At 36.5% G+C, this 104,216-nt stretch overlaps 13 protein-coding genes across 14 annotated transcripts; 8 read left to right on the top strand and 5 right to left on the bottom strand.

The window, feature by feature from the left end:
• Nucleotides 1-2,498: 2,498 nt before the first annotated feature.
• Nucleotides 2,499-18,068, top strand: LOC146164869 (ubiquitin carboxyl-terminal hydrolase 44-like). The gene is made up of 15 exons (XM_083380420.1): nucleotides 2,499-2,630; nucleotides 2,908-2,985; nucleotides 3,503-3,651; nucleotides 4,122-4,278; nucleotides 4,531-4,688; nucleotides 5,609-6,490; nucleotides 7,526-7,748; nucleotides 8,924-9,125; nucleotides 11,531-11,775; nucleotides 12,855-12,980; nucleotides 13,468-13,607; nucleotides 15,452-15,692; nucleotides 16,279-16,395; nucleotides 16,806-16,941; nucleotides 17,309-18,068. The coding sequence occupies exons 1-15, from the start codon at nucleotides 2,577-2,579 to the stop codon at nucleotides 17,509-17,511; spliced, it is 3,111 nt and encodes a 1,036-aa protein (XP_083236546.1). The 5' UTR covers nucleotides 2,499-2,576; the 3' UTR covers nucleotides 17,512-18,068.
• A 1,118-nt stretch (nucleotides 18,069-19,186) lies between these two features.
• Nucleotides 19,187-21,967, top strand: LOC146164868 (tRNA N(3)-cytidine methyltransferase METTL6-like). Of its 2 annotated transcripts, XM_083380430.1 has the most exons (7): nucleotides 19,187-19,319; nucleotides 19,814-19,969; nucleotides 20,107-20,235; nucleotides 20,393-20,563; nucleotides 20,714-20,855; nucleotides 20,929-20,969; nucleotides 21,032-21,967. In XM_083380430.1, the coding sequence occupies exons 1-7, from the start codon at nucleotides 19,224-19,226 to the stop codon at nucleotides 21,065-21,067; spliced, it is 771 nt and encodes a 256-aa protein (XP_083236556.1). In that variant the 5' UTR covers nucleotides 19,187-19,223; the 3' UTR covers nucleotides 21,068-21,967. The 2 variants fall into 2 exon arrangements, with proteins under 2 accessions (XP_083236556.1, XP_083236555.1); XM_083380429.1 differs by having other exon boundaries at nucleotides 20,929-21,967.
• LOC146164867 (GATOR1 complex protein NPRL2-like) lies at nucleotides 20,899-23,536 on the bottom strand. The gene is made up of 8 exons (XM_083380428.1): nucleotides 23,166-23,536; nucleotides 22,997-23,094; nucleotides 22,695-22,912; nucleotides 22,370-22,566; nucleotides 21,967-22,139; nucleotides 21,719-21,892; nucleotides 21,565-21,652; nucleotides 20,899-21,402 (listed from the first exon to the last, which is right to left on the bottom strand). Exons 1-8 carry the CDS (start codon nucleotides 23,262-23,264, stop codon nucleotides 21,274-21,276), a joined length of 1,176 nt encoding a protein of 391 aa, XP_083236554.1. The 5' UTR covers nucleotides 23,265-23,536; the 3' UTR covers nucleotides 20,899-21,273.
• Nucleotides 23,537-23,835: 299 nt separating this feature from the next.
• LOC146164866 (kelch domain-containing protein 10-like) lies at nucleotides 23,836-27,540 on the top strand. The gene is made up of 8 exons (XM_083381223.1): nucleotides 23,836-24,164; nucleotides 24,284-24,419; nucleotides 24,752-24,840; nucleotides 25,063-25,217; nucleotides 25,735-25,883; nucleotides 26,191-26,345; nucleotides 26,644-26,828; nucleotides 27,132-27,540. Exons 1-8 carry the CDS (start codon nucleotides 24,089-24,091, stop codon nucleotides 27,354-27,356), a joined length of 1,170 nt encoding a protein of 389 aa, XP_083237349.1. The 5' UTR covers nucleotides 23,836-24,088; the 3' UTR covers nucleotides 27,357-27,540.
• LOC146164865 (mitochondrial intermembrane space import and assembly protein 40-like) lies at nucleotides 27,486-28,825 on the bottom strand. Its single transcript, XM_083381224.1, has 3 exons — nucleotides 28,685-28,825; nucleotides 28,526-28,627; nucleotides 27,486-28,160 (listed from the first exon to the last, which is right to left on the bottom strand). Exons 1-3 carry the CDS (start codon nucleotides 28,704-28,706, stop codon nucleotides 27,790-27,792), a joined length of 495 nt encoding a protein of 164 aa, XP_083237350.1. The 5' UTR covers nucleotides 28,707-28,825; the 3' UTR covers nucleotides 27,486-27,789.
• A 515-nt stretch (nucleotides 28,826-29,340) lies between these two features.
• On the top strand, nucleotides 29,341-33,510 carry LOC146164864 (small ribosomal subunit protein uS5). The gene is made up of 5 exons (XM_083380412.1): nucleotides 29,341-29,478; nucleotides 30,944-31,141; nucleotides 31,487-31,660; nucleotides 32,378-32,537; nucleotides 32,982-33,510. Exons 1-5 carry the CDS (start codon nucleotides 29,341-29,343, stop codon nucleotides 33,143-33,145), a joined length of 834 nt encoding a protein of 277 aa, XP_083236538.1. The 3' UTR covers nucleotides 33,146-33,510.
• Nucleotides 33,511-37,065: 3,555 nt separating this feature from the next.
• LOC146164863 (uncharacterized) lies at nucleotides 37,066-60,612 on the top strand. Its single transcript, XM_083380864.1, has 19 exons — nucleotides 37,066-37,188; nucleotides 41,196-41,252; nucleotides 42,059-42,296; nucleotides 44,740-45,419; nucleotides 46,219-46,477; nucleotides 47,053-47,121; nucleotides 48,143-48,241; nucleotides 48,857-48,949; nucleotides 49,584-49,760; nucleotides 50,691-50,762; nucleotides 51,624-51,747; nucleotides 52,375-52,439; nucleotides 53,336-53,364; nucleotides 53,474-53,535; nucleotides 53,744-53,819; nucleotides 54,260-54,425; nucleotides 55,476-55,557; nucleotides 57,011-57,108; nucleotides 59,253-60,612. Exons 1-19 carry the CDS (start codon nucleotides 37,162-37,164, stop codon nucleotides 59,282-59,284), a joined length of 2,505 nt encoding a protein of 834 aa, XP_083236990.1. The 5' UTR covers nucleotides 37,066-37,161; the 3' UTR covers nucleotides 59,285-60,612.
• On the bottom strand, nucleotides 60,446-64,100 carry LOC146164862 (RRP15-like protein). Its single transcript, XM_083381863.1, has 4 exons — nucleotides 63,711-64,100; nucleotides 62,619-62,713; nucleotides 62,216-62,387; nucleotides 60,446-61,303 (listed from the first exon to the last, which is right to left on the bottom strand). The coding sequence occupies exons 1-4, from the start codon at nucleotides 63,885-63,887 to the stop codon at nucleotides 61,181-61,183; spliced, it is 567 nt and encodes a 188-aa protein (XP_083237989.1). The 5' UTR covers nucleotides 63,888-64,100; the 3' UTR covers nucleotides 60,446-61,180.
• Nucleotides 64,101-66,481: 2,381 nt separating this feature from the next.
• On the top strand, nucleotides 66,482-67,796 carry LOC146164861 (uncharacterized). The gene has a single exon (XM_083382437.1). It carries the CDS (start codon nucleotides 66,519-66,521, stop codon nucleotides 67,695-67,697), a length of 1,179 nt encoding a protein of 392 aa, XP_083238563.1. The 5' UTR covers nucleotides 66,482-66,518; the 3' UTR covers nucleotides 67,698-67,796.
• A 208-nt stretch (nucleotides 67,797-68,004) lies between these two features.
• On the top strand, nucleotides 68,005-73,629 carry LOC146164860 (large ribosomal subunit protein mL37-like). The gene is made up of 10 exons (XM_083381102.1): nucleotides 68,005-68,248; nucleotides 68,681-68,790; nucleotides 69,345-69,552; nucleotides 69,636-69,745; nucleotides 69,894-70,018; nucleotides 70,204-70,298; nucleotides 70,520-70,652; nucleotides 70,953-71,098; nucleotides 72,225-72,353; nucleotides 73,333-73,629. The coding sequence occupies exons 1-10, from the start codon at nucleotides 68,063-68,065 to the stop codon at nucleotides 73,498-73,500; spliced, it is 1,410 nt and encodes a 469-aa protein (XP_083237228.1). The 5' UTR covers nucleotides 68,005-68,062; the 3' UTR covers nucleotides 73,501-73,629.
• A 2,171-nt stretch (nucleotides 73,630-75,800) lies between these two features.
• LOC146164859 (T-complex protein 1 subunit alpha-like) lies at nucleotides 75,801-77,661 on the top strand. Its single transcript, XM_083381101.1, has one exon. It carries the CDS (start codon nucleotides 75,853-75,855, stop codon nucleotides 77,524-77,526), a length of 1,674 nt encoding a protein of 557 aa, XP_083237227.1. The 5' UTR covers nucleotides 75,801-75,852; the 3' UTR covers nucleotides 77,527-77,661.
• An 8,586-nt stretch (nucleotides 77,662-86,247) lies between these two features.
• Nucleotides 86,248-90,534, bottom strand: LOC146164858 (amine sulfotransferase-like). The gene is made up of 6 exons (XM_083380863.1): nucleotides 90,422-90,534; nucleotides 90,217-90,326; nucleotides 89,749-89,890; nucleotides 89,154-89,269; nucleotides 86,656-86,806; nucleotides 86,248-86,357 (listed from the first exon to the last, which is right to left on the bottom strand). The coding sequence occupies exons 1-6, from the start codon at nucleotides 90,477-90,479 to the stop codon at nucleotides 86,248-86,250; spliced, it is 687 nt and encodes a 228-aa protein (XP_083236989.1). The 5' UTR covers nucleotides 90,480-90,534.
• A 2,659-nt stretch (nucleotides 90,535-93,193) lies between these two features.
• On the bottom strand, nucleotides 93,194-97,307 carry LOC146164857 (amine sulfotransferase-like). The gene is made up of 7 exons (XM_083380862.1): nucleotides 97,046-97,307; nucleotides 95,159-95,272; nucleotides 94,315-94,424; nucleotides 94,035-94,182; nucleotides 93,832-93,932; nucleotides 93,379-93,529; nucleotides 93,194-93,303 (listed from the first exon to the last, which is right to left on the bottom strand). The coding sequence occupies exons 1-7, from the start codon at nucleotides 97,305-97,307 to the stop codon at nucleotides 93,194-93,196; spliced, it is 996 nt and encodes a 331-aa protein (XP_083236988.1).
• Between the last annotated feature and the right edge of the window lie 6,909 nt (nucleotides 97,308-104,216).

The raw sequence follows: 104,216 nt of genomic DNA, 5'->3' as shown, positions 1-104,216 counted from the left end.
GCAAATCGCACACGCCTACGTCAAAACGTAAACAAATGCCGATTTCCAAGTCCGTGATTCAGAACTTCGATCCTGTGACGTAGATATCACGTGCCGCCTCGCTTGGTCATGCGTAAAAGGTCGAATATAGAACGAGTTTCGTTTTGCGAATAACTTGGTGTGGTCTATTTTTAGTGTCAAGCTTTACGTTGCTTCAAGGCTTAATATGTAATAGCGTTCGCTAAATTAACCCGTTACACCCCGCAAGTAAAGGACGTTCAAATTACACGAATTACGTCAGTCCTAGCTTTGTAGTGACAACACATGTACATTTATTTTTGACCAGTATGAGTTCCTTTATAAATTGGTTATGTTAGCGTATCATGCTGCTGATTAGGAAACCTCGTGCAGAATTCCTGACGTAAAAAATAATTCTTTGTTTGATTTTCCATTTTAAACATTTATGCTTTACGTAAAAACGAACTTTATTTTAGCGCTTTTAACGAAAATAATAAAACACTTGGTGTCGCTAAAATATTTGATAGCCGACACAAACAACTTTGCTATCCCTTCAATTTGTATCGAATGTTGAAATCAAAAACAGTTTGTGTACTCGGCATGTAATCGATAGAAAGGGATTTTAAGGTGAATTTTCAAAATATGATAGCTTAGGTGCTGGTGAACTTGCTTCGAATTTTAGAATGTTTCCCTAATTTAGACGCATTTAGAACATCCCAAAAGCTCACATATGTAGTTATGGTATGGTTAGATACTCTAGATGAGTCTATTTCTTAAAACCATGAAAAATATTGCACTTAATAAACGAGATTTATTTCTGATTTCGAAGCACTCCCCGATAAAAACTAAACATTTCAAGGAAATCTGGCAAGGTCATACACATGTTGATTAACTTGGTAGAAAGCTGTATTGAATTGGACTCGTGTGCTGATAAACTTGAAACACTCCAAATCTTTATCGTCTAAATATTAGCAAATAACATAATGTCAAAAATCACCCTCAAATAATATTTAAACGTCCTTGGCAGTCGGGATAATTTTGACGTTGGGCTTTGTGACGTTACGCCTTTTTCTCTTTCCTCAAGTGGCTCTCTCGTTTGTGAAACAGTTGAAAGAGGGCGGCGTTTAGCAATCATCTCGTGATGATTATTGCATAAGTCCTAGTTGGAGATAGCAGTCAACGTAAACAAGCAAACATTTCAGGTTTGCATGCTTTAATTAGGCTTGCGCTACAGGCCTTTATTTGGAACTTGACAGTTTTTGTTTTACTACAGTACTTCTGGAAAGACAGGACATGATTTTTAATTTTTTAGCAATTGGCTAATAATTTCGTAACGTGGGAACGGACCTGTTCTAATAAAAAATGCTGATCCTTTTTTTGGCGCTCTTTCACTATTGTACGTGAAAAGTTATGCAAAAGAAAAAATAATAATACCGCATACCACAACGCATATTATTTGGGTTAGGGTGCGGGTGGGCCAAGTAATATTATGTTTATTATTAATAATAACTTGACCCACCCTCAACCAAACGCTAACCCGCACCCTAACCCAAACAATATGTGTTGTGGTATGCGGCATTTGAAGAAAAATTTTTTTTTATTAATTTTTACGTACAATAGTGAAAGAGCGCCCTTTTTTTAACAGGGGAATGGTTGGAATGAATATTGAACAGAAATTTAAAGTTAATTAGCTACATATTTTGCAATACTTTAATTATACGTTGTTAAAGACAGCAAATTACCAGATGCCTTTGGATTTAGCCCAAGGCTTTTGGTACACTGTAATTTAATAAAATGTTTCAAGACTTAATTAAATTCATATAATTCTAGTTTTTTTCTGTTATGTGCTTATTTTAAGAATGTTATAGTTTATGGAAGAGACTATTTACCCGAACAACCAAGTTGTTTAAATTGATCAATATATAATAATCACTAATGGATGTATGCATACCTGAGTGAGCCAGATTGGAAACTTTTGATTTTGCTTAAAATTGCGCGACTGTAGTAACATTTTCGTCCAAATTTGCGCGGCTGTGATAACGTTATTTGTACAATTTGCACGGCTGAAAATGGAGTACTATACTGAAAATCATTAGCGCGGCAGAAGTTTTGCGCGTTTGAGCGATTTTTCGCGGCTGATCCCATTTAATGTTAATTTTTACATGAAATGAGCGGCTACGACCGCGGCTAAGCGTTAAAATGCATTACTTTCCAACCTGGTGAGCGAGCCTGGCAAATAGCTTATAGGCACTTCCTGGGGTTATTTACCCTGTTAACATTGAAGCAATTTAAATGGATTAGAAAATAATTCAAGAAAATATTTCCAAACTCTGGAAATTAAATTTCATATTAATTACCATCACCTAACCCAAACAGTAACCTAAACCGGAATGTAGCCTATAATTGTTATATGCACATCCAAGCAATTATTCTTAATAATAAAACTTTTAAAAAATGTAGAAAATTTGAAAAACTGTAAAAACAATTTCCTTCAGATTAACACTACATTAAGTTTTGCGAAATGTTGCTCATTTAAAATTTCGCCAAAAATAAAATTGTCCCAATTCTACAGTCCGAAAATGGAAAAGAGAAGCCCAGATTCTGGAAAAAAGGCTGAAAAATCAAAGCGTCAGGTAAGTGTATCTGTTATTTCGTCTACTTTATGAAACACTTTTGCTTTCGATATAAAATGAACTAATTTAAGCGTAATGTTGTCAGAAACAATTACTCTTGAGTTAAATTTCCTGCTTTATATATATTATTTATCAATAATATGAACATTCCCAGTTTACCTATGTTTGATATGACAGGAAGTACTTGTTTGTTATGTTTAAGCAAAGATTTGTTGAAAACTGCTTTTTTATACAAAAACATTTAAAGGTATATTCATTAAATAAACCTCATTTCAAGGAGGAAGTACCTGTTTCCCAACAGGAGAGCCAGTATCTCACAAGATGCACCAGATTCAGACTGTCAACAGAATATGAGGTAAAGCATGTTTTCAAATGGAGCTTAGACATTTTCATATAGAGCTTAGCACGTTAGCATACCAACAACTTTTTTTCCCAAAAAGTATGAATGAGTGTTTGACAATTATAGGTACATTCTTTTGGCTGGTAGGTGCTGTTATTTACATTTCACTGCCTACACCCTGTCAATTTACTGATTTAACTATTGGCTAAATGGTTTTTGGTGAAATTGTATATTTATGTAAATACATTAAAGGTGCTTGTAATTATTTCTTGCCCATAGGTTGAAATGAATCCATGTTATCTCGTTGTTTTTACATGTTTTATTTGAGAAGTGTATTTATTGGTTTATAGATTAAACTTATAAGCTTCATAAATAAATAAACAAACAATGAGTACTGCCATGAGTTAAAACAAATACATAACTTCAAGGTATAATGATCCATGTCTATTCCTATTGGTTTAACCTATATTGTTTTACTTTTTTTGTTTTAATGTGCATTCTTTCCAATTCAACAGCATTTTTCTGTTTTTAGTTGAGCATCTGCAATTGCAAGCATATCATGCGCATGACAATTGGAGAACGCCATTCAGTGGTAAATCCCCAGCGTTGGCTGTGCAACTTATGCTACACCACCGAGTCTGTCTGGGCCTGTCTCAGCTGTCCTAATGTCGCTTGTGGAAGGTAACATAAGAAAACCTAGAACCAAAAGTTAGATGTCCACTTTTAACTTTTTTTATCCATATTTTTCGGTATTGCAGTCTTAGATCCTTTAACACTAGGTTTATTTCAGTATTATTTCTGTCAACAAAGCACCACCAAATTGCAAAACATTTTTTGTAGTTTTTTTCTTCAAAAAGTACAATTGGTCAAGGCACATTTTAATCACTGGACATGTTTTGTTTTTAAAATTTGCATATTGTTTTTATCAGTGGATTTTAGTTCATAATAATAGTTTAAACATTGGTGTCAAAATTGAAGTACAGGTTGCCTTATTAATCAAAAGGTATCTTTGTCGTCTATAACTCCTTTGTTAATTTTTTTTCAATTTTTTACGTTGCACAAAGTGGAATGGCTATCTATAATGAACTTGACAGTCAAACACTTATTTAACTAATTAAAAGTATGCTGTAATCCATTAGTTTTGCTTCCAGATACATCCACGAGCATGCTTTGAACCACTATCTTGAGTCACACCACCCACTTGTGATTGATGTGAACGAACTCTATGTCTACTGTTATGAGTGTGAAGAGTACGTTTTAAATGACAACAAGTCCGGTGACATCAAGGTGTTGCGTGAAACTTTACAGGTAATATATAAATAAATTAATTTAGGCAGTAAATTCTTCTTTTACCTGCAGTTAATGCTCAACTACACAGATTTTAAATATTATGTCCAATTGGGGTTTATGGGAGTATGATATTGCTTGCCCTGTTGACTGTGCTGAAAAAGAAAGTGTTAATGCATTTTAGATTTTGAAAAGCTATAAACTGTCTTTGAAAAGTCTTTAAATGCCCTAGCTTTTGCATACTAATATATGGATCAAAATTGTTGCTTACAGGCCATTCGCTATCAGAACTTCACTGGTACAACACGCAGTGGGCACACCCTGCGTACAGCAACGATCAGCGCTGATGAGGATGTTCAGATGAGACTTAGAATGCAGCAGCAACAGTTGGACAGAGATGATCGACTCTTTACGGCCATTTGGCATTCAAGGTTGTATGGTGTATAAAATGCATGAAATTTTCTTTTTTAAGATATAATGTAAGGTATGTCAAGACCCTCTGCCATTATGGATTAAATTGTGCTTTAATTTTTAATGCATTTCTAAATAAATGGCGTTTAAGTTTCATATTGTCGTTACATGGGCAAATCAGAATATTAAAACTTTTTGTGTGTACTGCAAGGAATAGTTCTTGGACACTGTTATAAACAACTACTTACAAAAAAATAGGTAAAATTGAATAAATTGTTGGCATTGTTCGAGATTCTTTTTTTGTTAAATAAAGTTCTAGTGAACTGTGTAACATATTTAACTATTTATTTTTAATACAACATGAAGTATTTAATTTTATGTTACAAATATAAAAAAAAAACTGCATTCATATAGCATCAATACAAACTCAATTAAGCATTTATAAATATTGATGCAAATGAAAATATTTTATGTTATTATGTTTTATTTACAGAAACATGATATGATGTGAATGTGATAGTATATAATTAAGTCCTAGCTAAAACTGTAGAAGAGCCATTCATTTTTCTCACACACTTCTTTCTTTTGCAATAAGTTTAATTTTGCAACTTGAATAAAAAACTAGTAAGTAGTAACGTAATTCTTTTTATACTAAAAAAAACTCTTTAACTGGTGGCCTGAAGGCTAATGGATGAGGTGATTACCCTATTGATTTTTCTATTGCGTGATAAATTACCCCCTTTTTTAGTTAAAAGGATATAATTGAACTTACAGCAAGGGTAAGGATTTACTGTATTCAGATTGAAGGGCTTAATCACTGGAAAGTCTAAATTTCCTGTCACAGATAGTGGTGTCAATGATTGTATAAAATGCTGTGTTTGTGTGTGCCATTACTAGTTTAGAAAATTCCACTTGTGTAATGCTGTTTTTTTGTGTTTAGATTTGTCAGACAGAGAAAAACCTTTCGGGCATGGGTAAACTACATGAAGAATAGGAACAAAGACAATTTGTCGGATAACAGTGATAATGAACTGTCGAAATTGGATATTACCGCTCAACCAAACACTGTACTTTCTATTACTGAACCTGTAGTGGACAAAGAATCTGCAGCGACGGCTGACTCAAACTGTGAAATCCATACTGCCACATCAATCAATGAACCTATAAAAACTGAAATATCTGACATGGTGCTTTTTTCAAAGTCAGAATCCGCAAGCACTGATTCGGCCACTGTTATTTCGCCTACAGAGGTTGAAGAAATGGGGAATGTTGATATTAAAGACTCACCACCAATTTGCGACCAAGCACCAGCAGAAAGCCAACTTTGTATTGAACCGGAACATCCCAACATTGTAATAGTTTTGTCCGATAAAATTCCCGACGATTCTCCGGAAAGTTTAGACATTGAAGACAAGTTGTTAAAAGCAAAAGAGGAACAAGAAACCAAAGTGGAGTTAGAGTCGCCGCCTTTAAAAGAGGAACCTATTGGGAATAGTAAAGAAGAGAAAATGGTTGACCATAAACTTGAGTCTGCGACGACACCAGTTACGGCTGGACCCCAACCTGTTTCTCCTATGTCTCCGCCTCCCTCTATTTCTCCCTGCAGGCCCAAGCGTGCAAACGCAGCGAGCCGTTACAAGGAGATAATGACCCGTCTGTCGCAGTCCGGTGAGCCACCAAGGAAACGGCAATGCACCAGCGAGCACAAAAGTCCCCAAAGGGTCAAGCCGCCGCCAACGGATCAGGTTTCGATTCGACGAAGCCTAAGGTTACAACACAAGGAGGAAAAAGCCAATCCCAAGCAGAAGAGAAAAAGACAGAGGTGTTGTAAAACAATGGGCTGTGAAATATTTATATATATACCTGCCTTAGGTTTGTGGTCTGAATGTTAAAGATTAAGTCTTTGAACCAGAATTCAACATTAAACAGCTAAAGTTTGCAATTTTATTTTTAGTACAACTTTATTTTAAGTTTCCTAAAATATTATTGTAATTTTTATTGGGCAAATATGTGATATATATAACCAATCTACTGTATATACAAAAGACTAAAATATTCCAAATGTAATTCCCTTAATATTAGGCAAAAAAGTGAATCCGCTTTTATTAAAAGTAGTATAGTCTGTTTGGAAGATTTTTAAATTAGATTTATGTAAAAGTTATTATGTGATTTGAAAATAACTGTCATATCCAAGTAGATTAACTGAATCAGCATCATCTTAATAAAGACATCCGCAGTTTATCATAAGTCTTTATTCTAGAGATAGACCGATAATATCGGCCGATATTTGGCTTCTACCGATATATCGGTATCGGTAAATGTAGGCCGATACTTTGACCGATATTTTAGTACGAAAATATGACGTAATTTTTCCTGTACAACAAACAATTTACCCATTTTTCAATGAAAAAAATTGGGTTTTAGCATTATGTCAAGTTAATATGCAAAATAATAGTTTAATAATTAATAAAGGTATATATAAAAACTAAAACGTTATTAGGATTTTATTTTCATATAATTTTGGAACACTTCCTAGGTATATAAAAAAAAAAGTATCCATATCGGGTATCGGTTGACAAAATTTAAAAATAAAAAATAAAAATAAAAAATAAAGTGCTTTTGGTCGATCTCTGCTTTATTCAGATGATGTCAACTTGCTTAACCTACTTGACTATGACATCCATTTTGTTACAGATCGTATATAGCATAGCTTATGATGTGATGATAAAAGAATATGCTGCCATGTTAACTCCCTGAGTATACCAAACAAGATTTGCTCTAATAATTTACTTTATTTAATAACTTGATCAGTGTCAATATTTTTGCCATGATAATCTCAACCAAAATTTTTCTTTAGGAAACCTTCTGTGAAGTTGACTTCGAAGCGCAATAGCTTGCCACGGACTCAAAGCAAAAAATATCTTCCGCCACGAGCACGTGTTTGTCGGCGTGTCACTTCGGAAAGTGGCACAAAGTCTTTATACGATTGTGTTCCAAACCGGGCGGTAGCTTCCCTTATACCTGGAGTCACTGGTCTTCGGAACCTGGGCAACACTTGCTATCTAAATTCAATAATACAGGTAAGTTGTAATGCAGATAAATCCTGTTTGTGTATTCCTAGCTTTATACTGATATATTGGTATTGTTACATTGGGGCCAACATTTTTTTCAAAGTTTACTATGAAACTATTATATATATTGCGCTTTCTTTGATGTGAAAAAAATCCAAAATACTTTGAACTTTTATTTTAATTTTAATGGCTGCCAGATAGTGTTTGATTTACTGTGTTCAGCATCATGCAAAGTTGTTATGCAAAATAACATGTGTAATATTCATATTATTCAATGGGTAGATCAACTGAAATTAGTATCATTATCTGTTCAATTAAATAATGGTTTCAACTGTTCTTATTTATATATTTAAAAAATATTAAATTATCGTTATCATCGGGTATCGGTTGTGAAATGCATAAAATATTGGTTATTGGTACCTGTCCAAATAAGTGATATCAGCCGACCCCTAGTCTTTATAGAGAAATTATTTGTAGAGTCACTCTTGTATCTGCTTTATATAAAGGCCATTGTTCAATTTAACTGTCTATACTGGAATACTTGTTGCACACTTTTAATTATATGTGTGATAATAATATGACATTTACTTCACTTATCCTGATAGTAAAGGTGTTTGTTAAGTGTTATAACCTATTTGGATTATTAGAAGATAATGAAAGTGTGTCGTGTCGTTGATTGTTTAAAATTTCTGTACTGCGATCCAAGCTTAAAATGTTGAAAAACACAGTGTGTAATAATAAATGGAATTTGTTTGACATAAAGATAGTTTAATTTGTTTATTGACTTTACCCAGCATGTTTACTGCTTCTGAGTATAACCTTTATACAATATGAAACTATTCAAAACCAGTGCAATTTATTTTCTTTGGTTCCATTAATAACTTAGGATATATATATGTATTTAAAAGATTTAATTAGCAAATAAATAAATAATATGCTATTCATTTTACGATCTCGCAACTCAGATTTCCAAGCCATTTTTGTGAACAAGCTCCATTTTCTTAAAAGCATAATTAATAATTATGCTGTTAACATTCTTTCTTTGCTTTGGTTTATAACTTAGGAAATGTATATAAAAAATTTGATGAAAATGAACATAATGTCAATGTCTATAACTTTAACATCTCGCTGTTTGTGTACAAGGTCTATTTTCTCTGATACATAATTGCGCTGTGTTTTTTCAGGTGCTTGGTCATCTGCAAAAGTTCCGCCTGTGCCTGTTTGCGGTGCGTGACATCGAAATGGACGACTTCCCTCGGTTGCAGGACGGCCCCCACCCCGTTTCACCCTCGAGCAAGTTCAGGGTGGCTGGCAGAAGGTCGACCATCGAAATGTACGAAAACCAGATGACCGTCGAGTCCAAGAAACTGCTCAAGCTTCAAGCTGGTAAGTTGTCAAATTATATACAGGTTTTGTTAGAAATTTAACTAGTTTTGTGTGGGTAAAGTTGTGTAGAATAATTTTTAGGAAAGTAAACTGTTTTACGTATGGTAAGGTTACTTCATTTGTTGTCAACATGAAACTCTTTTGTTTTTTGAAAAAAAATCATGCTTTACAAATCATGTTTTAAAATCAGTACAAATGAAGGTTGCAACATTGGTAGACATGTTTTGGCTCCGAAATTAAAAGCTGTGTTGATTTAAGTTAAGTATACAACTTAAAAAAAGTTTTATTTTCTCTTTAAGTTTTAACTTGGTTTTGTTTAGGTTAGTTACCTTACTAAAAACAAAAATTACCTTACTAAAATGGAGCTCTTCCAATTCTTATTTATTTTATCTGACCATTGGGCTACCTATACAGGATGCCTTCATTAGGGAATGCAACAACACCACCACGCAAAGTAAAACAACACACTAAAAAATGGGGTAAAAACGCGATAACCAACGAACAGTATAAAAATCGATTTTGTGTGCCGTTTTACTTTGCTTGGTGTTAGTACATTCCCCGATGAAGGCATCCTGCATAGGTAGGCCAAACGTTGGGTGAAAAAATAAGTGCCGGAAGAGCTTTTTTGGTATACTGAACCTGGTAAGACCATCATATTTCTTGAAAATTACCTTGATTAACCAACTGTTATTTCCTTAAAAAAAAGAATTTAAAAGCATAGTTCAAAAAACGATGGTAAGAACTTCCATCGTCGGTCAAATCAGTGCAATTTATATATTCGCTATTTACGTTCGAACGGGATTAGCTTTAAATAATCCCCGTCGGTCCGGCGAACTTAAAAACCGCACAATGGAAGTTTGTTGATCGTCAAGCGAACCCGCGACTTTGCTTCGCCGCGGGCTCGAACAAAAATACCCTCGCTCCTATAAAATACGCTTGTTTGCCGTCCTACCTTTTCTATTGTTGCCCGCGCCGAAGCGGCCGACCAATTCGACGTAGGGGGCACAACACGAAGGGTCGTTACTGTCACAGGCAAAATTGCGCACTTTTTTTACAGCCAGTATTTTGTCAGACTGAATTGGCCCACACTGAATGTTGCAATCCTGCAATGAGCCGAAAGAGAAACTTTTTAGGCCCGGATCAGATATCCAGCTATTGTATAAATTTAGTTTTTGCGTAGAAGGCAAGACCCAATAAAATTAGGTAACTTTATGCGATGTCTTTCGAAGTCAATCAGTTGTTACATGATCAGCATAGGGCTTAAATATTTTGTAACTAGGCAATACACTAGCCTACAATCATTATGGTTTTAAATTTTTTCTTCGAAATTCACAAACCAACTTATTGCGGTTGACAAGTGTTTATTTCAATCTCGGTGGCTTACAAAGACCACGTTAACACCGGCAATGTCAAAAAAAGGGAAAAATCCACAACCTACTGTACTTTCCCTGTCTTGCTTCTCTTAAGTATCCGCCTTTTCCAATTAAAAATCAACAGCCTTCTTTTCACTTCTATACTTAAAAATTTCACCAGTAAACGCTTTTTCAAACTAATTTCGCTTAACGATTTGTTTCCTCCATAACCCCCCTTTTGTGCTTTTCTTTCTTTGTTTTTGATCTTTTTTTTTACTGCAATAGTACTGATCTCACGACAGCACACGAAAGTGTAAAGCAGCATCAGAAAACGCACTTTCAAATCAAATCCGCTTAACGTTTTGTTTCCTTTATTATCCCTACTTAGTACTTTGTTTTCTTTGATTTTTATATGTTTTTTTTATTAATACAGTTTAACTGTTCTCACGACAGTACACAGTATATCCAAGTATAGAGCAACTGGCTATCGTCAAAAAATCCCATCTATAACCGCTTGCCTGACTGTGATAATCACGCGACGCAATCACAAAAACACAATCCGACACAAAACACAGAAAAAATATTTGATCCAATTCATCGAATTAGATAACTAGATTTATCTATTTGTCCAAGTCTAGCTACAACCGCTTGCCTGACCGTTATAATCGCGACACGCATTCACAAAAATACAACCCGGCACAAAATCCAGTCTTTTTTTTCAAGTATTTTGCTCTAATTCATTGAATGAAAAAATAAGATTATCTAGTTGTCCAAGTCTGGCTCCAGTCGCTTGCCTGACCGCTATAATCGTGACACGCAATCACAAAAACGCAAACTCCAGTCTTTACTTCCAACAGTAAACTATCAAACTCTAATTTCCTCGCACCTCGCAGGGCTCAACGGCGGCCACGAGAGCACGGGAGATCTGCTAAAATCCTACCTACAACTGCCTGCCTGACCATTATAACCGCGCGACCCAATCAAAAAAAATAAAAATCCAGTCTTCACCTCAAACTGTAAACTATCAAACTCTAACCTCCGCGCATCTCACAGGACTGAACGGCGGCCACGAGAGCACAGAGCTTTGCGAGAACGAAGGCCAGGATCGTCTTGAAGCCGGAGAGCCTTCGTACAGCCATCGTCATAAGCTGCGAAGCAACGGCGCCGCGTCGCAGAACCCGCTCTCGCTTTGCCACGAGCTGCACGACCTCTACCACATCATGTGGTCGGGCAAGTGGAAACTGGTCTCGCCCTACCACTTCCTCAGCTCGGTCTGGCAACTCATACCTTCCTTCAGGGTAGGTGGATGTTTTAGTCGAATCGCAATGTTTTTTTAACCTGTCCCTCTTTTTTTGTAATTTTGGTTTTATTCTGTAGCTTGGCCAAAAAATGCTGTTATAGAATAAAAAGCGGCCAAACTCTTGTTGTAGCACAAAACAGTTATTTTTTTGACCTGAAGGGATTGTTATATTATTGTTTACATTTACAAATATTAAGAAAAACTTTAAAATAAAAAACTCTATTGTAATGTTAGACGTTGAATAAATATCAAAGGCAATACAGAAGTAGGTTGCATATTTGAAGGTGAGATGTTGAAAATGAATAAATAGATATGCAAAACGTTCAATATATGTTACCTCTACTTATGTGTAGGCTTTATTATTCAATTTACGTCTAGCTGCAAACGACCAGCATTGTTCTATAAAAGTTGATATATTGAAATTAAACTTGGACGTTTTTGATGCGCTCTTTGCCAGTTTTCTTTTCCTGTATGGCAATACTTGAAATGTAGCAACTGAAAATGACTGCTTTAAGAAACGAAAGAAAAGCAAAAGGCTGGTGTCTAAGTATGTCAATAATGTGTTTAATATGGTTTTCGTGTTATGTAAATTCTGTAAACGCGGGCTTTTTACACTGACCATTGTTATATGCTTAAAAGACCAACACTATCTCAAGACTATAATTTGCAAAGTGAAATCGGCGCTGTTGTATTTACGTCGTTTGACATTTCTTATATTTATTTTTTTGGCTTTAAGTTGTTCATCATTTTATAATACTTCAACTCATTTAAAATTAATGATACAAAGTATGCATTCGTTTTATGCATGAAAGCAACCATAGGCCTCTGTTGTACGCCTAATGAAGCACACGAAACATGAATATATAAGTTTGAAATAGTATGAGCGACACTTTATTTAAGTCATTGTCTAAAGAAAGGATTTTTATACAAATTATAACCAAGAATTAACCGAAAGGCGTGTTCTTATAAGTGCTATAAAACTTCCAGCCTCTGTATTGAAACTCGTGTCTCTAAAATGACTTTTAACAAACTTAATGAACACAAGACCTTACTTCACTGTTGCTGTTCACTTTTCAGGGCTACTCGCAACAGGATGCGCAGGAGTTCTTGTGCGAGTTACTCGACAAGATCGTTTCCGAGTTGGAACGACGCCACATCGCGCCCAGAAACCCGTCGAGTCGCCTTTCGGCCAAAATTTCTCGGGTAAGGCAAAATTCCGCGAGAAAATTTAACTTTTAGCATGAAATTTGCCTACTTGAATTGAATGCGAGAAATGTCACGCATTGAATAAAATGTCTAAAGAAAGTTTTAATACAGTTTTTGCTAAATAACAAAAAAGTTGCGGAATTCCCGACAAAAACTGTGCTTTATGAAATTTAGCGAATGGATACATTGTGCAATACATGGGAAATTTATTGGCGCTTAATTTTACCAAGTATATTGGACTACTACGATTTTCTCCATTTGTTCAGCTGAATTGTAGATGTTTTTTCGATCCATTTTTTATGGATAAGCAGTTTGAATCGGGTAGTGTGATATTTTTACATTTGCGTATATTTGTTCTGCAAAATACAAAAAAATGTCCAGGGCCTCCCATGAAAATTGCTTCAAACAGTTAAAAAACACAGTTTCAGTCAAAAATCGCCTTTATGTGTCCGTAATTTTATTTCGAAACTTTTCTTCGGCCCAGGTCGTTCACAAGGTGTTCGAGGGTCGACTGCACAGCAAGGTTCGCTGCCTCGACTGCCGACACGTTTCAAGCACGATTGAGGCCTTCTGGGACCTGTCGCTCGAATTTCCCCAACGCTACCACACCTCCAACACCAACTGGTACGCTTCCTCCTACTTGCTGTTGCTGTTGTTGTTGTTAATATTGGTGCGCCAGACTTGGACAACTAGATTTATTTTAGCTTTCAAAAATTAAGTTAGAATTAAAATGAGATCATTTGAGTTTTTCTAAATTTGGTTAGAATTAAAGTTATATCATTTTAGTCATGTCAATTTGATTATATTACAATTACCGAGTTTTTGAAACGAGTAAGGTTTCAGTCGATTTATTTGCTATTTGGCCAATGAAATTCCTTAAGGCCAGGGTTTTACTTTTTGCGGCAAAACGTGAGGTTTTTCTCATTGAACTTTGCAAAACTGCGCGTCGTTGGCATCTAGCGGTCCGGTAATGCGTTTTAATTTATAAAAATTGTGCGTCGTTTCAATGTTCCGAGGGCTTCGCACCATAATATCTGTTTCGTATCTATACTCATTTGCGGTAAGAACAATGCTTACAGACTAGGAATGTCCGATACTTGACATTTTTATCGGATACCGATACCCGATATTTTGGACAAAAATTATCGCGATCCGATCCAATACTAAATGACGTCAATAATGTGATAAAAAAGAAAAATAGACGAATGTAAATCGTTCAAAGATTAGGTTTTCCAGGTTAGTATGTCATCATTTTCTTCATTGCTATTATGTTTGCAGTAACAACAATGCTAACAGATATTATGATTTCCTGACATGTGCATTCAAACTTACTGATAAAAAAAATATATACTGTGCAGCAATTAAATATGTTTTTTAGAAACAGATAAATAAATTGGCCTGGTGCAAAATTTCAGTAAAATTCCCACAACTTTTCAAAAGCAAGCCCAACAGCCTTTCAAAAGGCGTCGCTAGAAAAAATATTGAGAAGCATTATATTAGTAGTACGGTATTCCCTTGAAAGGGTACGCCCTGGCGATGAAAAGATATATTCGAGTCTTCGCGCAATATCTCGTATGGTTTGTGGCCGTCAAAAACTAAAGTCGATGAATCGATGATACGGCTTTGTGATTTGTAGTGATCATAGTTTTAAAATTGTTGTCACTTATTCAAAGAAAGTTTTAGACAGTAGTAAAACAGTCTGTATCGTTATCGGGCGGCTTTACTTGTTACCAAATTGTGGAAAAATTGCGTATATAAAATATGGTTTACTTGCACGTTAAAAATGGAATGCGATAAAATGACGACAAAATGACGACAAAAGAGACAAAATAATACCATGAAGGGTGACGGAAGGCCTTTTGGTCAGTATGTCAGCCACCCTTTGAACAAAGTTAAAGCCTCTGCCAAACTCTCAAATTCAGTACAAGAAACTTATTTTAATTACTTTCGTGTTTAACCCCAGAGCAAGTTATTATGACTTATACTTAGTAACGTAGGTAAAGACATAATAATTTTCAAGTCCAAAACTTATGTGAATTCATTATATGTTTTCAACCTTTTTTTACCGCGATCCTAACACTGAGCGGAAGCATTACAGCGACGAACCAATTTTCTTCCAGGACTTCTTGTAAATTGCAAAACATAAGGCATTAGCATGAATAAATTCGAATTTATTTATTATGAAGCATATTGCCTTATTGCTTCGGCAATTTTCTTTTCTTTGGAGAAAATTTTGCTCGAATTATTCGCAATAAACCTAACTATGTGAATTATACTGCAGTCGGCGACCCAACCAAATTGAACGGCGACCAAATTTTGGATCGCGAACCATGAGTTGAGAAACACTGATTTACAAAAACAAGCTACCGACAGTTAAAAATCAGGCTAGATATCAATAAACTAAAATAAATTCGGAAGCTTAAAACTTCTAAACCGATAGTCAAACTTCTCCTACATTAACCACTCAGGAAAAACCAGGCCAAGAGCTGTTCGCTACTCGAAATGCTGGACAAGTTTACTGAGGCTGAGCGACTGGACGGCGGCAAGGTGTACAACTGCAGCCGCTGCAACAACAACAACATTAACACCAATGGAGGAGGTGTGGCGGGCTCGCGCAGCAGAAAGAAGCCAGCCCGTCTCTCACAGCGCAAGGTCGCACAGAAACTGAGCGACGCTGAGAAGCAGATCAAGGTCACCGAGCTGCCACAGGTGGGCGCTCGGGCGCGCGTTTTTTTTCGTTTTTTAAGGTTTTACTGTCCTGGTTGAAAAGCAGCTTCAGAAGTGCTAGATTACAATGCAGTTGGTGGGTTAAGGCAGGGTTCTTTATGTAGTTTAGTCCCTTCAGGCGACGAGAGTAGGCTCTTTACGCTGGATTACATCTAGATCAATTGTGTTTTCTGGCTTTCTTTAGTCAGGTTTTACAACTTCTGCAGAGCGCAACTTCCCTGAGTTTCACTTTCTTAGAAATGCAGAGAAACAACGTTTTCATCAATACCCAGTTTAAGGTTTCGTGCAAAAAGTCATGTACCGTTCACCCGATCCGTGCGTAATAGAAAAATAGTCTAAAAATAGCATTTTTTATTTTACCTTACAAGAAAAATATACGGAAATGTCTGAAAAAATTAGGCCGTTTAATTTTCAGTCTCAGTGCATCAACTGACCACAATTATCCGGCCCCGCATAACTTTATTTTAAATGGTCAATTTTTTTAGGTTTTGAACACTCGTAGCATTAGTAGTTTGAACCTTTTTCACTCAAATCAATATTCACGTTTGCTATTTTGTTACCGATATAGATCCTTCGATTTCACCTGAAGAGATTTAGATGGAGCGGACGCAACCATCGCGAGAAAATCACGGTTCCCGTCAATTTCCCGGCGGAGCTCGACATGAAAAGCCACTGTTGGTTAAACGTAAGTTACAAAATCGAATTTTCACATAATACGTTGTGACCTAATCGGGGCTGGGGAGCCACAGTAAAACAGCATCCAGCTCCGGAGCCATCAAACATATATCCAATGGCCCCTTTTTCAGCTCCGGCTCTGTAGCAGTAATTTTTCTGAGTTGCTTGAGCACAGGCTAAGTTAGGTTACATTTGTCACACTGAACTGTTTAGGTATTTTTCATTTAAGCCATTTAATATTCTTTCGAGCTAGAGCAGATAAAAACTTGATAGCTTCAGCTCCGGCTCCCCAACCCTGGACCAACTTTGTGATGTTTCGTAGTATATACGCAAATTGGCTTAAAGGTCGAATCCGTTACGGGCGTATTTACATGTAAAGTAAAATCCAACCGATTGGATTCTTGATTTGTCCTTTGTTAGGACTTAAAGCAAGGAAGTAGTTCTGGGGCTTTATCTAGCGACTCTTTCATGTACGACCTGAGTGCTGTTGTCATCCACCACGGCCGAGGCTTCGGCTCCGGCCACTACACTGCCTACTGCTGGAACGACGTCGGAAGTAAGTGACTGATAAGACAACGAACAAAAAGGAAATTTAGTTTGTTGTATTTAGGCAAAACGGCCCAGGCAAAGATATTGCTGCCACTACGCAACAATAGTTAATCAACTGTAAAGCCGTTCTTCCGTCAGTTATTGTTTTTAAATGTACCCACGTTTCAGAAACCTATATTAACGGAATTTTTATCACGGCAATGATAAAGATTCTCTGCATAGGATATCGAAACATCGGTATGAAAAAAACACAATTGCCGGTAGAACAGTTTTACAAAATGATACAATGCCTGGCTGCACCATTATATCAATTCAGTAGTATTAATTAAAGTGACAGTGAAAAGTCACCTGTTAAAACACTGTTTGTTGTGCAGAGTTCTGGGTCCATTGCAACGATTCAAATCTCGAACTCTGCTCAATCGACGACGTAATGGAGTCACAGGCCTACATCCTCTTCTACACGCAGCGCGGTCTCGACCCTCAGCCCCACATATTTAGCCCCCCGCCCACCCCCGATCTCAGCCCCCCACCCTCACCCCTCGGCGCCCCCGGTCAGGGGGTTTCCCCGGAGACCTGAGAGAAAAAGGGGCAAAGAAACTTGAGAGAAAGTGGCTTTTTTCAGTGGATGCTTTTCACCGCGGTATTTTTGCGAAAAGGATGAAGGTGGTCTTTGCTGCAACGAGACGAGGGAAATGTGGATTTTTACGGCGAAGTTTGCGTTTGACGTTGTACGGCTGCCTACGTGCTTGCGCCATTCGTGGACAAAAAAAACGACCCAATCTCTGTATTTTTTGTGTTTCACCCAACTTTCAGTTCGTCATCAACGCGTTACAGCCTACACACTCGTACACCCTAAAAACCCGTAAAACGTCTCCCGCTGAAATCCAAACTTTTACACGACGCGGCAGCATTTTATACTTAAGCTTATTTCGCTTGTCAGACATTCATTCAAATGGTCGCTTGAAATCACGCGCTCGTTTCCGTGTACAAAACGCGATGTTTTGATTTGTTTTTCGCCACGGTGTGTGTTTGCGCGCGTGCGTTTTTGTCTTGCCAAACTGCGTAGTGCTTTTTCGTTGTTTTTCTGTTTTTTCGCCAATAGCACCGGGACCATCTCACCCGACACACTGCTTGGGCCGCATTCATATTCGTTTTTATATGAATAATAAGTGCATTTCGCTTCGAACGAGGTTTGTTTTTGTTGCTAAAAGTTTTACCATGGACCATTTAGTTAGAGAAAGGAATTTGTGTGTTGAAATAGCTTAAAGTTGAGTAACTTTTCTGGTTGTATCGGTATTACTTCAAAATGCTTGCAAGTTCGTATTTTATAGGCCTCATAGTTGCCCTTTTTTAAATATTTTACCGCGGCCCATTTGGTACCCTTTCCTGACTGCCAGTTTAAGAAGCGTGATAGGGAGATTTTCATACTTCAGTTTTGAAGCCGCATTAAGTACAGAATCTGCTCGCTAACTAAGAGGTGATATTTTTGCATCGTAGGGGGCTTTACAATTAATAATAGCATTGCGAGTTTATGTGGCACAATGGTTTGTAATGCAAAGTAGAGAGTCGGACGAATGTCGTAAATAATAATTATACCTTTGTAACTGGTTCGGTGTTTTTCATAAGCGCCTCAGGGGCAATTTTAAAAATAACTTTACAAAGTAGTTAAGCTGCTTTTCAGTTCATAAAAATTCATTGACGTCAATCGACAAAATCCGTATTTTAAGATTTTAACCTAAAAGTGAAATACCTAATTTTCTAACTGAATATAGCCTACGAGGTAAAACTTTGATATAATTTACTTCTTATGTGTAAACAGTTGTGCACTAGTATTTTGTTTGCAATAAGCTATATGAGAAACTCATCAACGCCGTTTGTATAGTATTTTTAATCCCTAATTCCATTTAAAAGGTCAAGCTATGTAAGTGACAGACCGTTATGTCAAAAGCTGTACCACTATGTCGAATATGACCATTTACCGTTGGAGGCGACAACTAACTCGAGCCTCAAAATTACAAATGTTAAATACAAAGCCTGAATTGAATAAGCATGATCTAACACAAACAGGTCTTTTAACGTTTTATTGCACTGTTTTTAAATAACAAGTCAAGAAGGTTTGTGAAATATTTTTGTTCATAAGCTCACCAAACCGCAGAAAATTACGCTTCAGTGCGCTTTGTTTATTATTGAAGTGTTCCACGTGACTTTTTGTAGTGAGTAATTTTGCATGAATGAATTCGAATCGGTGTTGCGTTTTAGCACGTCAGTTTTTGTTTGGGCTACATTGTAATGGCTGAGGTTTCATCAAGAAGCGACGCCGACCAGTGGTCCACCTCCAAAGCGAGGGCTTTATCAAACGATGAAGTCGAAATGCTTAAAAAGCAGGTGATTATTTCTTTGTAAAAAACGTGGCGCTGGTCTAGAATCCTACCACATTTATTTTAACAGTAACGAACCGAGTTGTCAAAGTTCAAATTGCACGGAATGGAATAAATATGTAAGAATAAATATTATATTAACACTTGACTCACCCAAACGCTAACTCCTACCCTAACCCAACTATTGTTAGCAAAATAAACCCCCGGACAAAAATGTGGTAGGACCAGCGCCCAAAACGTTTTATGCGTTACGTTTTGGTGATTATTATTCCACACATGTGTTCGTATTATAATGGTAAAGACAATAAGTTAAGAAGAACATAAGTGTGGTAAAACCTAATTAGATATATCTTCACAAATAACACCTTTAAACAAAACATTGTTTCATTTCACATCATCATCACTCAAGCTTTGAAAATACCTTCTTTTATATGTGACCTTTTAAGCATATCTAAAGTAAAGTAATGGTGGAAAATATTTATAAGAAAGTGCTATTTGCAGGATGTCAAACTTGTAAGTGATTTTCGTCGAACAAAGCTTGAGAATGAGGCCCAAAAAATGTGGGACCTGTTTTACAAACGAAACCAAACAAACTTTTTTAAGGACAGGCATTGGACAAGTAGAGAATTTGAGGAACTTAAAAATAGACTAAATGAGGTAAAAATTGAAGTAGGTTCTCTTTTAAATGACCATATTGTATAAATTTTTTTGAAATATTCCATCGCTTAAGTAATATATATATATGTTGGTTTAACGATCAATTGACAGCTAAACAAGTTATGTTAATACTACAGAACAACCATGTGACTCTTCTTGAAGCTGGATGCGGGGTTGGAAATGCTATATTTCCCCTTATCAAGGATTTTCCCAATCTATTTGTGTATGCTTGTGATTTTTCACCAAGAGCAGTGCAATTTGTAAAAGTAGGATTCAAATATTGTGATTGACAGGTGGACTGTACATTATTTAACCAAACTGCCCTAATTTAACAAGGAAAGAGGGCTTAATTTGTTTTTTTCACACTGTTTAATATGTCTCACATTAAAAATATCCTACTTACTAATACAGCAATGTTTTTAGGATAATGAGAATTACTCATCGAACAAGTGCGTAGCTTTTCAGTGTGATCTTTCCAAGCAACAACTTTGTGACAATGTCCCAGAAGCAAGTGTAGACATTGCCACCCTAATATTTGTGCTTAGTGCTATACATCCAGACAATTTTTCATATGTTTTAAAGAACATTTCAAAGGTAAAACTTAGTGCTAAATAACAGCCACATTGTGTTTTTAAATTCATATATAAATTAAAGTTATTTTAGTTTTAATGAAGTACTAAAACAATTATTGTTTAATAACTATAACATTTTCCTATTTTTGATATATTTAAAACGATATTCTAGGTTTTAAAACCAGGTGGACTACTATTGTTTCGCGACTATGGACTCCATGATTGGGCAATGCTAAGATTCAGTCCAGGAAGTAAAATTTCAGACAGCTTCTATGTCCGCCAAGATGGAACAAGGGCATACTACTTTGCCAAAGGTAGATACTTTACAGTGTTATTTTTTATTTTTTAGACAAAAACAGCTTTAAAAGATAATTTTTGTTTTTTTAGAACAAATGGAATTGATGGTGAAGGAATGTGGATTCAGTGTGGTTAGTAATGAATATGTCATGCGCGAAACTGTCAACCACAAGAAAAACATATCTGTCCCAAGAGTCTTTCTTCAGGGAAAATACCAAAGAAGTGCTAAATCAGAATAAAATTGTCATGTGCATTTCTGTGCATTAAGAAAAAATGGTATTCAGCATTTGGAAGGCAAAGAAGGAAGAGGCTTCTGGATGAAATCAATTTTGCCCAACATAGCATTGCATATTGTTGGCTTTTCACATTCGAAGGTTTTGCAATCTTCATGTGAAAGGTTGACTTTCTGAGGAATCCGTTTATGCATGTACCAGTTCACTTCCACAGAGAGACAACATTATGGTCCTGTTCTAATCGTTGGTGGAGTTCTGCTTGGTTTATCATGAGTTTACAGCAAACTTCTTCAGAATTGTACTGCCCCGTTGTATACTTGTGTAGATTTGACTAAAAAAGAAATCACAAAAATAATCTTTCTCGACTTTTATTGCGTTTTTTTCTATTTACAAAGTGATTTCTCTAAACAATAATATTCTTTATATCAAAAAAATATCTATGCAAGTAATAAAAATTAGCTAACCAAGCACTGATGACCAGTGCAAATCTTACCCTTGAGCCATGAGTTGGCTTTAGTGCCACTGGATACATATCAATCTTGCGAATAAGTTCGTGAATCAATCCAAACTGAATCAACTTCCTAAAGTAAAATCGCAATACATTGTTAAAACAAAATACAACACAAATAGGGTCATAATTGTCTCACTGTTCGTTGACTCTTGTTATTTCGTCTTGGTGCCTCGAACACAAGTCCTGAACTTTAACACCAGGCTCCAAGCCACAATATAAAGTCATGACATCTCGCAGACCCGGCTTTTGGTGTCCTGTCCTTGCAACGTAAGTCAGACATTCGTCTTGAAACTTATCATCATCCATAATTCTGTAAAAATTTTATTGATTCACAAATTTTATTCTGTTTCATTTAGGTGGTTTGTTAGCAATAAAATGCCTTACATGTTAATTTTTGGTGTTGTTATGTAGACATTGGTATATTGAAAAACAGAAATGAGTTTTATAAGGTTGTAAAAGGCCAGGTTTTGAATTCCGATTCGTGTTAATTCTGGATCCATGTCAGCCAAAGCCGCTATTTTCTGTACATGTCGAAACCCATCAATAAAAGGTAAAATCTAAAAAATGAGTTAATTTAAATATTTTTTAAAATGAATGCCATTTAAAAGGATGTTAATACTGTAGCTTGTTGCCCTAAAAGGCAAAATCTTATTATTTATCTATCTTGCTATTACCTTCAAAGGTGTAGGTTGATTTTATTAAAGAAAACACCAATATGGTATAGTAAACCAGGACAGTTTATTAAAAATGAAGATTCATGTAATATATTTTGATCCTTAAAACTAACTTGCTGAGTGGTCAAATCCCAGTCTGTCACGTCATAATCGTCTTTATTGATGCGCAAAATTGGAACATGATGATCGTACACTGGAGGAGGTAAAGATGTAGGTGGAAACACTTTAAGGTAGATTGTGGTTGATTCGTTAATGGGTACAGTGCAACAGCCCCTTTCATTTAACTGAGTGAAGATTTCTTTCAGAAGGTCTGCAAATAAATTAAAAAAGCAATCAAAACCTATGAAACATCAACTGGGGTTGTTTCCTTTATATTAAAAAAGTTGGAAACAGATGTTTATTTCATATATCATGTTCTTACTTCATTCAGCATCCTACCTGGAATTTTAAGTTTAGTTGTTTCCTCTGAAACAAAGCAATCTTCTCTTTCCACTTCTATCATGTAGTTTGACAGCTTCTTCACCAGGGGAATACAAGGAGAGCTTTTGTGCTTGCTGTCTAATACCAAACCGAAATTAAAGATGTACTGGTTGCGGGGGTAGTGGGAATCGTTTAGGCAGACTGGACAACCAATCACTTTCTTTTGTACTGCATTTCTGAGCACACCAAACATGGTTTTAGATGGAATGTTATTAGATTGTTAGGACTTCTGTTAATGTGCAGAAGATTACTAATCTTACACTGTTATTAGCTTCTGTTGCAGATCAGGCCTCGGAATAATATAATTTATAACAGTATCCAGAATGCCATTTTCCTTTGTTATACATCCTTCTGGGTACTGTGAAAAAGGGCAGTTAAATAAATTACATTTAAGTCGTATAATCAGTTACAAAATATGAAAATTCTTACTTGGTATGTGATTTTGGGACCTTGTTTGTGGTGAAATTCGCTAAAGAACATGCATTCAATTGGGTGTTGTTCCACGTAAAGTTTAGCTGCCAGATCCATTGCGTTAGATGTCTGGGCCTGGCCTATGAGCAATTCTATTTGGCGTTATTTTCGTCACAACTTGAATCGTTTACGATCGTATTAGCTAGGAAAACAACTCAACGCCATTCCGATGAAGGGAGATAACAATAAAAAGTCAAAAACAGTATGATAATTGCATTTCAGAATTCAAGAAGTTCACTGTTTATGAACATATCAGCTGTTCTTTTTTGGGTAAAACCCCTAATTAAATATAGTCATAAATTAAGTTTTGTGCGAAAACAGTGCAACTAAAATTGTCACAAAAGACAACATTCAGTCGTGATATGCTTTGTTTTATACAATGGGTGCAAAATAGATTTTTAAAACATATGAACCCTACCAAGATGTTCAAAGTTCATATTGCATGCAGCGATGCGTTGCATTTTTAAAGAGACTGCGTGCTTTTTTTTCTTTTTGACTTCCAAGTGTTTTCGTGGTGACGTTGCAATGACGCAGAATTGCTCACTCGAGTGGATCTTTCGTAGGTTTGTTTTGTGTAACTTGTCAAACTGGTAAAGTGGTCAGTTGGCGTTCCTAGATTACGAGTGTTTTGGATTCAACGTTAATCAAATTTTAGTTTAGCTTTTAGGTGGAACACCTGTCGTCTAAATATCGACTTTTTTTCTTAAGTAAAACAGCCAAGTGTAACCAGGAACCTATATTATCTGTTCTTTAATAAGATTTTCATTTTTTTTTGATATTTTCTGTATTTTATTGGTTTCGAGTGTTAAATTAACATTGCAAAAGCTATGATTAGTATCCAATTTATGTATATGTTCTTTAGGTGATTCAATTTTGTAAATATGGACTCTGATGAACCAGAAATTGCCACTCAAAACCAATTTTGTTTAAATAAGTTTATTAAAGTAAATTCTCCAGGTATGTATTGTACTTAATTGGTACTTACAATTATAAGCAAGCTTTATTAACAAATGTAGAGGCCAGATTTGGTACTATTATGTTACATTTTTTATTTTAAACAAAGTATTTGGTTGTAGATTCAACTTATCCTCGCGCAAGAAGTGGTCACCGAGCTGTTGCCAATAATGACAATATGTGGGTGCTTGGCGGCTACAACCCAGATGTTGGGGAAGATGATGAAGGAAGATTAACCGAAGAGATTTCATTGTTTAGGTGGGTTAAGTTTTTTTAACTGTGGTGCCAGATCCTTGAGGCCAGTCTGGAAAGTGTGGCAGATCTCGTTGAGATCTCACAGGTGCACACTGAAAAAATCCCGAGTTATTGGGGGCAACAAAGACCAAATGAGTGCACCTCGAGTACACTTTTAAATTTATAAAAAAGGATGTGCAACAGCACTCTAGTCTATGCAATAGATTTAGCTGCCTTAATTGTCCATTACATGAAGTTATTTTGAAACAGTAGGGCTGATTTATTAAACTAAGTGCTTTTAAATAACCATCAAACTACAAAAAGTTAAAAAAAAAATTAACAATTTGGCTTTGCAGACAACTTTGGAAGTTCAACATTTCTACAAATGACTGGGTTCTACTTCAAGATGACGCAGAAATGCCTCACGAACTTGCTTCGCACTCAGGTAACCCTCTTTGAATTGTGGTACTTTCCTTCATTTAAAAACAAAGCTAAACTTGTCATTACAACAAGACCCTAAAAAATATAAGGTAGCCTAAAGTCCTAAAATTACAATATAAATTTTAGTCAAAGCAAAGTTTTATTTTATATTTTTGCTACACTTTTTAAAATCTTGCTACATTTTTTGCTTTGTAACATTAGTTATTTTTTTGCATTTTTTTTTCAGCAATTAGACATGGTGGCCATATGCTGGTGTTCGGAGGAACCGGTTTGCCATTCGGTGAGCAAAGTAGCAATCAACTTTCAGCTTGCCACCTTAACTCAGGAAGATGGGGTGTAGTTAACTGTACAGGATCAAAACCTGAAAAAATATATGGACAGGTAGTTTTTTATAACGTATTGATAGCATATTATGGACTGATAATATTTGTATCATACTGCCGTTTTGTTGAGAAAACTAGTTTTTTTATAGAAAACTCTTAAGGTAAACTTTGTGTTTTAAAACATATTTGGCTTTTGCTAGTATTGGATCATAACCGTGAGAGTTAGCAGGTGTCGTCTACCCTTTAGAAGTGAATCATGGTGTATGTCATTGGCACTTGCTCCATATAATTTGTCACTGACCTGCAATTTTGATCTCTTAACTTCCTGATTACACTGTACTGACGTATGTTGCCTGGGGTTATAGGTTTATGCTGTTTAGGAAAGGATATCACCAACATCATAATTGTACCAAAAATTAAAAAGTTTAGAAGAGCTACTTTGGTAACATAATGCTTTTATGTAATATTGATATTTTCCTTCAACACATTGGTTAAATTTGCTCTAAATAATATGTAATTACAGATACTCTTAAATATATGTTGATTTAATTAAAGGCAGGTTTTTTTTCTTTCAGGCAATGGCTGTTATTGGTAGCAAGCTTTATGTTTATGGAGGTACAACGGGATACATCTACAACACTGAGTTGCATGAACTTGATCTTACCACCTTCAATTGGAGGGAGGTGAGGCCAAACAACAGGACACATGAACTTCCAAGTGAAAGGTAAATACAAGTTTTTAGCAGTACACTGCTAGCTTGATTCCTGGTCATTCTTTTAGATGTTGCAATGGGAATGTAGTTGTCTGTTTGATTGAGTAAGTCTCTGTACTTATAAGCGAAATTAATTTGTTATCTTTAAAAAAAGGATTCACTGGCATGTTTGTTTCATGTAAATTTTCTGTATGATGTCTTCGATGGAATATGGGAGACAAAGTTAGCTTTGCTGTTGTAATGTTTATCAAGTTTTAGATTTTGTAACATTATTAAAGTGTTTTGTTTGAGGTAAAAATCTAATGTGTTTTTCTTTCAGATATCGACATGAAATCGCATATGATTCCCAACATATTTATGTGCTGGGTGGCGGAACTTCCCAAAACGTTTATTCTCTTAAACAAATTTATATTTTTATAATTGGAGGAAATGCTTGGACTGTGGTACAGACGAAACAAGACAAGCGAACAAATGGTAAAAAAATAAGATTTTCTGTTGTGCCTTTAAGTTTTATAACAATAAAAAATTAATTAAAACATGTGTTTTCATTAAATTATTATGACACCCTGACTGTCTCAATTAATCCAATAAAATTTGCGGTAAAAAAGGTTTGCATGTAAGGTATATCCAGCAGCCAATACATGTTAAAGAAAAAAATCTCTATGCTACTCAGTTAAACGTTTAAGATATTTATAGAAAAATATATTTTTTTAATAATTCAGTAAAATTTGATGTTAAATTTTCTCTTCAAACAATCTTTTGTCCTGTTTAGAGTTTCCACATCCGCGAAGATGTCACAGCTGCGCTCAGCTTGGCAATTATGCGTACATTTGCGGCGGTTATGACGGCTCAAAGATTCTCGGAGATCTTTGGCGACTCAACCTTACAGACCTGCAGTGGACCAAGCTTGGCGACATGCCAGAACCAGTTTATTTTCACTCTTCTGCCATTACACAGGTATAATACATGCTTAATACATTGAAATTTAAAGGTTTTAAAAAAATTATGAAAATCACAGAACAATTTTATTTTTACACAGTGTTAAATAATCATTTTACACAGTATTAAATAACCATGGTTGTTTTTTTAAATATTTATTTTATTGAAATGAATTGTTTAATGTATAGAAAGATATCTTGAGGTCTTGTAATAGACAATAAAATTCGAACTAATATTTGTCTTTAACATTTTTTTGCCATTTTAAAGTTTAATTCTTTGTTTTTAGTTTGAATTGATTTTCAAATTAATTTCTTGTTGCAGGAAGGTTGTATGGTCGTTTTTGGTGGCGTGACCTGCATTGTCAAGACCACCAGAACCAACTCCTGCTATAAAATCTGGCTAAAAGTGCCATCGCTTCAGACCATGTGCTGGCAGACCCTACTCCGCGCAAATCCAACGCTAGCTAAAATGTCAAGACGCCAATTACTCAGCATGGGCATAAATCAAACGTTTATAAACAAGCTGCCTTGTCCAGAAGGAGCATGATTACTATGAGCTGCCTAATATAAATTATTCTCTTTCATTTCTATTCTATTGTATTGAATTAAGGTCACCCTTTTAGACAGTATTTTATAGTGCCTATTTTACTTTTTCTACATTTGTACATTTGAAATGTATCGTGCATCATAATTTATTTTTGAATGCCATTACATATGTCTACTAAAGTCAACGATGACTGTAGGTTGCGTTATTAGAAAGTTGTAAGATGATGTGATCAATCAAAGATACGCAGTACATAGAAGTGTAATTTAACAACTGATCTATCCCTTCTGAAGTTGCTTTTTGTATGAAATCTGGGATCACATTAATACTTGCTCATTCATGATTGGTATAAATAAAAGAGCATCACAATCAACTTTGTTGGTAGATATTACAGGGTTTTAATAGGACAACAAAAAACATACACAATAAATAGAAATTATTTTTTAACTGAAGCAGCTGCAATTGCACGCGGTTGTGTGTCTGACTGTCTGCTACTAGCTTTATCTTCAATTGGTATTTGTTCGGAATTGTTCGAAGAATCTGGTCCAAGGGCTGCATTAAGGTCTGGTACATCAGGTTCGTCAGATCCAGAATCCCCTGACGATTTGTAAATGTCTCTGTTTTCACTCAAACAACCCTCCCACTTTATAAAGTGCTCGTAGCATTTATCGGCAAAGGTCTCTTCATTGTCTTTGTTTTCCACCCAACAGGTGAATGCTTCGCGAAAACTTGGCCCACACGGACCATTAGGCAGATTACCCAAACAAGGACAGTCAAAGTTTATTTCTCCATTAGGAAGGATGGCACCTTAAAATGTACAATAGTAAATATTTATTTGTTAAATAACTAGTTTTTCAAGCATTGCGGAAATGTGTGGCAAAACAAATAATCCATATTTGTGATTATAATCAACTGACATAGATCATTTATTTTATCTTGCTGACGCACAATGCTTGGATCACAGAGAGTATATTTAAATTAAGTTTATTAGAGTGCTAACTTTTGAGGAGTAAATCCTTTCTTCCAAATGTAGAGCGTAAAATTCTATGAGCACAGGACGAAAACGCCAATAAATCTATACAGGTAAATTTATATAATACTGTGGTGAATACGCAAACATTTATTACAGGCAAAATGTTAAATAAACAAAAATTAAAAATTTTACAACTTACCAGCGTTACTTTTGTCCAACTCATCAGGGTTGTCAGCCTTTAATGTGACTGTACTTGGAGTTGATAAAAACTCCTCAGTTGCAAAAATAATTGTGTCTTTGCCTGTAAAACATAAATTTTCAAAACCAGGCAAATCTCGGATTTAACATCATACCTTACCTTCCTTGCGGCAATATGACATTTTATTCTTTCCCGGGTCCTTGCTGAAATAAGACCCTGAATTTTTTTTAAGAAAAACGGTTTTACAAATTGTATTTAAGCAAGTTTAGGTAAAAAGTCAATTATCAGCATGACTTTAATTTCGAAAAACTAAGGTGACCTCAAACTTTCCCCAAATAGAGAAACTCTTAAGTAACAATGAGGTAAAATAAAAATAGTTGAAAATATTAAATAACTAAGCCAAATAAAGTTTGTTTTATCCCAAATATATCTAATCAGCAGACCTACTATTTATGATTTGTCTCTATTTTTGGGCCCCCTAAAGTAAAAATAAATTTACTGTTTGTTTTCCACGTGACCTAGTGCACGTTTGACGTACTTTTTATGTTTTAATTCTTTTCACTTACCACAACATGTAAGTCGCACATCTTCGTTTTATCCTAATTAATCGGTGATTTTTGCGATGAAAATGCTAAAATTTATATACATGATGAAGTTATGAGCTTTCTGTGTGTGTGTATGATGCTGGGAGGAGTAAATTATCCTAATTTAGGCCGAGGTAGACTGTAATTTTGGTTTACCTATCAAGTTGTCAGATTTTCCTTTTATCCTGCCTGAAATCCGAGTTTTAAAGTTTTGTTTTGCCCTCCCACAGTATGGCGGACGCAGCACCAGCCGGTGGATCAGGAACTCGTGGTGGATTTCGCGGAGGATTTGGCGGTCGTGGCCGCGGAAGGGGAAGAGGCCGTGGTCGAGGCAGAGGACGCGGAAGGGGCAAGGACGACGAAAAAACCGTAAGCCGACTCCTTTTCTCAAGTTTTGCGTGTGTAGAACACTTGCAGAAAAAAATTGGCAAGCCATTATGCAGGCGCAGTTCCAGTATTTCTGGTTTGGGCGCTGATCTTGAAAAGCAAAATGTGCAGGTGCACTGCTGCAAAATATGCATCTTGGAACACAGTAGTATATTTAAAATTTTTTTTTTTTTTTAAATTTGCCCTGCAACTTGTTACCCAAATTCGAAGTTCGGTAAATGACCCCTTTGTATATATGTGTAACAATGAGCCGATCCCGCAAGTTCTGTAAGCGGCTATAGATTGAGTTTGCAACTAAGAAGTTCCTCTCTGTAGTACGCCTTACCCTACAGCGTTGAAACAAATAATAAAGCAACGCACAATGTTTGGGTGAGGAAGTATTATTATAATTATTATTTATTATTATTGCTTAAACTACCCAAACACTAACCCAAATAATGTTTGTTGTGGTCGATTATAGACCACCAGCTCAAATGCAAATTCCGTGCACATTTGCGCGAAGTGCACAGTTTGTGTGCATTTCACCAATGCATTTGTTGCGCATGTGCACATTTTATTTGAGATCCTCCTCGCCCACACATTATTTGGGTTAGGCTGCGGGTTAGGATTAAGTAATGAATATAATTATACTTGACCCACTCACACACAAACGCTAGCTTGCACCCTAACCCAAATAATGTGCGTTGATTTAATAATTGTGATAGGATTGTAGACCAGCACCCGCTGACTCCCCTAAACACTTACAGACACCCTAATGTTTTTTTAATCTTACAAAACTGTACCCAGAAATATCTGAACTGCACCCCAAATACGTAAAATGTTTGTGTACCCTTGTTTATCGCATTGGCATAGGTTTACAGTGCAATGTATGCAATACAAAGTGCATCAAAAAATCATAAAATGCACCCGATCTTACTAGAAACATATTTCTAGTTAAAAAAAAAACAGGGCTGCATAAAACCCTTAAAAAACAGGGCTGCATAAAACCTTAATGGCGCACCTAAGATCTCTGCATAATCTAAACTATGCACCTGCAAGTTTTTTTTTCAATAATGGAAGATATGCCGGAGTGTTGTTTGAAATTTACCAGCCTTCCACTGCACTGAATTAATAACTAAACTTGTTCCCAAAATTGTGCCAGACTTTATGTACACTGATGATAATTTATTGTAATATGGTCTTGTTCTCTTTACTTTAACTCACAAATTTCTGGTTTTCTATAAATTGACTTAATTATTTTTAGTGTTCTTAAAATTATTTCAAACAGAGGGTACACTATTTAAGAATACTTCCTGAACTAAAATGATACAGAGGATTTCAACTAATCTACACCTTGACTCAAAAAATTAAAATTGTTAGGCTTCAAATATTTTATGAGCATAAAATAAATCCATATACGCTAACAATCAATAAAAGATTTTCCATTAAACCATTTTGTTGTTTTCAGTGGACCCCTGTCACTAAATTGGGAAGACTGGTCAAGGACGGAAAGATCAAATCTCTAGAGGAGATCTATCTTTTCTCACTTCCGATCAAGGAGTGCGAGATCATCGACTTCTTCATCGGATCGTCGCTGAAGGATGAGGTGTTGAAGATCATGCCTGTCCAGAAGCAGACCAGAGCCGGGCAGAGAACTCGCTTCAAGGTAAATTAAATATTGTAACAGTAAATGGAGATTTAAATTTCTGTTGTAAATGGAACTTTTTTCTATTTTTGTACAAGCTTATTGTTAAATTTTGCACAACCTAATGATTTGTATATGGCAAAACTAAAAAAAAAATTATTTTTTAAAATAATCTAGCCCTCCAATTGTTACTTAACCTTAGTTATATGCTGCACCTTAAATGCTGCTTTAAAAGTACTTGTGACATATCTGACAAATGCCTACAAACAGTGTTTATACAATACATCAGTATTATCATGCAACTTATCTGACAATTGTATTTTGTGTCGTAGTTTTTCTGTAACTTTTTTGTTTGTATTTCTCCAGGCGTTCGTTGCAGTTGGAGATTCCAACGGCCACGTTGGCCTGGGTGTGAAATGCTCCAAGGAAGTGGCGACTGCCATCCGAGGTGCAATCACCCTTGCCAAGCTCTCTGTCATTCCCATTCGTCGTGGCTACTGGGGAAACAAACTGGGTAAACCCCACACTGTACCTTGCAAGGTAAAGATTGTTCAGTCTTGTATACCCAAGTAGTGTTTTAGCTGTTTTCAACATTTTTAAACATTGACATACTATAAACATCTGAATTTGAAGTATAACATTTTAGTCTAATTTAGATAAGAAAATGTTCAAAACTGTTTATGTATAAGAAAATGTTCAAAACTGTTTAAGTATAGCCCTTATTTCCAGTAGACTCACCACTGGGAACACACGCAATAAGGCAAAATAATAGCCGCTGGTTACGGCAGAAGGAGATCTCAAATATTACTTATCGGAATAAGGCCTAAATGGACAAAGTAATGCATAAACTATTAGAATAGAAGGTATTGGACAATTGGGGACACCTGTTTGTTATCGGTTCCTTTGATGCACTAGTTTAAACGGCACCGTTGTTTTAACACTACATTGTTTACCCTGTTTGGGGTAATGATTGGGCTAAGTATTGCTTACGGTTGAACTTTTTAGACTAATTGGTTATGAAGTTAGAGATAGGGTTTGTGGTTAGGTAAAAGCTTGTGTAGTCTGTATTTTGGCCATTTAAGTTTTATTCGGACACGTTTAGGTTTTATTCAGGTTTAGACGTTCCAGTCTTATTCTAAACTGTGTTTTATTCTGCCGTGGGTGTGTTCTAATTAGTCTTATTGCTGGACTTCCGTGTTTAACGCTGGTTCCTGGTTGAACTGTGTATCCTTAATGTATGTTATTTACTGTACACAGGTTCATGGTAAATGTGGCAGTGTTCATGTGCGCTTGATTCCGGCCCCTCGCGGAACAGGCATCGTGTCCGCTCCAGTGCCCAAGAAGCTTCTCAGCATGGCAGGATTGGAGGATTGTTACACCTCCGCTCGTGGACAGACGGCCACCCTTGGAAACTTTGGTATGGTGCATGTGTTTTGTTAAAAAACCTTTGCCAAGCATCTGAAAAATTTCCTTAAGGCCTTGGAAACTTCTGAAACAAAAATTAAACCGAAGTGCTGCACTAGTACCCTTTTTCAAAGTTTTTATAACCGTTTATTTTGTTTGTGGAATACTTAAATTTGTGGAGAAAAATACCGTCCTTATTTTGTTGATACTTTATTTTATTAAAATAACATTAAGGAATTTAAACGCTGCTCAGATTATAATACTGTTTGGTAATGCGTAAAAACTTTTTGATTGCATCGTACATTTCCTCAGTTGTTTGTACAGAGCAAATGTGTTGTGCTATGCAAGGATATAAACTATAAAATATGTAAACGGCCTAAATTATTGATGGTACTGGATTCACTCCGGCCCCAACTGAACCTGCAATCATGCGCTAACATTTCTCCTTCCTTCACAGCCAAGGCCACTTTCAACGCCATTTCGAAGACCTACAGCTACTTGACCCCTGACCTTTGGCGCGACCAGCCCCTCACGAAAACCCCGTACCAGGAGTACACTGACCATCTCAGCAAAACCCATCTCTCCTCTGGTGTACAGAAACAGGAGGTGCGCAAGTACTAAACGACGGCACGGCCATATGGCGCCCAGCTTGATCACTGATCGTGCGTGCATCGGCGTCCCAAGGCACGTTGTCAAGTTTACTGTCAATGTGTGATTTTTTTTGAAATGCAAACTTTGTGTTTTCGGCCCGCTTGTCTCTCTTATGTTTTACGTTGAATCCATTGAGTTTTTAAAGCACCGATTAAGTTCCATCAGCAAAAGAGTACACCCGACCGACCGACCGACCGATATCAATCATTTAACTTTCACTCCTTTTTTAAGTTTTCGAAAGTTTGATTTGATTATGTGTTCTTTGTGCGAGTCTTGTTTTGACTGTGCGTTGTGGCTGAAATACAGAGTTGCATCTCAAAAAACATTGTCATCACTTTAATAGTCCTTGGAAAGGAAAGCGTCTTTTTAAGGCTGCCAGAAAGCGGTTTAGTTTTGAGTTAACTTTTCAGAGGTGAAAAATATTTTTAAGCACCTTAATTGGACAAGTGATTTATTCTCGTATCTTTGCTCCTGTGAACCGTACCTACGGTGTAACCGAACGCGTGGAACGTAAATGTTGTTTTAAGGTTGCTTGTTTAGTGGCGTCACATTATGACTTCCAACGCAATCTCTAAAATTGTTATGTTTAAAATTTTGTTTTTCCCAGTACTCTTTAAAAGGGTTGAAAAGATATTAACTTTAAGCCTATCTGCAATAAAATAAGCTAAAATACATTATCAGTCGATTAGCGCGTGTACAATTTTCCTAAAGAATCCTGGCACCCCACTAGAAAGAGGGGACTTCTCTATAATACCAGCATGAAGACGCAGTCATTTTTACTACGGATGTAGACTTAAACTCGTCGAAATACGAATTAAAGATATCGGAATAAGACTAAAACGGTATAAAAAAGGTTTCCCAACGGCCGGGCGACGCTGTTTTTTTGCACTGGACCGTTTGTCGAGGTTTGAGTTTAGTGTTTAAATTATTGCTAGAGTTACTGATGAAATTGTGGGTACCGTTTGACGTTAGGTGTAAGAGGTTATTTATATCCCCTTTAAGGTCCGATCTAGATCTTACAGTTACACCAACTTTTGCAATTAATCCTATATTATTTTCAGGCTACTTGTAATATACTTAATATTTAACATCTACAGAACAATGAAACACACTTAATTTGCAGAAAAAGCATGAAGTTGATTTTACCACCCCTATATAGGACTACTCATCGTAAGGGCCTTGTGAAAGCGTTTAAGTGACGTGGCTTCCAACTTATTAATAATGAATGTAAACTATAAAAACATGACTTGGTGCAATGTAAAGTGTTTATTTATAAATACGGCCGGTCAAAATTTAAGAAAGCAGTTTAATTATGCGCTTTGTTTGATATGTAATGTTTGTTGATCTGCAATGCGAATTGACAAGCCTTGGAGAGTAAACAGTTTTTTTAAATAAATAAACTCCTTATGTTTTGTCTAACGAGTTCAGCTCTCACTACATTCGTAAAACACCAAAAATAAATAAAGTTTCACCAACGATCAAGCAAATTTCAACTTCCCAGCAAAGTCCTTATTTGCAACGCAAGACTACCCGTTAAACGCGAGGAAAATAACCACTCTTGATTATAGCAATACGGTTTGCGCATGGCTGTAACATACGTTGCACTGTTGGAGTTCGTCAAATTTGTAAAGATATGGCAAGAACGGCGTCCAGAAGAAACGCTAAAAATGTGAACCTGCCGCTGTCCGGCTTAAATCACGCTACTTCTAAACCTATTATTTCCGCGTTTGGATTGGGCGCAAACGCGCAACTGCGCCTACGACGCGCGTTACTTTAACTCAACAATTTCCAACTCAGTGGGTTGTCTTGAGCTTTGCTCTGAGCTCTGCCTCCGCCATCGAGCTTCATTGGAACTGCGTTTTTAAGAGCCCAAGGACAGACTTGGACAACTAGAGTTCTTTCAGCTTTTTGAATTAGATTAGAGTTAAAAGTGGATCGTTTCACAGTTTTTGGTTAGAATTAGCTAAGATGTGCGCAACGGGCAAATGCGCACTTCGTCATTTGCACAGTTACATTTGATTCTCGCGCAATTGATGGATTAGCGATTTGTAGGGGTTCAACAATATAACTGGACAGAGCAAACATTTAAAAGATTAAAATGAAAAAAGCTGAATTAAGTATGTTAAATATATTTGCTCGTATTTTGGTATTTGTCATACTAATTCTACTCATTTGCAAAGTTTTGAAATCATTCATCACTTTGCTAACTAAGCCCCAGAATTAATGCGTTAAAAATATTTTTGCAGTATGAATTTTATACTACAAATTTAACCTAAAATTAAATTGAATTCCGTTTAAACATCTCAGTAAAAAAGAGGTTGAAAAACTCTGTTGGTCAATATAGCGATATAGGCAAAATCCTAAATAAGAACAAAATTAGATTACGTAGCAGTCTTTACAAGCGATTTGCAAATGATATTAGAATGGGAATTTTTCATCAGCTTTTTGATCTCAGTAACCTTTGTAGACAACTTGTATTTTATATAGTTGTCAACTCTACCCAGAGGACCTTCTGGAATTAAGGAAATACAAGGAACCACTACGTTGCTCTATTCTATGAAATGCTATCGTGGCGTCGATTCAGCAATTTTGCATTTCTGCTGCGACGAACTTCAGAAGTCGGAGATTTATAACCTACGAACCCGTGAGGGCACCTAATTATATGCAAATCAGCCAATGCGCTCGTAGGCGAATTGTTTACTCCGGCAAACGACGTACCCTACAGCGTGCGCGACTTACGGACCTGGTCTTCGGGCGTCGTATGAAGGACAAAACCAATTAGTTACTTAGGGGCCGCGGTGAGGTTCAGGCACACCACCAACGCGAGTTGAGTAAAGCCAGGTCCTGGCCGAAAGGTGGTTTTCGTTCTGTAAAATCCGCAGCCGCTGCTGTTCCAGTTTCTTCCACGCTCGATGCACGTGAACTGTTTATAGCTATGTTTCCGGATGGATTAAGCGAGGCACGCCAAGGCTATTCCTGAATCAGCAAGCGTTAAGCAGTAGCCTTTCGGTATTTGGCCAGCTGAAGCTACCTGAACCTTTGTGATTGTTTTGATTTACAGTTGTTTAAAAGGAACTTTGCGTTGAAAGAGACCAGGTATCAGTTTCGAACGTTTCTCTATATTGTAATTGATATGGATGAGGTGCCTTAACCGCTAGACTCTTTCCTATTATAGTGTTCATGGAAACTAGCTTTAGCTGAGAAAAAGTGCCAATACGTTGCAAAAAGACAGAATGGTCAACATTTTCAAATTCAAAAAATGGAGCAAAAGCTTTGAAGCGCATTGCAAAAATATTTATACTGATTTTATATAAATATTTCTTCTCTATACTTTTATTTTAGGCCCTAAATGTGCCAATTTTTGTTCAACGTACTGTACATGGCTACGGTTTAACTGCTAAATATTAATTGGCAATAATTAACCCGTGGCACAGGTCATACTCCGTCAAGATTAAATTGCTTGTTTTGTTTGATCACTAACGTTTCAACACGCCAGGCCACAGTAAATTTATGTAATGCACGAAGCGATTTTCGCTTGTAGAAGGCATATGTTTAGATTCGGTTCAATTGGTCGCCGCAAAAATCAACTGTCCGTAATTTTCTGCTAAATTGAAACCGCGGCTGTATGATACCTGCCATTGGCGCTTCGCAAAACACTTCGCCATACAAGACAATTCGGATTAGGCGTATTTGGGTCTTTACAACCCGGTTGCCAATTTTAATCGCGTATTGTATTTTAAGTTTATTGATGTCACAGGCCTCAGGTGAAACGTTTTATATAAGGATCTTTAAACGTTTATGAGTTTATGAGTGGAGACATATGTCGTCTCTCTCTGCACAAGCAGTGCTGAAAACCCGATAGCTATAGTTTGATTATGTTTTGCAGGTGACCGACTTTAGAAAATACCGCTAAACATGTTTTAGATTCGCAAAAAACACGATATTCTGTGGAAAACAATCTTGGGCAGAACTAGACAAACATCGTGATGTATCAGGGAAGACGCACAACCTCGGTAAGTTGATTTCACTGTTTTACACTTTGCAGCGCACGTAAAAAACAACAAAGTTTTACACTTTGCAAAGTAGAGTATTTAGTTCAAAAACAGCTTTGTAGCTATTTTTCTAAATCGGTTTAAGGCGAATATTTTTTTCAATAAACCCCACTACAACTTTCAGGGTTTTTTGTTAATAAAAAATCAGTATTTTATTAAAAAATGAGATCGTTTGCAATGTGATTTTCTTGTTACAACCTTTGTTTTGTTTTTCTGGCCACTGCAATCGAGACTATTGACCGAAAGAGCCAAGATCACGTTTAGTCTGTAAAAGCATTTTCACCTTTGTGGCAAAAAATCTAAATAATTCCACGGATTTTTGCGCACCAAGGCTTTCATCCAGTTTTGAACAAAGGCGATATTGTTATGCTCCCTATGGAAAAGCCTTATTGGTGGACGCCGCCATGTGCTTTACCCGCCTTTTCAAATACAACTGTTCCGGTGAAAATTGTCGCAAGCCTTTTCTCATTCGGCCCTGACCATTTCAATGTCGGAAGCATTTAAAGTTGGCACGAGCAGTAATTGCACCCTATAGCGGACTCCTGCTATTTCTGAACACGGTATCTTTGCGCGATTTGAAACGCTGCCTTGCAAACCCCAATTTATTTTGCATTTTTAGGAAATGCGAAAAACGATATATTTTTTTAATGAACCAGAGATTCACATATCAACTTTAGGATTAAACACCAACGTCGGCAGAGTATTCGAAAAGTGGCCGATGAATGTTACTCGACTGTCACAGCAAGTTTTAGACATTTGAATAATAACAATGGGTTATTGTTATGTAGAACAATTAAAATTATACCTTGTAGTATACACATAGTAAAAAATGACGCTTAAAATGCACACAATGTTTTCAAATGTTTGGCTACGCAAAGCGATAAAGACTATTCTAAGATTAAAATTTTGCGTCTATTAATAAATTTGCGTATATTAATAAATAACCTTTCAGCATGGGCTACCGATTGGCATTCACGGCGACATTCGAACATTCCAGTGTATTAAAAACGCACACATTCGTTGAACACTAATCATGACCAAATAATAGCCCTAGTCTGGAATATCACAGCGTCCAAAGGTAGAAATGTGACGTAAAACGGACATGGGAAGACTTTCGCTTTGCTGGTCGCACAGTCACCCATATATTGACTTGCATCAACACACACGCTACGTGTACTGTGTCTATATACATTGTTTCTATAGCCATTTCGCCCAGAATCCCAATCAATACCGCCTCATAGGTAAATGTCTTCAAATTATAAAGCATATATATTTCTGATTTAATATGCATTTCGGAAGTAGTGTGTCAACAGTCTTGGACAGTCAAAAGTTCGGGAATATTTAAGAAAGCGTATTATAGCATTTGAGGCGATAGCATCGCAGCTATGTTAAACGCTCGTATCTAAGCTAGGTCAAAAGTTTAACTGTAGAGTCGGAAGTGAAACCAGAAACTTGCCATTCTTTTTGGATGATGGTTATGCGCGTCGTTTTAGCATAAAACACTGGAGACGAAATTTACATTTGGTCTACAAAATAAGCGTCTTGGCCCCTTTTCAAATATATATATTTAAAATCAGGATTCGGAGGTTCCGAAATTTTTATGACGATTGTTTAGAAAAAAAATGTCTTTGAATCTGGATGTATGCGACTGGTGTGGTACTTAGTTACCTATATTTGAACTAGAGTCAACTTCTATGGAAAATAGGTTACGGCGACAATTCCTGGGAAAGCTTTTACTATAGTCACCATATTATTAACTGCACTAAGCCGTTAGGCAAACAGGTGGTAAGTTCCGTTTTGATTCAGTTCCGCTATATATAGCTTGATAACACCTGCTCTATGACTAAAGCTGAAGATAATAGCTAAACATCCAGTAGCTATGTCGATATGGAAAGTTGCCTTACCCCAAACCCAAACGCACTCATGTCAGTAAGAGTACCGGTAGCGCATGTTTCGTATCAAGGCGCCGTTGAAAAGGGGTTTCGGTTGTCTTGTCTTGCAAGCGGCGGCACACGCGTGCAGTGAATAACGGAATGCACTCTGTGTCGTCACACGAGCATCCTATTGTTACGTAGTCCGCGCCATATATCCAGTCAGCAAGTCAGCCGTGCTGCCAACTTCCGTGTTTCAAAGCTTGCCTTTGCTTGAGTTTCGGCGTCACGACCGGTAGGCTACTGCACAAACTTATAGTTTGTTCGTTTGTGTCACAGTTTTTATTTGGATCTTTGCGAAACGTTGTCCGACTTGAGTTTGGCTAGGTGCAAGATGTGACTTGGCGCCCATTAGATATAAAAGTGATTGATTTTTACTCATATTTGCAGTAAACCTTTTGCTTTTGTTGTTCTAGAAGTGCTTGTGTTTTTTAAACCATCATTCTATTAAAAGAGTAATATTTGAGTTACAACAGAAGTCAGCCAGGATGTTTTTATTACGCAGGCCAAATAGGGCCTTACCGCGTTCTGTTTTATAACATGAAATTAAGTATGCCCACCTTAAGTATCCTACGAACTAAGACAACTTGCCAAGTTTTCAGGCAGCGCACCTAAAAACAACAGTTTGACCACAGATTGCATATTGAATGTTATTTAGTCATGTTGAATTTGTTATGAAAATGAAACATGCTGTGTAGATCTTTTGAGTTTGGCAAACTGTCCACATTGCTATATTTATTCATCCCTGAATTCAAAAACTGAAAAATAATTATTGCACATTATATGTCAGCATTTTGATGACTTCGGGGCCAGCTAATACCGAACTAGAGTATAAAAAAACGCTAACCATAGGCCTACTTAACCCCTATTCAACCCAAACCATCCTACTGTATATCTATATTGGATAACATACAGGATATCGACGTTGTTGCGTCAATAAAAAGTCGCCAGTTTTGTAGTAAACTTGTTTATAAATACAATTATACCGTTTCCGGGCGACAAAGTTGGTACTGTTGTGTTCGTTGTACCTAACAAGTTTACCAGTTTAAAACTGCCTAAGACATTAACAATAAAGCATAGTTTAGCGAACACATCTTTCTTGTCGTTTCCCGGAATAGCACAATGATGCGTAACGGGGCGTTAAGGCTTGCAAGCCATGATTTCGAACAATTCATTCGGTTCTTTCGTTGGGTTCTAAGAAAGGTGTCAGAACTAGAGGTCGTTGGGGTGGCTTGTATTACTCCAGTGCTTCTCAACCTATGGGTCGCGACCCCAAATTGGGTCCCTGTTTGATTTGGTTGGGTCGCCGACCGCAGTAGTCACATGCTTATACTAATTGAGATTGGTTTGAGCGAGAATTTGCTCAATTAAGAAAATTAAGGAAGCAATACAAATAATGTCTTATAATAATTTTTAAAATTCGAAATTCTTTATGCTAATGCCTATTTTTTTGTTCGCTTACAAGAAAAAACAATTGGGTCGCCAAAGCTTAGTTTGTCATACTTCGCCGCCCAAAAAGGTTGAGAAGCACTGTATTACTCTATAGCGGCATGGTTAAGTAACGATGTTAATCAGCCATGGATAAAATCATTAGGCTGCTGTTTTTTCGTGAAACAGTACGACCAGACGAACAGACGAATTATATAATCAGGAATGGCGATTTAATATGTATTTTCAGTAATTTAAGAGGTTGAAATTAGAAATATTGCAAAAAGTGTGCCCACATATAGTCCCTGAAATCACCACTGCGTGCAGTATGATGATGTATGTGTGGTCGATGCAGTGATTCATACGAGGAATTACAGCACGGATTGTGCGTAGATCTAACACTATGTTCGACATATTGCACCAGCAAAACTAGTCATACCTCTCAAGCAGTTAATTAAACTTTAAACAAGAAATATCATCCACGCGTGCATTGCTCAATGCTCATGTTCGATGTAGATGTTTAAGACACTTGATATGGTAACAACGACTATAACTGCATTGGAAATTTCGCAGGTTTAATGCAAGTTATAGTTCTTCTGTGCTTTGCAGCCTGCAATTGCTGGTCTGGTGAAAATGTACGGACAACCGCAGACTGGCCAACAGATGGTAAGTGCTATACCTCTTATTAAAGAAGTTTCTTTATTACGATCAAACCATACGAGCTACACAAGTTGGCAAAAATTGCTGAACAGCTGCTGTTTTTTCACAAAAAGTTATGTTTATCTTAGGCTTGATTCATGTTGTTTGGTGAACATTGCGCGCAGAACGCTGGTACACTTTTAAGGAGAAGACTAATATTTGTTCTAATTGAGCCACGTGCACTTTCGTTTTATTGCAATTTTGTGCTTTGTCACACGGCGATGTTATCATGTCGCCATATGGTCGTTTAAAAGAAGACTGTATAGCTAATACCTTTTAACTACTAATTTAAAGACTATTAAAGTATGTATATCAACCAATTGCAACATCGTAGAGACTTGGCATAGTTGCGTCGTCCAATCCACAAAATAAGACGATGGTTAAAGAATATTTGCAGCAAAATATTAGTTACCCACGCGGAGTATGAGTTAGTAAATTAAAAAAAACGTCGACTATTTTGTTAAATACGAAAGATATGTTGTTTCCTGGTCTTAAACTGCGAGTTGTACTTTCTCCGGTTTCCACTAATTAAGATGTTACTCAAATCAGTGTGTATTTGACACCACAGATAATTACTAGTATGGCATTATGTTACTTATAAATACTAATTAGATTGTTAATACTAATTAGAATCTGCCCACTAAATAATATTAGTATGTTCGGTAACCCCTCAAAAATCCTTGTTTCTCACTTATGGCGGAGGCTTGTTGGTAACCAAATAAAAACACAACAATAAAGTAAACATTTCCCGACTGTTTCGACCTCGATTGCAGAAGCCGTGGCAACAGCGGAATCAGGCCAATAACAACGTCGATGAGAATGCCAAGCCCGCCGCCAGAAGTTCTTTCCTGAGCCAAGCGCGCGCCGGATCCGGGAACACCATTCCGAGGTCCGGATCAGGAAGCAGCAACCCTCCGTGGAAAAACGACTCCGGGAGCAATTCGACCGGAGGAGGCGGAGCGGTGGTTCCCCCCTGGAAGAAAAACCAAGCTAATGGGGATGACGCAAGCTGTAAGTTTATATTATGAGTATAGCTATGTCAGATAATATCGGATAGAAGCTTTCGCGGCCAATGGGGAGTTGTCGCCTACTAGTTCGAGATACGATCCCCAAAGTAGCTGCAAATGATAAGGATTAACTTTATGTTTTCGTCCCATATTCTTTTATGTTTTCGTCCCATTCTCGTGTTATCCACCCGACGAATTCCGACGCAATTGCACGTAATACAAATGAGCCAGAATCGCGCAGAAAGAAACCCGGCAGCGCTTAGAAAACGGAGGGTGCAAAACTCACACTATAAGCCCTATCTTCCAGGAAAGCTGGGTGGCCGATCACTAAACTGCGGTTCCCGCGGCCAAACCTATCGCTCAATAGTTCGGCACAAAAAGGCTGCGATATTTGAATTTGTAACAAGAGTATCGGTAGTCGTCCGATACCAGAGTCGTATCGGCAGTGCTGTCCGATACCAAGTTAATATATTATTGCCATTCCATCTCGAAAAGGTAATAATTGGTTAAATACCTGGAACTGAAAGTCTAAAGCATCTAAACAATAACGCAAATTGTGGTGTAATAACCCGGTAAAACTAACTTTGAAAGCTTCAATTTTCTCTATTTTGCTTGTTTAAGCATATCAACTACGCCAGTTGTTATCGAACCGGATAGGATCTCTGAACATTTTGTCCGAAATATCGGGTATCGCTAGCGGAATAAAATATCATATATCGCACATCCCTTTCTCAGTGGTATTTTTTTGTATTAATTTAAAATAAAATCCAAATAATATTTAGTTTTTATACCTTTTTTATTATTAACTATTATTTTGCATATTTAATTGGCGTGATGCTAACCCAATTTTTTTTGTCAAAAACTGGGTAAGCTGTTTGTTGTACAGGAAAAACTATATTATTTTTTCGTACTAAAATATCGGCCTACATTTACAGGCTACATTTGCCGAAAGGGTTTTACGACTTTTGACCGAGCTGTTTACCCCATATTTTTTAACGTTTTTACAGTCTTTAATCGATTTATGTTTCAAGGCGATGTTTGCTATAGTATAGTAGTAAGGTATTTAATCGAAATACAGACATTACCTCTAGGAACGACATATGGACATCGTTGTGTTTTATTATATTCTGTCTATCATTTAACCCCTCCCTTACTTATAATTGTTCTGCTTTCTGAAAGCAACTAAAATGAAAGGTGACGTTGTCCATGTTTATTTTGTACAGCGAGTGTCAGAAGTACTTACTTTGTAAAACGAAATTGTCAACGATCAAAACAGCCACATGTCCTTATTTCTCGTGATATGACATTTGGTTGATCCAGGCTCATGTATAGTCTTAACGTTCAACTTCGTTTCGCTTTGCGATAGGTTCCTACATCTTGTTCACATTGCATTTTTTATTATTATTTTTTTTATTAATGACTTGTATGGTATTGTTATGCTGACGGTTAGTTCAAATAAGGATCGTATTATATTTCAGCAGATCTGTGTGCTTTACGTGTTTGCGGGGTTCTTCATAAGGCCAGGAAATGAAAGTTATATTGTTTGCTAACAATGCAAACCATAACTCTTTCCTATATTCAAAGATTACCAGAACTTTAGATCTTTAAGTTGTAATTTTTAGTGTTGCTTTGAAGTAATTTTTCGCGTAATTTTGTGATTGAACGCAAGTATTTTATACCCTATTTAATATCAGTCAAAGATTACTTCGTGATTTTCTTCGCTAAAATCTATAACTCTTTGTAACTGTAGTGAAATGGTTGCATTGTATTTGCTACACTAACATACTTCAATCGTTGATACGTATATAAACCATAAAGGTGAAAAAAGTAAAGAACGACATTTTATAGGTTCTGGGTGTCACTTTTAGGATTTTGTATAGTAAAAAAAAATTGGTCATATACCTATTAGTGGTTTTGTCACATGTTGTATGCGAGAGCTGTTTGTGATAGTAAAAATTCACTGGTCATGGAAACAGAAAAAAGGTTTAAAACAACTGATATAAAACAAACAGTAAGATGTTAGATTTTTGGACCAATAGCAAAACCCGACTTTTCGCGTTTTTGCCAATCGATAAGCGATACCAATACCGATTTTGATTTATATACCTGGAATATAGGCAAATGTCAAATTAAGAAAATTCTAATATTATCTCAGTTTATTTACCTATCTTTAATAAACTCTTATTTTGTATATTTACTTTGAATGATGCAAAACAGCAACAAAAATAACAGAAAAGATTGCCAAAACAATAGAAAATTTGTTTAATTTTCAGGTAAAATTATATTATTCGTATAGTAAATATCGGCAAAAAATTATCGATACCGATATATCGGCAGATGCAAAATATCAACCGATATTATCGCTAAACCGATATATCGGTATATCTCCACAAACAATACTACTACATTTCTTTGTCACTTTTAACCACTGACCGTAATCGTTACAGCTGTGCCTCCGTGGAAGCAAAACCTAAACAAACACTCGACTTCCTCAAACGACTCGGCTCCGACTCCGGCGAGAAAGCCGTGGGAGAAACCCCCCGCTCACGATCACTCCGCATCCAACACTGCTCCGTGGAAGACCCAGCAGAACAGCGCCGCCTCGTGGCAGAAGCCGGAACCAAAGACGGAGCCGGAACGACCCTCCTGGAACAAACCGGCTCCCAGCAACAACGTCCCGGCTTGGAAGCGTCCTCCGCAAGAGGAACCCTCTAACAACGTCCCATCTTGGAAGAAGCCCGCTCCCGCAGGACACAAACCATGGATGAACGAGAGCAAAGAACAGGAAAAGGAAGATAGCCAACATCCGGATCCCACCAGCGCTCCTCCGCCATGGAAAAAGCCGGCTCCCACCAATAAACCATGGATGAACGAGAACAAAGAGCAGGAGAAGACGGAAGACAGTTCTCAGCCTGATTCCACCAACGCTCCACCTCCATGGAGGAAACCAGCTCCCGCCAACAAGCCCTGGATGACCCGGAATAATGAGCAAGAAGACAAAGATGAGCCGGAGGTTCCGGCCTGGAAGAAGCCGTCGGCGCCGGTGACGAGCAAGCCGTGGATGGCGAGGAACAAAGAGCCGGAAAAGAAAGAAGAGATGCCACTTCCGCCTCCTCCAAAGCCGCAGGTAAAACCATGTTTGGTTATAGTTATAAAAAACTTTATGTTTGGTTTTGCTTAAATTAAAAAAAATCAGTTCTGATTTTGTTGACATTTAAAAAGATTTACATTTGACTTTGTATACATTCGTAAAAAACTTAATTCTGTGTTTCTTTATTTTTGAAAAAAAAAGTAAATTGCGTCAGTCTTCTTTAAAAAGAATAGATCTGTCCTCGTTTACGTTTGAAAATATCAAATCTGCTGTGTTTAAATTAGAGAATTAAAAAAAGAGTAAACATAATAGGATAAGATATCGGGTACCGTCGGAAAGGCTATTACCGAAATCAGTTGGCCTAATCGGGACAGCACTACTTCAGCAGGGTTGATCACAGTATGCACCAGCGGTTCCAAAACTGGGGTCCGTACGGAAGTATCAGAGGGTCCGTAATTAGTCTTTAAAGCTTTTAATGTACGGCAGATTCGATAATAAAGCTTTTTCGGGTACATTGATGAGTTAATTGCAGCGAGCAAGTGCACCCATCCCATTAAACGCTTGCCAATTTGATAGTTTTTGCTTTGTCTTTCATTGCTGTTTTTTTTTTTGCACATTTTCTATAGTATTCTTTTGTTTTAAAATGCAGCGAAATATCAAAATAATTTCAAAATAAGGGTCCATCAGTCAAATTAGAAAAGTTTGGGAACCGCTGGTCCTATGTAGACTCCGTGTCTTAGTCGGATAAAATACTTATCTCAAATTTGAGGTCCTTATTCAATTGCAGCAGGAATAATCCACACACTGACAAAATGCACAAACGTCTCTGTTTCAGCCTTCAACAGTCCGACCTCCCTGGGGCGAAAAGCCAAAGCCTGAAGAGCCGTCCCGCCCCCCTAAACCGTGGGAAACGAAGCGGGCCGAACCCCCGGCCCCAGCGGCCCCCGCGCCCCCCGCGCCCCCCGCGCCCTGGATGAAGACCCCTGCCCCGGTTTCCGGCGGCTTCCATCACAACAACCGCAAACTTCCTGCACCAGCCCCACTGGGTCAGGATGTTTATGACGACACAGAGAGCGCCCCTTTGCCGCCACCTGGTGGGTTTGTTTGATTTTTTTTCTTTTTTTTACTGCTATTGCCCTTGGTTAATTTTCGATCTGCCGTCTGCCTATAGAACAGAAGTTTTAAAAATTCTGACGACTTTTATGGATAAGATTTTCTTTTACATACTTTGGTATTGACAATACCTCTACTTAATCGTTAAGTTTTAAGTTTTGGTGCTGCAAAACTCCGTTTATTCTCTGTTGATTCAGTTTGGATCCCAATTAGAACTGCTGGTTTAAACCATAAAATAAGCACATTAGGACGATCCAAAAGCCATAAAATCGTCGTAAACAGGATATTAAGGCTCAAAGTTATTCCTCTAAAATTTATATAAAATTCCAATAGAATCGAAATCTAAATTAAACGACAGAGACACCTTGACGTTGTAACTTAAGTATCCCCCATAAAACTGTCGATACTTTAACGCTAGACCCTCTTTGTTACGGCTGTAAAGAGAGAATTATCTAGACTCCAAAGTTCGATTAAGATTTAAGGGTTGGGCATTTACGCGCAATGTTTATTTCGGCGATCGGTAGATTAATAAGGTCAACGCTTTTGTTTGCCACAGTTCCGGCAGCAGCCCCTTTAACTCGCAACAGCGAACGAAAGTCCTTCCTTCACAAGCCGGAAAACGCAGGTGAGTGAAAGCGAACCGTTTAAGATTTTGTTGTTTTGAAAAAATAGCATTTTGTAAAGTTGCCGGTGTGGAGCTTGGCCTTCATTACACTCTGAGCTTGTGCGTATGTCCGTTTTCTCTTTCTTTGAGTGTTGTGGAGTAACTAAAGATTACACAAGTTTAGCGTTAAGTTATGCCCGATATTATTGGATCGCAGCCGATGCCACGTGCAAGTAGAGGTCATTGTATAATTGTAGGGTGACATCGGTGCCGACCCGATGAGTCGTTTTTTACGAAAAAAGTTAAATTTTCTTTGAAAATGGTGAACTAGCGATGAGAGTAACTGAACATCCCAAATCGAAAGTTCTAATGTGTAAGACCGTAGTTTACACAAAAATACCAGGTATTGTCATCAAATTAAACTGCGAGATATTTTCTGGCCGATAGTTAAAACAAGTTATGAAGTTTACTTACAGCTTGATTATGTAAGTTGCTATTAAAATAACCATCGTCAGTCAATAGCTCTGATTCTTAAACTTAAACGCTCACTTCCTCGTTAGGTTATAGTGTAGGTTCATAATGCCTTAACGCAGAGGTACGCTTACCGATCACGTTTCAAGACAAAGCAAAGAATTTGCGTAAACAGATGACACTGCTATACCAGGAAGCTAACTGCTTGACCTGTCCTTAGCTTCAATTAACTGTTGATATAGAGTTTAATGGTTAAAAGAGCGTGTTAGAACAAGCAATGTACAACTGTTGCCTTTTGGTTTGAAAGGCCATTTTACTTACAACATAAGATGCGTCGTAATCATGTCATCCACCACGAAATGACTAATACAATGCAATTATACAATTTTTTTATTGATATGCATCTTAAGCTTTATATATTTTGCCTAGTTTAGGTTTGTGTTTCAGAGAAAATTAATCTTAAATAAGTTCACTATTGTTGTATCACTCGTTTAATTTCAAAATTGACATTTAAATTGGCGATTATAGAATCTGCCAAGGTAGCGCTATTTGTTTGTTTATTTCAACGAAGGAAAGTACAAACGCAAACAGATTCCCAACCATATGATGAATCGGCCGCCACCCCCCAAACCTGGCAGACCGCCAAGCGTTCAACTTCCGGGTCGTAAGAGTGAGTACTTTTTTAAGCTTGTCCGGTATTTTCTACTTTTTAAGTTTGTCCGATTAATACGGCATGTTTGTGATTCAGGTCAATAGTTTCTTAGCTAGGTCGACTTTCTTATTTTTTTCTATTTTAAATTTTGTAATACGGTCAGAGGCGATTTCTAAAGAATCTGTACAATAACCATTCATCTCGTACAAAGTGTTTTAGTTTTAAAGTTGTCAGTCCTTCAAGTCGTACGGATTTTCTTAGGTAAACACAGAACGGCCTAAACATGATCAATAAATGACTAAAAATATATTTTGTCTGCTGGGTACACAGTATTGGCACTTCAACCTACTGAAAATAAATTTTAAGGCGTCAAACTAAAGAGATGGTAGACATTACCTAACGTGACAGACAGCCAGTCAAATATTAAAAGAAAGCTTACTGTACTCCAGTAACTGCTTTTTTTTCGATGTAAAATTACCACCATGTTTTTTTCTAAATTTGTTGATTTGTTAAGTCAATTTTTGTTTCTGGTTTAATGCCCAAGTTTGACGCCCTTGATCGGAATTGGTACAACGCTTTGTATTTTCTTTTCTTCTATAACGTTATGAAACTCAGCATCGACCTGTATTGTAGGTTCCATGGCGCTACCGTCACTACCAAGTCCGACCAATCAAAGATCCCTTCCCACACTCCCGCCGAATGACACAAGGACAGGCTCCGACACTGGTATGTTTGACTGACATGTCGATTCCGTATACTATTTGTGTGTTTGGAGCTTTTTATCATCGACGGAAATCTTTGTTAAAAGGCGAAAGGTTTATTTGAGTTATGAAGACAAGTGGAAAACACATTGTAATAATAAATTTCGTTTGCAAAGTTCAGAGAGAGTTTATAAGAGCCTACGCCGCCTTGACAATTTGCTCACCTGACTAAATGTAGATCCTTTACTTGGATGCAAAGCAGTTTGTAGCGCGACTAACTCCTGTAAAATAAATTTACAAATGAAAGGCCATTTTTCCATTTTTATACGAAAAGGTTGAAGTAAACCAAAAAATATTCCAGAATTAATAATCACTATTGGGGTGTTCCTTAAAATCCGTGTTTCATTTCTTCCTTAAAAACAATGTTTTAAAGTTTGCTCAAAACTTCTATCTTAAGACCGTTGGCCCTATATATTCTAAAGAACACATAAAACTGGTGAATGTAAAACGTATTACTTTTTACCTGTACACAAACCAAGAGGCGCAGTCGTTAAATAAGAATTTTAATCTGGGTGATAAACCAGCACTTATTACTCTTGTTTATAGTATATTTAATACTTATCTATGACCATTACACTTATATTGCCAAATTATTCCAGGGACACTTTCGAGACGCCCTCTTCCGCCCCCTGGTGGGGCGCACGACCCCTACGCGTCGCGAGAGCTGCCCCCTAACCCTGGGTCCCGCGCCGCTCTACCCCTACCAGGGGCCGGTAGGGACCTTCCGCCGCCCCCCGGGGCCCGAGACCTTCCACTTCCACAACCCCCCGGCGCAGGTGAGTTGTTGCGTTGAAGTTACCTGTAATTTGAAAAACACTGCCTTTTTCAGTTCGCGAACCACTTTTATGCAAGTATGCATTTTTTGTGCGACCCACAATGATTGGAAACAAGATTAACAGTTACTAAAAACCCCATCTTAGCTACTGGTATACGTACTGATTTTACGTATTACTAATTGTTACGTATTTGTTACATTGTTGCATCTATGGTACGTAAGGATAATGCAACAGTTTCCCGATCTAATAGAATACTGTAACATTTAGAAATGCTCCGCGACCTACCTCAAATGGCTTCGCGACCCACTGGTTAGGAAGCACTGCTTTAGGGTGAAGCATACCCTTAATAAATCTGAAACTTTTTCAATCAAGTTTTCGCCTGATGACTTTTTCGTTGAAGCGTTTATGTTACCATGTAAAAGTTAAAAAAAAAAAAAAAAAAAAAAAAAAAGAAAATCAGTAAAACAGTTTCAGATATCAAGTAAAACTGCATGAGGCTTCTATTATGAGTATAGCCTGAATATAAGGATGCTTTTTTTAAAACCTTTTTTGTTTACAAATCGGAGGCTGAAAAGCAGTCAAATATAAACCAATTCACAACGCATTTTTGTCAACTTACGACTGATTTCCAATACATTTCACGTTTTGAATTTAGTTGAATTTAATCTTAACTGTCGAGCAGTGTATTCAAGTTTTTTGCGACATAATGCATCTTAGTTATTAACACACTTTTCTATATAAGTCACTATAACTTAAGTATATAAATATACGAGATTAAATATGAGCAAATCAATATTAAAAAAAACGAATTAAAAAAATCCTATATACGCTGTACTTTTTAGTATAGACACAAACGTTATCTCAATATTACCGAGTCTAATTGACACGCCATGCTTCACGTAACGATTTTGACACGCCGTATCGTTGCAGGAAGTCAGCCCCCGCTTCCCAGCAGACCGGGAATGGCTTTACCAGCCGCTCCACGACAGCAGCCGCCTCTGGGTGAGTCAAAAGTGTTTACTCTTTACAGGGGGTGGTCCATTTATTTTGTGAAAACTTGAATTTAAGCTTATAAGCCGAGATGACAAGTTTGGGCCTTAAAGGTCTGGTCAAAAGCTTCTACTGCTAGCTATTTTGATTTATCTAATCTGTTTGTAACTCTTTGACATTATGCACGTCTGATAGAGTTACTCAGTTCAGGATTGTGTTTTGTTAATTCTAAATAAAAGATGTAAAGCACTATAGTTTTAATTAAACTGCATCAAAAAGTCGGCTTAAACCGATATGAATTGATTCTGATAATATATAAATTTGAGAAACATCCTATTAATTTCCAAAATGGTTATTTTATTGATAAAAATTCAAGTACAAAACTTAGCCTTGTCAAGTTTTCAATTTTCGTAAAAAAGGGTTTTGTTCATGTACTTTTCTAAGTTGTGGTCTGGCATTCTTTAGGGCTTTACCCAACCAATAATAATCAGCGAAGCATATTTCTCTTTTTGCAAACATAACTGACAGGCTCAGTGTAACTATAAAATTAATGAATACCGCGTTTTTGAGAGAACATTAGGCATCAGGAACGTAAAAAGAAACGTTTAACGATAGTAGCTAATGGCTGCCTAGTGCCTATTCATGTGGATAGCGCTGGCATTTTCAAATATTTCGTTTTTACGTGCTATTTCTCGGATATATTATTATATGGTATCTCGAGAAACGTTTTACTTTTTTGTTCGTTTTGGATATTTCTTAGACGTAAAATTCTTATGTGTAAAGTCAGCGGGGCTATTTATTTTTTAAACCGAAAAAAAAAAAAATTTTAAGATAGATTCGGCTCTTGTTAAACCAAACCGAAACCTCTCATAGGAAACCGAAACCTTCCCCCACCGCCCGGCGCCGGTGCTGACGAAATCTATGACGACACCGATGACGTCACACCCGCTCCACCGATGCCTCCGCCGTTCACGAAGCAGCCTTCCGCCGACATTATGTGAGAGTGGTTGCGCTAATGTAAAAACGGAATAAAAGACGGCGATTAAATGACTTTATTGGTTAAAGTTAAGAAATCAATTTTGAACTGATTTTGTAAAAGATGTAGGCTACCAGCTTTGGTGCATTGGCAGCGGGTTTACTGAAACATATGGACTGAAAATAATTATCAACTAAACATCGTGAATATTTGTGTAGCACAGAGGTTCTTAAAATTCCATGAAGGGTGCATGAATGTCTTGTTGAAATTTAACTGTATATTTCAAAAGTAATCAATTTTCAAAGAAAAAGGTTTAACAAAAAATAAATGTTTTTGTGACGTCTTCTCGAACAATATTTTGCTTAACCTGGTCTATGCACAGAAAAAAAAATGATAGGGGCCGCGTTAAAAAAGTTTAAGAAACCCTAGTATAGCATATCCAATGTTCTATTGAGCAATTTTTAAACATTGATAAACTTGATGCAAATTACTTCACTTTAAATGCGATTCTCACAATATTTCCATTTTGAGTGGTAAAAGTCCCTTAATATTATTAAGAGGGCCTTTTGTATCCGTTAGTTGGCATCTTGCCGACAGAAACTTGTTTGAAAACGCTTCTCTGCGTGACGTATTTTTTCTTGTTTCCAGCCCGACGTGGGACGACGAGGACGAAGATTTCTATGACCAAACACCAGATGACGTACCAAACGGAGGTAGGCCTAGTTTGCCTTTTTTTATTTCTCTCACTCACTCACTCTCTCTCGCTCCCTCTCTTTTTTATTTTTCTCTTACTCACATTCTTGCTATGCCTTTTTCTGTTTGTCTCTCGTTTAGTCTCTCTATAGTTGTTTTTTCCTTTATCACTCAAACTTCTTCTCTCGTTTGGTTTCTCTTTCTTTCTCTTTCTCGTCTTTTGGTTTCATATGACCGCGTGAATCCAATGTACAATAGTGACAATAGGACACATAATTAAGTCCAACCAGTCTATACATTTCTAGCGGCTAGCTTTGAGCTTTCATGAACGGTGTGAGATGGTTGCTTCATTCTTGTAGCAATATATTTTTGAACACAACTTGAAGAGCTTCGCGAATAAGAGCTGTTTAATTCTACCTATAGTTGAAGAAAATTATTATCTATTGCAGGGCTGGGCAAATGTATTTAATGGAAGAGCCATTTGCAGAAAATACAAGCACCAAAGAGCCTCAAAATTATTTCAATACTAAAACGGCAAACAATGCAAGGCCAGCCGCAGTGATAACAGAATTGTAATATAACAAAACGGAAATATTCAACATAGTAATAACGGTAATAGCAAAATAACACGCACAATATTTATTAATATCAGTCTTTTGTTAACTAACTCCTCGGACTCTATGTCTCGTGTTACGTCATAAACGAAATACTGGCCTAAATAAAGAAAAGAAAAAGAGAGAAACGTTTATGAACGGTACTCTTGGTAACCTTTACAATTTTTTTGAAATTTTACGATTCAACTAGAAGAGCCACATAACACATGCTGGAGAGCCGTAGTTTGCCCACCCCTGATCTATTGGCACTGAAAATATGTTTTTATTTGCTAACAGTTTTTAACTGTTTTTATTTTTACCAGGTTTTCCTCTACTGCCACCCGACGGAGGGGTAAGTTAGCAGCAATCGATAAGTGCTTTGTTTGTTTTTACATTTTTTACTTTATTTGTATTGACGCCAATCACTTGTGGTTTTGTCGTTCAACCTTCGATGTTTACAGGACGACGATGTGTACGAAGACGCCGACACTTACATGAAACGCAAAGAAGTCAATGCCAAAAGGTAGCAAATACCCAATAAAATATATTATTAGTTTGCCGGTTTACTTAATCGTATAGTGAAAATGCGGAGTCAGGAGATGGAGAAAAATACACACAAAATTAGCGTAATCCCAACTTTTGTTGTAAAAAATTACCCATTTGTTTTTTGTAGCTATTAGGCTACATCGTAATTTTTAATCGTTGTTTTTTGTTTATTGCTTTATGTGAAGTGATGACGCCAAAGCGAAAGACAAGAAGAAAAAGGAGGCTGACAAAAAAGAAAAAGAAATGAGAAAGAAGTTTAAGGTAAAGAGAGTTGAGATATTCGGGGGAGGCTGACAGTAAATCAAAATATGAAAGAGCATACTTATTTCTAGAAGGTGAACACATTTTTAAATATTTGGTAGATTGTTTCAAATTTTAGCTGACTCATAAAATCCTTACAATGGGACTTATGAAGCTAGTTCATTCAATTGATAAAAGGTTATTCTAGTTTCGCCTTTAGTTTAAAATTATTAAAAACTGCAAGGTTTTATTTCAATTTCAATTTCAATCTAATTTAAACAAGCTTAAAGGATTCTATTTTTTCAAATCTGCTTGTGGCAGTGATGTCATTTGGTCATGTGATAAGGAATCGTCATTATTTCCGCATTTTTGTTTCTACTTCTCCTTTAATCCTTTCAGCGAACTTGCGATGATAAATCACACCACGACATAAAAATAAAAAAGGGTTTCTATTTTTATAGCTTCCCGCCGAAGGGGAAATCCCGGCCGAGATGACCGGCTTCGCAAAGGCGGTAGCCAAGGGCCGCGGCAAAGACCTGGCCGTGCAGGAGAGCGAGCGGCTGGAGATTGTTCGCACCAACGACAACCCCAAGGGAAAGTTCCTTGTCCGCAACAAGGACGGCGTTTGTAAGTATACAGTAGAACTGAAACACTTTAGGTAGTAAGGAATCCCGCAGACAATAAAATATAAAATAAGTGTTTTCGCTCTTCTTGTTTTCGTATCAGATAATCTTAAATTGTTTATAAAAACAGGTAAAACATAAAATATTTTCTTAAATTTTAACAGAAATATATATTTCGCCTATAAGGCATCATCAGTTTCTGTACAAAAAGCAAACATGTAAAAATGCCGATATTCCTTATAGGCGAAAAATATATTTCTGTTAAAATTTAAGAAATGATTTTATGTTTTACCTGTTTTTATAAACAGTTTAAGATTGCAGTGGGACTGATACGAAATTTTTCAAGGATGTAAACAATTCATTTTGAAATGACTTAAGTCAAGCCAAGTCATTCTAAAAAGTGATTTAAGTGCACTTAAGTCAGTCAAGTCATTATAACACTGGATAGTAGCGCTTTGTGTTCGACGAACGGTGTCTGTCGGGTGACAATAAAATAAGTTCTTAAAATTGCGAATATCCGTGTCATTTGATTGCACAAAAAACACCCAATCCTTTACTAAATCACTTGAATGACTGACCGGACAGTATTGTAATGACAATGTGCACATGAGTTACTGTTTTCAAACGACTTAACTTGACCTAACCTTACCTTGACCTGAGTCGTTTAGGTAAAAATCAAATGACTAAGGTTGAAATTAAGTGTTTTCATTTAACATTTTACAATAAAGTGGAGTATTTTATCCTAATTTTTACACGTGAAATGATTAGATTGTTACATTTTTTATTGGTTGTTTTTTAGTTGAGTTATTGCTCATAATCGGGCGTGTTTCCCAATTTTATTGGCTTAACGTTTTATTTTTAAATTAACGATTTGACTTGAAGATGACTAACTGTGAATTGAGTTGTTATTTTTTGCGGGGACTTGACTTGGATCAAATTTCTTTCACTAATGACTTGTCTCGGACTTTTTATCAAAATGACTTGTTTACGAAACTGTGACCTGGCAAACGGTATTTTTAAATGCGCTAATCACTAAACCACCATTTTGACGCAGATGGATACGTCGAGTCGGATAACATCTCAATAGACACGGACGCACTTCGCAACACTCTTCACAACAGGTTGGCAGATGCGTTGTAAGTAGACCTTTGTTTTTCCCTGAGCAGTTACGATCAGGGACTGTCTCTCGGATTTTTGTAGTACGTTTTGCTTGTTCTTTTCGGTGTTGTCTTTCCTTCGGCCTTACTACGAAAAAAGGTGGCCTTTTTTCGGAGTCCCGATTCAGTAGAAGTGAGTGCATTTCGTTGCTTGCCCGGCATGCATTGCATTGTAGGGATTAGAAATAATAGAATATAAAATGTACTCAATATAAAATATTTAATATTAAGCATGATTTGAATTGAAATGTTTACAAATATCTACCAAAAAAGCTTTTTTTATGTCAAAATCTTCTTTATTTTTTTATGTAAAAAGACAACAAGGGTTACTGGAAATCTATAGTGGGTCCATTCGTGACACGTTTTTCAGTGACTGACCATCCCTGCATTAGATGTACCTACAAATATGATATACATTGGGACTTGAAATAAGTTAACATACCTTCTGTTTAGACTTTTCAATCTCACTGTAGTCTCGTCTTGCTCAAATTGACTGCAGTGTCGTCTTACTTAAATTGCACCCAAAGACTTGCTTAAATTGAAATTCTAGTTGAACGAAGAATGTACTGGTCTTAACAAGGCTATGGTTTTTTGTTACAAAAAGGTTATTCCTGTAACAACGTTAGGCACGAGTCAATACTTTAGTGCAGTGGTCAACAAACACCGGGCAATAGCCTGGTGCTGGAACGTTATCAGTTCGTTACCGCTCCGTAAAGATAAATTATCATTATGTCGGCCTGTCGTTCGTTCTTGATCATGCTGCCATCATATTAGGGTTTTCTATGACGTAACTAGATGTTGTTCAATTATGTACTTTTAGATTTTAGAATTTGTTGCGAACACAAAAATGATGTTGCAACATTACATGCTTAAGGTTCACCGAATCAAAGGTGTAATTTTATTATATTTCTAAACATCTGTTGTTTTTCTAAGGCTTGGCCGTGATAAAAAAAATCAGTTTTATACCGGTCCAAAGTGCAAAAAAGGTTGCCAACTACTCAGAGGCGTAGCCAGGTTATTTTGCGCCCGGGGCAAACTATAAAAGTTGCGCCCCTTCCTCCATTACATGTTTAATCACATTTTCTTTTACTTTACCATAACTTACTTTATACGGAAAAAAACAATTCAAGAGTTAATAGAACATTGTATATTTAAAGAAGAAGCAGTCTCATTTTGGCATTTGTAAGCCTCATTTTGACGCCCCTGTACCTGGGCGCCTGGGGACATATACCCCACCGCCCCCCGTAGCTACGCCTCTGCAATTAGAGAAACAACTCACGTTGAAAATAAATAAAGATTTATTCGACAAGTTCAAAATTATACCTATACTTCTGTAATGGCTTTGATATTCTAATTACGTCTTACTCCAACCTCCAACCATTATGCTCCAACAAAGAAACAAGTAAATTTTAAGGCAAATTTGTTGACGCAGAGCCTCGTTCAGCACGCAACAACAACAACCCGACTCACTTCCCCCGCCCATACCTCCCGACGAATTTGACGACGACGAGGCGATTTATGACCAAACAGGTGGGCTGAGTTTTGGTGACAAATGTGCGGGCGGGTTTGCGATTTAACCTAATAGCGCTGCTGGTTTTATTTTTTGAAGAAAAATTGTGTCAGTGAAGCTGGGCTTTAAGGTTATTTATGGTCGTTTTGTTATTACGAAAGTATAGGAGACATATAGGCGCTACGGGATTGAGTTACTATTGACACATATGAACCTGACGCAAGAAGGGAATTTTGATTATAAACAGCATGATAGAAGTATTTTGTACCAAACTTTCATGTTTCATCAAGAAACTAAATAAATACGCTTTATAGGACACTTTATATCAGTGCTTCTTAAACTTTTAGTTTCGTTCACCTCTAGCATCTATCTCTAGATTTCATTCACCCTTGTCTCATGATATGATAAAACTATCTCGTTTACATATAACAGGACAAAATTTAGGTTGTTTCTTGTTTTGTTAAGATCAACTCAAGCTAAGTTTTATTATTGAAAATCTACAATTTCTCGAGTCCAGGAATATAAAGCTAAAAAAGCACAAAACAAAGTCACCAAATTGTTGTACTTATACTAGGGCTACCATACCTTTAGCACCCAAAAAGAGGACATTTTTTTGCCTGCAAGTAAAACGAAAATAGAATTGTTACGTTTGAGAAATACGTGCCATATCCACAACTTTTTTCAGCAGCGGCACCCATTGTAATTTTCCTATGACTTGCACCCCTACGAAAAAAATAATTTTTAATTAAATATCACTGACACAACCTAAAAAAAATAGTGTAGTTTGTTGTCCGTCGCGCGGAACGCGAAAAAAAAGGATTTAATTGGTTGAATTGGCGCTAAACTGTAAAATCAGGAGGCTTTTCGCAAAATATTTCGTCCCCCTGTTGCTAGCCTGTTATCCAATTATATAAAATATGGATAAAAAATAGTTCGAACGTCGGATGGCTTTTATCGTTTATATATAAGTAAGAAAAATTATAATTAAATAGGGCCGTTATACCTTCGATGATATGAAAACATGTAATGGCATTCAAAGAGACTTTGTACTCATGCACTCAACAAAGTAAACAAAATTAAATAACCGAAGATTCGCAAATTTTTTTTTGGTAGTTTTAATGTTAAAGTTGGCAAAAACAGAGTTTGTACAGCGCTGTAGGAGTGGTGTACAACCAAAACGAAAACGATACCATTAGAATCATTGCAAAAAATTTAAACTTAGAGTTCGCCTCCCCCCCTACGAATTGCTTAGAGCCCCTCTAGAAACCCTTTTTAAACCAGCAATTCAGCATCTTTCATGGCTTAAGTATTTTTGGAAATAAATACAACCTCTCGCCTAAAAGTCTTGTTAAAAGTATAAGGAACTAACTCGAAATGCGAAAAAAGAGGACATTTGGGCATTTTTGAATGTCCTCAGAGGACCATTCAGTTTTCTCAAGAAAAGGGGACAAATCCTTCTAAAAAAGACAACATATGGTAGGCCCAACTCTTACACTCAGTGCAAACCAACTTAACTATTACAATAAGCAAGAAAACACCAAAAAACAACAGGTTTTAGTCGATTTACTTCAGAAAGTTGTTTACTAGTGACTATAGGATGCTCCTGGTTCACCCCTGCAAAAATTTTATTCACCCCGGGTAAACCATTAACCACTTTGAGAAACACTGCTTTATTAATAAAATTTAGCCTAATTTGTTTCAGTCTCATTTTGATATTTCGTGTTTTGCGAACTGTAAAATTTATTTTTTCGATCGCTATCAAAACTAAGTTAGTGGGATTTCCCTAAAATAGTGTTAAATATATGATATTAAAATATTCCTTTTTAATTCCTTGTATTTTGTCGAATAATATTCGCTGATGTTTTTATTATTTTTCGTTCGGCGGTTTATTTATGGTAAAAAGAAAAAAAGGCTTCATTAAATCTACAACTGTTACTGAAAAGAGGTTCTTCCGGTATTTATTTGTTTAAGCCACGTTTCGGCTTCCTATTAAGGATGCCTTCATCAGGGAATGTATACACATCACACAGAATAAAAGAACAGACAAAATCCTGGTTGGGCAGCCGAAATGTTGGTTAAAACAAATAAGTACCGGAAGAACTTCTTTTCAGTATATACTATGCCTGGTAGCAACAGCATATATATTAAACTGTTATATTTTTAGCCGAGGACGAAGAGCTGTATGAAGAACTGTAGATTTGTCGGAGAAACTTGCTGAAAATCCAAACTCCAACAAGTTAACCGTTTTGTTATTCCATTCAGAAGGTTTTAAACGTCTACAGTAGCCTATTTTGTAAATAAGCGCGAACTCTAATTGATCTTACTGTGTGGTTAAATAACAAAACCGTTATTTCTACGAGTTTTATTTTTTGGCTTGGTATTTTAATGATGCCTTACAGATGCAATGTATTGCGTTTTCTTTGAAAGTATGATTTGTTTAAATGTGTGTAATCGCATTCGGAGGTTTGGTAACGATGAAATGGTCCAACTGTTGATTTTTAGTAAAGTTATTTGAAGCTTTTCATTTTTTAGAGTCTGACATTTCTAACTGTTTACCATTCCAAGCTAAACGTTATATGATGAAGTTTACCCTACAAATGTTTTTTTTATTGGGGTGTTCGACTAAAACCTAATCAGTACCACCCGTTGTGACCAAGTTGACTTTCAACAAGCCACGATCGTTTACAACAGGCAACAAAAATCGTTTAGGTTTCCAAATTTAAGTGCATTTTGTCTTGAATAAAACTGACGTTATACCGTAAGGAAACGCGCTTAGTCTAAACTTCGATGCACTTATAATTTGCGGTCTTTTCTGACTGATGACCGAGTGTTATTTCGTTTATAAAAATGCATTTTTTAACAATTCCACTGTTCGAGATTTCGGACAGTGAAGTACGAAAAAAATAATAGTTGAAAAAACAACTTTATCAAAATCTAAAGAGTGCGTCTCAAATTGGTTTTGTTCGTGCAAATTTTTGAAACATTTTTCAATATTGTCAACCATAGATAAGTTTTAATATACAATGATAGAACAGCTCGTTCTGAGGTTTATCGGTGTGTGAAGGCTGTTATCCTAATTTTTTAATTAATTCTTTAGGCAAAAAATCTGTTAACTGTTTATAATTGCGACCGTTTCTTACATTTATTTTTCTTCTGTCATCAATATTCTTCTTTCAAGTGTTCTGATCGTATTTTGTTACTGCATTACGAGCCTACAGCTGAAACCGTTCAACGGAAAAACTTCTTATCGTGTTTTTAAAAATGGCGTCATTTTTAATTCGACACTTTTCAAAGACTATATAGTGTGTGCAATAATCACACAGTTACTTTCAAACTACAAAACGCACAATTGCCATAGTCTAGTTTTGTGTGCGCTTTAATTAATAATGCTTTTGAGCAATATATCAGTTTGTAAACGATGCAATATTAAATCGTCAATAAACTCCCAGTATTCCTCAGTCTTTTATTTGCAAAAAAAGAAAGATACTTGTAGATCATTAGTTCACCACATGTATAAAAATATGTTGGGGAAATATTTGCCAGAGCTATTTTTTTAAATGGTAAACAATAATCATTCGGTTGTGGTACGAAGTAGGAATGTCTGATAATATCGGAGCCCATAACCGATATATAATGATAGTTGGTAGGCCTACTCGTCCGATACTATTGGGTGGTATCGGTGAACCGGCAGCAAATTACTATTTTGAAGGTTTCGCCTAGAGTTTGTTTACGTTAAAAGGTATATTTATGAGAAAATATTCAGTTATCGAACATAAATAAGTTTCCCAATGTAAAAGCAAATTTCGGCCTAATACCTGGAAAATTATAACCATTGTACATGTACAAATTCAATCATTTTCTTATTTGGACCTAGAAACGTCGTCAGTCGTACCAGGTCGGATGGCGGCACACTTTGCGCAAAATGTCGGAAATCTCTAGAATATAACAAGTTGAAAGCTCGATGGAAAAAAAATCCCACGTCTCACTCAAACCGACTCGGTTACATTTCTCCGCGTATTCATTTCTTCGTTGTTTGAAGAGTTTTTTTGCCTTTGACGCAACTGACGTAAGCGAGACGCGCAGACGCACACGTCACGTCCTCGTCTTTGCGTCATCTTCGGTCTGCTTGTCCCAGTCCTTCATGCTGTTGCCGAGCATAAAGTCCTCGCGCAAGACGCTCCACGCCGGCGCCGGTGTTGCGTCAGATTTTTCTTCCTGCGAGGCAAAAGTCGAATAAACTTATTGATCCGAACCAATACTGAAGTCTTTATCATTGTACAGGAATTTATGAACAACACAAAGGCTTCCACAAGTGGATTCATATCTTATTCAAATAGAATACAAAACAATGTTATTGAAACAAAAACAGCATTAGTGTCAGTTAAACATCATCACCAAACACTTGAGCAATCAACAAGGTTAACTCCAGTAAGGACAACTACAATGTCAAGGCACCATGTGTTCAGTGACCTTTGGTCGTTTGACCGCAAGTAATAGAATGCTAACACAATTAAATAGGCTATAAAGCACTTACACCATAATACGCTTTAGCAAACTTACTGTTAATGTTAACAGTTGGGGTTACACAGGGAGGGTTACATTGAATTAAAAAAAATACCACTCACCAAACATGTGAAAAAACCATCTGCGAATTACCATCCTACTTAAGTGTTTTTAACAACTGATTACATCTAGCTTTCTATTTTGGTACGTTAACATAGTTCCGGTGTGACCAGCCGCGATTGTTTACCTGACTATTGAATGCGTATGTCTTTTAACCATGTTCGTTGTTGTAACTGCACAAGCGTGTATTGTAAGTGATTTACGCAAAAATTTTTGCAACTGGTAAAATCTATTGCCTGAATTATTTTACATATTATTTGTAAGTTTAATTTAGCGAAGATAATGTGAAAGCACTTTTTTATTATGTTCAAGCATAACTTTAGATCCGAAATAGCCAAGTACCCTATACATTTTTGTGTTATAATAATTACATGACCAAAAAAAGTTAAAACTTTTATTGCTCAAATATTATAATTGTTATTTGGTACGATAATTGCACCTACACTACAAACAATTTGAATTCAGCAACAGTTTTACTTTTCAATTACCAATTTTTTAACTTACGTTTGCTTTATTCTTTTTATTCTTGGGGCCATCTTTCAACATGTCCAAAAATTTCCCCTTGTCGACTTGCTGCAGGACTTTGTCTTTTTTGGTCTCAGTTTTTGCGCTTTGAAGTTTATCATCCAGTTCTTTTTGATGCTTTTTTACAGCATTAAACAACTGAATAACTCCTCTAAAACAAGTTTAGGTTAAAAATTGACACACCAATAATTTTTTTTTGAATTGACACACCAATAAATAAAAATTGGATATAAAACAAGTTAATTATTTAAAAAACTAAAGTAAGCTTAAAAATGTTATTTACATAAATTTATAGTTCATATACAGTAAACCAAGAATCTATTTAAAACAAATTTAATCACATTTATTTGAGGTTTTTTTATACAACTGCTGTTCGAAATACCTCGTTGCTATCTTTTGCAAACTTTTTTCAAGTTCTGGGTCTTGAACAGAAGGCTTGACATAGTTCAGCTTTTCCCATTTTCTTTTTTTGGTTACCTTAAAATAGTTTAAAACATTGTATTATAGTCAGCATTTAGTAGCAGGTGAACACCTGACATTTTTTTAAAGCCAATAAAAACCACACCCAATAAATAAAATTGCACACCTAAATTCTAATGTTATTTTTGCGCAAATCCAGTTTGCAGAACTATAAATTCGGACCTGCACACCGGAGGGGCTGGTCTACAATTATACCACATTTGTTTTAACACTTACGAAACGAGTAGTTAAAGTTGCAATGGCAAGGAAGGCATAAATATGTAAGAATAAATACAATAATAATCCTTGACCCGCCCAAACCCAATCGCTAACTCTCACCCTATCCCAAATATTGTTAGCAATATAAACCCCCGGACGAAAATGTGGTAGGATTCTAGAGTCAGCATCCACCGGAGCCCTTTACGAAATGTGTCACAAAACGCAGACTGGCTGCTAGCCATTACACACAATTATAAATGCCAAAATTAAACTTCTGAAAAAAGTTAAACAAAAACTATAAAAGAAAATATGCCACTTGTCTAGAATCCTACCACATCGGAAATTAATGGGTTGGGGTGAGCATTTTGGGTTAGGGTGGGTCAAGCAGTATAATTAAATAATAAATATAATAATACTTAAACCCTAACTCAAATATTTGTGTTGATTTAATAATTGTTTCAACGCTGTGGTAGGATTCTAGACCAGCGCCGAGAAGATACATATAACTCTGTTACCCACTGTGGAAAGTATGGCAAGTACACACACAAGTTTTTTTCAACCTGTTAAAAGTGCACCCCGAAAAAATTTAAACTGCACCCCAAATATATAAAACGCTTATGCGGCATACGTTTACAGTGCAATGAAGGCAATGCAAAGTGCATCGGAAAATCATAAAAAAAGTGCACCTCGGGTGCAGTTTTTTTAACTTTATTGCACCAGGTCACCCAGATTTTTTCGCCCGTGCACCCACAAGATCTCGTAGAAATCTGCTATACTTTCCAGACTGGTCTGTTACCCTTTTTCTCCTGGCTTTCTTTTCTTGAATTTCCTCCTCATCATTTTCCTCAATTTTGTTATTTTTTCCAAGGATGGCACTGCTTTTGTCTTTCGGCGCCTGCTTATTCAAAACTTTGGCCATTGCGTCAGCCCATCCTTCATTGGTGTTTTCCATCTCCAATTCAACATCAGACATTTTGCCTGATAATGTTTCGCTGTTTAACAATAAAAACTAAACCTTACACTGTAGTATGTTTGCAGGATTATATACAAATTTACACAGGATTACAACCAGGGTTTTGCTATTTTGAGTTTTAAAGTACGTTTTCGAAAATTAGAGTAGATTAAAAACAAATAAATTTCATTGGAGATAATAAAATTTAATTTGCGTGAACTTTATGACCAATAAACTGAAACAATTCTTGACCACTTATACCTTATAATTATGCTGATTATTTTTTGACCTAAAAAAATAATAAATTTTGACCTAAAAATAATTTATTTTGACACAATTTTGACCTATTTGAAATACACTGATTTAAACCCAGATTGGAAACTTTGGATTTTGCGCGGGGGAGACGATTTTGCAGCTTGAAATTGCGCGGCTGTAATAACATTTCCTACCAAATTCATGCGGCTGTAATAACGTTATTTGTAGCAAGGAAAGTTTTGCGCGTTTGAGCGATTTTTCGCGACTAACGGCATTTTACGTTGATTTTACATGAAACCTTACTTTCCAACCTGGATTTAAACAACATATTGTTGTTTGAAGTACTGCATTAGTGTCTTGACTTCGCCAATCACACGATTTTGATGTTTTACTGGCTACAAATCGAACACAATAATCAGTATTTTTTTTGAGTTAATGCAAAACTCATGGAAATACTTTTGATATTATTCACATTTCAGAAAGACAAACAACTATAAAAATGCCAAATCAGAAAAATGTGGTGTAATGGTTGAAAAGCAACGTAAAAATAATTGCAAAAACTTATAATACAAAACCACAGGACCATTTTAGACAAACGAATTTAAAATTTCGACAATTCTTAACACGTGCGAAGCAACATGTTATGATAGAAGTGCCAATACCAGAATATCAAAATCTATTTTTATTATTATATTTGTTTGAAATACCTATGAAATAAATAGTTTTAAACATTATTCTTTAAGTGAAAATATATTTATTCGTTTTTTTCCACGTATGTAATTAATGTAAAATACCATACGTTTCATATTGATTGTGGTAAACGGAAATGCTAAAAATGATTTAGGTTATTTCCCTTTTTTCAGTGGCACTTCTGAGTGTTAAAAAAACTGTCAGCTTTACTCTTACAGCTCTTAGCCAAATAACAAAAGTCTGTTTGCTGGATAAGATATGTCGCAATGTATGAAAATTTTGACTGAAAATTCTTGGTTATTTCTAGATTATGGGACTTTTTTGCCCAATCTCTAAATTTAAATTTTTAAGGTTTATGAACTTTTGAACAAATATTGTAACTTATTTCTAAATTTTAAGTTTGAATATTACTGAATATTACTATTTATTAATATTCTCTGATTTTTTTTTGAAAAAGTCCGATTTCTGCCCCCCCCCCAAAAAAAAATAGAATTTATACCTACCGCAATAAAATGCAGGCAAGTATTTCTGCATATACATGTGACTAAATTGTTTTTATTTATCCTAATAGAAAAAATTAAAACCAATTTGGCGCTGGTCTAGCATCATACCGTAACCGAACATTAATATTTGTGTCTGCGTTTGAGTTTGGGTAGGTTAAGCATCATAAATAAATAATAAATACAATAATACTCGACCCACCCTCACCCAAACATTAACCGACACCCTTACCCCAATAATATGCATTGAAAAAATAATTGTTTTAAGGCTGTGGTCGGATTTTAGACCAGCACCACCAATTTAAATGGTCATTTTTTTATTTGCAACTTTATTTATTGAATAACTGGCATTGTCAAATAGATTTTGTCCAGGTCTCAAGTGAATTATATTTATGCAGCATTTAAAAAAGGCATTTAATAATCTATGGAATGTTACTGAATGGTATCAAATGGTCTTGTATGAACAAACCTATTTTCGGGTTTCGTGGTATGTTGAATCCAGATTGGAAACTTTGGATATTGCGCGGGGGAGATGTTTTGCAGCTGAAAAAATGCGCGGGTGAAAATAAAATTTCGACTTGAACTTGCGCGGCTGAAAATAAACCATCAGGCTACCGAAAGTTGTAAATTGCGAATTTATATTAAACTTACAGCGTTCATAGAATACTTGAATCACTCCGCAATTTTTGGTTAGTGTGCGGGCGCAGTGCGCAGGTAAATATTTAAAAGTTGGATAGTATAGCATTTAATATGCAATATTACTCGAAATTGACTAATTTGACGTCACTAAACACGTGACCGTTGTCCACTGATGCGTGACCAAATCGCCGAACTGTACGTTTTTAGCGTTTCGCAAGTGATTCTATATGATGCATTATATTATATACGTCTTATAAACTAGCGTTAAAAAATGTTATTCAACTTCAGTATGCGGCCCTAAGTTTCATACAGAAGTTTGCGCGGCTGTGACCGCGGCTGAAAGTGCTACTGCGCGGGGGATAAATCCCCCGCGCAGGCCAAACTTTCCAACCTGGTGTTGAATTGTAAACCATAGACTTGCTTTTATAGTGTCATGTATAAGCTTGTGTTATGCGACACTGAAAAAAGATTAAATACCCTTTGCTTATTATTCTTCTAATACAAAGACGTCAATATTTTTATTTAGTTTGCTCTGATTAGAGGTAATTAAAAAAAAAACTGTTATGATATGGTGCTTTCCAATATCTGTAAGCTAATTACAGGTTCAGTGTCAAGCCGCATTGGAACAAATACTATTTTTGGCAGATTTTATGTTGTTTCCTATTCGTCCAAACCATTGCCGCCAAGTTTAGAAGATGAAGAATCATGTAGCGAATTGGTCACAGATAAAGAACATAAAACTCGCCACCTACAGGTGTGGCAAGGGGAGCCAAAATTTCCCGAGCTTATTTTTGAAACCGAAAAGAAGGAAGTTGGTTTTTGGAAATCCGACAAGGGACTTCAGGTGAAAGACAAACTATGGACTGGTCTCGGGAGGGTTTTGAGAATGGCCCTTACGATAGAGCGGTACAACAATGCTTGGGAGACCTCTGTATCATATCGAAGGTTTCAACCTGACAACCTTAACAAGTTCGACAAAATTGTTTATGAGAAGCACGGCCCAGAGTGGTCTGCCGGATATCTCGTGTTTAAACTTGGCGGGGCACTTAAGCTGGTTACTGATGACAGATGGATTGATGATGTCAAATTAATTCGCACACCCAAAAAAAAGGACTTCACTATTCAAGCCATTGATTTGAGGGCTTCCATGGTTAACTATGTTGGCTTGTATCATTTGGCACGCTTGGGGTTTGTTCGCTATCTCAACTTTGCTGATTGTCCAAACTTTTGTAATGCTTGCATGACGAGGCTGCATCCTGTTGCCGACACTTTGGAATATTTGGACGTTAGCGGCACAAAAGTGACCGCAGAAGGTTTTTCCTATTTCCGGGTCTTTCCCAATTTAAAGTGGTTAAACATAAGTCGGCTGCGAAACCCTTCCAATGTTGAGGCGCTGCTTCCTTTTCTTTTGGAAATTCTTCCATACGGCTGTGTTGTTGTATTTAACGATCACAGAAACTCGTTAAGCTATGGAAGTCCGATACCGTTTCGCGACCCGGGCACTCCAAGCAAAGATCACTTAGTAGCTGGAAACTGCGGAATAGGAGATGTAACAGTGTTTGAAAGGACGCACGGCGAGAATTCTTTGCAACTTCAAGACATGAGCTCTGTTTACGAACTTTGGCAGACTCCAAAAATTTCTAGGAAGAGAAAAATGTTTATTAGCCATGGAACACCCAGAGAAAGCTTTTTAGGAAATGTCGCCAAATACGTTAAAAAAGCCGAAAGCTATCCACCACTTTTGTAATCGTTTCTTTTGTGTTTTTTATAAATAGAATATTCAAAACAAGTGTTTATTTCACAGTAAGTTTTCATACAGTTGCATAAATGATAGAGATAATAAAGAGAAAAGCATAAATAAATATATATATATATATATATATATATATATATGTTGTTTTTAAGATATTTATCTAAAGGAAAACATTTGAAATGTACAATAAATATCAATCTATTATAGGATTCTTGTGGTTTAAGTTTTTGTTCACAATTGATGTAGCATTTGTCTCTTAAATATGTTTAAATTTAAATGATTTATTTGCTTGTTTAGGTTTCAAGGTTTTAAGAATCACTTATTAACAACTAGGCTTAGAAAAGAAATGTAAAGAAGAGATGGCTAGTCTACTGCCCAAATCACCAGCATTCGTCCAATGTGGTGTTAAGTTGAACAAGCAATGTCTAACAAAACCCAATCCAGTTTTGGCTGTGCCTTGTCGACAGAAAATGTATTATGATAAGGGAAAAAACAAAGGTGGCAGAATGCCTTTGAGGAACAAGATCCCACCACATTGGAGAGTGGTAAGTTATGCCCAAAATATGTTTTTCTTTCTTGCTATATGTTTATATCACATCATATATGCAGGGTGGGCCAAAAGTACGCTTTCAGTTATTAAACCTTTTTTAGGTAGCATTGAATGGCCACCACGCTCACCTGATCTGACACCAATGGTTGTAAAGAACAAGGTGTATAAGAAGAACCCCAAAACAATAAATTTCTTTTTAGACCCAAACCCTTCTTTTAATAACTGTAAGCCTACTTTTGGCCCACTCTGTATTTTGGCCCAAAAAAAAATTTGTCTTGTGAACGAGTTTTTTTTAACACACTTTGATGCAGCCTGAAAAGTTGTTAACTATTAGTTTTTGTTTTGTAAAGGCATTCGAATGCTTTGAAATGTTACATACCTATGTATATAGTGAAATTGTCTGTCAAATTTAACCTTATCATAAAAGGTTAATTTCAACCCTGCTCAAATTCCAAGCAAGTGGAAGCCCCCGGATTACGATGAAAAACATGGAGACCATTTCAATCATGAAAAACAAATGGCAAAACATATACCTGGGTATGTTAACATAAGTTAGGCAAAAAATTAAGTTATGCCAATATGCTGTGAATTTCCATACAACTTATTAGAGAAGTTAAGCAATTTATGAACATTCGTTTTAAACTTAACTTCGAAAACTAATTTAAAATGGTTCCTGGTAAATAGCGACTTTCATCAATTTTTTGCTTTCATTTTGTAAAAAAAAAATCGTAAATTTTAAGTTTAAAATGTTATGTGAATATTCTGGTTTGAGCACATACATTTTTGACACTAAAGTTAGATAAAAATTGAATTGTTTTTGTTTTTTTTACCTTTTACTAAAGTTGTTTTACCTTTTGCGGTTGTTGAGGGATTTTGATAAAACTAACCTGTTACTTCTGTAAGCACAAATCTTAATTTAGATATAAGCTGAAGCTTCAGCCTTGGGACTAAGAAAATTACCGTCCAGATGATTTGTATTCGAGATCCCCTTTATTGGCACTGCCCGCCTAAACATTTTCTGTTTTTATGCAGCCTGCTGTCAATAATAATTGCCCACCCTTATTACTTAGATAAAAAGCTATATTACTTAGATACAAGCCTAAGCTTCAGCCTTGGGACCAAGAAAACTACCACCCAGATGATCCCCTCTACTCCTTGAATATTGGAGAGCGATTAGTTGGTAATGTGAAGCAGGCTTTGACCCTCACCAAATCCATTATGGTCAGTGAAGAAACCCTTCCTGCAAAATTGATGGAACTGAAAGACACTCTACCGACCGACGATGGAAAAGTGAAGCAGGTGAATGTGGATGTTATTTTTCAAACAGGTTTAGTTTTGTGTTTGTTTTTGTTTCAATTTCAAAAATTACCACCTGCTTTTAGGTCCTGAGACACGCCAAGCTTTTCGATGTTGATCCAAATGCATTCGACAAAAATAATGAGAAAAGGAAACATTGGTTTGACACCCAAGGTTACCTGCCAAAACAACACAGGTGTCTTTCATATTTTACATATTTTAACAAAATTCATATTTAAAACCTAATTCCCATAATTTGCTGTTAAAACTAGCATGTAGAGCATATTATTAACTTACAGCTCATAAATAACACAATTTTTATTGTAATGCTTTTTTATTTTCAGGTGTAGCCCTATAATTTTGAAAGAGCTTGTTCGCTTGTCAGACCAGCATGCCATTAAACTTACAGACAAGTTTTTCGACAGATGTAATATGACCGATCATTTTTCCTGCACATCATTCAGAAGAGGTAATCAATTAAATTTTATAACTAAAATAAACGCCAGGACAATGCATAAACCGTTTGTTTTATATGCAATCTGTATTTTATAAGTAAAAACGTTTAAATTGTGTCTTCATTCATGTGCGAGGTCAAACAATTGTGTTTAACTTTGAATCTATTTTTAAACTTAACAAACTTTTGCTTTAAATCAGGCCAGATGTCGTTCCACCAGGTAGACCTTCCTAATGTCAACTATGAATGGAATATCTCTCTCCAGGCCAAACCTCTAATGCAAGTTATGTCCAAGGCAAGATCAAAATTAAAATTTTTAATAATGTTCTGTAAAGTTCTTCTTACACTTAGGTGTGTCCCATTAGTTTTTGTCGTGCTTAATTTCTGAAGTTCAATCAAACTTAACCGTGATGGTAAAATATTTAAAACGCTGCATGGCAACAAGTCTAACAGCTGTTGTAGTGTACAGTATACATTCCCAATGGAACTTATATTGGAAACCTGTTTTTTTACCAGGAACCGCTGTCCCCTTTTGCAGGGCAAGAGGAAATTAATGCAACTGCAACCACGCCGTTGATATCTACGTACCCTGTTCTTCCAACGATTCATTTAACCAAAACACATAACTACCAATTACAGACTTCTACAGGTGACTTATTTCTAGTTGTCTAATTTGACAAATAAAGGCGATATGCTGCTGATTCTTATTCTAAACTCAACTTTTAATTGCTTATATTCTGATTTTAGTTTTAATCTAATATTTGACTTTACCAAAAATGCTGCTTTGTCCAGCGGCGTTATCCGTTTTTAAAAAAAAGTTTCCATCCTGGTTGTATTATAACCTGTAAAGAGCCAAGCTTGGCGTAAGAATTTTGCCCATTGACATTCAAGAAAAATTGTCAGGTTGTAAATTGTGATGCAACGCCCTTATACGTCGTTTTTTAATCAGGTTTAAGAGAAAACTGCCCAAAAGGTTACTTGCACACCGCAGTGTTCGAAAAACCCACAATCAAAGAAAGCGTAAACGACTTTTTCACAAGGATGTTTATTCAAGTGTTCACTTTCCTACATGCTAAGTCTGTGGAGTTATACGGGGTAAGTAAACTTCGGCGTAAATTCGGTAGCGAATCCCTTTTGCGTCGCATAATTTCAACACCAGGGGCAGTTTCAGGGTGCTGGTAAGTTGCCATGTCCCCCTCAAACTGGATATTTTGTCTATTTTAACTATGTTCATGTATCTCCGCGCGAAACAAGTCATTTCGAAATGCTTAAGTCCCAGTCAAGTCATTCGCGAAATAACTCAAGTTCAAGTCACGTCTATTTGAATAAATAACAAGTTAAGTCCCAAATGAAGTTATAATTAGATCAAATTAATTTCAAGTCACGTCTTTGTCATAAAAATAAAATGTTAAACTTGTGAAATTAGGAAACTTGTCCGATTAGGGCAATAACTCCACCAACAAATAACAAAAACGCAACATATAGCAAGCAAATTGTTTAATGTATAAAAATAAAAATAAAAACCCAATTGTTTTAAAAAACGCCTAATGAAAACCTTTTATTCAACCAAAATTTTTGTCCAAAAGACGTAAGTAAATTCAAGTTCGGTCAAGTCGAGTAATTTTGCTCGAAAGACTGAAGTCAAGTCAAGTCATTTAAAAAACGGTGACTTAAGTGCAGTTAAGTCAAGCCATTGACTTATGTCTTAACAAGATTGCAGTGAGTTAACCCAGTATCTGATAAAGGTACCGTTATTATCAACAGACTCAAACTAGCGTGGTATATAATCCAGTGTTGTAAACAAGTCATTTTAAAATAACTTAATTCCAAGTCGAGTCCCCTTGAATAAATAACAAGTCAAGTCCGAGTCCAAGTCATCAGTTGCGCAAGTCAACTTCAAGTCACGTCCTTGTCATAAAAATAAGACGTTAAACGATTAGAAATTTCAAACTAGTACGATTATGAACAGTAACTGAACTAAAAAACTAAGATAAATTCAACATATAGCAAGCAAGTTGTTTTATGTGCAATCATTTTGGCAAATAGCTCAATTTTATTACAAAAACACTTAAAGAAAGCACTTCATTTCAACCCAAGTCAATTGGCCAAAATACTTGAGTCAAGTCAAGTTATTTATAAACAGTGACTGACTTAAGTCATTACAACACTGATATAATCACACGTAGCCGCGTTACGCCTTCACCTGTTGTTTCTCGTTAAGGACACTCCACAGGTTCTGCCGCAGCCGTTAGCGGCGCAAGCGATTGGCTCCGACGGCCACGGTTTTCTCTTCCTCGCGTTTCAACTCAACACGACTTCACTGGCCAACGACGACGGCGTAAAAAACATGGTAACGGACTTGTGTTTGTCATTTTCTGTTTTGTTTCGTTGTTGGGCGTGTACACGGAGTGCAGTAACGGTAAAATAGTTTTATTAATATTTGCTGTAGGATACTCTACAAGTCTACATACTTTAATTTACTTTTAAAATAAATATATATATATTTTGTGAAGTACACTTAAACTTAGACTGTACCCTACTGTTTCACACCTGCCATTTTTTTTGTCACGGATGTGACGAAATTGATGTCACCAGGCACTGTATAGATATTTTAAGCAATATATTGTACTTCATAAAATATTTTCAACATTTCGCCCATTGATTTTCTAGGGCGTTGCTACACGACTGAGGTTTTGCAATGCACGCTTGTATTTCTACTCCCTTGTTATGTTGATTAGGACGATCTTAGTAACACAAGTTGCACTTTCTGCCGAATGTTGTACAATTTTCCTGCATTTTAAGTTTTAAAAGAATCCATTCAACATGTTGCCATAGTTAATTTTACGTTGTTTAACTCAGTGCTTCTTAATCTTTATCGATTTGTTCACCCCTAGCATCTATATCCAGATTTCATTACCCTTGTCTCATGATATGATAAAACTATCTCGTCTATATATAACAGCACAAAATGACATAGGTTGTTTGGATTTTCATTAAGATCAACTAAAGGTAAGTTTTGCTATTGCAAATTTACAATGTCTCGAGTCCAGAAATATAAAGCTACAAAAGCACAAAACACAGTCACCGAAGCTTTGTACTTAGACACTCAGTGCAAACCAACTTCCAGTTCAATTAGATTTAATGCAGAGCTATCATCCATTTCTGACGGTTTACCCGTATTCACCCCTGCAAAAATTTCATCCACCCTGGGGTGAACCATTCACCTGTTTAAGAAACACTGGTTTAACTGATCAGTTGATTTCTCGCTTGCTGCCGAAATGACCGATATGAGTAAACGTCAAACTGTAAGTTAGTGTTTTTTTACTTAGGCTTGGACGCTGCGGAGGAATCACCCAGACAAACAAACTTTAAGGGTCATGTGCCCTATGTACACCTTGTGTTCACCGTTGGTCCGATATGAACCCGAGTATATGGTCGGCTATGACCCGGAGATTTTCAAACTTTTTCAAGCGATTTGGCTGAATGGCTTGGTATGATTCCCGTGATTCGACAGAAAATCTTTTGGTCAAAGTGAAACTGTTGTTTGGTCCAGGAATTCAGAACGTCGACGCCTTTCCTGTAAAGAATAACACCAGTCTTGTTGAGTTTATCGCCAATACATTCTAAAAAAACAATGCAGATTGTGTTGATACATTTTCATACGAAAACTTGGACGTACATAAGATTGTGTACGACCTACTATACTACTGTATGTGAGTTGCATAAGGCAGTTTCATTAGTATGTAGGACTAGGTTATACCAGATAGCCTATAGTATTTAGGCATCAAGTATTCTATCTCGGGTAAAATTGTATTAGTTTGTATAAAATTTAAGAAAATGCTCGATGTGAAATAGTACACAACATTTCTTTCGCTATAATAGACTTATTTTATTTCGCTTTCCACCTTGAAAAACAGCTATCAGGTGCAAAATCAAAATAGACAAACGAACTAAGCTAGATTTCTATGCGAACCTTCTAGAAAGAGAAGAGGGGCTGCGCCGAGTCTAAAAGCGTTATAACACACATGCTTCAAAAATCCGTTGCTAGCGGAATTATTCCAGAATAGTAATGCCTTCGTTGTTCCCTATTACTAAACATTAGAAACGTTTGCAGGTAGGGGTATAACGCTTTTACTGTGTGTCAGGGTTTTTGGTGAGTTTAAAACTCTTGATTTTTTAAACTTTGCTAACAATTTTATCATGTTGTTTAAGGAAGTTTGAGCAATTTTTATTTCATATGTAACGTATTGATTAATTCAAACTGAACAAGTTTTGTTCTTTACACGTTTGGTATATGTTTATTTAGCTTGTGTATCATATTAAATGGGCTGCTTTAAGTAGGAATCAATTTTTCTGTGCTGCAAACACATAAATGTATATTTGGGCAAGAACTTTTCGTTCTGCACGTATTAAATTTGGCGCTGTTCTACAATCCTACCACAATAAAACACCATTTGGGTTAGGGTGCGGTCTAGCGTTTGGGTTAAGGTGGGTCAAGTATTAATATTAAATATAGAATATAATAATACTTGACCCACCCACACCCAAACGTTAACCCGCAACCGAACTCGAATTCTGTGCGTTGATTTTAGAACTGTGGTAGGATTCTAGACCAGCGCCTTAAATTTAGTTGGTATTCGCTAAATTCATAAAACATTACGCTGTTTTTAGGTTAATTATGGTGTATGTTTGCGTTCGAGAAAACGTTTGGGATAAGCTGGTATAATGAAATTAATATTTGATTAGAAAGCTTGACGCTGGTCTAGAATCCTACCACAGTTTTTTTTCATATATGGAAGAATGAGCCGGTCCGGCTGTAGAATTAGTTTGTAATTAAGAAGTACCTTTGTACTACACTACACAGTATTAACACATTTAATTATTAAAGCAACGCACAACCTTTGGATTATTTTGGAGAAGAACTTTGACTGTAATATCCCAAATATATACATAACTGTGTTTTATGAATTTGCACTTTGTAGTTAGAAAAATGCTCTACCATATCTAACGTTAGGATTGTCCACATTAAAAATAATACAGCATTAATAGAAATTTTTGTCACTGTGTATTGACACCTTAATTTTGAGTCGTGTAAATTGTGGTAGGATCTTGAACCTCTTGAAACATAACTGCACAATTCAAACTTCGGTGCTGCATACTTGAGATCTCGGAGAAAAGTCACATGAAATGCAGACTGTAGTCATTTTAAATGTCATAGGTTTTTTTGGTAAACATTGTTGCACTGATAAAGCAATTTAAAAATTTTTTTAGTCAATATTGTTTAAAACTTAAATCTGAGACTGCTTTTAAGTCATCACTAAAGTTACATAATTAAGCCAAACTCACAACATAGATTTTCCATTTGTGGGCCTGGATACTCACTGTGGAAAGTATGACAAATCCAACCTGCACCCTACAAAATTGAATATACACACTGATTTGCTATATGGTTAATTAGCAGGGTGCACGTTTCACCTTGGGTGCACCCTATCACCCTAATTTTTTTGGCCTTTCATACACAAGATCTGCCTAACTTTTCTGATGATGGGCCTGTTACACTGATGTTTTAAGTCATGTACCTTTGAGTAGTTGTAAGATTTGCTTTATTTTCAAGACAGGCGAATAAGTAGACAAAATTGTTTTTAAATATTCAATCTTTTTCTTAAAATCACTTAAAATAGGAATTTTTTAATTGATGTGTTAAAAATAAATATTTAAATATATATATGTAGAAATAACCAAAGGCCAACAGTTATCAATATGATACACTTTATACTTATTTAATTCTTACAGGTTTTTTGGTTTTGAAATTTAGTTAACTGTGTCTATTAAAAATAATCAACTAAAGCATGGACACACAAACAGCCTTGATTGTTGGTGGCGAAAGGACAACTGGCAAGAATGTTCGCACACAAAACGTCCTTGCGGCTTCCTCCATCGCCAACATAGTCAAGAGCTCACTAGGACCAGCCGGACTCGACAAAATGTTGGTGGACGACGTTGGAGATGTAACGGTTACCAACGACGGAGCGACGATACTTAAGCTCCTTGATGTTGAGCACCCAGCTGCTAAAGTCCTTTGCGAGCTTGCCGATCTTCAAGATCAGGAAGTAGGAGATGGTACTACTTCTGTTGTTTTGATTGCCGCTGAACTCCTGAAGAATGCAGATCAACTGGCTCAAGCCAAGATCCACCCGACTTCCATCATCAGCGGATATCGTCTGGCCTGTAGGGAAGCAATCAAGTACATGAACGAGAATCTGACTATTCCTGCAAATGACCTGACTCGTGAAATTGTAATCAACTGTGCCAAGACATCCATGTCCTCCAAGATAATTGGCGTTGACTCAGATTACTTTGCAGGAATGGCTGTGGATGCAGCAAATGCCGTCAAGTTTGTTGACACCAAAGGCGTCGCCAAGTACCCGATTAAGTCTGTCAACATTCTCAAAGCCCATGGAAAGAGTGCCAAAGAAACTCGGCTTGTTAATGGCTATGCAATCAACTGCACCGTTGCATCGCAGGCTATGCCGAAGAAGGTCCTCAAAGCAAAGATTGCCTGCCTGGACTTTAATCTGCAGAAGACCAAAATGAAGATGGGGGTTCATATTGTTGTGGATAACCCAGAAAACCTGGAAGCCATGCGCAAGCGGGAAATCGACATCACCAAGGAAAGGATCGCCAAAATTATGGCGGCAGGTGCCAATGTAATTTTGACGACTGGTGGAATCGACGACCTTAACCTAAAGTATTTCATTGAGACTGGAACGATGGGAGTGCGGCGTGTGCTGAAGAGGGATCTCTTGAGGGTAGCTAAAGCAACAGGAGCGACTGTCTGCGCCACCCTTGCCAATTTGGAAGGTGAAGAAAGCTTTGATGCCAGTCTTCTCGGCCACGCCGAAGAAGTTGTGCAGGAGAGGATCTGCGATGACGAGCTGATATTCATTAAAGGTCCAAAGGTCCGATCCGCAGCCTCTATTATCCTGCGAGGTCCGACCGATGTGGCGTGCGACGAAATGGAGAGGTCGCTTCACGATTCGCTGTGCGTGGTTAAGCGTGTTCTCGAATCGAAAAGCGTCGTACCTGGCGGAGGCACAGTCGAGGCAGCTCTGTCGATTTTCCTCGAAAACTACGCGACTTCGGTGTCGTCGCGCGAACAGCTGGCAATAGCTGAGTTCGCCCATTCGCTCCTGGTTGTTCCTAAAACCCTGGCAATCAACGCGGCGCAGGACGCTTCCGATCTCGTCGCGAAGCTGCGAGCTTTCCACAACGAGGCACAAACCAACCCGAAGCGAAAGAATCTCAAGTGGACCGGCCTTGAGCTCACTACGGGAGTTGTGCGCGACAATAGAGCGGCCGGAGTGCTGGAGCCTAGTCTTATTAAGAGCAAGAGCATTAAGCTGGCCACTGAAGCCGCCATTACCATCTTGAGGATCGACGACCTGATCAAGCTCTTCCCTGAGGAGAAGGGAGGCGGCAAGTCTTACCAGGATGCCCTCATGGCCGGAGAGTTGGACGGCTGATCCTTGAGGCTCTTTTTACTCACTCGTGAAATGATCAATGTTGTTTTTTTCGGCCGCTCTCCCGTGTGCATGAACGCGTGAAGTTCCTGGTTTTGTTTTGTAATATTCGATGTCATAATAAAATTGAACGTATTCAAGTGATACTTTTTTATTCTGCACACTTGTAGAAAATATTTAGGCAGTGTGACAATCAACAGCACTGAGCGATAGAGACATTGTTTTGCTGTTAAATTACTCTATAGTGTTTAAACTATGTTTTAACTGGGCGATGGATATATTATATTAAGGTGCATAGAGCTTTCAAATTTATTGCCAAAAAATAGTAACCATGTAAGAAAATTCATTTTCGTTTGCGAGTTGGCACAGAAACACACAATGTTCTAAGAACCTGAGCAAATTTCAGTATCTGGGACTTTGCAATATTAGTTGTTTAGCCTAGGTATGGGCGAGTGTTTTCTTTAAATTGCACAACCTGCAGTTTTTTAAAACTTCTAATGCAGTAGGGAGTTCATGTGATTTGCTAACCCCTGTATACCATATACTATCACAGCAATAAGTTTACATTTGTAGTTTTGTAGTATGCGCCAGGGCATAACAAATGTTATACAAATTTTATGATTTAAAATGAAAATTTGAAATTTCACAATTCATTTTAACTCCGTGTTCAAGTCTTAAACTTTAAGACCAGTTGTATGTGAAAGCCAAGGCGAGTTTTAGTTGCTTTCTGTTGCGTAATTACATTTTAGGTTGATTTTTAATTTTTTGTTCACCGCACAATTTGTTTTACAATTTTACCGGTCCGTATGCTAAAGGTTTAATACTCATTCGTAACTCGTAAGTAAACTTGATGTCGGTGTCTCCAAGTACTTCTCTGACTTTTCGATCAATGGTTTTGCTTTGTTCTTCGTTTAAGTGGTTCCGCCAAACTCCTATTTCACCTGAAAGAAAATCGCACTACTTTAATTCTTCATGCACGCAAGATCAAAGGCATTAAATGAAAATAGACTAACCGAATAAGTAAATCAAAAATATTTAAACGAATCATTCGATGACGGTGTACAAACTATAAAATTGTTCTACCGGCAAATATTGTTTATTCAAAAAAAAAAAAAAATTTTTTTTCGTTTGGTTGCAAGTTGATAGCCCTGACATACATTTCCCACATAGGTTATTAATACGTCGGTACATTTATTAAAAAAAAGAAAAAAACATTTTATAATTGCTCTGCAGCAACACTATGTGTTTGTACCTCAGTTAATAAAGCGATAGTCCCGGTTAAGCCAAGTGGAAATCCCACCCAGGCTAGTTTTCTTATAGAATCGGTCAGCGAGTACTATACTTTTACTATTGTAAAAGCGCCCGGTGTACTTCTACATGTAAGACGTTTATCGCTTTTACTAGCCCTGTGTACTCATACGTAAATCGTTTGTCGTTCATCAAGGACGACTTAGTTACAACAATTTCAAGCGAGTACCTTTTCTGGCAATATGTTTAAAAAGCAAAACATAAATCAAATAATTTAACGTCTATGGTTTGCTATACTTTTGCCAATTATACTTGGTAAATTTTTACTAAGCCAATTAAATTTAAAGTTTTGTGAATTTAATCCAAATAAACGCAGTGTTCTTAAGGATTTAATTTTGTATGAAGCCATGTTATAATAATAACGTCGTCGCTAAATTATTTACATAAAGTCTATTTATCAAATATATTTTTCGAGCATTTCCAAAATACCTCGTCCAATTTGAATTTGTTGTCGCAGTAATATTTGTAGAAAGGGCGCAAAGGACATGTACTAAAGTTTTACCCATCGTAGAACGCAGGGAAGCATTGTGAGAAGCTTCATTTATATGGCGTTCGTAAGTAAAGTTTTTAGGCAGCAAGTGCTTATTTGTTACTGTCTATGGGAAAGGAATTTTTTTTGAGGCAGCAAAAATGAAAATAACTATAAAGAACAATTTTGATAAAGTGAATATTTTTTACGGAAATATTTCTAAAATTAATTTTGCATAAAGTCTTTGCCAACTTACGTAAATGAAAATGAATCTCTTGGCAAACTAACCCTTTCGCATCTAAGCCATAAGTTAAGGCGGGTAATTTTCGGTATCTTAATGTCACACTATGGAGTTAAGGACACACTATGGTGCATGCACCGTATATACTGGGCGTTAAAACAATTTAGAAGAACGATTATATTTGCTTTTTAAACATGATAGCTTGCCAAAATTAAAAAAACATGATCGTACGCATTGGTTATAGGTAGGCCTACATTCTATTTATCAAATATATGTTTCGATCATTCCACAAAAACCTCGCCGTATCTAAAACCCTTTTCGCATCTAAGTCATTAAGTGAGGAAATCTTCGGCCCATATCTGTTTTTGCTTGCAGAAACAAGTTAAGTAAACTATAGAACATGCAACGACGCAACGTATATAGGCTACAGTACCAAACCACAAACCAAAGTGAAATAAGTAACGCTATTTATAACCGCCTACTAGCACAAAATAAAATAAAAAAACAAGTGCTGAAAATGTTAAAGGTCACCAGTTACCACTGTAGTTGTAAAATATGCTGACTCATAATAAAGTTCGGCGGGCGGAAATGGAATTACCGAGTCATGTTTAGAGGAGTAAGTTTTCTAGTTAGGGGAAAATTTGTGAATTATTAGGCGTTTTTTCAGTTTTGCTGGCGAATTAACCAATCACGAGTGATTTAAACTGTTTCAAAATCATTCCCTAATATTTTTGCACCGAGCTACAATATTTCACACATTTAAATAATCGATTATTTATTTTCGCCTGACACATTTTCGTCCATTCTGTGAAAGTTTGGTCCGATATTTCTTCCTCTACAGCAGTGATTCCCAAACTTTTTTTCTCGCGTACCATTTTGAGCTTCTGTACAGTGATCATGTACCACCTAAGTTACATCCGACTAGAATATCTCAAAGTATAACTATTTTAGCATATAGATAAGAAAATTAGCATGTAGCTGTATTAAAGTTTAACAAATGTCATTCAAGGAAGACATAAAAGCCATAAATTAAACAAACAAAGCACAGCAGATAGTTCTAATGCGATAGATGTAGTTGTTTGTTCTCCACAATCTGCTAACAATTGACGTTTTATTATCTTGAACAAGATAAGTGTTACGTCATAAACGTGCGAAATCTCAAATTAAAGGTAACTAAAACGCAACATTGCAAATTTCCCAATCTGAAAGTTTCCGGAAATTTATTCAGATGCTTTAGTCGCGTACCACCTGAAAGACTCTCGCGTACCACCGGCGGTACGCGTACCACAGTTTGGGAACCACTGCTCTACAGACTCGATCGAGACTTAAATAAAAGGAAGGTGCTTCGTAACAATGTCGAGCGCTGCGCTGTATTTTGAAGCGTTTTGCCGAACAAATGTTTTTTAAATAACACGTCATCGATGTTGCGTAGAAATTATGGTTTGCTTGGAATAGATATATTTTTAACTTGTAGGCGGGTATAGGCTCCCACTGCTTTACCAACTGAACTTTTAACAAAGTGAACAAAGTAATGTTTACGAAGATTTTGAGTAAATTTTAACCTCGTAACAAAGTCGTCTCCTTTATCCTAAATACGTCTGCGACCATTATAAGATCTCAAAAGCTTTTAATACAAATCAATTTGTGTCAGTTTTAATTGAACAACAATTAGTGAACAGTTAAATATACAGTTTCTAAATTTTATATAAGGCTTCAGTTTTAATTGAACAACAATTAGTGAACAGTTAAATATATAGTTTTTAAATTTTATATAAGGCTTCAGTTTTAATTGAAGAACAATTAGTGAACAATTAAATATACAGTTTCTAAATTTTATATAAGGCTTTTTTAAACCCAGTATTTAGCAACTGAAAATGATTTACCAATAACAGAAATTGTAACATTTGACGCTTTGTCTTAAAAAAGAAAAAGTTTTACCAATCCGTAATTTTTATAAATTCCGCACTTTAAGTCAATTGTCGGACTTCTGTTAAAGGTTTAAAGTAGCGACAATATTTATAAACAAATTCATTTTTTCGATTTTAAACAACGTCTTGCGAGTTTTATTATTTTGTCGCATTCTTTAATTTTCTCACTCGCCAAAGGATGGTTAATTTTTCTGCACAACTTGATTGCTGTTTTCGAACTCTGCGTTGCTTTGTCATGCAGCTGCATCTGCAAATAGCATTCACCGATATACAAGTGACAATCTGCCATGCACATCGCTACTTTATCGGGATCCGACGTCGAATGAAGTTCGATTTCTTGCTCAAAGCATTTCGCCGCATTTTCAAACTGGTTAAGTTGTTGATACGAACAACCGACATGATAAAACAAAAATTTTTGTTGTTCTTGTGAAAGCTGTTTTATGTACTCTTGACCTTTTTCAAAATTAGCAACCACTTGCTCATGTTTGTTCAGTTTATGAATGCATTCAATGAGTACTGCGAAATGTATTCCAATATTAATATCTTTCACTACAGTTTTATGAAGTTCTAAAAATAAACCCAAAGAAGTTTTAAGAATGTTATAGGCTTCGTCGTATCGCTTAATTTTGTTTAAACATTTTCCGGCGTTTAACTGAGCCTGCAGTATTATTCCATGACGCTGATGTCCACCACATGCGGAGATTGCTTTTCTAGACTGATCTAAAGCTAATATATAGTTGTTGCTATCATAGTAGTTTGCTCCAATGGACAAATGCATCTTAGCTCTCACATAATCTCTGCGATGATTAAATCCTTTACGTGAGGGGAATAACTCATGAGCTTGGTTATGCAAATCACTCGCTCGTAGAAAGTTCCCTTTCATGAAGTGAATATCACCCCAGAGCATTTTACATTCAGCAGGGAGGTAGTTAGAGTCATTAGAAACACAATGATTACTCTTCAAAATATTTTCCGCCATTTCAATTTTCCTTTCCGCTTCTGTGTAGTTTTTCATTGTGATGTAAGTTTCACCAAGACTCAGCAACGCAACTGCTGTGGCGTAATCTTTCGTTTCATCAAAGGCCCTTAAACGGAATTGAAGTAGATGTTTCTCGCCGTATTCAATGCTTGCTTTGTATTCACCGATACCAAAGTAATATTGAGCAATATGTAGTTGTGAACCTTCCGAAACCTTGCCGTTTAGAACAAGGCTAAGCATGTCACCGGCCTCCTCAAACAAATGCTCCTCTACATATAACCTCAACAAATCACATTGGACGAATCGTGTATCCATATCTGTGCTGCTTGAACGCAAAGCTTTTTCGTAGCATTTAATCGCATCCAAGTTCATTCCAAGCTCATTGTAACAACAACCCATCTTGAACAACGTTTCATGTCTCAATTGTCGCATTGAATGGTGGTTGTTCATACAATTTAGTGAATGTTGAAAGCACTTTAAAGCAATTTCATGCCGATTAACTTTAAAGTGACACAAACCTTCGAGAAAGGATATGCTTGCTTTTACTTCTTGGAATATAAATATAAGTTTGCTTTTGCATTTTTTCATGACCTCAATTGCTTCGTTATACAAACGTAAGGACAAAAGCGAATGTATAACACGGAACCAAGTCAATTGTTTAAATTCCCATTTGTTGATAGTGAACATTTGCAAAGTGGAAGCAAGTAAGAAAAATTGAACAATTCTAGATTTTCCAAATATTTTAAGCAACAAATCATGAAAAGGTTCATATCTTGTGTCAAGATAATCGTACTGGCCGGAGTATTTCAGGTAAACCCGCAACCTAACTTCACAGGCAAAAGAAAGTGCGAACATAAAATCATCCGATTGTTGCTGTGATATTTGGCTGGGAGTCAATTCCCACAGAATATCGAACGAAGACGACGATTTACAATTATAGCGTCTACCAAGTGCTGCTATAAACAACGTGACACTTCGAAATACGACGCTTTTGATGTTTACTGAGTTTTCATTATGCATCAAAGCCAAGCATTCATCGATGTTAAATTTAGCAGTATCCTCTTTAAGCTGTTTTTTTAGATTCTCATTGAAACGACTTTGTTGTAAGATGATATTTGTTTTCATCTTCATTTGATTGTAGATTGCATCATCGCCACAAACAAAGCATATTTTAGTTAAAATATCTCCCAAGTGGTAACCGTTTTTAAGGTCAATATCCCATCCAAGATATTCAAGCATTTCAGAAACAGGTTTGATCAGCTCAGTATCCCAGGGTTTGTTTGCTGTACCTGACCTACCTAGTGGGAACTTGCAAGCATGTGGCATCATTCCATCAAACGAAATACCACGAGGTGTGTGAGCATCAAAGAACCAATCTTGGTCGTTTTCCTGATCATTAATGAAAGGCAAGGCTACGCTTGGTATTATGGTTTCACCAAAGTTTGCAACCACAACTTGAAACACCACAGACACCCAACGGAAATATTCAAGTATACCTTCATAATCTAAACGATTTTGGACACCTTCTTCCAACAAATAAATGTGCTCGAAATCTGAATAAGGAGTGACTTCTTTTCTAGCAAGTGATCCCATTCCAATCAAAGCATATTTACAAGGAGCTGGACCTGTAGCTTCCACACAAAACTCCATTATATCTGCCATGAGTAACTGGTATTTTTCTGTGATGATTTTTTGCACATTTTCAATCAGACTAGCTCTACGTCGATCAGTTTCTGCAACCGAAATTGCTTTTAACGCAATATCCTTTATCCAACACCGAAAGTCTTTCAGTTTAGTGACAGATGCGTCAACCAGTTGCTTCAAACTGTCTACACTGGTGTCATGGCTGCCAGAAAGTTGAAGAACACGCGAACAAAGCTCATCGAGATCTTTCTCAGCTTGAGCAACGTTGTCAGGTTTTCTAATACAAGCTGCATTTAACAACACGGCGCTGCGAATGAGAGATATTTTTTTGTCTCTACCCTCGGGTAATTCATCAGCTATTTCGTGATATGCCCGGCCGAGTTGATGAATAATTTTGGCGGATTGTTTTACATCAGTTTCCTTTCCGTTTGCGTAACATAATAACTTTAATTCCTTCGCAAGTTCAAAAGTTTTGACTTTGTAAATACAAGCTTTGTTATCTAAGCACTTTTGCATATTACAGCCTAATAGAAAAAATAATTTAAAGGACAATCGCTGTAAAGTTATAAAAATTAAAATCTTGTTATCTGTAGGCCTACATACGTTTGATAAACAACCTTTAACACGACTTCTGAATTACAAGCTAACAAGTTCCATCGACTGTATTTCAGCCTACATTGTAACTATAGCTCAACATTCAGCTTAGATCAATACAAGTAGGCTGGTTGTGACGCGACAATAACCGATTGTGACGCCAGATTAAATAAGGACTTTAGACCAATGTTTGTCGAAGCAACGACCTATAAGGAGATGAAAGGGAACTTCGCCATACGCTTCAGTGATTCCGTTTGTCTCCATTCAAACCTCAAAAATTCACCTTGTTTCCTGTCACGGTCTGATACACACACTTACCGCTTTACACAAATATGTTGTTGTTCTGTGCAGGAACAACACAGAAAGGCGTAGGCTGAAGAGAATACCGTAACATGGGCGGGGACTTTTTTTAACCCTTTAAACTAGGCAAATATTTTAAACAACACAACACTGTATGATATAAATTATAATTAACGGCTTGTTGTAGGTTTTTAGAAATGGTCAAGTTTATTGAAATGTTTTATGAAAGAGAATATTTGAAGGAATCCGCTACAAATCTAGAGCCTTAAAGTAAGTTGCAATGTGCTCAAGTTTCTTAGATGATCTCATCTTAAAAGTTGGCATACCGCTATCCTAAACATCTAAGAACATGATCACAAAATGATCGAGGGACCAACGGAACAGACTGTTTAGGTCTTCTATTCGCCATTAAAAAAATCACTCATGGCTAGCACGTGCGCTGAACCAAATTAATCAAACCAACTTTCGACATATACCTAGATATCCCGTCTCTCCACAAAAAAGATTCACAGCTTTAGAATTACCTAAAGGCTATCAAAACACCTTACGAATACCAAGCTACAAAATTAAGTATATTTTTCACCTCGAAAAGTAAAAAAATTGGAATAAATCAACCATTTTTAAAAGCACGCTGTAGAGCTTTTTGGACACAGTTCTTTACACCAAACCGCCTTTAGTATTAACATTATTTTAAAACAATTTTCGGGAATAAAAATAACGAAACAAGTTATGTATTTTATTTAGCGGCGTTGTGTTTGGTACGTTGGGTGATCACTGATCAGGAACAACATGGGAAGGCAATGTGCAGCCATAACCAGTACTGCAGGTAGCGTGACGTCTTTTATGAAAAAAAATATTTACAGCGATCCTAAAAAAGCGAGGAAACAACTTTCTAGGCTTATACATTTTTATGTGTTTGCAAAAAATAAACTTATTGGCTTATATGGTCTACTTAAAGACTCAATTTTAGGTAAACTTTGGCTCACGATAAACTTGGCATATTCAAATTTCTGGGTTCGGTATTAAGATGCTATTTTATGACGTGTTTTGTGGTGTAATGTCGGACCGTTGCCTCTCCAAACACAAATTCTGGACAACCTTCCACTGAATTTTTTTAGGTTTACCAAAACATTGCTTTTACCGTACTAAAGAGCAAGATTAACCGATACAATGAATTAGGACAAAGAATTAGGTTTTTCAGAAGTATAAAGTTTTTTTTTCCAATGTGAATAAAAAAACATTCTAGAGACTAATTTCACGATTATTTGTAAGTAAAGTTAATGTCGGTGTCTCCAAGTACTTTGTTGACTTTTTGATCAATCGCCTTGCTTTGCTCATCGCTTAAATGGTTCCGCCAATCTCCTATTTCACCTGTAAAAACAACTTGCTTATATAGCAGCTAGTGGTTCTCAATCTTTGTTAGTATCAGCGCCAAAGGTTAAAGGTCGATTTTAAACGGGTCGTAAAAAAGAGAAACAAGCAGATTAATTGTAATAAATTTTAACTATAGCTAAACTAAAACTCTTTTAAATGCAATTTAATATGACTGTGAAATTTAAGATGAATTTTTACCCACGCTCTACTAAACTGTACATTTTACCTTTAAGAACAATGTCCCTATACAGTGAGTAGCCTATGCAAGATAAAAAAAACAAATCTCAACAGTTACCTTTTCTAATAAATATTTTCTCCAAAGGCTTATCTTCTACTCTCTTCTTCATGGAGCTGAAAGAGGTTTTATCCAAGATCCGCTCAAGCTCATCTTCGCTAGGGTATTCCCCGAGGAATTCTGCCAACTTGAGGATTTCCTCTTTAGGTTTCTAAGTACAATAAATTTTTAGTTTTGGAGCGCATACTAGTTAGTGTATGAAATAAATGTCATAACACGCGTTAAAAACTGGAATTTCGGTCAACGAAAAAACTCTGATTATTGTACAATATAAAATATAGGGTTTTGATAGTTGTGAAGTTTCGTAACTGGTTAGAGTTGGACTGAGTAACTGAATCGCATAAAGCCATATATGTGCAAAAATTGAAACTGGGTTTAAAAAAACATAATTTGCGCATCTATTAAAAATGCTCACCTTAAAGGAGATAATATGTGTAGCGACACGTCATTACATTGTTATTTATCACAGAGAATTTTTTTTGTTTTATCGCTGTATCACCGAACACCGTTTAATGTTTCGTCATGGAAAGTTTTCGGTAAAAATCCATTGCCGAAATTTCTAGCAAGTTTTGCAAAGTAAGCCTTCTTACACAAATTTGCACTGAGTCAGGCTGTGTGGTTTCTGACGTACATCCGTTTAATGTAAACAAATGTTTTAAAATTCGGCTTATTGTCAACAATTCGGGTCCGGCCAGTTACACGTGGCTGTGTCATTCGAACGGCTTTTGTTTGAGCCGTATTGGGTCAAAAATATTATTTCCGTGTATAAGAGAGTCGAGAGAAAAAGCTTAGCTGGAACCGCCCAATTATCACGTGAAAAGTGATAGAGTATCTACTCAAAAACCCTAAACAAAGATCGTTAAATGCGAAAGTTAGTATTTACTCCAATTCGAAACAGTTTTCTACGAGGGTTGTAAGATTGTTAAGACAAAGTGTTTTAATGATCAATTGGAATTCGTACAAAGTAAAGCAAATAAGGAAAAGGGTCAAAAAAGTTGATAAAGTGTCACCTATTGTGACGCTACAAAACTCTACTCAATTTGTAGCTATACTTCTGTTTCCATGTGCAGGCAAGCCATTGTTTTTTACAAACAAATATAATTATTATTGTTTAAGTAGATTGTAGAACAACGGAATAGCACAAATCTAACCAAACATTTCCGCAAGTAGGCAACGAATAAGTTTGTTGGTTTGTTGAGAAGTCACACTGCAAGCTTGATATGCAGCCAGGGCATGGGCGCCCGCACGGAGGGCAAGGGGGGGCACTTGCCCCCCCCCCTAGAATTTCAAAATGCGATTATTAGTATTATTTGTAAGTGTATTATGTATCACTTATGACGGTTAAAAATATTATACATTATCCATCACCTCCAGTGGCGTATCCAGGGGAGCGTGAGTTATTACCCCTTCTTTTTGTAAGTGATATTATCGTTTTTTGTTCGTTTTTGTCATGTTTAACAAACTGCTAGAAGCGGCGTGCCGCTAATATCCTATGTTGGTGTAACATCGACATTTGTTTAACTGAAGCAGATTCTTAAAAGGAGGTATAATGGTGACTGTCGTGCGCGTTTTAAAGTCTCCACTTTTATGTAATGATGGTTAACGCAAAATTATACTTTTTAAGCATATTTTGAGACCACGTGCTAAGTGTGCAATGGACTTTTTTCCCCTCAACCACAGCTTGTAATTTAGCTGACTTGGCACACAGCTCGGCGCAATTGTTGCGCTAAACGTGGAATGATAACTACCGGGAAAACCAAACTTCGTTTAGTATTGCAGGTGGTGAAAAGCGTGCTTGTAATTTAGCGCTAGTTCCGTTCATGGAACTTGAAAACTGTGCTGCTGATAGTCGAATTATGTATGATTCTACCACAATTAATCACACATATTTCACGGTTTTGGTTTATTTTTTCGCTGAAGTTAACGATTGCACACTGTGGTTTCGCAGCTGGCGCCTGACAGGATTGCTAACGACGCACGTGGTCGCTTTGCTGGACGTATTTGGCTGTTTCTGATTAATTTTTTTATCACGGCTTGCAATCACCATTCTATGACGTCATACTGTCACTGTTTTATGACGTCATTATTCATTAACGTCAGACGAAAAATAGGGAAATTCCCTAAGTGAAAAATTCAGGACCCCCTTTTTGATTTTCTGGTTATGCCCCTGATTGCCACCCCTGGAAAATTTTCTGCGGGCGCCCCTGCACCCACCTCTACATATGCGGACTTATTGAGACTGTCATTATGTTTCAGATAACGATCTAACTCTACCTAACTTATTTTAAAGTGCACATTTTTTAATGATCACATATGAAGTGATATTGGCACATTTGAACGTGCATATATTTTGACGAAAAATGTGCAATAACAAAAACGTTACATTCCCTATTAGAGTGAGGCGGCGTAATTCCTCCACTACATTATGCATGACACTGGTCAAGAATAGTTTTATGGCTTTCTTTAATTGCTATATTACCACGGTATGAAAGCATTACCTTTTTCAGATCCTCGTATACCAGCCAAAGCAAATTTGGGTCGTTTTTGTGTTTATACCAAGCGCGAACGTGTTCCAAATACCCCTCGCCTTCTTTGGAAAATAGAAGATGCTTTCCTGCGTATTTAGAAGCAGATATAGCTAAACACACCTAACCAATTTGGATGGGTTAAAAGGAGCTGTATGCTAGCCGTGCTACGCAATTTGTATGTTTTCTGGTGTAACTATTGTAATTTAGATAATTGTTTGTCGGTCTGCCGCCGACTATTTCTTGTACTTTTTGTGACACAGGTGAAAAGAAAAGTATGCTACTGTACGAGACTAATTAATTATAGGACCCATATACTTGAGTGAGGGTATGTAGAATAGATTTCCTTCCGAAACACAAGAACGTACATTCATAAAAGACGACACAAAGTTACGCCATAAGCAAAGTTAATGGACCGATTCTGGGTCGTTCTTGATGATTTTAAGAGTTGTCTAGGATTGTTTTGTTGAAAACACAAGTAGCGAACAAATAAATTACCAATGGCCGGACCAGCGATCAAACCAGGTTAAATTGCGAAAGGAGGGTAAAAAAAAGTGCATGGTCTCACCCGCAATAGAGATATCGTAAAATAGTGCTTCGTCTTTTGGGTAAGTATGTTTCCAATGGGCAGCTCGTGCCAGCGGGAGTGTCTTTGTGAAGTTGTACCACGACACAACCTGGTCCTTTGGGTTGCGGATCACGTAAATCACCTGATAGAGTGCCATTATATATACTTAATATTTTACTTGACTTTGTCTGTATTTTTGACTTGAAAAAAATATTCTACGAATTTTTAATTTTCCTTAGGCTTAAACTATTTGGTAAAACCCTGGATCCAACAAAGGGTAGATACCATCCTCGTAGTTTGGCATGCTGTATTCTATAGCAGCATTGCACTATATATATCATGGAAGTAAGCATTATTCAAGCAAAGCAGTTGATAACCAGGGGTGGAACCCCAGTGTTGAGGCAAAGAGGTTATGTAATCCTTAAACCGCGGTTTGCTTTCCTGACAGAACAGCTTATTTTTGTTTACCTTTACTCCATTTTCCCGGTACTTCTTCAAGTTGAGAAGAGTTGGTGGTAAATGAGTTGCAAAAATTCTTCGTTTAAAGGGAAGATTTTCACACACGACGAATTTACTAACTGCAAAATAACAAATAACACAGAGAACGTAAACGCTATTGCTGATTGGTTAACATCGTAGAATATCGACATGTTGTTTTGATGTTTTGGCAAACCTGGACCATATTCCAAATACTTGAACATTCTATCCACAGTTGCATAGTTTTGCTCCATTTCTGGTTTATTCCGAGCAATCAAGTTTGCAACAATCGAAGTTGTCCACGTCGTTCCTTTTAAAAGAAAAGTACTGTAATCTAACTGACCTCGAAGCTATATGCAACATAAGTTAGGGCTACCATATTTTCAGCACCCAAAAAGAGGACATTTTTTGCCGGCAAGTAAAACGAAAGTAGAATTGTTACGTTTGAGTTTGATGATGTTTTACATTTCATTGTGAGTATTAGGAAAAAGTTACAAAAAAGCAATGCAAAGGTTAGAAAAAAACAAACACAAAAACAACAAATCAAATTTATTTTTTAGATTCAGCCCATGATTACTTTTTGGTTCCCTTAACTTTTTCCAATAAGGAATGATCATTTATTAAAAAGATCAATTTTCAATTTGTTGGAAAAACTTTTTTAAACCACCAATTTATCACGTTTTATTGCTACAGTAATTTTTTGGAAATAAATACAACGTCTCGCCTAAAATTTTTGTTGAAAGTATAAGCAACTAACGCGAAATGCGAAAAAAAAGGACATTTGGGCATTTTTGAGCGTCCTCGGAGGACCATTCATTTTTTCGGGAAAAGAGAACAAATCCTCCTGAAAAAGGACATATGGTATAGGCCTAACATAAGTAACGATACACGCATCAAGTAAATATGAGAATATACCTGTTTTTGGATAGTTTGCCACAATAACATCGCCCTCACTAAGTTCCAACTTGTCGTATGCGTACTGGGCCGTATTAAATTCGAACCCAGGCAACAAATAATAACCATTCCGTTCAACTGGTTTCACGGTGTCCACTTGTGTAAACATTAGATTATGCCAGTACTTTTTATATTCGTCCAAGTTGCTTCTGTATTGTGCTTTTACCATATTAACGGTTGCTGTGATTGGTTTCCAACCTTCAATGATGTCTTCATTTGCTTCAGTTGACATCTTTGCGATGTAACGTTAAGATATAGGTTATTTCTAATAGAAAATGTAAAAGTACCGTATTAACCTTTATTAAGATATCAGGATGTGCACAAACTATAATGACAAGTGTTGTTAAGTTTGGATTACAAAAATTCGCTACGCTTTCAAAGTCTATAGCTTTTCTGTCAATATCGCTACGCAATTGTTCTTTTAAAGAAAAGTAACCGTTTAAAGTTGGTTGAGGGTTTATTTGAAACCAAATTTGCTGAAGAAATTGTAAAAATATGCTATCCTTGGCTGCATATTAAGCTTGCAGTGTGACTTCTCAACAAACCAACAAACTTATTCGTTGCCTACTTGCGGAAATGTTTGGTTAGAGTTGTGCTATTCCGTTGTTCTACAATCTACATAAACAATAATAATTATATTTGTTTGTGAAAAACAATGGCTTGCCTGCACATGGAAACAGAAGTATAGCTACAAATTGAGTAGAGTTTTGTAGCGTCACAATAGGTGACACTTTATCAACTTTTTTGACCCTTTTCCTTATTTGCTTTACTTTGTACGAATTCCAATTGATCATTAAAACACTTTGTTTTAACAATCTTACAACCCTCGTAGAAAACTGTTTCGAATTGGAGTAAATACTAACTTTCGCATTTAACGATCTTTGTTTAGGGTTTTTGAGTAGATACTCTATCACTTTACCCAGAATAAATAACTTTGCAGAACTAATACACTCAACGGAAAATAATTCTCTACTAAACAGCAATTCCAAGTTCACCCATTCAGTTAGCTTAGCTTATTTCGTAATTGTCGGGCGAAACTAAAGTAGCCTGTTATCGTATGCCATCAGTCCCATCAACTGTGAAGTTAATTCCACTGACTGCTGTGTGAGTGTATCACTAAAACGTGCCGCAACAAACAGAAATGTGCTTATTTTACCCATCACGATTTAGGCTTGAAGTCAGCCGTGACAATCATTTGTAGCGATTAGTCGATTCGCCGCAAACACTTTAACCGTTATATGACAGCGGAGCAGGGTACAGCGAGGCAAATGACGAATATGAAGCCTTTTAGTTCCTACAACACAAATATAGTCATCTTTGTAAAAGTGTAATTCAAAAGAATCGGCTAATTTGGGTTGTTTTGTATTGTCAAAAAATAAGTTTTTTCGTGTAGTTGTTAGATCAGTGGGTTTAGGCTTTTTGTATTTATAAATGCATAGCAGTAATAAAAATGCACATGACATTGAAATCCGTTACTATAAAAATTTATTTCTACCTTTAAAGTTGTAGTAATACTTAGGCTAAGTGCCTATTTGAACTGTATATTTCAAAACAAAATATGTATTTTATTCAGCAGCTTGGTGGAGAACATATCAAATATGGGGGAGATGCAGCACATCGAAAGAACATGACAAAAATATATTAGAATTATATTTGACCCAATTTTATTGCCTCTAAGATTTATTGTGTACAGCACTGTGCTGCAAAAATTATATTTGCGATTTATAGCCATTAACAATAGCGTACAAATTATACAGGGCAGAGTGAACAGATTTAAAGGTTTCGTTTTATTACGTCACAATATGACGTCAAGTCTGACAACTTTCCTAGCAACTCCAAACAAAATTAGAAGCAAAATATTATAGCCTAATACAATATTTGCTAAAAACGCAAAAATGTACAGATATTTGTAGGCAATATTAATTGTATATAACTGTAGAAAACAAGTCTAACACATCACGTGCGTTTTTAATTAAACTGAATATTTAAAAAATTTGTTTTTCTAGTTTCATGTTTATTCGTAAGTAAACTTGATGTCGGTTGTTCCAAGTATTTCTTCGACTTTTCGATCAATCGCTGCGCTTTGTTCATCGCTTAAATGATTCCGCCAATCTCCTACTTCACCTTAAAAATCTGACTTGGTTTATTTGGTATTTTCGTATTTGGTTGATACATAACTGAAAAAATCCTGGCGCTTACCTTTTCCGACAATCGTTTTCATCAAATGACAATTCTCCGCTTCCTTTTTCATAGAAATAAACGAAGTCTTCTTTACGATCCAATCAAGCTCATTTGCAGTCGGGTATTCCCCAATAAACTCTGCCAGCTTGCTGATTTCCTCTTCAGGCTTCTAAAGGTAAAAAAAATGTAGTTTGGGAGTTATGCTGTTTTATAAATAGTTGCGAGATTGTTGACAAAATCCGCGTAAATGCAATGAGATTAAAACTTTAATGAAAAAAGTAAGCAGTTGGATTAGGGTGCGATCAATGTCGTAATTCCAAACAAAAAGAAACCCATTGATTTGTTGAATCTGTATCGTGTTTTATTCCCAGCCTAAAAAAGAGGTGCACTGCTATTGTCATCGTTATTAATAAAAGTGGCCCAGAATACTTTTGTTGTTTTATCTTAAAATTCATGTTTATTCATGTTTACTTTCTTTAGATCTTCGTATGCCAGCCAAAGCAGATTGGAATCGTTTTTGTGTTCGTACCAAGCGCGAACGTGTTCCAAATACCCCTCGCCCTCTTTGGAATGTAAAGGAGTCTTTCCTGCGAAATTATAAAAGGTTAACGTTGTGACGTTTAAGATAAAACTTTTCGTGCTGTTAGTATAGTTGCAGGTTTCAGACTGCAAATACTTACCAGCAATGTAGAGATCATAAAATCGCTTTTCTTCTTGAGGATAAATATGTTTCCAGTTTGCGCTCTGCCACACCGGTCGTTTTTTTACGTAGTTGTACCACGATACAGCTTGGTCCTTTGGATTGCGGATCACGTAAATCACCTAAAAGGAAGACAAATATTTTTTGTTTTGCCCATATTTCTACCAGTGAAGGGTTGACTAATAACAGAATATGCCAAATGTGCTCAAGCTAAGCCGGTAGAATACATATCCTACACATAATTTCCTATTTACCTTTACCCCACTTTCCCGGTACTTCTTCAGGTTAATGAGAGATGGCGGAAGATGAGTTACAAAAACGTTTCGTTTGAAGGGAAGGTTTTCCATTACGATGTGCTTGCAAACTAGCAACAAATCAGAAACACAAGTTTAAAAAAATTATAGAAAATTGCATTAGTCACAAAGCTTAGAAAGCAAGGTATCTTATTTTTTAGTTCTGGTAGTTTCTTTTTTAAGTTATGGCCGTTTCTTCATTTATGTAATGCTATCCTAAAAAAGTTTCTCAAGCTGGTATGAAATTGCTTTAGTTATGCTTACATTTTTACTCTTTTGTTCAAATTCATAGTAAACCTGCCAACTGGCTGTTTTCAGAAATGCATCTCTGAAAGTAGCACGCGGCATTAAACTGACTTTGTTCCAACTTATTACATTGCGCAGCACGGGACGTGCCGTTGTTTTGCACAGAGTGCTCAAAAAATGTGCGCACTTTATTCAGAATGTGCGCACATCTTAAACAACTTTAAAAATGTGAGTTCGAATTAGAGTTTAAGTTAGAACTTGGAGAAAGAGTCAGAGAGTTTGGAAAAAGTCACAGAGGCATTGGTCGAAAAATTGGAGAAAGGGGTGAAGGAATTATAGTAAGAGTTGTAGTTTGGAGAAAGATTGAAAGGCAGAATTGGTGAAAGAAATGTCGGAAGAAGAGTCGGGAAAAGTGTTGATGTACGATTCGGAGGGTATAGTTGGAGAAACATTCGGAGGAAGAGTAGGGTAAGAGTTAGAGACATAAGTAGAGGGCGATTTTGTCAATCGTAACCTCAAGTGACAATACAGTTATAGGGGTGCACAGTGTTTGACAAACCTGGTCCACATTCCAAAAAGGTAAATATGTAATGCAGTGAGGAGTATTTCTGCTGTAGTTCCGCATCTTTCCGACCAAATATGCTCCTGACGATCTCCATGACCCAGTGGGTTCCTGCTTGTAATGCATAAGCTGTAGTAGGCGTGACTATAGTCTAAAAGTCGTAGGCAGATATGGTTAGGCTATCTTTTGAAAAAAATCTTGTTTTGTTTTTAGGTTAAACGTGAACAGTGTTTTGTTAGGTACTGGCGAATAAAATCATTTTTTTTAGGATTTTGTAAAATTCGGATAATATTTTTGTTTAAACTTTTTATTTTATCAAACTATTTAATCCAAGAAACACTTCTATTAATGCGTCCTCATTAATATTCTGTATAAGTAGCCTAGTTTAATTTTATTATGTTTTATATTTATTTTGTTGTAAAGGTTTGGTCCCCTAAACCCGGTTGAAGAATATGTGACCCGTAATAAAGGCTTTAATTTTTGGTAGTGTTGTAATGACTTAAGTCATTGACTTAACTTAAGTGCACTTAAGTCACTGTTTTCAAATGACTTGACTTGACTTAAGTCCTTTGACCAAAATGACTTGACTTGACTTAAGTCTTTTGGACAAATGACTTGACTTGGACTTAAGTCATTTTGTCAAATAACTTGGGAGTAAATTAAGTGTTTTTCATTTAAATTTATCAAGTTTTGCAGATTTAACACTCTTATTACTGTATATTGCGTTTGTGTGTTTTTTTAGTTAAATTGTTGCTTGTAATCGGACGAGTTTTTTTAACAGTTTAATAATTTACTTTTATGTCAATGACATGACTTGAAATTGACTTGCTCTCATAATGACTTGACTGGGACTTGACTTGGGCAACCGATGACTTGGACTGGGACTTGACTTGTTATTTTTGCAAAAGACTTGACTTGGACTTAAGTTATTTTTCAAATGACTTGAATTGGACTTAAGTTATTTCAAAATGACTTGTTTACAACACTGATTTTTGGTCGCAACATATATACTGAAGTACTTTTATGACACACAAGAACAACCGCTTTTTATCTGCATAAATATCGAGAATCAAAAGGGTGATTCAGTGAAATAGATTTTCGCTTGCTTGAAAATTGACTCAGCAAAACTCTGTCGTCAAAATGTTCTAAAATATATTTATTTAGGATTTCCAAAGTTAACGTTGACAAAATATAGGCCTACATTAGGAACCAGACCATGGTCCAATGGCCTGATGCCCTTTGGTCTGCTTAGATCTGTTGCCAACTGCAGAATATATTTCACAAGGCGACTAAAATAACTAATACATTTCGATTAAGACTCGCTGAAAGAAAGCGTGGGTTTCCTCGAATAGATTAGACAACCTGTAAAAAGAGATAATACATTGGGGTCTTAAGGCTTACGGACCAATACAACATGCTTTACAGCCGGGGTGGGCAACCTTTTTTAACACAAGGGCCAGTAAGGAAATGCAATGCTTACAGGAAGGCATTTAATTAACAGCCTTAATTCAACACCAGCTGTTAAACACAACATGTAAAAAACTTTATGAATGAAAGATTGTTTTGTAATAGATGCTACTTGAGTTCGACTGCATTAATGTAGCGGTGTAGCATATGGGTTACATCGCACTTCAAACAGGAAACTGATAGAGCAAAAGTCCCAACATGGTGCACACTCATAGCCTTATTTAGGGAAAAATAGCTGTAAGGAGGTGAAGGGCTACACAAAAATGAAAAAAGGCCACATGCGGCCCGCGGGCCGCACGTTGCCCACCCCTGCTTTACAGTGGTTTACAGGGGTACTTGTGCGTGTACTGAAAACAGTTTACTGAAAACACCCAATTTTTGCAACAGTAGCACCCGATAAAATCCAATATCACTAACCTGTCTTTGGGTAGGTCACCACAACTACATCGCCTTTACCGAGTTCCAATTCGTCGTATGCGTACTGGGCTGTGTCAAATTCAGAACCGGGAAACAGATAATGACCATTTCGTTCGACTGGTTTTGGAGTGTTCGACCGCAGATCGTGCAGGTATTGCTTGTATTCGTCGAGTTTGCATCTGTAGTGCTCTTCAACCAAGTTTAAGGTTGCTGTGATTGACTTCCAACCTTGAACGCTTTCATTTGTCAATTCAATCGACATCACTTTTTGGTAACGTTTGCTTTTACATATAATTAAAATCTAATAACAAATCTAAGGTGTTAACCACGAATACAGTGTTTCGGTGGCATCAGATTTTTTTAATTTTATAAGACCATTTCAAGGCCAATTAAGATTCCAATACAAATATTTTGCTTTGCAAAACAGCTTTTGTTCAGCAGTTATGGGATTGAATTACGATAATTTTCGATTATCTTCGCGAAACTAATAGCCAAATATCGAAACAGTTTTTCCAATGCCTACGTCAGCATGATACATATATACATGCTAGGTTGCATGAAATTTTGTAGCTGGACAGATCTAGGATTTTCTTTGTAAAGGAATGAAAATGTTCAAAAGTTACGACTATTAATTGCGTTATTTCGAGCCATATGCAAATATTGTTGTACCTAATGTGTCGCCTGTCCTTTTTTAAGTTTCGCTAATTATAACGTCACGTTATGTCGTAATTTTGTGACGTAATTCTTAAAAGAAATCCTAAACACCACATAAAGCTAATTTTATTTTTTTATTCAAACTAACTTTTCCACAATCTGACATTTTGAGAGAGATTTTGTTGCTACTAAATCATTTCTATACTAAGTATTAAATATTCGCCAACAATCCGAAATGCTTGGTGCACACTTTCGTAATTGCAGCTAACATTATTGGGCGCATGTATTAGCCTGGTTTGTTATACCCTTTAACTGTAAGAAGTCTATACTGTCTACCGGAGTGTACATGTAAAGATCTGCGTATGAAATCCGAGAACTCAAGACATACATTCACAAAGTGATTGCAAAAAGTAATTTACTATACTGTTAGCAATTTCAAACTAAGTATTACCATTTGAAATATAGAAAAATAATTTGCATACTAGAATAACAATTTGCATACTCAGTGACACCATTAAAACAGTTCGTTTGTAGTAATCGACACATCTTATAAAACCCAAGCTATTTTAAATTGTTTACTATGAACCATAGTTCAATCACAAAGATATTTTAGGTTGCAATTCCTTTCGCCCATATTCCAAACATGTCCCTAAACAATCAACACCTTCAACCAAATAAAAAACATTCATGGTATTACGACGAATATGTAAACTTATATATCGCGGCGCTATGTGACTTTCCATATATATCTAGCACAACAGATTGACAAAAGGTGATCAAGTTAAATTTATCAATAAATAAGCTTTTTCAGTGAAGGAAAACAATTGTTAAAAACACGAAACCGGCCGTGCAGTGGAATACAGCGGCATAAATCAAACGCCTTGGCCTGTTAGATATTTCGTTGAAACAAACGATTTACGAAACGCAAAGTCATGTTTAAACATTTCACGCTTTTGTGCCATCTCGGGCATGCCCAAACTCGCATGGGAATTTCGACAACTCAACCAGTCAACTTTACACTAATATTTATTTGTATGACTCGCCCATTAGGTGGAAAACACTAGCACAAATATACAAGCTTGGCCTGGAAATGGTTCCTAGTTCAAACGAATTGCAATAAAATAGTAAATTTTTCCAAGTTAAGTGTTGCAAGTTATAACATCAAGAAGGCGTCACCAATTCTATTGCCCTACTCACATGACGTTACATTATTAATTTAGCGCAGAAATATAGCACACAACAATTATTTTCGAATACTATGCGTATAGGAAAAGCAAATTTCCTGTTGGTACGAATACCACCAAATGACAATTTAAGACAGCTCATGTCTGCGTAAAGAATAGCGACTGTAATGTATGCAGTAATGTAGTGTTTGCCACAAATTTACACAAACTATAATGACAAGTGTTGTAAAGTTTGGACTACAAATATCCGTTACGTTTTCAAAGTATATAGCTTTTCTGTCAATATTGCTACGTAATTGTTCTTATAAAGAAAAGTAAACGTTTAAAGTTGGCTGAGGGTTTATTTGAGACCAACTTTGCTGAAAAAATTGTAAAAAATTCTATCCCTGGCTCAGGGGCGCCCGCAGAAAATTTTCAAGGGTGGGCTATCAGTGGCGTAACCAGAAAATCAAAAAGGAGGGTCATGAATTTTCAACTTAGGTAATTCCCCTATTTTTCGTCTGACATTAATGAATAATGACGTCATCAAACAGTGACAGTATGACGTCATAGAGCGGTGATTGCAAGACGTCGTAAAAAAACTAATCAGAAACAGCCAAATGCGTCCAGCAAAGCGACCACGTGCGTCGTTAACATTCCTGTCAGGTGCCAGCTGCGAAACCACAGTGTGCAATCGTTAACTTCAGGTGAAAAAATAAACCAAGACCGTGAAATATGTTTGATTAATTGTGGTAGAATCATACATAATTGGACTATCAGCAGCACAGTTTTCAAGTTCCATGAACGGAACTAGCGCTGAATTACAAGCACGCTTTTCACCACCTGCAATACTAAACGAAGATCGGTTTTCCCGGTTGTTATCATGCCACGTTTAGCGCAACAATTGCGCCGAGCTGTGTACCAAGTCAGCTAAATTACAAGCTGTGGTTGAGGGGAAAAAAGTCCATTGCACACTTAGCACGTGGTCTCAAAATATGCTTAAAGAGTATAATTTTGCGTTAACCATCATTACATAAAAGTGGAAACTTTGAAACGCGCACGACAGTCACCATTGTACCTCCTTTTAAGAATCTGCTTCAGTTAAACAAATGTCGATGTTACACCAACATAGCATATTAGCGGCACGCCGCTTCTAGCAGTTTGTTAAACCACGACAAAATCGAACAAAAAACGATAATATCACTTACAAAAAGAGGGGGTAATAACTCACGCTCCCCTGGATACGCCACTGTAGGTGATGGATAATGTATAATATTTTTAACCTTCATAAGTGATACATAATACACTTACAAATAATACTAATAATCGCATTTTGAAATTCCAGGGGTGGGCAAGTGCCCCCCCTTGCCCTCCGTGCGGGCGCCCATGCCCTGGCTGCATATCAAGCTTGCAGTGTGACTTCTCAACAAACCAACAAACTTATTCGTTGCCTACTTGCGGAAATGTTTGGTTAGATTTGTGCTATTCCGTTGTTCTACAATCTACTTAAACAATAATAATTATATTTGTTTGTAAAAAACAATGGCTTGCCTGCACATGGAAACAGAAGTATAGCTACAAATTGAGTAGAGTTTTGTAGCGTCACAATAGGTGACACTTTATCAACTTTTTTGACCTTTTTCCTTATTTGCTTTACTTTGTACGATTTCGAATTGCTCATTAAAACACTTGGTCTTAACAATCTTACAACCCTCGTAGAAAACTGTTTCGAATTGGAGTAAATACTAACTTTTACATTTAACGATCTTTGTTTAGGGTTTTTGAGTAGATACTCTATCACTTTACCCAGAATAAATAACTTTGCAGAATTAATACAATAAACTGAAAATAATTCTCTACTAAACAGCAATTCCAAGTTCACCCATTCAGTTAGCTTATTTCGTAATTGTCAAGCGAAACTAAAGTAGCCTTTTTATCGTATGCCATCAGTCCCATCAACTGTGAAGTTAATTCGACTGACTGCAGTGTCAGTGTAGTAACTAAAACGTGCCGCAACAAACAGAAATGTGCTTATTTTACCCATCACGATTTAGGCTTGAACTCAGCCGTGACAATCATTTGTAGCGATTAGTCGATTCGCCGCAAACACTTTAACCGTTATACGACAGCGGAGCAGGGTACAGCCAGGCAAATGGCGAACATGAGGCCTTTTGGTTCCTACAACACAAACACACTCTTTGTCATAATTATTATCAGGGCCCGCAAAAGTCAATGAAGTCAAAGGACCTCGTCTTTTCACCAATATAAAGTTGTTTTTAGCACCCAGGGGACTGTTTTCAGAAAGTTAAAGTCAAAATTTAACTAAAGTCAAAATTTGTCAAACTATGGCTTTTGACATAGTTTCTGTGTTTCTTGAGAGTAATTTTCGAAAAAATCGCCGTGAAAGCATTGTAAATCGGGAACTGCGACACAATTAAACCATATTAACTCATAGGCCTACAAGCAGGAAATATGTCACAATGCCCACTTGGATCAGCAGTCAGTTTTATTGCAAATTGTCTACTGTTTATTCATTGTTACGTATTTTAATAATTCTTTTAAAACACTTCGTTTTCGAAAAAGGTGGTCTATTCGAAGATCAACAGTTTGGATTTTAGGAATAGCCTACTGACAGGCGCGGATCTAGGATTTCAGTTTGTGGAGGGCCATGAATTTTTTCTGATATGACGTCACAAAAGTATACCATTGTGTGACGTCATAATTCAGGTAAAAATAACATCGGCTGGCCGAATAAAGTAACTCCTGCAAAATAACGCGAAAAACAGACCTTTTGAAAGCACGAAAAAGTAATAAGGTTAGCCTCTACAGTGGGCCGGTTTCCTAGTTTGACCCGGTATGAAGAATATCGCTGAAAGACGCTACCATGTCTATTGTCTACACATCTTGCTTTTTCCCGAAAAGGCGAGAGCAACCGCACATGCCACCGAAAAAGCGCCGAGGCCACATCGCAATAAAACCATAGCGTTGTCTGCTGCGGTTAGCTGTGGTTCTTTCATGACACTTCTCTCAATTTTTAAGTTACTGTAGTTGGTTTTTGCCAAATAAGGTTGCTGAAATGAGCAAAACTCTATGCAGAGTTAATCATAACATTGGACAGGTTATTCAAATCCTTACACAAGGGTCGGCAACCTTTGTGTAGTAGTCGCGGGCCAAAACCAAACTCAGAAAGGTCTCTGCGGGCCGCACAACATAGTGTTTGTTAACCATTTGGGGCAGACCTGGCGAGCTCAGCGAGCGCGATTTTTTTGGTATTCCGGTATTTCTTTTAAATTTCTTGTTTTTGTTACATTAAAAAAAAAATGGTTAAAAAAATATTTGTCGATTATGTTTTAAGACGTTTTTCGTTTGTCCGTGACGCTCTTGGCAGTTTTTCACGGCGCAACAGTAAAGAAGCGCTGATCTAGTTCAAAAAGAGCATAAAAACGTAAACACACTGGATGTATAAAGATCATTAGCGCGAAGCGCGAAAATTTTTGCATTTACACACTTAAAATAGTCAAAAAGTATTTAAAATGGACTCGTGTATAATTTGTCAAAGAGGCGGCGGGCCGGATGAAGTATATTGGCAGGCTGGTTCTGATACAGATTTGCATTAACAACAAAACAGCTTTTAATTGTACTTGGATTTAAGTTAGTTATTATATAGTCGAGGTCAGCGTACGGTCACTTAAGCCGTCTCTGCAAATCTGAAAAACGCCGCTTTGCGCGAGTGCGCGAAACGAATTTACCATTTTTTTGAAATAATCATTGTATGGCGCCATAAGCTCGTACACCACAACAAAGCTTAAAAATATGTCTTATTTTGGCGTAAATAGGCCATAATACTTAGGGAACCGCGAAAATAAGCTGCCTATTAAGTGAAAAAATGTACATATTTTTTAGTTTGGGGGGGGGGGGGGGGCATGGCCATATCGCCCCCCCCCCTAGATCCGCCCCTGCCTACTGATATTCTGTAATACAAAAAATGCCTAAGCAAGCTAAATCGTCTTCAGCAAAAGTTAGTCAGATTTGTCGAGATTTTCCTGAGGAATTTAATGCAACTCTCGAGAGTGATTTAAGGTACAATATTTGTAAGGTTATAGTGAAGTCCGGTAAAATGTATTTTTGCTGAGTCATTAAACGCAATCAAGCTGTCGCAATAGTAAACGCAATCAAGCTGTCGCCAAAAAACACGAAGCACTTTTTATCAGTGTTGTAATGAATTAAGTGCACTTAAGTCACTGTTTTTAAATGACTTGACTTGACCTAAGTCTTTTGGGCAAAAAGACTTGACTTGACTCAAGTCTTTTGGGCAAATTACTTGACTTGACTTAAGTCATTTGGACAAATGACTTGGGTTAAAATAAATTTGTTTTAATTAAGCAATTAATTATAAAATTGTGTTATTTAGCCCAATCTTTGCACTTAAAATAATTTGCTTGTTATATTCTGCGTTTATGCTATTTTTGACTTGAGTTGCTCATAATAATCGGAGGAGTTTGCCGGTTTTCATAATTTAAAGTTTTATTTTTTTGACAAGGGCTGGACTTGAAGGTGGCATGCTCTAATTATGACTTGACTGGGACTTGACTTGTTATTTATTCAAAAAGACTTGACTTGTACTTAAGTTATTTTACGAATGACTTGACTGGGACTTAAGTCATTTCAAAATGACTTGTTTACAACACTGCTTTTTATAATCCATAAAAGTATGTTTGGAGAACTGGCATCAATTCAAGAAAGAACTGTTGCCTCTACAAATAAGAAATTTCGTTATTAAAGTCAATAAGAAAAAAATAAATTCACGCACTTGTGCGGATGACAAACGCTAAGCGGATAAATGTGCGTATGAAAATGATACATGTGATTAGTTTTTAGTAGGTGTAATACAGTAATCAAATAAGCTATGGCACCCGTTACAGTTACAGTAATATAGTCTCGCATAGTGGTTCATTGCAGATTAAGCTATCTATTTTATATCGGTCAAGGCTTAGGTACATTTCACAAATAAAGCTATAGTTTGCAAACTTACTGTGCTTGTTCCGTGCGGATGGAAATTTTTCGCAATCAAAAAGTGCGGATGGAAATTTTAAAGGTTGAAAAGCACTGTATTAAATTATTGCTATTCATTTTCAAAGAAGTGTAATTTAAAAAAGGCGGTTAATTTTGGTTGTTTTTTATTTGTCAAAAAGGTGCAGGACTGTGTTGCAAAAATTATGATTGTGATTTATAGATCATTAGCAAACGCGTACAAGTTAGACAGGGGCAAATTCAACAGATTTAAAGGTTTCGTTTAAATACGTCACAATAAGAAGTCAAGTCTGATAACTGTCCTCTCTAAACACAAAGTTGGA

The sequence above is a fragment of the Ascidiella aspersa genome, chromosome 2 (assembly GCF_963924565.1).
Source record: "Ascidiella aspersa chromosome 2, kaAscAspe10.2, whole genome shotgun sequence".
NCBI lineage: Eukaryota > Metazoa > Chordata > Ascidiacea > Phlebobranchia > Ascidiidae > Ascidiella > Ascidiella aspersa.
Note: the sequence above shows the minus strand (reverse complement) of the source record. Positions and strands in the feature narration are given on the sequence as shown.

Excerpts from the sequence above, each read along its gene's own strand:
- LOC146164869 (XM_083380420.1), top strand. The coding sequence starts at position 2,577 with ATGGAAAAGAGAAGCCCAGATTCTGGAAAAAAGGCTGAAAAATCAAAG. Across the intron at positions 4,689-5,608 it reads ACGGCCATTTGGCATTCAAG|ATTTGTCAGACAGAGAAAAA; the intron begins GTTGTATGGTGT and ends TTTTGTGTTTAG. Across the intron at positions 12,981-13,467 it reads TTTCGGCCAAAATTTCTCGG|GTCGTTCACAAGGTGTTCGA; the intron begins GTAAGGCAAAAT and ends TCTTCGGCCCAG.
- LOC146164868 (XM_083380429.1), top strand. The coding sequence starts at position 19,224 with ATGGCTGAGGTTTCATCAAGAAGCGACGCCGACCAGTGGTCCACCTCC. Across the intron at positions 20,564-20,713 it reads TTTTAAAGAACATTTCAAAG|GTTTTAAAACCAGGTGGACT; the intron begins GTAAAACTTAGT and ends ACGATATTCTAG. Across the intron at positions 20,856-20,928 it reads GGCATACTACTTTGCCAAAG|AACAAATGGAATTGATGGTG; the intron begins GTAGATACTTTA and ends TTGTTTTTTTAG.
- LOC146164867 (XM_083380428.1), bottom strand. The coding sequence starts at position 23,264 with ATGGATCTGGCAGCTAAACTTTACGTGGAACAACACCCAATTGAATGC. Across the intron at positions 22,913-22,996 it reads CAACAGAAGCTAATAACAGT|AAATGCAGTACAAAAGAAAG; the intron begins GTAAGATTAGTA and ends TGGTGTGCTCAG. Across the intron at positions 21,893-21,966 it reads ACAACACCAAAAATTAACAT|AATTATGGATGATGATAAGT; the intron begins GTAAGGCATTTT and ends AAATTTTTACAG.
- LOC146164866 (XM_083381223.1), top strand. The coding sequence starts at position 24,089 with ATGGACTCTGATGAACCAGAAATTGCCACTCAAAACCAATTTTGTTTA. Across the intron at positions 24,841-25,062 it reads CGAACTTGCTTCGCACTCAG|CAATTAGACATGGTGGCCAT; the intron begins GTAACCCTCTTT and ends TTTTTTTTTCAG. Across the intron at positions 25,218-25,734 it reads CTGAAAAAATATATGGACAG|GCAATGGCTGTTATTGGTAG; the intron begins GTAGTTTTTTAT and ends TTTTTCTTTCAG.
- LOC146164865 (XM_083381224.1), bottom strand. The coding sequence starts at position 28,706 with ATGTCATATTGCCGCAAGGAAG. Across the intron at positions 28,628-28,684 it reads GTCATATTGCCGCAAGGAAG|GCAAAGACACAATTATTTTT; the intron begins GTAAGGTATGAT and ends TATGTTTTACAG. Across the intron at positions 28,161-28,525 it reads GTTGGACAAAAGTAACGCTG|GTGCCATCCTTCCTAATGGA; the intron begins GTAAGTTGTAAA and ends GTACATTTTAAG.
- LOC146164864 (XM_083380412.1), top strand. The coding sequence starts at position 29,341 with ATGGCGGACGCAGCACCAGCCGGTGGATCAGGAACTCGTGGTGGATTT. Across the intron at positions 31,142-31,486 it reads GGCAGAGAACTCGCTTCAAG|GCGTTCGTTGCAGTTGGAGA; the intron begins GTAAATTAAATA and ends GTATTTCTCCAG. Across the intron at positions 32,538-32,981 it reads GGCCACCCTTGGAAACTTTG|CCAAGGCCACTTTCAACGCC; the intron begins GTATGGTGCATG and ends CTTCCTTCACAG.
- LOC146164863 (XM_083380864.1), top strand. The coding sequence starts at position 37,162 with ATGTATCAGGGAAGACGCACAACCTCG. Across the intron at positions 48,242-48,856 it reads TCAACTTCCGGGTCGTAAGA|GTTCCATGGCGCTACCGTCA; the intron begins GTGAGTACTTTT and ends CCTGTATTGTAG. Across the intron at positions 54,426-55,475 it reads CCGCAACAAGGACGGCGTTT|ATGGATACGTCGAGTCGGAT; the intron begins GTAAGTATACAG and ends ATTTTGACGCAG.
- LOC146164862 (XM_083381863.1), bottom strand. The coding sequence starts at position 63,887 with ATGTCTGATGTTGAATTGGAGATGGAAAACACCAATGAAGGATGGGCT. Across the intron at positions 62,714-63,710 it reads AGAAAGCCAGGAGAAAAAGG|GTAACCAAAAAAAGAAAATG; the intron begins GTAACAGACCAG and ends AACTATTTTAAG. Across the intron at positions 62,388-62,618 it reads TTGCAAAAGATAGCAACGAG|AGGAGTTATTCAGTTGTTTA; the intron begins GTATTTCGAACA and ends AACTTGTTTTAG.
- LOC146164861 (XM_083382437.1), top strand. The coding sequence starts at position 66,519 with ATGGTGCTTTCCAATATCTGTAAGCTAATTACAGGTTCAGTGTCAAGC.
- LOC146164860 (XM_083381102.1), top strand. The coding sequence starts at position 68,063 with ATGGCTAGTCTACTGCCCAAATCACCAGCATTCGTCCAATGTGGTGTT. Across the intron at positions 69,746-69,893 it reads TACCTGCCAAAACAACACAG|GTGTAGCCCTATAATTTTGA; the intron begins GTGTCTTTCATA and ends TTTTATTTTCAG. Across the intron at positions 70,299-70,519 it reads TAATGCAAGTTATGTCCAAG|GAACCGCTGTCCCCTTTTGC; the intron begins GCAAGATCAAAA and ends TTTTTTTACCAG.
- LOC146164859 (XM_083381101.1), top strand. The coding sequence starts at position 75,853 with ATGGACACACAAACAGCCTTGATTGTTGGTGGCGAAAGGACAACTGGC.
- LOC146164858 (XM_083380863.1), bottom strand. The coding sequence starts at position 90,479 with ATGGAGCAAAACTATGCAACTGTGGATAGAATGTTCAAGTATTTGGAA. Across the intron at positions 86,807-89,153 it reads TATACGAGGATCTGAAAAAG|AAACCTAAAGAGGAAATCCT; the intron begins GTAATGCTTTCA and ends TATTGTACTTAG. Across the intron at positions 86,358-86,655 it reads GAAAATATTTATTAGAAAAG|GTGAAATAGGAGATTGGCGG; the intron begins GTAACTGTTGAG and ends TTGTTTTTACAG.
- LOC146164857 (XM_083380862.1), bottom strand. The coding sequence starts at position 97,307 with ATGTCGATTGAATTGACAAATGAAAGCGTTCAAGGTTGGAAGTCAATC. Across the intron at positions 94,425-95,158 it reads CTTTTTGGAATGTGGACCAG|TTTGCAAGCACATCGTAATG; the intron begins GTTTGTCAAACA and ends ATTTGTTGCTAG. Across the intron at positions 93,530-93,831 it reads CATACGAAGATCTAAAGAAA|AAGCCTGAAGAGGAAATCAG; the intron begins GTAAACATGAAT and ends TTTTACCTTTAG.